At 44.3% G+C, this 143,381-nt stretch overlaps 2 protein-coding genes, 2 long non-coding RNA genes and 1 other non-coding gene across 13 annotated transcripts; 4 read left to right on the top strand and 1 right to left on the bottom strand.

Annotated features, from left to right (window-relative positions):
• Window positions 1-57,425: 57,425 nt before the first annotated feature.
• Window positions 57,426-90,274, bottom strand: GATA6 (GATA binding protein 6). Of its 3 annotated transcripts, XM_043444227.1 has the most exons (9): window positions 90,134-90,274; window positions 89,951-90,027; window positions 89,185-89,293; window positions 86,603-87,774; window positions 82,226-82,392; window positions 78,439-78,564; window positions 77,288-77,375; window positions 77,092-77,195; window positions 57,426-58,834 (listed from the first exon to the last, which is right to left on the bottom strand). In XM_043444227.1, exons 4-9 carry the CDS (start codon window positions 87,729-87,731, stop codon window positions 58,667-58,669), a joined length of 1,782 nt encoding a protein of 593 aa, XP_043300162.1. In that variant the 5' UTR covers window positions 87,732-87,774; window positions 89,185-89,293; window positions 89,951-90,027; window positions 90,134-90,274; the 3' UTR covers window positions 57,426-58,666. The 3 variants fall into 3 exon arrangements, with proteins under 3 accessions (XP_043300162.1, XP_043300163.1, XP_043300164.1); XM_043444228.1 differs by lacking the exons at window positions 89,185-89,293; window positions 89,951-90,027; window positions 90,134-90,274 and adding an exon at window positions 88,501-88,658; XM_043444229.1 differs by lacking the exons at window positions 89,185-89,293; window positions 89,951-90,027; window positions 90,134-90,274 and adding an exon at window positions 88,197-88,413.
• LOC122425668 (translation initiation factor IF-2-like) lies at window positions 89,235-98,671 on the top strand. 7 transcript variants are annotated; one of them, XR_006264951.1, is made up of 6 exons: window positions 89,235-89,458; window positions 90,705-90,732; window positions 91,720-91,801; window positions 93,122-93,412; window positions 93,540-94,815; window positions 98,616-98,671. XR_006264951.1 is itself a non-coding variant. In XM_043444230.1 (5 exons), exons 1-4 carry the CDS (start codon window positions 90,401-90,403, stop codon window positions 93,646-93,648), a joined length of 597 nt encoding a protein of 198 aa, XP_043300165.1. In that variant the 3' UTR covers window positions 93,649-94,815; window positions 98,616-98,671. The 7 variants fall into 7 exon arrangements, 1 of the variants encoding a protein (XP_043300165.1); XR_006264950.1 differs by lacking the exon at window positions 89,235-89,458 and adding an exon at window positions 89,845-90,282; XR_006264954.1 differs by lacking the exon at window positions 90,705-90,732.
• LOC122425922 lies at window positions 96,864-97,011 on the top strand. The gene has a single exon (XR_006265071.1). It is a non-coding gene; the product is annotated as a small nucleolar RNA SNORA12 (small nucleolar RNA).
• Window positions 98,672-98,902: 231 nt separating the features above from the next.
• Window positions 98,903-116,507, top strand: LOC122425670. The gene is made up of 3 exons (XR_006264956.1): window positions 98,903-99,043; window positions 100,743-100,989; window positions 116,458-116,507. It is a non-coding gene; the product is annotated as an uncharacterized LOC122425670 (long non-coding RNA).
• Window positions 116,508-116,537: 30 nt separating this feature from the next.
• On the top strand, window positions 116,538-119,731 carry LOC122425669. Its single transcript, XR_006264955.1, has 3 exons — window positions 116,538-118,071; window positions 118,223-118,291; window positions 119,393-119,731. It is a non-coding gene; the product is annotated as an uncharacterized LOC122425669 (long non-coding RNA).
• Window positions 119,732-143,381: the final 23,650 nt, after the last annotated feature.

A 143,381-nucleotide genomic window follows, 5' to 3' on the forward strand; every position in this document is an offset into this window, starting at 1 on the left:
TGAGGAAAGTTTAAGCCAAGAAGAACCAGAGCATGAAGATTTGGAAAATTCTCAGCTTATTCATGTTGCAAAAAATGAGAAGAACATGTTCTTGGGACTTCCCTGGCAGTCCAGTGGTTAATACTCTGTGCTTCCAATGTAGGGAGCAAGGGTTCCATCCCTGGTTGGGTGTCTAAGATCCTACAAAAGGAGACACAGACATAAAGAACAGACTTTTGGACTCAGCTGGAAACGAAGAGGGTGGGATGAATTGAGAGAATAGCATCGAAACATATACATTACCATATGTAAAATAGATAACCAGTGTGAGATCGATGCATGAATCAGGACACCCAAAACTGGTGCTCTGGGACATCCCAGAGGGATCCGGTGGGGAGGGAGGTGGGAGAGGGGTTCAGGATGGAAGAGACACATGTGTACCTATGGCTGATTCTTGTTGATATATGGCAAAAACCATCACAATATTGCAAAGTAATTATCCTCCGATTAAAATAAATTAATTTTTAAAAAAATCCCCCTTGCCAAAAAAAAAAAAGGTTTGCATCAAAAAGTGAGAACATATTCTAAAGAAAACACCAAGGGTGTGGCTGAAACACTCACCATTTGATAAGAAGATTAGTATGGATATGAAAATTTAATCCACAGCCTCAGAGGGAGTCAGGAAGAGACAGAGATGGGATTATACCAGCAGAAATACTGCCAAGACCAGGCATTGAGAAACAAAGATGAAATGAAGGAAGGCTGTTGGACCTTGTGGATCCCACAGGACTGTACCACCCGGCTGCAAATGTACGCTTTTCTTCAAGAAAAGAAAAGAATGACCCAGAGGTGACTCAGAGATCATTAGGCTGCCTCCATCTTGGTTTTGGAGGGTGAGGCCACCACTGTGGTTTCAACAGGTCAAGCTGCCACCACCCAAAGCCCCTGGGGGCAGGGTCACTGGGGGAAGGGGAAGACCCCCACCTAGTGGAGTCAGGTACCCCTGCCTAGAGCCATGTATGTGGCCAGAAGGCAGAGCATTGAACCAAAGAGGGAAACTCATGAGCCTTAAGATCGAGTGGAATTCTCCTTGCTCGGTTTTAGACTTCCTCAGGATCGCAGAAGGTTAGTAAGGCTCAAGCAGAGTGAGTGAGGGGGACAGTGGTGAGGTCTGAGAGGAGACAGGAGTCAGCCCATGAGGGGTTTAGAAGGCTTGTGTTTCTTCTTTATTATTTTGGCCATGATGCGGATCTTGGTTCCCCCACCAGAGATCGAATCCTTACCCCTGCAGTGAAAGCATGGAGTTTTAACCCCAGAACGTCCAGGGAAGTCCCTCATGGTTCATTCACGAGTCTGTAGTGAGTTGATATAATCCACACATGATGCTGGGGATATAACACAAATATCCACAAGTTAAAATAATAAAATATAAAGTTCTGAATATTAGCAATCATATAAATAAATGTGAATATGTTTTATCAGTAAGTAAGTGAACTTAAAGAAAAAGTATAGGACTCCTTGAGGATTATATAACAAGGTCACCCTAGCTGGTGGGAGGCAGGAGGGGAAGGAAGGGGTTGGTTAAAGGGAGGCTGGCAATGTCTCCTTGAGGACTGATCTCAGTTGAGATCTGAGAAAAGGGAGGCCTGTGTGAAGGCTCTAAGGTGTGTTGGAGACCAGTGAAAGGTGAGCTGGTATTCCTGATCTAAGGGTAGGTGCATGAACAGAGCTATAACAGACACAGGACCAGATTGTACAAGGCCTTTTGAACTATGCCTAAAGATTCTGAACTTTAGAGCAAGGAGATGTCAGAATGATTTTAAGTTAGGGGACCATCATTCTTCCATATGCTTTTTTTTTTTTAATATGGCTGCATCAGGTCTTAATTGCAGCATGTGCACTCAGTTGCAGCACATGGTATCTGTTGGGTTGGCCTAAAAGTTCGTGCAGCTTTTTTTCACTTATGGAAAAGTCCGCACAAACTTTTTGGCCAACTCAGTAGTTCTCTGACCAGGGATCGAACCCGAGCCCCCTGCTTTGGCAGCATGGAGTCCTAGCCAGTGAGCCACCAGACAAGTCCCAAGCCTTTTTTTTTTTCTTTTTTTTTTGACCTCGAATGATGATTTCTGATATCTAGAATTACTTAATAAAACAAAAAAACATTTGTGTTACTACCTAAAAAGTATTTCTAAAACCCAGAGATAAAGCTTTACTCCTCTTTGTCCAAAAAAAAAAAAAAACACAGCTCGATTAAGCTTTATCTCAGGAATGGAAGGAAATAAGATTGTTGCTCACCATGTCAATAATGAATTGATTCTTACCATTATTCTCTCAGAAAGGAAAGAATCCTTACAGAGTCAGGAAGGCTGACTGGAGCCCCCGGCCTCTGCTCTAGGAACTGAGCTATGGAAGGGAGAGAAGTCAGGCAGAGAACAACACGTACTGTATGATCTCACTTATATGTGGAATCTTAAAAAAGCTAAACTTGTGAAAATCTGAGAGTAAATGATAGTCACCCACAGGATGGAGGTGTGGAGACAAGATAGATGTTGTTTAAGGGAAAAAACTTGCAAGCAGTAGTAAATAAGTCCTAGAGATCTAACGCAAAGCATGGTGAATACAGGCAGTACCAGCAAATTTTCTGAGACTAGAATTATTCCAGCCACTGAAAAGAAATGACAATTATGTAACACGAGAGAGGTGCTAATTTTCACTACAGTGGCACTCATATTTCAGCACATGAATGTATCAAAGTAGCACATTTTATGGGGCTTCCCTGGTTGCTCAGAGGTAAAGAATCTGCCTGTAATGCAGGAAACCAGGGTTCAACCCCTGGGTCAGGAAGATCCCCCGGAGAAGGGAATGGCAATTCACTCCAGTATTCTTGCCTGGAGAATCCTATGAATAGAGGAGCTTGGTGGGCTACAGTTCATGGGTCACATAGAGTCGGACAGGACTGAGCCACTTTCACTTTCAACACATTGTACACCTTAAATTTACACAGCTATATGTCGGTTACATTTTTTTTTTTTTTTTCAGGCAATCCACCCAGCTTGCCAGACCTAGTTCCCTGACCAGGGGTCAAACCTGGGCTCCAGCAGTGAAAGTGTGGAGTCCTAACCACTGGACCGCCAGGGAATTCCCCAATTATATTTCAATAGAAAAAAAAAGGTGTGGAAAGCTGCCTTATTGTTCTAGGTTATTCACTTTTCCCTATATTCATGCCTTTTGATGTGTGACTTTGTGGTTATTTACAGATTTTGTTTTGGGGGGGTCTTTTTGCTGTTTTTAAAATATATCATGTTCATTGTTTTAGATTAGTAATAATAATGAAAGCGAACCTTAAGTGCTTACTCTGTGGGGGAAGTGCTCATTTGACTAATTTTCTTACAAGGTATTTAGGGAGAATTAAAGACAGAGACTGTTACATCACTAAAGCAGAATACTGTTGAAAGTATTTAATACCCTACATGTGGTTTACATAGTTTGGTCCCTCAAACTGTGCTGCTGCTTTCCTTTGTGTGCTAACAGACAAAATGTGGATGCCACAGTTTAATAGTGACATGGGTAAACGAGGGCACTTCCTGAGGAAGTGATGACGGGATGGCCCAGAGTATGGGAAACGGGCCTGTGAGGACCAGTGAAAGGAAGTGAAGGTGTTTATACTAGAAGAAGGTTTCACGGAAACAGAAAACTGCTTTCAAATCCAACAAGACAGTGTGTGGAAAAGTTTGAAAAGACAAGTTATAACAAATAAATGAAGTGCACAAGATAGATTTTGAATCAAAAACAAACAAACAAACAAAATGGAAAATGCACCAACAATTCAAGCTAACACAGAGGGGGCAGCTGCATGTAAACCAGTGGGCTCCTATGCCTGTACATCCATGAAGATCAGTGCTTTAGAGAAGCAATTCCTAAAATAAATTAAAAAGTTATACCAGATGATACCAAAAGACTCTCTTGAATCTAAGCTGTTATTATATGACATCTCCAAAATTAGAATCATGTTGTTTCACTACTCCTGCTAGTGGATATTGAAATACATGCTTTGTATGTAAATCTCCGAAATGCACCTGTGATGAGGTCAGTGTGCATAAAAATGATACTTATGAACTTCAAATACACTCTAGAATGAGGATGAGAGGCCATTATTGAATTAACCATTCATCATTTGGGAAAAAATGGACCTTTCTACAGAACAATATTTAAAGTTTACAAAATGAACATGTATTAGGCACATATTTATTTCTTGTGCATGCTTATTATAAGTTTAAAATCACCCTATCCACTTCTGACTAAGCCTGGATTCTGTCCTCTACTGAGGACTTAAGAAATCTCATAAAAGAGGTACTTTAGAGCTAAATTGTTGTTCAGTTGCCCAGTCGTGTCCGACTCTCTGCGACCCCACAGAATGTAGCACCCCAGACCTCCCTCCTGTCCCTCACTGTCTCCCAGAGTTTGCCAAGAAGAGCCCCAAAATATAAAAAACAAAGAAAGAAAGAAGAGCCCGTGTCCTCAGCCTCAGGACCTGGCAGGCCTCTGAACCCTCAGGGGGATAAAAACAATCCTGCTTCTGGCCCAAAGTACGGGGTCTCCCCCCACACCCATGCTCTCCAGGGAAGTAGACGTGACCTATTCAGAGTAAGGAAGAAAAACTCAAAGGACTTACATGTGCCAAGAAGGGTCTTTTTTTCCCTTTCTGAGTCAGCAACAGTTTGAATGCTTTTCTTAGCTCATTAGAATGGCCTTCGAGATGGGGTGGGGGAGGGGGGTTGGGGGAGGGTGTAACCTGAAAGGGGGAGCCGAAGAAGGTCCTTGGTGGGGTTGGTCTTGATTAGAGTGGTGGTCATCTGAATATGCTTGTGAGATAAGATTGCACAGAACTACACACACACACACACACTATGCAAAAGCCAATGAAAACTAAATAAAACCTGCAGCCCACTTAACAGTTTTGTACCAATGTCAGTTTCCTGATTTTGATATGTTCCTGAATTTATGATGATACCATTGTGGGGAGCTGGATGAAGGTTATAGAGGACTCTGTGCTACATATTGCTACTTCTTATGAGTTTAAGTGAAAGTCGCTCAGTTGTGTCAGACTCTGCGACCCCCATGTTCTATACAGCTCTATACAGCCCATGGAATTCTCCAGGCCAGAATACTAGAGTGGGTTGCCGTTCCCTTCTCCAGGGGATCTTCCCAACCCAGGGATTGAACCCAGGTCTCCCGCACTGCAAGAGGATTCTTTACCAGCTGAGCTACTGAGAAAGCCATCTTGTGAGTTTAAAATTGTTTCAAAATAAAAAGTAAAAAAAAAAAAAAAAAGGAGGGGGAAGGAGGAGGAAGAGGATGGCCCTTCAGTCACTCCCCTCAAAGCTGGGAATGAAGAGGGAAATGGGAGAAAGAGGGAAAGAAGGGAAATCCCATAAGAGCCGGGGGTTGTCTGTATCCTGAATCCCTCAGTTCCATGAAGTCCCTAATGAAACTTCTTTCTCCAGCCTCACCTCCCTCAATTCCATCTTCCTGTCAGCCACTGGATATACTTTTTGAAAAACCTGACCAGGTCTCTCTCAAGCTCACCCATCATTATGAGGACCCTTTGCCCCCTTGACCTCCCCACCCCCATGGACTTGGCCGTCCGGGGACGCAGGAACACACCTTGCCTTTTAACACTTGCTCTCATTCTCCTCAGCGGATGCCTCTGCGAGGTATACCCTTTTTCTCCTCCTTCACCAACTCGGCCTCCTCTTTGAAGTCATCCATAAGAAACCCAGATTCTGAGGCATCTCCCCTTCCACTTCCCAGGGCTCAGCTAAGTGTCTCTCCTCAGGGCTCTGCTTGCATCTGACCCTGGACATTCAGTTCTGTCTGTCTGGGCACCGTCCACTCAGAAGAGGAGCCAAACAGGCTGGACTCAAGCATCAGGTTTGTCTGAGCCAAATGGTCTGAGGGACTTTCAGGGGAATTCCCCTGCTTCACCCCTCAATTCACCAAGTTGTCTTGAAATGACATGTTTGTGTCTACCCCCAAGACTGAAAGCTCATCGAAGCAAGGACTGTCTTTCTTCTCTGGACCCTGGGAGCCTAGTAGAGTGCCTGCTTCGGGGTTGGTTCTCAACAAATCTGTGTTCTGATCCAGAAGACAGAACATATTCTGACCACATTTTTCTTGGAAGCAGCTACTTCACGTTCAAAACCATAAGGTAGGACGAGCAGCCTTTTCCTGAGACTATACAGAGGCTACCAGAGAAATCATTGCCTCCAAAGTCAGTGGAGGAGGCCAGGAGGCAGCATCCAGGTTGAACCCAAGGGAGACCGGGGAGGTTGAAATGCCAGGGTCAATCATGTGGCTCCTGCCAGGATAGTTACCAGCCACACTGCCAAAGAGAGGGCTCCTCAGAGATCTGGGGACCTGAGCAGAGTGTAATCTCCCTTAATACAGAGAGAGGGAATTCCCTGGTGGTCCAGAAGTTGGGACTCCATGTTCTTACTGCTGAGGGCTCGGGTTCAATCCCTAGTCAGGGAACTAAAATCCCACAGGCTGTGCAGCTGCCACCAAGAAAAAGAAAGAGAAGAAACTCCCATAAATAGATAAATTCATCAGATTTAGAAAGCAGCTGATGTAATAAACCATGAGAACAGCAGAAAAGCAGTAAAGGTGGAAAGCTGCACACCTCTCAAAAGCAACCTGCCCCTGCAGCTGGGCCTCAGTCTAAATACAAGGCAGCAATGGAAGCAAAAGGAAAAAAGGGTGACAGAGGAGTAGATGGTTGGATGGCATCACCCACTCAATGGACATGAATCTGAGCAAATTCCAGGAGTTGGTGCAGGACAGGGAAGGTCAGCATGCTGCAGTCCATGGGGTCAAAAAGAGTTGGACATGACTGAGCCACTGAACAGCAATGGAAGGAGACCTGAACGCACAAGGACAGGAAGGTAAGCCCAAGATGGGGTGGTGTGTAGGAGAGCCAAGACTACCAGGGCTGGCCTATCTCTCACCCTCCTCCGTTAGGTAGTTACCACAGCTAACTCTTCTGTGGTTTTTTCAAAGCTCCCCCTTTTTATTTTGGGTACTTCTTAAAAAGATTTTACTTTGTACTGGACTGTATGTGTGTGTTCAGTCACTAGGTCTTGCCTAATTCTTTGCGATCCCATGAACTGCAGCATACCAGTCTTCCCTGTCCTTCACTATCTCGTGGAGTTTGCTCAAATTCATGTCCACTGAAGTCTGCTTCCCTTGAAACACATCACTCAGGCTGCCCCTTCTTCCTTGAAGGCTGCGCTAGGCATCCGCTAAGACCTCACCATTTCATTTGCACAATTTTATTCTGGAGAGGAGGGCTCTCCACCAGCAGATACAGGTCTCCTGATCTCCTTCCTCCACCCGCCACCCCACCCCTGCTCCTTGGCCTTTTAGGATGGCAGCCCTGAACAGCTACACCCACCCATTCATGGGAAATGAAAAGCAGTGGGAACAGGGAAGGATGCTCACATTAACTGAGGACTCGTTTTGTGCCAGACGGTTGTCACAAATCATCTCACATAGAACAAGGAATAAAGGGCTTCACTAGCAAATGAGAAAGATAACTCCCAAAAGATTCCTTTCGGTTCCAGTTTGATCATGTCTCTCTGTCATGTCCTATATTTTCTCAATTTAGAGTGACCCTGTGTAGAAGTAACTCTGCCCTGTACCATTGCCTTAAGCTTGGAATCAGAAGGAGTTGGTTTCTGCATCTTGCCTGGAGCTTCTGAATGCCAGTCTCCCAGGAGTCAAAGGGATGATGCCCTGAGGTCTCTAATCGTGGGAGATGGGGAGTGCCTTAGGACAGGTCTGCTTTTCAAATATATTTACATTCCAAAGTAATGAATGGGCAGTATCTGGAAATGAGTCAGGGAAAATGTTATTTTTGGTAAATGCCAACCTCCTAAAAAGCACACCTCCCTTTTCCTATCACTCCCACAACAGCTAAAGAAGAAAAGGGATGGACAGTGGGCAGAGGCCAGGGAGAAGCATTCTGGGTTACTTTCCATCTTGGCTTTGTTCAGTAAGTAGAGTAACAGTAATAAGGACAAGAGTGCTTAAATAAGAGAAGTTGGTGAAAAAGCAAAGGTTTTATGAGTAGGTGCCATGTTAGAATGTGGCTTGTAAACCTACACTTAAAAAAATTTTTTAATCACTTTCATTTTTAAAAAATAAAGACTCTAGGACTTCCATTGTGGTCCAGCAGTTAAGAATCCACCTGTCAATGTAGGGGACACGAGTTGAATCCCTGGTCTAGGAAGATCCCACATGCCACAGAGCAACTAAGCCTGTGAACCACAACTACTGGGCCTGTGCCCTACAGCCCGGGAGCCACAAGTACTGAGCTCACATGCCACGACTACTGAAGCCCGGGCACCCTAGAGCCCATGAGCTGCAACAAGAGAAACTATCACAATGAGAAGCCCATGAGCCACGTGGAAGAGTAGCCCCCCTTCACCACAACTAGAGAAAGCCACACGGAGCAACAAAGACCCAGCACAGCCAGAAATAAAAATAAATAAAAAAAAAACAAAAAATAAAGACCCTGGAAAACCACCATATGAAATTTCAAACGCCAGACTGTGTCTTACACCAAGGGAGTGGAGATTTGCTAAACAGTCTTCCAAGGCCAACTCCCAACAGGAAGGGAAGGACGTGCCCCCAGAAAGGGGACTTGAGGGGCACCTGAGGTTCATTGCTCCCAGGAGGTCCAGAGGATCTCTGTGTGGGTCTCACTGACTCAGAGAACCTCATAACTTAAAAATTCCAGCCCCTTCATGCTACAAACCAGACACTGTCATCTGGGAAAGTGATGGGCTATCCAAAGGTTCAGAACAAGCCAGCTGCTGGCACCTGTATGCAAGAACATTTTCCCAACTTAAAAAATATATTTCTTTGTTTGGCTGTACTGGGTCTCACTTTCGGCATGTGGGATCTTCAGTTGCAGTATGTGGGATCCAGTTCCCTGATCAGAGATCAACCCTGGGCCCCCTGCACTGGGAGTGCAGAGTCTTAACCACTGGACCACCAGGTAAGTCCCAGCATTTTCCCAAATTTAAAGCATCACTGTGAGCTGACCCATATCCCACCCCGAGCAGAGGGGCTGCCATGGGCTGTCCCTCCTACAAGAGGCCTCGTAGTGGCCTGTCCCACCCGCCACAAAGTTCTCCCAAGCAACCAGAAAGAGTAGCTGAGAGCAACATTCAAACTTCACTTTTCTTTCTTTTTTTTTTTTTTTTTTTAGCAAAATGAAATAAATAAATAAATAAACAACCCAGCGTCTTGGTGACTCACAGTTTCTAGCACAACCGTGTAAAGGCTTTGTAGAGAGCCATTAGCAGGACCATTCGAAAAGTTCTGTATTGTTTTCCTAGAGGCCCCCTCGCTGCCTGAACCCACTGTGAGCTTGAAAGACTTTGCCCTGACACTCTCTGCTTCCTGCTCATCCTCCTGTTACCAGGATGTGAAGGGGGTGCGGAGGATGAGAGAGGATGAGAGAAATTTCCTGCGGCCTCGCAGCTCAGCCTGGGCTGACCCGAGCTGGAGGTCGAGGCTCTATCCAGCGGAGCCAGGCAGGAGGAAACCTTGTTTCCTCTGAAGTCACCCAAGATGTGGCACAGGGGGGTATGTAGGAAGTCAGCTCATTGTTGCTCAAGTCACATTTTGTTTCTTATACAGAAGGATCACAACTCTGATTATCTTAGAGCTGAGAGGGGAGGGAAATGAAGGAAAAGTTTTCTCATTGGACAAGCAGTAGCACTGGCTGAAGAGTCGCCAGCAGCTCAAATAACGGCACGTGATGCTCTCAGCCCTGGAGCCAGGACCCAGGCTCCCTGAGTGCATTGCCCTCCATGACCAAAGGCCAGTGGGCGCCCTGCTCAGCTTTATGCCAAAAACAAGCAGGAACCAAAAAAAAAGTCTGGTTTTGAAAGCTGCTTCTCTATAGTTCAAACAGGACCATTCACAAGCTTGGGAGGGGGCCCAGGGAAGGAAGACATTTGGGAACCATTGTTAGCTGGAGAAAAAAACACTCACACTGTAAACATGTATAAACGCCTGGGTAACTTAGTTGCCCAAGATCCTGTTGAGAACTTTTACTCATTACTCTTGTTATTGTTACTATCGGAGACATTCCCTCCTACACATCCTTCCGTTCTCCTGCCAGGAGACATGTCTTGATCAAAAGCAAAGAGCATTCACTGTCCCCTTCCAATTACGAAGGATGGGGCGGGATGGGGTGAGGGGGGAAGCCCACTGTCAGAGCAGTTTTCCACCATTAGTAAGAAAGGAGGATTTTTACAGTCATCAGTCAAGCAAATATGTTTAATCCAAATAGTAACTTCTGAAAAGGAGATACAAGCCCCATGATTTAGAAAACTATGCAGAGCAGTTTAGGAATACCTTTCAGAAAGCGACACTGACAGAATGCTTTCCATCAAACCCACAGAGACAAGATTCCATCACAGCCAGGGACAGAAGGGTCTCAGGTAGGAATTTGCACTAAAGAAGTCTTAATATAAATAAGCAATCTGAAGTGGGCCTGCATTTTCCCCCCATTAAATCACAGCTTAGTCCAAACTTATTTTGCCAGCAACGAACATCTGAGATCAAATATAGAAGTTCATCCCTCAAGGTCCAGATCCAAATACCACTTCCTCCTGGAGGCCCTGCTGGGTTCCCCCCCACACACAAAAAAAAGTCCTTTCTTTATGATCCCATAACACCTTGCTCCTACCTCTACTCATTTCCTCTGCTTTGTATGAAAGTTATTTGAACACATAACATCTCCTTCCCTAAATTGTAAGTGCTTTCGAAAACAGAGGTCATCTTAAGGACTTTGGAGTCACATGAAATTAAATCCCTGCTCTGCTTGGTATGAGTTCTGAATCCTTAAGGAAATTCTTTAACCCATCTAAGGCTCAGTTTCATTATCTGTAAAGGGACACCATAATATTACCTACCTCCTCCTATGTTTTTTTTCCAACAAATCTAGATGTGGCAGACACAGTTTTAGGTACTTAAGACAAAACAGCCAACAAGGGGCAAAGGATGTATCCACATGGAGCCCCCATTCGAGAGGAATTATTATAAGCAGAAATAAGAGAAGACACAAAGAGTGTTTTGCCTGGCATATAATAAGCACTAAAGAACTGTTCACTTAATGATCTATTAAGTCAAATAATCAGTGAATGAGTGAGTGATTAAGAACCATGAACATCACGCTCCCAATGCATGGGACCCGGGTTGAATCCCTGGTCAGGGAACCATTTTCTGAATGCTGCAGTTAAGATCCTGAGCAGCCAAATAAGTTAATTAGTTTTTTTTAAAAAAGATCAGAAGGGAATTACAGAGGCAATTGAAAAAAAAAAGAGCAATGGACAAGTCTTCCTTTATTTGATAAGTGCTTTGAAAATATTTATCCACTTCCTTCTATCCTAAGGAAATAACCTTTTTTGGAGGGAATTACTATTCACTTCCTAAAGACTAGAAATTCAAAAAATAAAGATGATACTCTGAGATTTTAATGTAAAAGTCACATCCAAACTTAGGAAAGAAATACTTGTAAAGCAGTCCTTGACTGTAGGTAGAAATCAACTCATTGACCAGGAAGTCCAGGGTCTTAGTGAGAAATGAAAGTGTAGAAGTAAAAAAAAAAAAAAAAAAAGAAAGTGTAGAAGTGTTAGTCTTGTGTGACTCTTTGGGATCCCATGGACTGTAGCCCATCAGGCTCCTCTGTCCATGGAATTCTCCAGGCAAGAATACTGGAGTGGGTTGCCATTCCCTTCTCCAAGGGATCTTCCCTACCCAGGGATCGAACCTAGGTCTCCTGCATTACAGGCAGATCCTTTACCATCTGAAGCCCAAATAGCGCAGAAACAATGCATAGGACTTCTGAGCTAGTTTATTTCTGAGGTGAGCACTGGAACCAACTTATTAGAAAATGCTCTTCCATCTCTCATGCAAGAGAAAAGACGCAGGGCCCTTGTGATATCGCCACCCCACCTTTTCCCACTGAGGGACGCCGCCTATCTCCATCATCAGGACCATCAATCAAAGGTTCCCTCTTTCACTGAATAAACGGTGAGGGTTTGGAGAGCTGCCTCCCTTTCCTCCGACCCACCTCCTTTCCCGGTGCCAACTCCCATCTGGAGGAGACTTAAAGGAATTGTTTGTGTAGGGCGTGGCTCAGCCTCTCGCTCAGCCCCTGCGGCCACCCCCTCAGCCCCTGAGCTCCACCATCTAATTCCCAGCAGCTGGCTTTGTTGCCGCAACAAATGGGAACTCTTTCTTAATGTGGCCCAGAGGTGTCTGTAGGCAGCCAGCCCTGGGACACCACTGGCCACAGCTGGCTAGATGTGGCTTTAGAAACATGTTTGTGCCCCAGCGTGACTAATACTTACCTACCGGCTGGCTGGCATGAGACCTCCTACTCACCTGGCACTTGGAATATAATCCTCTGGCTTCCCAGCTACTGGCAAACACTTTCACGGGAGAGGCCAGATGATGGGGGTTGGGTGGGACGGGAAGGCAGGGTCCCCTGAAGCCTCTGGACTCAGACACTGAGGTACTTTCTTCCCTGGAGAGTTTAGGTCTTCTCAGCTGATTGGGAGCTTACAGGCGGTCGGAGTACAAAGCAGGGAATACAGACAAAGGCCTTTAACTATTGCTGAACAAATGTCTGTTTGCAAAATAACATCACGGGTAAATACAGAATGCTGGCTCGGGAAGTAGTCAAGAACTTGAAGTGATAGGCAGCAAAACACAGGCTTTGGGGTTGAAAGACTTGGTAAATAAACACGCGAGTGAGTGAGAACAAGACTGATAAGGAGACACGGAGGAGCAGGGGAAGCAAACAGCCTTGTATTCTAGGAATTTACCCAACAGGTACCCTCTGTACAGGTACATGACTAACGACCAGGTTAAACAAATTGCAGTACATCTCTGCTATTGAGTACAACACCATGTGGCTCTTAAAAGAATGAAACATCTGTACACATATGCATGTGAAAATGTCTACAATCTACTTTGTGTGAAGAAGACTAACACTATGAACAGCACGCTAGTATCTGTGTGTGTAAAGATTTTTAAATATATGTTTGTAAACACATGGACTTTTCTGGAATGACATAGTGTAAACAGTCACAGTGGTTGTGTGTGGAAGGAGAAAAAGATGGCTGGGCTCAGAGGTAGATGGAGACTTCTTTGTCACTTCGATCCTTGTTCATATCTTTTTAATTTTACATATATTATCTATTCCAAAAAGTTAGTACTCTTTTATTAATAAAAAATGAAATTAAAAGCATAAGGTAGCTTTATTAAGATATCTATAGAAATAAACATATATATGAGAAAAGTCACACAAAATATATACAGTATAAACTATTTATGTTTTAAAAATTACTCAGCATGCATGTGCATCTATAAATGCATGTGTGTATATGTGAAGACTTTTTTTTAAAAAGTCATGGGAGGGGAATGGTAAGAGGCCTTCACATTTTATTCTGTATATTTTTATATTATTTAAAGGTTTTATTACCTGTGATAGCTTAGTAAGTAAATATATAAATTTAAAAAGTGTAACAGCACTATACACATGAATCATTTATCATCTCTAAGATCTAGTGTTAGCTTTAAAAGGGACAACATAGTGTATATATTTTGCAACCATTTGAGTGGGAAATTTGACACAAATATGCAGGGAGTCTCTGAAAGGCTCTGTGTGGACCTGGCATAACAGTTCCCCCTGGGGAGGGAAAATGAGAGGATAAGGGACCCATCAATGGGGAAATTTCCTTCCATGATATATAATTTGCATATTTTGTAATCCTGTGCCTCATGTTGTTGTTTTCAGTTGCTCAGTCGTGTCCGACTCTTTGTGATCCCAGGGACCAGTCTTCCCTGTCCTTCACCATCTCCCGAAGCTTGCTCAAACTCATGTCCATTGAGTCGGCGATGCCATCCAGCCATTTCATCCTCTGTCGTCCCCTTCTTCTCCTGCCTTCAGTCTTTCCCAGCATCAGGGTCTTTTCTGAGTCAGCCATTCACATCAGGTGACAAAGTATTGGAGCTTCAGCTTCGGCATCAGTCCTTCCAAAGAATATTCAGGGCTGATTTCCTTTAGGATTGACTGGTTTCATCTCCTTGCTGTCCAAGGGACTCTCACGAATCTTCTCTAACACCACAGTTCAAAAGCATCAATTCTTTGGCATTCACCCTTCTTTATGGTCCAACTCTCACATCCATACATGACTACTGGAAAAACGATAGCTTTGACTAGATGGACCTTTGCAGGCAAAGAAATGTCTCTGCTTTTTAATATGCTATCTAGGTTTGCCATAGCTTTTCTTCCAAGGAGCAAGTGTCTTTTAATTTTGTGGCTGCAGTCACCATCTGCAGTGATTTGAGAGCCCAAGAAAATAGTCTGTCACTATTTCCATTGTTTCCCCATCTATTTGCCATGAAGTGATGGGACCAGATGCCATGATATTTGTTTTTTCAATGTTGAATTTTAAGCCAGCTTTTATATATGTGCCTTATGTACATACTATCTTTTGTTGTTCAGTCAGTTCTGTCTGAGTCTTTTGTGATCCTGTGGACAGCCCTCCAGGCTCTTCTGCCCATGGAATTCTCCAGGCAAGAATACTTGAGTGGGTTGCCATTTCTTTCTCCAGGGGATCTTCCGGACCCAGGGATCAAACTCACATCCCTTGCATTGGTAAAATGGGTTCTTTACCACTGAGTCACCTGAGAGGCCCCCTAACTATCTGGTAATAGTAAATTTTAAAAATTGTCTTAATTTTTAAAATATAGCTCTTCCTTATTACATTAAGTTATGTCAACAATAAGATTAAAAGCCTAAGTGGTTTATTTCCCTCAAGACATGCACATAATCTAGAACATTCTAGAGCCTTGTGTTTTTGCAGGAGCTGGTGCTCTTTGGCACTCAGGAAAACACTTCCTCAAAAGACCAAAACACAACGCCTCTCCTGTGTTCTCAGCACTCACTGAGTGTCTTTGACACTCAGCCTAGAGGCTCCACACTGCATTAAACAATATGGAGCTAAGACTCAAATCAACTACCACATGTGCTCTGAGCTAATTATTCTAATGATTCAAGAATGGTTTGCTGAGTGACTCCATGTGCAGAGACTGGCAATTCACACTCGCATTTGTCTCTTAAATGTGCCAGGATCACCGATATTGAAAGCTACCAAAGAATTGATGCTTTTGAACTGTGGTGTTGGAGAAGACTCTTGAGAGTCCCTTGGACTGCAAGGAGATCCAACCAGTCCATCCTAAAGGAGATCAGTCCTGGGTGTTCATTGGAAGGACTGACGCTGAAGCTGAAGCTCCAGTACTTTGGCCACCTCATGCGAAGAGTTGATTCATTGGAAAAGACCCTGATGTTGGGAAGGATTGGGGGCAGGAGGAGAAGGGGACGACAGAGGATGAGATGGCTGGATGGCATCATCAACTCGATAGACATGAGTTTGAGTAAACTCCAGAAGTTGGTGATGGACAGAGAGGCCTGGCGTGCTGCGATTCATGGGGTCACAAAGAGTGGGACATGACTGAGTGACTGAACTGAACTGAACTTAAAAAAATCAAATTAATACAGTTTGCTTACAACACATAACACATATTATATATATATATATAATATATAATGATACAATGTTTATTCTTAATTCTATCTTCTTCAATGCATGGAAAGTGGGTAGAATGTAACCTGTCAAAATTCCCCTCCTCTGGACAAAGTCACAGTTTCATATGTAAGTTCACAATTTGTCTAGATGTTTAAAATAATTGCTGAAGAATCAGCCAGGGACTTCCCTGGTGGTCCAGTGGTTAGGACCCCGAGCTTCCACTGCAGAGGTCTGGGTTCAATCCCTTTTCGGGGAACTAAGATCACACATGCTGTGTGTGCAGTATGTATGGTGCAGTCAAAAAGCAAAAAAGAATTGGTCAACACTTTCAGGAGTCCTAGAAGAAAGTCCCTTCTGTTCCCCCTGCATCCACCCTGACCCTGGATGGGGGTTAGAGGTGGTCAGCTGCTGCTAGCCTCTTCGCTGGTCCCCCCCACACCTCTTCTTTCCTTGCCTCACTGGGCGCCCCTGACTAACAAGTGTGATTTGTGGTTCACCATGAATACCTCACTCTACCCGCATCAGCCCAACTGCTGCCCCTCTCTTCCACCATCCAGAACCCACCATCGAGACCAGCCTCAGCACTTCCTTATTTCTCCAGCCACCGTCCCGGACAGCCCTGTTATTCCTCACTAGAGTCCTTCGGTTATACAGACTATAGTTTCTTGTGTACATCTTGAGACACATGACGCTTCTCCAATTGGGAATTCTGTGACTCATATTTGCTGGTAATAATTACGGTGAGCAGAACCTCGGGCTTGGGAGACTGAAGAGAAGTGGGCCGGCAGGACAGGAGTCTGGTTTCTGTGGTTCAGCCTGGCAGAGAGGAGGGAACCAGGTCAGATGCCCCAGGGCCTTTTCACATCCTTCCTGTCCCTTGGGGAGAAATCTGAACCCTGGAGGAGAGGGTGGGTAGCCTGGCTCCTTGGGATGCCTCAGGCCCAGTTAGGGGAGGGGGTTGTCTAGGGGCAGACACTAGTGCTCCGCCCGCAACCCACCACTCCCTCCCTCCCTCCTCCCACCTCAAGATGCCTTCAAACCCACAGCAGCACCCTCAGGCCCTTCCCTGGAGGACCACCCTCAAGTTACTGGAATCACTTAATGCAAAGGGTAGGAAGCCAGAGGGTTTGGGAATCCTGCCCCCAGGGCAGCCCTGCCCAGTGAAAGACAGGTGATGGGACCATTCTGAGGGTAGCTCAGTCTGTTAGTTCAGTTCAGTCGCTCAGTCATGTCCAACTCTTTGCGACCCCATGGACTGCAGCACTCCAGGCCTCCCTGTCCATCACCAACTCCTGGAGCTTACTCAAACTCATGTCCAACGAGTCGGTGATGCCATCCAACCATCTCATCCTCCGTCGTCCCCTTCTCTTCCTGCCTTCAATCTTTCCCAGCATCAGGGTCTTTCCAAACGAGTCAGCTCTTCGCATCAGGTGGCCAAAGTATTGGAGTTTCAGCTTCAGCATCAGTCCTGCCAATGAATATTCAGGACTGATCTCCTTTAGGATGGACTGGTTGGATCTCCTTGCAGTCCAAGGGACTCTCAAGAGTCTTCTCCAACACCACAGTTCAAAAGCATCAATTCTTCTATGCTCAGCTTTCTTTATAGTCCAACTCTCACATCCGTACATGACTGCTGGAAAAACCACAGCTTTGACTAGATGGACCATTGTTGGCAAAGTAATGTCTCTGCTTTTTAATATGCTGTCTAGGTTGGTCATAACTTTCCTTCCAAGGAGTAAGCATCTTTTAATTTCATGGCTGCAGTCACCATCTGCAGTGATTTTGGAGCCCCCCAGAAATGAAGTCTGCCCCTGTTTCCACTGTTTCTCCATCTATTTCCATGAAATGATGGGGCCAGATGCCATGATCTTTGTTTTCTGAATGAGGGTAGCTCACAGTCCAGGAATCTTCAGCAGAGTTGGGCTAAATCTACCCTTGGGGGACTCCTCCTGAACCACACCCCAGCCTGAGGACCCAGCTTCCTTGTCCAACTTCTGCTCCTTTACCTGCTTCCCAGGTGGCAGCAGTGGTAAAGAACCCACATGCCAATGCAAGAGACATAAAAGACATGGATTCAATCCCTGGGTCTAGAAGATCCCCTGGAGAAGGAAATGGCAACCCACTTCAGTATTCTTGCCTGGGAAATCCCATGGACAGAGGAGCCTGATGGGCTATACAGTCCATGGGGTCACCATGAGTTGGACTTGAATTAGCAACTAAACAATAACAAAGCAATATTGTTGGGGGTTGGGGGATTTTAAAAACCAGCCTTAAGATCACAGATTTCTATCACCCCTTTCCCCTGCTCCAACCCCCGCCCTGACTCTTCCGAAAAGGCCTGGATAGAAAATATATCTGAGGTCTCATGGCTCTTCTGATTTCAACTTTATAACTTGACAACTTCCACTTTTTCCCTAGTTATATGTGATTTTTAACTTCTTACCCTCTGTCCTCCTAAAGAAGCCAGGTGAGAATTTTTATAGAAATGTTCTTTGTACACATATAAAAAGTTCAGAGAAAAGTGAACGCTGAGCTTTTCTGGTTGTCAGGAAATGGTATCTACTTTATAAAACCAAACTCAATACATTATGGGTCATAAGAAAGAGTCCCACAAAGATACTGTGCAAAATTCTTCTCAAGAGGACTGCCCTGGTGGTCCAGTGGTTAAGACTCCAGGCTCCCAGTACAGAGGGTGGGGTTTCGATCCCTGGTCAAGAAGCTAAGATCCCATAAGCCTCTCAGTACAGCCAAAAAAGAGAGAATGAAATCTTGCCATTTGAGACAACCTTGATGGACCTTGAGGGCATTATGCTAAACAAAATGTCAGAGGAAGACAAATAACCCATGATTTCACAGAGATGTGAAATCCAAAAAACAAAACAAACATGCAAAGAAGAAACACACACTCATAGTTAGAACAGATTGGTGGTTACCAAAGAGGAGGGGTAGCAGGGTAGGCAGGATGTAGAAAAGGGTGAAGGGGATCAAGGGTACAAACTTCCAGTTATAAAATAAATAAGTCATGGGGATGTAATGCACGGCATGGACTACAGCCAATAATATTGTATTGACTTTGTATGGTGGCAGATGGTAACCAGACTTACTGTGGTGATCGTTTCACAGTGTATACAAATGTCAAATTACTATGTTGTATACATGAAACTAACATAATATTGTATGTCAATTGCACTTCAACTTCAAAAAGCCCATTAAATCATCGGAATTTATGTATCCATTCATATAAGTGTGAATATTGCATATCTCATGTACTATAACTGTGAATATTTTATACTGTGTGGGCTTCCCAGGTGATGCTAGTGGTAAAGAACCTACCAGCCAATGTGGGAGATGTAAGAGATCCCTGGGTCAGGAAGATTTCCTGAAGGAGGGCATGGCAACCCACTCCAGGACTCTTGCCTGGAGAATCCCGTGGACAGAAGAGCCTGGGTCCATAGGGTCACAAAGAGTCAGACACAACTGAAACGACTTAGCAGCAGCAGCATACACACACACACACACACATATATATATAAAACAAGCAAATAAATGGAGAAGGGAAAGTTCCGCTTACAATGGAATGTCAGTAGAAGGCAGAAGGAATTATAGAAATAGAGAACCATTATTGGAGAAACACCATAGAGGTGGTTGACCAGAAAGAAGTCATTGGTGGAGACTTGGGCTGGTGGGAACAGGGTATTGATGTGGCCTCCTCACAATATCCTCCTCAGTTACTAAGGGAAAATGGACACTTGGCGTTGAGAAACATCTCCCATGGTGAGACAGCTGACACCTGCTCAGTGTACAACATCATTTCTATAGGATTCCTGCTGAGAATACATGGCCGGAGTCTGGACAGGAGAAGGTATCAGACAGACCCAGGGCAGGGCCACCCTACAGAACAAAAGACCAATACACTTTCCACTCAAGGTCCTGAAAGAGAGGGAAAGACTGAAGAGCCATTCCAGATTAAGGCACTGGAGGGTCTTCCCTGGCAGTCCAGTGGCTAAGACTCCACACTCCCAACACTGAGGGCCTGGGTTTGATCCCTAGTCAGGGAAAGAGATCTCTCAAGTCACAACCAAAGATCCCACATGCTGCAACTAAGACTTGGCACAGCCAGATAATAAATAAATAAATAAAGATATTTTTAAAAAGCCACAAGACACTGGAGACACTTGACCACTAAATGCACCACAGGGCCCTGAAACATATGCAGGACAAGAAAAGAAGTGACATCTCTGGGACAGTTTGCAAAATGAGAATGAAGTCTATGGATGAAATGATGATGCATGTGACTTGAATGGCTGTATGCTGGTTGTATAGGGCTGTCCTTGCTGTGGCGAAATACATGAGGGGTGATGGCGCAGTAGGACTACAACCTATTCTCAAGTGGCTCAGAAAATGACTTCATAGGAATTATTTATCTATGTGCATTATGTGTGAATAAACTACATGGAGAGAGAGACAGCAAGACAAAGGGCCTGCACATATAAAATATTAATAATTTGGGAATCTGAAAAAGATATAAGGTTTTTGTACTGTTCTTACAATTTCTATAGAGTTTAAAATTATTTTGAAATACATAATTTTTAAAATATAGGATCTAGGCAGGACTTGAGGTGACCAAGAGAGGAACTGGAATGAAGAAAGAAAAAAGAAACGCAATGAGAGGTGAAGAGAAGAAAGCAATAAAGCCATATATGACCTTCTCCTCCTTGTTCCTTTTTAAATAAGTTGTTTGTCTACAAATAACAAGTGCTGGGTATGGAGAAAAGGAAACCCTCCTATACTCTTGGTGGGAATATAAACTGGTACAGCCACTATGGAGAACGGTATGGAGATTCCCGAAAAAACTAAAAGTAGAGTTAGCATATGATCCAGCAATCCCACCCCTGGGGAAATATTCAGAGAAACCTATAATTTTAAAAGATGCTTGCCCCCAGGTGTTTATAGCAGCACTAATTACCATAGCCAAGATATGCAAGGAACCTAAGTCTCCATCAACTGATGAATGGATAAAGAAGCTATGGTACATAGATACAATAGAATATTACTCAGCCACAAAAAAGTATGCAACTTTCCATTTATAGCAACATGGATGGACCTGGAGATTATCATACTAAGTGAAGTAAATTAGACAGAGAAAGTCAACTATTAAATCACTCACATGTGAAATCTAAAGAATAGTTCAAATTAACAGATTTACAAAACAGAAACAGACTCCCATACATAGAAAACAAAGTAATGGTTACTAACAGGAAAGGAGGGGGAGGGGGAAGAGGGATAAACTGGCAGTATGGGATTAACAGACACACACTACCATACATAAAATAGACAAACAAGGATTTACAGTATAGCACAGGGAAACATATTCACTATCTTGTAATAAACAACAGTGGAAAAGAATTTTTTAAAAATATAGATATACACATATATATGTATGAGTGAAAGTCGCTCAGTCATGTCCAACTCTTTGCGACCCATGGACTGTACAGTCCATGAAATTCTCCAGGCCAGAATACTGGAGTGGGTAACCTTTCCCTTCTCCAGGGGATCTTCCCAACCCAGGGATCAAACCCAGGTCTCCTGCATTGCAGGCAGATTCTTTACCAGCTGAGCCACCAAGGAAACCATATACATGTATGTATAACCAGATCATTTCACTGTACACCTAAAACCAACCCAATATTGTAAAGCAACTATACTTCAACAACAACAACAAAAAAATTTTAAGCCAGGTGGCAAAGGAAAAAACAAAATAGATGGCTTGGAAAATATCTGGAATATAATTCCAACTGGCTCCCTCGCTGCCAAACCCAACTCTGTTTTCACATTGTAAAGTAAGACAAGCAAAGGTCTGTTGTCAGATGGACCTGTATGCAGACACTGCTGCAGCACTTACAGGTCTACTCCCGGGTACATCAGGGGCTTCCCTGCTGGCTCAGATGGTAAAGAGTCTGCCTGCAATGCAGGAGACCCAGTTCAATCCCTGGGTCAGGAAGATCCCCTGGAGGAGGAAACGGCAACGCACTTCAGTATTCTTGCCTGGAGAATCCCATGGACAGAGAAGCCTGGTCAGCTACAGTCCATGGTATCCCAAACAGCTGGACATTGCAGAGCGACTAACACTTTCACCTGGGCGCAAGAGCTACCTTCTAAACCTCAGTCTTCTCATGTGTATAATGGGGATGGGATGATCACATCTATTCACAGATGGTTGTGCAGATTAGGGAGACCACTAGGAAAACTCACTATTATTGTGGATTTACACCATGCATCAGGGAGGTTCTGATTCCTGCAAGCTTAACTTTCATCCGAGTTTGTCGCTTAACAGTTCATGTTTAAAGTACAGTTTGTGCTCTGAAACAATCCCCAAACTGTTGCAGTTAGACATCAGGATTGTTCTATGCAGAAGATGGGATAAAAGGAACTTCAGGCACATTTATGATTCCAATACCCGGGGGGACGCCCACTGTATCAACAAATGCATAACTTGCTGAATGTTATTTATTTACCCCATGCTTGGCAGGATGTGTGCAGCAAAATTACCTCCATCCACTTCTGAAACAGGTACTCATCAGTCACAGTCCTTCTATTATACCCTGAAATTTATGACATCTCAAATAAAATGTCTGCTTCTGACACTGGCTGGCCTTATGATAGTGTTTCCATATTGACCAATATTGACTAGTCAGGTTTTCTTTTGACTGTGAGCCCCTCAAATTCCATCTTGGTAACCCACAGAGGTAGTCAGCCATGGATCCAGAATTTCCATATAGTAGAGGAAGAGATTGAAAGGAGAACACTCAGGAACTTGCCTTGAAAAAGTGTTTTTCAGAGCAAGCCCTTTTTTTCCTGCATGCTAAGTTGATGTGAGAGTTGGACTGTGAAGAAAGCTGAGCGCTGAAGAATTGATGCTTTTGAACTGTGGTGTTGGAGAAGACTCTTGAGAGTCCCTTGGACTGCAAGGAGTTCAACCAGTCCATCCTAAAGGAGATCAGTCCTGGATGTTCATTGCAAGGACTGATGCTGAAGCTGAAACGCCAATACTTTGGCCACCTCATTGGAAAAGACCCTAATGCTGGGAGGGATTGAGGGCAGGAGGAGAAGGGGACGACAGAGGATGAGATGGCTGGATGGCATCACCAATTCGAAGGATGTGAGTTTGGGTATACTCCAGGAGTTGGTAATGGACAGGGAGGCCTGGCGTGCTGCGATTCATGGGGTCGCAGAGTCGGACACGACTGAGCTACTGAACTGAACTGAACTGAAGTCGCTTTAGTCGTGTCCGACTCTATGCAACACTATGGACTGTAGCCCATCAGGCTGGGATTGACTGAAGGGTCAGGCTGGCTGGGATTAATGGGGAAGAAGTCTGAGGAGGGGGCAAAGTTGGCAGACCCAGGGCTCATTGTTGCTTTTTGCTAATTGAAAACAAAAAGAATGTATCTGATTCATGTTGTTGTATAGCACAAACCAACACAACATTGTAAAGCAATTATACTCCAATTTTTTTAAATTAAAAATTTTAAAAAGAAAGGTAAATGTTCCTTCAGATCCTCTTGCTGAGGTAGATGATTAAAGTGGTCATGGGGAACTCTCTCAGTATTTAAAAAATTGATGACACCTCCCCAAATCGTCTAAATGACTGAGTCACCCCCAAATTCCCAGGTTCAGCCCTTTATTTTTCCCAGGGACTGCGAATAGCCTTGACTTGCCAGTCCCTCTGATGATCTTTCCTGCAAGAATGGAAGCAGGAAAAGCAGGATTTGGAGGTTTGGGCCAGTGGACCCCAAGGCAGGGCCTTCTGAAGGCCACCCTACATCCACAGCTCTGGATGCCATTGAGCCCATGGCCAGACCTCTTGAAGGAACAAAAACGTTTGAAGCTCAGAACATTCTCTCCCATCCACAGAAGCCATCCCATAGATCTGAAACATGTAACTAAGTGATCATGAATCACGAGAAACAGGTTTGGCGGGCAGTCTTTCCACCCACCTGCCATTAACCTGTGTGGCAGATGTCGGGAGGTGAGAACGCTGGGCTCTGAGTGCCAGGAATGCCTCTCGCTAGGACTGGAGGACGGCAAGGTGAAAAGAGAGATTTAGGCAATGCAAGCTCTCTCTTACTCTCTTTTCTTTCTTCCTTGGATTTTTCTCTATCTTGAGTAAAATTCGGTTTTTAGAAGATCAAGCCAGGTTGTAAACACAGTCTTTAAAAACCTTTGCACTGCTTTTACTGCAGAATTTATGATTTGTTTACATTTGAGGCGAGGAGCGGGTGCGCGGGGGTAATCCCGAGGCCTCCAGGAGACTGCTCAAAAGAAAAAAGGGAATGTGGGACACACGAATAAAAATACTTCTTTGTTCCAGCCTTGATTTGTAGGTGCAGAATTCCCCCAGGGAGAGAGGTCATGCCCTAAGGAAATTGGCCCAACCAGTCCTTTGTCACCATGAGAATCAGCCCCTGAGATTGCGAGAGAAACTTCCAGAAATCCACAGATTTCGGCATTCAGAAAGCGCATGTGATGAAAGCTAAGACAGGTGCCTCAGGTGTGTCTTCTGGGAACTACAGGACTATGGCCAGCTGGGCCTGGGATCCTCCCTGAGTGGAAACACAGTGCAGTGGAGTCCAGGACCACACATCGGACACCCAAAATGAGAACCTTCCAAGCAGAAACTCAGGCAATGAATGGGCCTTTTGGTGAAGACTTTCAAAAATCAGAGGTCAAAGAGAGTGGCTTAGTAGGAATCAAATAATCCAAGAGTTTTTTCTACATTAACCACAGAAGATTTAAATTCCTCCCCCAGAGTTGGAGAAGGAAATGGCAACCCACTCCAGTATTCTTGCCTAGGAAATCCCATGGACACAGGAGCCCGGCGGGCTTGGAATTGCAAAGAGTCAGACACATTAGGTGACTAAATAACAACCCAGAGTTACACAAGGATTCGTCATCTCAGTAATGGAGGTTTTAATATAAGTGAATCCACCAAGGAAGTTGGGGATTGAAAAGACCTGTGTTCTAATGAGAGCTCATACCTGCTGGTTATATGACTTCCAGGAAACTACACGCTGGGTTTTACCAGCAATATGGGGACACCTAGCAGCTGCCTCTCCAAGCTATAGCAACAATAAGAGTGCGTGTGAAAGTACTAGAAAATGTTAGCCCTGTAAAATGTAGAATACTTTATTATTCGTAATGATGATAATGGGGATGATAAATAGTTTTTCTGTTGTTTCGGAGTTTTTTTAGATTTTTTTTTTTTATGTGAACTATTTTCAGAGTCTTTATTGAATCTGTTACAATATTGTTTGTGTTTTAGGTTTTGGCTTTTTGGCCACAGGTATGTAGGATCTTAGTTCCTCGACAAGGATTGAACCTGCATGACCTGCATTGGAAGGCAAAGTCTTAACCACTGGAGTGCCAGGGAAGTCCCTGATAAGTACTCCTGAAATAAACTGTCAGTCCCTACTTTAGAACAAATGTGGTTTAGAAAAAGAGAAATGTTCCTCTTTTCTTAATAGGCCACCCAGGAGAACAGTGGCAGCTTCTCAGGTCAGCCTCACCTGTACGAGTGCCCAACTCAAAGTGAGTTTGAGACTTCTTTTTTCAGTGGGAGTGTTAAGGTCACAGCTGGGAGTGGGGTCAGGAAACCTGGGTTCTATTCCTAGGTCATCACTGTCTCTGAAATCTCTGGGAAAGTTTTGACCCCTTTGGACCTCCAATGTTTAGGTCCCAGATGACCCATAGTTTTCCTAAGTCTTTTCCAGTCCTAAATTCCTACAACTCTCTATCAGGTAACAATAATAAATAGTTGACTTCAGGATAGTTTGTTGTTTTTTTTTTCCCAGTATAAGTCGTGTTAAGTAACAAAAGGGATTAAGTTGAGATGGATTGTGAATCAACATCAAGCAAGAATTAACTTGGGTTTTGCTGAAAAGATTTCTTTTTTTAATTACTGTAAGACTCATATCTACACCAGGCTTGTCAGCCATTCTTACTGTGTGAAAGACAAGATTAAAAATCTTTAATCATTGATTTAAGGAATTTGAGTAATACTGTTTGACTTTTTCCCAGGCATCCTCAATGTTTAAGAGAAAATGTGTCAATATTTGGATTCAACAAAAGAAAGATGCAAGAACTTAAGTGCCCTGTTGTTTACTGAGATAGCCGCCATTTCAGAAAAGAGGTATATCTTATGGCCAGCATAAGCTGTCCCTGGTGTCAAGCAGGAAGAAATAGAGCGGGAAGCAATTGGAATCCATGTAGACTCTAAATTCCTTAAGTCTTCTTTGCATCTAAAGTATGTTACCTAAAGTGCATTGGGTTAGGTCACATGAGTATGGAGGGAGCCTGTTATTCAGAGGTTTAGGTTGTACCATGTAAGTCCACAATATAAAGGAGATCATGTGAGGGAGAAACTATCAATACGAAGCTATATAAGGAAATTCCCTGATGGCCCAGTGGTTAAGAACTTGCTTTGCCGTGCAGACAATTTGGGTTCGAACCCTTGGTCAAGGAACTAAGATCCCACATACTCTCTTTGATCTGGATTTACAGCCCACCAAACTTTTGGGAATTGAAATTTCCAAGCAAACCTGAGAAAACATAATGATACATGACTTTTGAAACATTTTCAATCCATCAGAGTTTCCTGTTGTCTAATTTCTGGAAAGTTGCATCATTAGTTCATGAGTTCATTCATTCATTTGTGCCTAATAAGCCAGGGCTAGTCTATGGAAGGTGCAAGCTGGAGGAAGGGCCTGGCTAGTCCATCCCATCAACTTTGGTTGACTGTGAACTCTGTTTTAGGATGGCAGGGTGGTAAGGGATCTCTTCTGCACTAGGCTCCTATTCTCTGACATGAATGGGGAAAATCAGTAAGGCCAGGGCCATCAAGGTGTCATATTCCCTGAGAATAAGAGGATTCAGTAGGACCATCAGGGAAAGAATGCTAACAATGTAAAATTCACTTTCTGGCCCCCAAAAACATCTTCATGAATTTCTTTTAAAAAAAAAAAGTTATGTAGAATGGACTGAAGGGTTTTGTCTGCCTGTGGCACTGCTGAAAAAGTGCCTGACCCTTAGGGGATGTTCAAAATTGGATGTTGAGTGTGGACACTCAAAACACTTAAAACAGAGCTATTAAAAAGGTTAAGTTTCACCTTGTTCTTGGAACTTGATTTATTAACACAAGGCCTCAGACTCACCCACGTTATGGATTCATCAGATATTAAGGCTACAAGGAGCCTTATTGACTACAGTTCTCTTATCTTACAGACAAGGTATCTGAGGCCCAAGCTCCCTACAGTGACTGGAACAAGATCCCTGGCCAGGGAGTCAGTAACAGATGCCAGGCCTCCTGCCTCTCTGCTCTTTAGCCAGAAGTTCATTTGTAAACCTCTGCAAGCAAGCGGTGCAGTGTGCTGGTGAGGACCACGGGCTCTGAGTGAATCTGGGATTCACCCCAGCTAGTTATATGACCTGAATATTTCTGAGCCTTAATTCTTCATCAGCAGAGTGGAGATCTTGATAGTACCTACCACATTACACTGCTGTAAGTTATAAATAAGGGAAAACATGTCATCCCATTGCTCCCTGAGGAACTAAGAGGAGAAAGACGATTCTTGGTAATTCCCTGGTGGTCCAGTAGTTAGGGCTCTACACTTCTACTGAAAGGGGCAGAGGTGCGACCCCTGGTCAGGGGACTAGGATCCCACAAGCCGCTTGGTGTAGCCAAAAAAAACAGGATGATTCTCTTGTATATACATGCTATAGTGTACATCTGACCCCAGACAGACCAAGGAACATCCGTGCTCTTTCTACGTGAGAAGAAATCATAACCACCATCAGAAGCACCATCTGAGGGACATCAGAACCAATCTCTGCTGGTGAACGGTGCCCACTCTTGGGCATCCACCCAGCCACTGAGGAGGGGACCCGAGAGGCTGGGGTCAGGGGAGGATGGAAGTGTCTAGGTCTCTCCAGGACCCCTGCTGCAGAAGACTGTTTGGAAGAGGGAAAATGATACAAAGAAATGATAAAAAGGCAAACTGGAGTGTCAGAGCATAACCACAGGATGTGCTCAAATTCCAACACTAACACAAAAGGATTAATAATATAATGTAAACTTGACACGGCATCTAAGAGAAGTGCTCCTGGGGCTTCCCAGGAGGAAGGGATTTCCAGGGCATTTGACTGCGGCAAGTTTAAAAATCTTTATTGAATATTTTTATGCAACCTTCTCACCTGCTGTTTCCCCCTCGGCCACCCCAAGCATTTCTGTGTCTGCTCCTACCCCAGCAATGCCTGATCCATGGGCTCCACTCTTTATTGGATTTTTCCTCTTTTGACCCCCAACTTCCAATTCTCCTTACCTCCACTGTGTAGAGCTGGTCCATACCCACCACCTCATATTCTAAACCCGGTGCATTTCCAAAGATAGCACCAGCAAGATGCCATCTAATGACACCCAGCATCAGACGGCAGCTGTGGTTATAGACAGCAAAAAATGACTGCCCCAGTGGCACTAGTGGTAAAGAACTGCCTGCCAAAGCAGGAGACGTAAGAAATGCAGGTTCAATCCCTGGGTCAGGAAGATCCCCTGGAGGAGGGCCTGGCAACCCACTCCAGTATTCTTGCCTGGAGAATCCCATGGACAGAGAAGCCTGGTGGGCTACGGTCCTTAGGGTCACAAAGAGTCGGACATGACTGAAGCGACTCAGCATGAAGCACGCACATCTTAACATATTGCTTGTATCCTATAGTGAACATGCTTACTGGTCAACCCAGTAGCCACTTGACCCCTTTTCTTTCTTTTTTAAAATTTTTTCTGTTGAAGTATAGTTGAATTACAATGTTGTGTTAATTACCACTGTACAGCAAAGCAACTCAGTTATATATATATATATAAAATACTTTTTCCTTTTCTGTTCCTTTATGGTTTATAAGAAGTTATTGAATATAGTTCCCTGTGCTATGCAGTAGGACCTTGTTTATCCATCCCATATATACTAGTTTGCATCTGTTAATCCCAAACTCCCAATCCAACCCTCCCTCACCCCCGCTCCCACTTGGTAACCAGCAGTCTATTCTCTATGTCCCTGATTCTGTTTATGTTTCATAGATTGGTTCATTTGTGTCATCTTAGATTCCACATATAAATAGTATCATATGGTATTTGTCTTTCTGTCTGACTTACTTACTTCACTTACCATGATAATCTCTAGCCGCATGCATGTTGCTGCAAATGGCATTATTTTGTTCTTTTTGTGAGTAATATTCCATTGTATATACGAACTACATCTTCTTTATCTATTCATTTGTCGGTGGACATTTAGGCTGTTTCCAGTTGACTTCTTTTCAGTAGAATCTATATTCCCCTTCTGGTATCTTCCATGAAGGCCTACTTTTTGATGGAAGCTGACCTTTATCCCAGCTCCAGGGGTGAACCTACTAATGTGAGCCAGGTGGACCACTCCCATCACTGTTTACCAAATGCTTGGTTCAGGAATGGGTGTGTAACTAATTAGACCAATGAGAAGTGACAGGAGACTTTCCGAGAGTTTCTGGGAAAGGAATTCCCTTGCTCCTCTGAGAGAGCTATGAGAGAGATGACAGCTCTCCCCTACTGGACACAAAGGAGGAGCCTGCTACCAGCTGCCATTCTACAGCCCACGACGAAACAGCTTTGGGATTGGCAAGGAGAAATGACTGGAAAAACCTGGGTCTTAAAGTTTTTGAGTCTCTAGATCTCTAGCCTAAAACCAGTCCTACCTCCGACAGCTTATTACGTGACCATCTACTTGGTTAAGCCAGTTTCAGTCGAGGTGTTTATTTCTCACAGTCAAAAGCATCCTGAGATAGGCTCCATTGTTTCCTAGGTACTGATCTTAATATTCAAATAGACCACAAATTCTTGAAGCACACAGGCTTAGACTGCTTTCGTATTCCCCACAGTTCTTGGGACAACACTGCATATACGGCAGAAGTTGGAGTGTTCAACAAGGGGCTGGTTTGTTGTTATAAGATCCTTGAAGCAAGAGTCCTTGGTTTTTGTACATTCACCCTGAAGTGTTAGTTGGAATTCAGACACACCTCAATAAACAATTCTTAGTTAATGAAAATAATGGCTCTGGATATTTTGAAATGTCAACCATTTGGAAGTCATGATTGTAAATTATAACTCTGAACCTTTTTCTCTAGCACATCCTCCATATTTCTAAGAATCAACTTCCACACTGGCAGGATCTGGCCAAAGCCGCAAAGTGGCAGAATCTCAGTGGTTTTGACTAAACATGTTATCAAATTTGGAAACATGGCTTTAATGAACATATTTTAATGAGCTTCAAAGAAATAACCCTTTCAAGGTAAATTCAGCTAAGATTTCTCCAAAGTCCAAAAGAAATAAAAACTAGCTTAATCCAGCAATCAGCCAGTAAGTGGTCGCTCCCATCCCTGAGCTCCTATCCCTGAGTGTAGACTGTATTTTTTTTTTCCTCAGGAAATGTACAGCAAGCAAAATATCCAGAAGGACCCAGAGCCTTTGCCAAACTCACAGTTCACAGAAGCACTGTAGAGTCTGTATTCCAAGGATCAACTCTGATTTGATGGCGTACATTTCAGTGAACACATTTTCGTTTGCACAGAAAGTCTGCTCAGAAGTCACATACATCTTCTGGAGTAAGACTCTGTGCATGTGTGTTTGCTCAGTCATTTCAGTCATGTCCAACTCTTTGCCACCCCATGGACTGTAGCCCGCCAGGCTTCTCTGTCCATGGGATTCTCCAGGCAAGAGTACTGGAGTGGGTTGCCATGCCCTCCTCCAGGGGATCTTCCTGACCCAGGGATCGAACCCACGTCTGCTGCATCTCTTGCATTGACAGGTGGGTTCTTTACCACTAGCACTACCTGGGAAGCCCAAGTAAGACTCTACTCGCACTTAAAGGACCTGGCATTTGTGCTAAGTTTAGGGGAAAAGATCTATTTATCAGGATTTCTGACAACACGTTGAAATTCTTCTGTGTTAACCCAGGACAGCGTCTTGGTAGTTGATGGAATGTTTCCTGCATGTTTCAGTCATTAACATGCAAATTTCTATTTCAAGTTGTAAACCCTCTTTTGAACTTCATCCTATGCCTGGGACCCCCATCACCTCATCTAGACCCTCTTCCATGTTATAAGGGCTCCTAAGGTTATTGTTCCTTGCTGACTCCCTGGGAGGGGACATTTTCAGGCACCCCATATGAAAATGAACTTCATAAAATTTCCCACAACTCATCACCCTACTGACTGTACTTAGCATGAAGGAAATACTTTAACAGGTATGTGTTAAATGTCAACACTATGTTCATATATTTCTCTGTTGTCCCAATGATATTGAGCATCTAAACGGCAATGATCCTGTCAGATTCACTTAAACTGAAAAACTGAGGAAACCAGTGAATATTGGTGCTAAGGGGGTTTTCACTGTTCCTTCTCCCTTGCTCTGTCCTTGCTGCTTCTCAGACTTCTAGTACCTAGGGCACTGCCAATCTCGGGTCATCAGCTCCCTCTCCCCACCTCCCCAGTTCAAAATACATCTGTCCTCTGCCCTTAAAACTGCTCTCAGGACTTCCCTGGCCGTTCAGTGGTAGATGAGTACTCACATGGTTTAAGTGTTAAAAGCCAGCCTTAGAAAAGGCCATCATGACACCCATAAGAAGCAGAGCTTACAGGTGGCGTTAGTAAGAGGACAAGAACAAGAATCACGTGTATTCATACTGCTTTTACTGTTTACAGAGCACTTTCACATATATGGTCTTATTTTGATAACTATGACACTGACACTCATACATGCCTGAAACTAAAATCTTGGTGGCTCTTTAAGCATGCCACTCAGCACATCAATCATCCAAGACAATGAAGTCATTTGTATTTTTAAGGCAGTTTTTACAAACTTTGGGAAACAACTATTTTTGTTTGTAGGTTGACTCTTCTATTTCCTCTAGATGGGCAGGAAGGGACTCGAAGCTGTCTTCTTTCCTATTCTACATCTCTGTACTGTGACCATCTCCATACCTTGGAATGTTCGTGGGAGGGAAGGGGAAAGCCGTACCTTCCTGCTAAGAAGCCTGACAGCAAGTCAAGCAACATGTCAGGAAGCAGCGTTCTTAAGCCAAAAAAAATGTTTATGACACTTTGACCCTTAAATACATAAAGGGAGACATCGTTCTTTGTCTCCTCCCCCTCCACCCCATTACCCCATCCAGGGTGGGATGAGGGAGGTGACTTCAGGGAGAGGGTGGAGGCTGGGGACCCTGGAAAATTGGGCATGGATTTCCCTAGGCATTGCCGGCATGGCAGACCCAACCCAAGACTTGAGTTTCCAGCCAGGACCTCTGCACCTTCACATGAACGTAAACACTGCAGGGGTGTGCCTACCGAACCTCCAGGTGGTGGTACAATTCTGCCTTCTCCCCAAACACACACGTTCACAACTCCCCGGATTCCAGTTAGGAGTAGGAGGCAGAGAGTGGAAAGGCAGGTCAATCAGATACTTCGAGATGAAACATCCCAGGTGTGAGGCCAGCGGCCAGGTGGCTCTGCATGAAAGGAAGGTGGCAGTTTTGTTTATCTAGAAAAGGCAGGAGGGGAGGCCTGGCATGCTCAGATACCCGCGTCTCTATACTCTTCATCCAAACTAAGACTCCGGTGCCGCAGATCACTGGAAGAAGAAGAGATTTCACAACATCTCAGGGACACAACAAATTCTAGCCGCTGCCTTCCAAAATCTCGTTGTTGTTGTTCAATCTCTAAGTTGCATCCAACTCTTTTTGACCCCAGGGACTGCAGCACACCAGGCCTCCCTGTCCCTCACCACCTCCTAGAATTTGTCCAAGTTCATGTCCATTGAATCAGTGATGCCATCCAACCATCTCATCCTCTGTCACCCTCTTCTCCTTCTCCAAAATCTTACCCTTCATAAAATATCCCAGTAGATACAAAGGCTAGTCAGGTTAGGGTTCACAGGAGAGGCAATGAAGGGAATGCAAGAGTATTTCATAGATTTTAGTGTCTCCAAAACTCTGCTCCACAGAATATCTAGGGTTCCACAATCAGACTAGATGGGGAAATGCTGCATGTGATTCCCTGCTCATGAAAATTCCCAGTGCCTATGAGCATCTGTAGTGCTTTTTGGGTGGATGGATGGATGAAAGGATGGAAAGATAACTAAATAAAAATCTTTATATAAAAAAGAAAAGAGACCAATGTTGGTAAGGATCTGGAGAAAAGGGAACCTTTTTTCTTTTCTTTTGGTAGGAATTAAAATTGGTGCAGCCACTATGGAAAACAGTATGGAGGTTCCTCAAGAAATGTGAAATAGAACCATACGACCCAGCAATAACTCCACTTCTGAGTATTTATCCAAAGGAAGTGAAATCACCATCTCAAAAAGGTGTCTGCACTCCTGTGTTCACTGCAACATTATTTACAATAAAGAAAATATAATATATTATATATACATACACACACACACGTATGCATGCATGCTACGTCGCTTCAGTTTTGTCCGACTCTTTGCGACTGTAGTGATTGTATGGACTGTAGCCCGCCAGGCTCCTCTGTCCAAGAGACTCTTCAGGCAAGAATACTGGAGTGGGTTGCCATGATCTTCTCCAGAAGAGCTTCCTGACCCAGGAATTAAACCCATATCTCTTATGTCTCCTGCATCGGCAGGCGGGTTCTTTACTACTAGCACCACCTGGGAAGCCTCTCTCTCTCTCTCTCTCTATGTATATATATACATATGGTGGAATGTTATTCAGGAAAAAGGAAAAATCCTGCCATTTGCAACTACATAGATGAACCGTGAGGACACTGTGCTAAGGGACACAAGCAGGACAGAGAAAGACAAACACTGTAGTATCTCATTTACATCTGGAATCTAAAAAAAATCTTAAAAAACAGTATACTCCAAGGGAAATAGGGACAGGTCGATAAAGAGGCTTAAAAAAAAGATGGATGAGGTCTGAGAATCCAATGTCTTATAAAATCATGCTGATGATGATTTTAGATATCTTACAATGTTATTTGTCAATTCTTCATCAATAAAACTGAAAAAAATCAATAAAAATAAATTCTAAAAATTTAAAAAAAAAAAAAAAACACATTTACAGTGTTGTTGACTGCCAGGGCAGGGGATGGGAGTGAAGGAAATGGGTAAAGCTGGCCAAATGTTACATACTTCTAGTTATAAGATGAATAAGTGAAACTTCCGTGATGGCCCAGTGGTTAAGAATTCAGCTTCCAATGCAGGGGACACTGGTTCAATCTCTGGTCAGAGAATTAAGATCCTACATGCTGCAAAGTAACTAAGCCAATGCACCACAACTAGAAAGTCCCTACGCCACAATGAAAGATCCCGTGTGCCACAACTAAGACCCCACACAGCTAAATAAATAAATAAATATTTAACAACTACAACAAAAAAGAGATGAATAGATCCTGGGTATATAATGTACAGCACCATGACTAGAGTTAACAGTACTGTGCTCTATACTTGAAAGTTGCCAAGAGTCAATTTTAAAAGTTCTCAACAAAGCAAAAATATTGTAACTATGTGAGGTGACGGGTGCGTTAACAAACCTTACTGTGGCAATCATCAAGTGGTAGACACACACATAAAATCAGTACATGGTACACCTTAAACTTGCATGATGTCGTACTCCAATGATATCTCCATAAAGCTGGAAAAAAGTGAAACTCTCTAGCCCCGAGGTGGCAGCATCTAGGTGTGTACACCTGGACCCTTGAGTCTGCCAACAGTTCACTCTCCGGGCTCCTAGAAACTGCTGGAGCATCCACCCTGGAGACAGCTGATGGCCTTTGATGTTTAATAGTCTGCCAACCGAGGATCTCTCACAGGTATTGAAAAGCTTGTGTCTGTTTGACACCTGCACATTAAACAGGCCCAGAAGAGTTAAATACCTAATTGAACACTAGGGATAAAAGGCATGTGCCCCCCAAAGCTACATTTTAGAAACTTCTCGCAATAAACCCTCTCTGGGGGAGATGAGATCCTTTCAAGCCAAATTCCAGGGACCACTACAATTTCTAGCACATGCTCAGTACACATTAGTTGAAGGAATACATGGAAGAGTAAATGAATTTCAAACCATCTCTCTGAGGCTGGATTTGCAGACACATGTGCCAAGCTTTAGATCAGTCCCTTTTCCAGCTGTTCTCATGCTCACTAGCTATGGGGCGATGGTGCCACTAGCAACTTGAAGAAAAAATCTGAAAGCTAGGGGATATAGACTTCCCATTTTTATTAAAGTCCATTTGCCCTCACAACCTTAAGATTTTCAGAAATTGACCTCTTTCTTCTTTTTTTTTTTGCTATGATGGGTCTTTGTCCCCACACGAGGGCTTTCTCTAGTTGCAACTTAGTGGTCTCGAGGCATGTGGGATCTTAGTTCCCTGACCAGGTATCGAACCTGCATCCCCAGAATTGGAAGGCAGATTCTTTACTGCCTGAGACACCAAGGAAGCCACCCTCTAAACTTCTGGCCTTGTCTATCTCAAGGAATGCAGTAAAATCACCGAGTCCTGCGCCAGTCTTTATCCACATTCCCTGGAAGGCCAGAGCCATGAACCTCTGATGGAGAAGCATAGGTCTTCCAAACAGTTCTCTCTGCTATTGAGTTGCTAACATTCCAACAAATAATATCCACAAAATGAATCTGAACCCAGGCCTTCATTTCCCAAGTTCATAAAGTTCCAAAAGATTGAGCTAAAGAAGCCAGTGAAATGAAGAAAGACAGTTGCTCAGAGAACCACCAGACAATGGTCACCTGAATCTCTGTGCAAGACCCTGCTGACATCTGCGATGTGCTGTGCCCACAAATGCAGGCAGCAGAGGGGCCAAGACCCTCACTCACAGCAGCCACACCCACCCCTTCCCTGGTCCACTCCCCACTTAAAATAATGCATCCTGTACAACAGTGTGAATGTATCAGCACTTCATGTCATGGATCCATACACTCAAAATTGGTTAAGATGGTAAGTTTTAATGTTACGTGTATTTTACCACAATTTTTAAATGAAAAAAAATTGTACTCATCACCAGTGGAAGAGCAAATTTGGCATTGATAGTACATGTAAAGGCAAGTTAGCCATTATAATAGTAGTAATAGTTAACATTTATTGAGCCCTAACTAGGGGATTCCCAGGTAGTGGAATGGTAGAGAACCCACCTGCCAATGAAGGAGATGCAAGAGACACAGGTTCAATTCCTGGGTGGAGAAGATACCCTCAAGGAGGAAATGGCAACCCACTCCAGTATTCTTGCCTGGAAAATCCCCTGGACAGAGGAGCCTGGTGGGCTGAAGTCCATGGGGTCAGAAGAGTCGGATCCAACTGAGCACGCCTGCACACAACTAAGGGATTCATTTAAACACAATTGATCCACCTATTAACCATATGTGGTACACACTAATATTATTGCCACTTCATATGTAAATGAGGAAACAGAGGCACAGAGAGGTGAAGTCACTTGCCCAAAATCACACAGTAGTGATACTAAATGTAGTAAGAGACCCTAAAGACAAGAAAGGAATTTATGTAATTCAATTAAAATGCAATTTAAAAACTTACGTTTCTCCAATAGCAGAAAGCAAACATGTTTACTCCCAGAAGGGTCCAAATCTACCAGAGATGAATTCAGCATTATCATGGCAGCTCTGAAGCAGTTCTGGAGCAGTTACAGACTTCCAGAAACACCTTGAAAGAGCCAACCCTCCTTCAACCCACATGTCAGGACATTTCTGTTTAAACACTTCCTGTGGGAAGGATGTCTAATGGTCCTTTAGCTGACCAGGCTTTCCCTCCCTCCTCTCTTCCAAGTTCTGTTTCCTGAAAATACCTGAGGCTGCCATTTCCGGGCCTTCTGTATTGATTCTTTCACCAGTACAAAGTCCAATGGGGTCTCTGGTATTTTAACAACACAAGAATGATACCCAAGAGACAGATAGAAAAAGTGTAAGAATGGGACTTCCCTGGCTGCCCCATGGTTAAGACTGCACCTCCAATGCAGAGGGCAGAGGTTTGATCCCTAGTCAGGGAACTAAGATCCCATATCTGCCGCATGGTAGAGCCAAAAAATAAAGGAGAGACAGAACATCAGAAAGACCGTAAGAAAAGACAATGGGGACTTCCCTGGTGCCACAGAGGATGAGAATCCACCTGCCAATGCAGGAGACCCATGTTCAGTCCCTGGTCTGGGAAGATACCACATGCTGTGGAGCAACTAAGCCCAAACACCACTACTGAGCCCATGTGTTGCAACTACTGAAGTCCATGTACCTAGAGCCTGCGCTCTGCACCAAGAGAAGCCACTTCAGTGAGAAGCCCATGCACCATAACTAGAGAGGAGCCCCTACTGTCTGCAGCTAGAGAAAGCCTTCATGCAGCAATGAAGACCCAGCACAACCAAAAAATTTTTTAAAAAAGAAGAAGAAGAAAGAAAGAAAATACAGTGGGAATAAATCATAGAATACTCACAAAAAAAGATGAGATTACCCCAGAAGTTACCGTCGTTTCCCTATCAGAGAGACAGCCCACTGGACAAATACAGAACACTGAGTTCAAACTGTGACCACCTGAATCCCTCTCTTCTGCCTCACTGTCCACTTCTGTAAATGGAAGCACACTTAAACTTCTACTTTACAAGTTGTTCTAAGAATAAAGAGAAAATGTATATTACAACACTTGTTGACTATAGAACGATATGTACATAGAATTATAGGTGTCCTGCCCATGCAACTTGTATAAAAATAACAGCAAATTCGTAACAGTCAACACATTTCAAGTACAAGAACAGATTTTGCATTAGAAAGAACCCATTTGTAGAGGCATCCTACTTGTCTAAGCTGTTTTGAATACTGAAGTGAAAGGCCCTGACTAGATGGGATTTTGATTTCTCTCCAACTTGTAATTTCTGTTTAACTCATGAAGGGCCTTGGCTAAAATTATCTAGGAAGGTTAAGTATTTATCACTAGTATTTTAGGATAATGTCAAAAGGGCTTATGGAGAATGGATGTCAGCAGAGAATGGATGGTCCCACCGGCTTGACTCAACAGGGGATTTTTATCCTTGACAAATCCTCTCCAGTTCAACTTCCCTTTGGAGACTTAAAGTATTAAAATATAGAAGCTGTCAAAGGAGCTCCAGTCCCACTGCTCAGTGTTACTGAATGATTATCCCAAAGGTTTGTGTGTCATTTCCTTGTCTATAGCCCTGGACTCAACTTGACAGGACTCAAGTGTTCCATGGAGCATATTCCAGTGGCCAGCACTCCAACCTAGCACCTTCTCTAATTCCAGTATCCGACCCCAGTAGCAGAAGCCCCAGACACTTTTCTGAAAACACGAAAGACACCCTCTTCTTGTGAAGACTCTTCCCTTCATGGTCCTCCCAGGAAGCCCCACTCACTCATTTCTAGCACAGGTCCTATCTCCCTGAACATCTATTCACATCTTCCCATCAACACCTTACAACGACAACATTCCACATTCACCCAGTGCCAGCGGGGCTCTCTGTTCTCCATGGCACATGTAGGGGCAGGGCTCTTGCCTTGAGGGCTTCTGATGTAAGTGGGACAAGAAATAATATTGAGATAAGACATCAGATGCAGAGACTGATATGATTCATATATGTGTTGTTCCCCTGCCTTTTCCACCCCTCTGAGAGCAGATCTTCAGCAAAGAGCCAAGAGTGAAAAGAAGGGTCAGACAAGACCCTTCCAGGGATGGGGAGATGGATATTTATGAGGGGTCCAAGGGGCAGATCTGGGCTGAGGACTGACAGTGAGAGAGGTAAGTGGGGGGGTGGAGGTGGGGAGAAGACAGGAATGAAGGCAGAAGCATAAGTAGGGACTGAGGATGGTATTTTATTGTTTTTTTCTTCCATTTTTTTTTTTTAAGATTTTTTGACTTGGACAATTTTTAAAGTCTTGATTGAATTTGTTATAATATTGCTTCTATTTTACATTTTGGGGTTTTTTGGGGGGGAGGGCCTGAGGAATGTGGGATCTCAGCTCTCCAACCAACAGTCAAACCCACATCATCTGTATTGGAAGGTGAAATCTTAATCACTGGACCACCAGGGAAGCCCCAAGGACAGATTGTTTTAAGGCAATTGAAAAAGCACTTCAAAGAGTAGCCTTGTGAGATGGTTTGAAATCCCTCAGCATCTCCCTCCAGTGGGGACAGAAGCAGAAGCGTGATATCATCTCCCCAGCTGCCTTGTTTTCAGATGCGCCTGCTGGTATTTCCTCAAGAAAACCATTTCAAAGAAGACAAAGTATCTATACTCCAAAATGTAGCTGGCCACCTCAATAATAAAAAAATCTAGAAACAATCAAAATGTTCATCAAAGGAATTGGTCAGTAGATTGAAACTGTCAATCTGATGAAGATGGTGTAGACACTAAAAATTATCATGGTATATGTATGATATGATATTAGGAGAAAAACCACAATTCTAAAAGGTTATGTTCTAATGAACTTGCCACATTGCCAAATGACACGTGTGGTTCAGTTCAGTTCAGGTCAGTCACTTAGTCATGTCCAACTCTTTGTGACCCCATGGACTGCAGCACGCCAGGCAAACCTGGAACATTAAGTCCATGAATCAAGGTGAATTGGAAGTGGTCAAATAGGAGATGGCAAGAGTGAGCATCAACATTTTAAGAATCAGTGAACTAAAATGGACTGGAATGGGCAAATTTAATTCAGATGACCATTATATCTACTACTGTGGGCAAGAATCCCTTAGAAAAAATGGAGCAACCATCATAGTCAATGAAAGAGTCTGAAATGCAGTATTTGGGTGCAATCTCAAAACAACAGAATAATCTCTGTTCGTTTCCAATACAAACCATTCAATATCACAGTAATCCAAGTCTATACCCCAACCTGATGTCAAAGAAGCTGAAGTTGAACAGTTCTATGAAGACCTACAAGATCTTCTAGAACTAATACCAAAAACAGATGTCCTTTTCATCATAGGGGACTGGAATGCAAAATTAGGAAGTCAAGAGATACCTGGAGTAACAGGCAAATTTGGCCTTGGAGTACAGAATGAAGCAGAGCAAAGGCTAACAGAGCTTTGCCAGGAGAACGCAGTGGTCACAGCAAACACCCTCTTCCAACATGTGTGGACAAATATAAATACGACAGCCATATTAGGATGGTAGTGTTGTGAGTTTTTTCATCTTCCTCAAATGTTTTTAGCCTTCTTTTTACATCTATCTTTTCAATTTTAAAAGTCTTGAATGCTATAATGGTTTCATGAATGGAGACTTCCTTTCAGTGTTAATCCAAGTTGCTCAGAAGGGAAGAGAATGGGAGGAGGAGCTGGTCTCCTTTTTAAACACCCACCTACAACCTCCACTGCTTTAATTCGGTAGAGGGGTGCTAATTAGTAATTTCTCACATTTGCTAATGAATAAGCCACCCCCGGGGAAACTGCTCCAGGTGTGGAACACAGGTCACTGGGGGGCCCAATTGAGTTACTGGTTTGGAATGGAAGCTGTAAACTCGAAGATGCTAAACAGCCACCTGGACCATTTGCCTCAAATCCTGATAACCCAGCCTCCCTGAGGGCCCTGTGGTTCCACCCAGTGTCTTCCTGGTTGAGATGAGACCTGAGTCCTGCCTAAACATTTCACTCAGCCTTGTTTTCCCTGGTAATCTGTTTCTTAAAACTTAGCTCCATGGATAAAAATAAGAAGGGCTTATTCAAGGACTCAGCAACAATAGCACAGCCAAATTGGGGGGAAAAAAAAAAAAAAGGCTTTTTAAAGAATGTTTCATTGTTATATTGTTTTTCATCCTGATCCTAAATCTCTTGTGAAAGTCTATCTTTGGAAAATTCCTGCAAATGCAAACACATATAGGGTAAATTGTCTTCTTCAGTGGCTAATAAGTAAAGCATCACCTATTTTGCTGACCTAGTTAGTATCTGGGCTTCCCTGGTGGCTCAGCTGGTAAAGAATCTGCAATATAGGAGACCTGGGTTTGATCCCTGGGTTAGGAAGATTCCCTGGAGAAGTGAATGGCTACCCACTCCAGTATTCTTGCCTGGAGAATCCCATGGACAAAGGAGGCTGGCGGGCTACAGTGCATGAAGTTGCAAAGAGTCAGACATGACTGAGCGACTAACACGCGGTGACTAATACACAGTTAGTATTTCAGCAGCATCAGTGGGACCCCAGGGCTTAGAAGACCAGAAACCTTGGGATGCCCAAGGAAGAGTCCTGGGAACTGTGGTCCACATTGCCTACATCACCCATGTTGCCCACCAGCATGCAGCTGAGGCAAGTCACTTCTCTGGCTGAATGTCTGTCTCTTCATCATCTGCAAGACAAGGACCGGCCACTCCGCTATCATTTACTCTCCCTGTTCATCAGACACTGTCGTGAGAATCAAATGAGATATGGGAATAAAAAGTTTTAAAAAACCTTTTTCCATATGTTAGTAATATTATTAAATAAGCCAAAAAGATGAACAAAACTCATCAAAGGGCATATTTCAGGCGTGTTAACCGCCTCCAGGAATTGACAGTGAAGGCCCAGTGTGGGAAACGGGCTGGAATGGCAGTAAACTAAGGTCTGGGCTATTCCGTGTTAGCCGAGCCCCTGAAAGAGCCACCACAGGTTACAACCGTCCACTGAAGAACACAGAGGAAATGCAGAGGAGAGAAGCCAAGGCCAGCAGCCGGCACGCCTGGGCGGGCAGCAGCCCCTGGCCGGAGCCTCCAGGCCTCATTACCCTCCGCACAGCCCCCTCCCACGGACTCGCAGCCCCGGCTGCTCACCGTCAGCGGAGCGGGCCCTGAGTCACCCGCATGTCGACGCCCCGGGTTTCCCTTGGATGCTCTCCCGCGGGTGCTGCCAGATGATGAGATCATGGCACTTGACAAAACCCTCTCTTTCAAAAGCACCTTTTATCCAAATGGATAAAAAAAGAATTTCACAGGCTTTATCTTCCTGGCAGCCCCATCTTTGGCAAAGCCCACAGCTCACACATTCAATTGCTGCTGTTGTTAATACACATCTTCAGAGCAGTTCTGGGCTCACTGCAAAATTGAGTGGAAAGTCCAGAGGGGCCCCACACACGCACAGTCCCAGAGGATGGACGTCCACACCCGGGTGGGACTTCAGTAACAAGCCCTGAAGCTCCTCATCACCACCGCCCAAAGCTGACAAGAGCTTCACTCTTGGCAGTCTGCATTCCGCGAGAGATTCCCTTTTCAAGGAAGGAAACCAGTAAGAGGGGACAGAAAATTCACCAATCAGTCAGCAAGCAAGGACGCCACTCTCCACAACCAGAAAGTCCCTCTCTCATCCTTTCTGGGATACTTTCCATCTTCAACCATCGAGTCAGGGAACACTTGATGTTTATTAACATGTGAGTGAGTGAGTGAGTGACTCACATGACTTTATTCTCTCGTCATCACTAATGGCTCTGGGGTTCTCTGTAAGCTGTAGTAGACTCAAGACAAGACCCCACACTCAGACCCTGAGACTCTCAGGACTAGCCTTCTGCGTTGTGGCATGCATTTTTATGAGAGGAATAACAAACATGGGGCTTCTTCTCCTTTTGCCTGGACCCTGCCCATCCATGATAGGCCGTATCCAAAACAATCCCCACCCTCGTCCCCTTGCAGAAAAGCCCCAAGGCTAGAAGTTCATCTGAGTCCAGGACCAGAAAGCTCCACCTGGTGGTGTAAGGTCTTTGGGATCTAGGAAGTAGACCGGGGAGAAGGAGAGGCCACTCTGAAATAAGATCAAGGAACACAGATTTAGGTCCATCTGGGTCTCAGATCCAGATCATTCTCAAAGCCCTGTAGAGAAAGCAGCAAAAGGTAGGAGAGCTAGAAATCAGTCCAGATTCAGCCCAGCAGCCGAGGGTATAGGAATGGGGTGGGAAGCACCTAAAAATTTTAGAAACCATGTCTGGTGACACACCCAGGAAATAAGAGATTGGCAGGAACACTCATACAACGATGTGGATGGGTGGAAACATCATCACTGCTTTTGAGTGATGAGCAATGGAAGATGCTTCTTGACCTTGAGCAGCAGGGAGACGTCAGAGCTGCTCAGAATGACCTCTCCAGGGGCTCAGTGGTAAAGAATTCGCCTGTCAATGCAGAAGACGCAGGTTCGATCTCTGGTCTGGGAAGATTCCACATGACATGGAGCAACTACACCCATGTACCACCACTGGAGAGTAGCCCCCACTTGCTGCATAGGAAAACCCCACTCAGCAACGAAGACTCAGCGCAGGCAAAAAAAAATTAAAAAGAATGCCCTCTCTGCCACCTGTCTGAAGATGACCGAGCCTACCTGCTCCATCCAAGCACCCAACTTGTATTAATAACTCCCCAGGTCACCCATGGGGCTTTCCAGGTGGCTCTAGTGGTAAAGAACCCACCTGCCAATGCAAGGGACGTTAGAGACATGGGTTCCATTCTCAGGTCGGGAAGATCCCCTGGAGGAGATCATGGCAACCCACTCCAGTATTCTTGCCTGGAGAATCTCATGGACAGAGGAGCCTAGTGGGCTATGGTTCATAGAGTTGCAAAGAGTCGGACACTACTGAAGCAACTTAGCACACAGGCACACAAGGTCACTCATACAGAACATTTGGAACCATTTACGATGTCCCTCTGGAAAAGGCCAGACAAGGAAGAAGAGAATTCTTGGCAGCAAGACCCAATGTCTGTGTATTAAGGAGAGGAAAGTCATATTTGCAACCTACCCTTCCATCCCCCTTCTTTGAAAGACCCCAAAATATCAAGTCCCTTATGTGTGCTGCCAAGGGAGGTACTGCTGCTTCCTCAAGTCTATAAGGATTCCTGGCTCTAACATCACAGAATTTAGGAAGAATCAGGCAGTTAAGTGGATGTTATTCCTAGAAATAGGGCTCTTGATATGGATTATCAACTTATAGCTTTTTGCAGATAAAAGTTGGGGGGAATCTTTAATAGTGGCAAGGGTCGAATAATGAATAGATTTTGGGGAGTAGGGATTTCAAGATTTCAAACCACTAAAACCAACTCTTATCTGGACAATGTTAAAAGAGGTGATAATTTGACATATTTAAACGTAAATGTCTGATGGATCCCAACATCTGGCTGTGGATTAAATAACCACAGGTAACTGAAAACTGCCCCCATGCCCCATAAAATACTGATAATGCTCTATTTCTTAAGCTGGGCTTATTATTATTATTAAAACTGATTTTACACAAACATATGCTCCTTTGATTGTATATTTCAAGAAAATAAAACATTTCATCTAAAATTCTTCTCATAGAATGGGGTGGGAGGTGGGAGGGAAGTTCAAGAGAGAGGGGACATATATATGCCTATGGCTGATTCATGGTGATGGATGGCAGAAACTAACACAATATTGTAAAGCAATTATCCTTCAATTAAAAAAAACAAAAAAACAAAGTGTGTCTGCTCTATTTCCATTGCCCACTCCATGTGAAGTTAACAGAATGCCAATTTCTAGACCAGATGTGAAAGCATATCTTTTCTGTGTCTTTAGGTCTCTCGCTCTGTACTTCTTTTCTTTGTTTGGCTTCCTGTTTCCTGGCCCTGCTGGAATGTGAGCAGCAAACCTCCAAGAATTTGTGAGCAGGACTCGGGCCAGTCCCAGCCTTTGTGTGCTCAGGGACTGAGGCTGGACCACTGGAACCCCTGCCCTCCACGCCCGAAGGGAAAGACAGAGCAGATGAGGAGAACGGAGGACTCCCTCCCGGGGGCCCGCCTGCCGCGGTCTCGGCCCCAGATGAGAGACAGAAGCTGTAGGACAGATGACAAACGACAGCCTCTTGTAGCCCAGCCATGGGGAGTGGGCTCTACAAAAACCCCCAACCAAGGCCTGGTTAGCCCTCTTTTTCTCTCTTCCCTCACTCTCTTCTTCTTACCCTATAAACATCAGCACCTCACTGCAGGGAAAGATTCAGAGACTAGTGAAGGAGGAAGGCAAGATCTCCCTTGGAAAAGAAGAGCAAGACCCCTGAACACTTGGCCCTTGGTTACAATCACCCTTGTACGAAACATCTTCACATACACATGGGCTTGAGACTGGTGGCTGGTTAGTAACCAACCTGAAGAAAATGTACAGCTAAGGGCACAAGTGACCCCAAACTGCTACGGCAGCTCTCTGGGACTGACCGTTACAATCACATGACTTTTGGGGTTTTTTGTTTGTTTTTTGTTTTTTTTTTCCAGCCTCATGGCTTGCAGGATCTTACTTCCCCGACCAGGATTTGAACTGGAAGCTCAGAGTCTTAATCACTGGACTGCCAGGGAAATCCCCATTACAATCACATTTAGAATGTAGTGATGTGACCTTGCAGCCATAACTAAAGGAAGGAACAACTGAGAATCTATCTTCTTTGAAGAGCAGAACAGTTGAAAGAAACTGGTTAACGGTAACTGACAGTAATTTAGGGCTCGAATGAAACCAGTTGGAGAGAGGAGCGCACATGATGCTATTAAGTGTGGTCAGGATTGTGCTCAGCCTGCCTGAGGGGAAGGCAAGCTGGCTCAGCGCCCTAGTACCACGGCATTTCCAGGCAAGTCAGAGATGCTCTCCAGTATCCAGGAGTCCTGTTTTTAGTTGTTCACTTAGTTAGTTAGAACATTATTTACCATTATTTCTTTCACTGACTGTCGTCTAAGTCTTCTGATAAAAGTTATATTTTAAGTAATTTTTTTTTTCAGTCTACAAGCCTTCCGAGGCCTTGAGGAGAGAGTGACAGGATTTAAAAGCCAGGATGAACTAACTCAAAGATGTTGACTCCGACCCTGGGATGGCAATCTCCACTCTGACGCCTCCCCAAATTGCTCCCAACTGAAGGTTCTATTTTTAATTACTCACATTGATAAGGTACTTGAGAAAGAAAACAGTGTTTCTTGTAATCATTCATCACTTCTTCCTAGAATGGAAGAACAGCCAATTCCTAGAAGACAGACTATCTGTTATAAAAGTAAAGCAACACAGCTTAACCCTCCTTTTTCACATCTGACAAGCTCAGAAGGTGACCACATCCTGATGCGGGTTTTTTTTTTTTTTCAAAGGTAGACTTTGGCATGTCAGAAAGTGATCATCTGGCCTCAGACCTCCTAGTGGCACTTCAGGGTCCTAGAATGTCAGAAAACACCCAAAGGAGGAAAAAGGAACTCATTATTTCACTCTGGGTCAAGCTTTATGCTTGGCAGTTCATATAGGCCATTTTATTTAATTTCATGACAACCCCATCATGACATCTCATTACTCCCATTTTACAGATGAGTACAGTGAGGCTCACAGAGGTTAAATACTATGACCAAGTTCACACGACTGGAAAGTGGGAAAGCCTCGGTTTAAGTCCGGATCAGTCTTATTCCAAAGCCTTGCTTCTTTCCAACACATTTTACAGATCACTAAACTCCAAGAAAATGAAGGCAGAGTGTGTGTCTACCTATCATTACCTTGGAGCTTCTACTATGAACATGTCTTTTAAATGACACATACTTTTAAAAATATTTTTTAATCCAAAAAATACCTATGATACTTACTGAAGGTATGACATCATCACATTACAATGATAAAAAGACTTCAGTGTTCTGATCAATAAACACATATGATGTCAATTTTTAATGCTATTTGAAAATCTGGAGCCATTTTCAAAAGAAGCAATCACAACATATAAATTCCTAACAAGTCTCTATGAATCTTGTATCAAAAGAGGAGCAGAGAAATTTGGTGCTAAAAAGTGAGGAAGGAACTTACAGCATCGAGTCTACTCATCCCTCTTTGTAGGCAAGTGGAGGCCCAAGGGAGCCCAGTGACTTGCCCAGGGTCACACAGACAGACCGTGCGAGCCGAGCCCAGAAGTGAGGGGATGAGCACTGGGAACTCCTGCACTTCCAGACAACAACCCCTTCCACAAAACTCCCCCTTGGTAGGAAGCCTGAGAGAGTCCCCAGGGAAATACCCAGCACAGAAAACTGATCCTGCCTGAGTTCTAAAGATCCTAAGGGCCCCTCCAAGCTGTGTCATCACAACATCCACCCCAATTAACCCCATCAACGTTAGACTGAAGCCCAGTTGCTAAGGTTCAATGGCCACGCCTGTGGGATATGATGGTAAACATTACGTGTCAAATTGGCTAGGCTATGGCACCCAGTTGTTTGGTCAAATATCAGTCTCTGGACTGAATCAAGCAGATTACCCTCTATAACATAGCTGCTGCTGCTAAGTCACATTAGTCGTGTCCAACTCTGTGCGACCCCATAGACAGCAGCCCACCAGGCTCCTCTGTCCCTGGAATTCTCCAGGCAAGAACACTGGAGTGGGTTGCCATTTCCTTCTCCAGTGCATGAAAATGAAAAGTGAAAGTGAAGTCACTTAGTCATGTCCAACTCTTCGCGACCCCATGGACGGTAGCCTACCAGGCTCCTCCATCCATGGGATTTCCCAGGCAACAGTACTGGAGTGGGGTGCCATTGCCTTCTCCATAACGTATCTGGGTCTCATCCAATCAGTGGAAGTCCTTAGGTGCAAAGACTGAGGTTTCGCAAGGAAAAAAAAAAAAATCCCCCCAAGGATACAACATAGACACAGAAGACCTAAACAGACATTTCTCCAAAGACATACAGATGGCCAACAGCCACATGAAGGCTGTTGCTCAATGTTGCTACTTATTAGAAAAATGCAAATCAAAACTGCAATGAGGGACTGCCTCACACCAGTCAGAACGGCCATGATCAAAATGTCTACAAATAACAAATGATGGAGGGGGTATGGAGAAAAGGGAACCCTCCTACACTGTTGGTGGGAATGTAAATTGGTGCAGCCACTATGGAGAACAGTATGGGAGTTCCTTAAAAAACTAAAAGCAGAGTTACCCTTATGATACAGCAACCCTACTCCTAGGTATATATCTAGAAAAGACAAAAGCTGTAACTTGAAAAGATACGTGTACCCTCATGGTCACAGTAGAACTAATTTAATAGCCAAGACATGGAAGCAAACTAAGCATCCATCAACAGAGGAATGGATAAAGAAGATGTGGTACACATATACAACGAAATATTACTCAGCCATAAAAATGAATGAAATAATGCCATTTGCAGCAGCATTGATGGACCTAGAGATCATCATGCTAAGTGAAGTAAGTCAAAACAAGTATCACATGATATCACTGATAAGGAATCTAAAAAAAAAAAGATACAAATGAACTTATTTACAAAGCAGGAACAGACTCAGAAATATAGAGAACAAATATTTGGTTACCAAAGGGGAAAGGAGGAGGGCAGGATAAGGAGTTTGGGATTAACAGATACACACTACTATATATAAAATAGATAAACAACAGGACCTACTGTATAGCACAGGGAACTGTATTCAATTTCTTAAAATAACCTATAATGGAAAAGAATCTAAAAAGAATATATATATATATATAACTGAATCACCTTGCTGTACATCTGAAAATAACACAACATTGTAAATCGACTATACTTCAATAGGAAAAAAAAAGAATGCAAGGTAGAAACCTTGCCTAAGTTTTTAACATGCTACCCTGCAGAATTCAGACTCAAGACTGCAACATCAACTCATAACCTGAGTAACCAGCTCGCTGGCCTGCCATGTGGATTTCAGACTCGCCAGCCCCCACAATAATCCTGTGAGTTAATTCCTTAAAATAAATATCTATAGGTAAGTAGATGGATAGATGGATATCCACACACAGAAACGTTTATGTTTGTATGTGTATAAACACATACATATGGTTTCCTTTCTCTGGAGAATCCTGACCAAAAAATGGAGAATGAATGAATGATGCTGTTCTTAGCTGCACACAGAAATTAGAGAGCAACTAATTTAGTAACTATCTCATGAAGGCCCCGTGCTAGCTAGCCCCATGGTCAGAGATGCAAACTCTGCTCTTCCCGTCACAAAGCTGAAATTAAGTGAGGCTTCAAGGCCATCAGGTAATATTGCTTTTTCTTTTCTTTTTTTTTTTTTTGGTGGAGCCATGGCATGCAGGATCTTAGTTCCCTGACCAGGGATTGAACCTGTGTCCCCTGCAGTGGAAGCGCAGAGTCCTAACCACTAGACCACAAAGGAAATCTGCTCTTCTCCTTGAAGAAAGGACACTTCAGCCTGAGAGGTTAAGTAACCTGGCCAAGCCACAGAGCTGGTGTGTGGAGTCAGGGTTTTAACCCACGTTTGCATGACTCAAAAGTCCACAGTCTTTCCACTTCATTGCACCCCTGACTTACCTATAACATCATGAAAGTCAAAAGGAGAAGCTTCAGGAAAAATGGAGTGAGTCCTAGTGTCAAATGCTTCAAAGAGGTCAAGGGAGGCGGACTAAACCGGAAGCAGCTCCCTCCACCACCCTGATGCTAGATACAACCACCAACCAACAGCTTCTCACTGTCAGTTCCAAAATAAAAGACTCTCTCAACTGTTTGTGAAGGAAAGGAGACATCTTTGGGAATTTCTCCTAGAAGGACCCAACTGGAAATTCCACCACTGAAGCTAGTGGAATTAAAAAGTCAGAAATGTCTGTTGTAGACTCAAGTCAAAATGTAAGTGGGAGAATAGAATTTTTTAAGAAGTCCTACAAAAGTACAAAGAATAATAAGCATGTAAGAGAGAGAAAAATAGGGTAAGAGTTATAGAAACATTAAATATTGTGTAATCATGCAGTGTGTTCCACAGGGACCAATGAGTGATAGGAAATACACAGCAGATGCTCTCAGTGTGATTCTCCATGAATAAGATGCCTTGTGTTCTCAAAATATAGGGTGCTATGAACTAAACAGGGCTTCCCTGGTTAGCTCAGTGGTGAAGAACCCACCTGCCAATGCAGGAGACCCTGGGTCAGAAGATCCCCTGGAGGAGGAAATGGAAGCCCACTTCAGTATTCTGGCCTGGAAAACCCCATGGACAGAGGACCCTGGTGGGCTACAGTCCATGAGGTCACAAAAGAGTTGGACACGACTGAGTGACTAAACAGCAACAATGATGAACTAAGCAGAGTGAGTTTACAAAGTTCATTCAACAAGAGTCATCACTCTCACCCAGCCAGCCCAGTCACTGGTCATTGCCCAGCTGATTGGAGCCAGAGATCTCCGCTCTTCCAGATTCAACAAGAGGAGAGCATGAAGAATGCAGTCTCTTATTTATAAGCTGTGAGGCCTGCAAAAACTCTGCAGCGTCTATCTCTCCATTTGGTGATAAGTGATCTCCAGGGGCTCAGAGAGGGAAACTGTTTGGGTTTGCAAGTGTAGGTGTTTGTCCCGATTTCCTGCTCTCACAATGCTCTCATTTATTCCAGCAAATGCAGCCTGATGATTCACTGGAGACCAACTGTCATTTCTGCAGCTCCTTGGAGGTAACTCAGAGCTGGTGTTTGGGGTGTATGCAGATTGGCCCAAGTCTCAATAGCTTGTTAATTCCTAAACTGATGAATGAAGCAATGCTCAGAGTAGGAAGAAGTTGCCAGACTCTGCCAAAAGCCAAGCTTTTGCTCACAGTGTTTGGTTCTCGAGTTTCATTCTACGATCTCTCAGCCTAGCCCAGAGCCAGGGCTATTGAACAAGGAATCTGGAAATCCAGGTTCCATATCAATTTGCAGGATTTAACCTCTTGAGACTCAAGTTTCCTCAGCAGGACCTCACCAAGGTCCCTTCCATCTCTAAAGTTAAATGAACCCATGATTTAAACAAACAAGTGCACTTATGTATTTCCTCGATCAGACAACACCAAGAATAGGGGTCTCCCATCAACACCCAATACACCAGCCATGCAAGTAAAAACTGTATCTTCTCCCAGAAAATGCAAGAGAAGCAAATGAAAATTCAGAATGAATTTCAGAATTCAGAAAAATTCTGGGAAACAAGCTTAATATACTTTTAGTATACCTAAAGACCAATGAGACGAGTTATACTAACATCAAAAAGTGTGAAACATCTTCCACACTTCCCTTGAAATAAACTTCCCTTGAAATATACACAAAATCTACATGAAGAAAAGTTTAAAATGCTGATGAGTATTTAAAGAAAATACTTAAACAAATGAAAACACACACTTCATTTTGGACCAGAAGACTTAACAAAATAAGATATTGATTCTCTCAAAATTAATTTCAAATTTTAATATTATCCCAATAAAACACCAATGGGATTTTTAACTGAACAAAATGGTTCTAAATGGTTCTATTTTTCTATGAAAAATAAATAAGCAAAAATAGTGATCAAATTCTTATTGCTTAAGAGATTAATAAGAATGGGCTAGCCCTCTAACTATACTGAAAGGTACAATAGTCAAAACATTTCATACCAAAGAATGAATAAATTAACGACACAGAATAGAAAAATCCAGAAATAAACCCAAATATATATAAAAATTTTTATGTTAAATATATATTCACATAAGAGTTTATATACATATGTATACATATACACATACAAGAATACATATACATATGAGAATCTACATTTTTTTTCAATTCCCATTTTGAATCAGTGGGAGGTACATGGGATTATTCAGGAAATGATGCTGGGACAATTAAGTTGCCATTTGGAAAAACATAGGTTAAATATATGTATACTCTACATGTCACAAACAACCAAAAACAAAAATTCCAAATGAAAATCCCAAAAGCAAAAATACAAAAGTCCTAGAAGAAAACATGAGATTTTAAAAAACAATCTCAACAGTGCAGACAGTTTTCGCAAATATTATACAAAATTGCAAACTCAGAAAAAGTTGATAAACTGAATTACCGTTTTTTAAAAATCCTGATTCTTTTAAAAACATAAAGTCAAATGAAAAACCAGGAATAAATATCTTTAAAGTATATTTTAGGCAAGAAGCTAATTTCCTTCTGGCAAAGAACTTCTCGAATCAATGAGATAAATAACCCATTAGAAAAAAGAAGTAAAAAGAGCTAAAGAATATGAACAGAATTGAGAAGAGTTCACACAAAAGGAAATACACCTGGCTCTTATCATAAGAAAAGATGTTCAACCTCAGTCACAGTAAGATAAATGCAAAACAAAGCTCGGGGATAGTAAACGGACACAAACCAGAATGTTTGATAACAGGCTCATTTGACTAAGGTAAAAAAGGGCACTCAAAATTGCCCATGAGATTGCAAATAGGAAAAACCCCTAAGAGTAATTTGGCAATATCTATAAAAATTTTATAGGTAGAGATATCCCTTGACTCAATAATGCCACTTCTAGAAGCTGATCTTGTAGGTATATTTGCATAGGAGTGAAATGACACAGATATGGGATAGTTATTGCAACATTGCTTAAAAAGCAAATGATTGGAAACAAATGTTCTTCAGGAGGGTGCTGATTAAATAATGAACTACTCAGACATACTAAGTAAAAAAAGCAAAATGCAAAGCAATGTGTATAGTACACTACCACATGTGTAAAAAAAAATGACTATTATAATGCGTGTGTATGCATGGATAGTTAATGTGCATAATCAATGCAAGAAATAAGTTGTATCTAGTACAGGAACTGAGTATCGGGAGAAGAGATAAAAGAAGGGCAATTGTTTTTCACTGTATTCCCACTTATAACATTTTACTTTTACACTATTCAAGAAGTTTCGATGAACACAAAGGCCCCCAAACTGGAGATTCTTCAGCCTTCCACGACCTGCAGAATCAGATTCTCTGGGGCAGGAATCAGGGACTGCAATTCTAACAAGCACTGTGTGTGATTCTTGGGCAGAGAAGTTTGAGAAGCCCCAACGGATAACATCACTGGAAACGCAAGTTATCAAAATAATAATAGCAACAGTGATGTAAGCAGTAATGAACACTTCTTTGGAAAGATAAAGTCCAAAACACCACTGCCAAAATCTTGCACAAGCTTTCCTGAAAAAAAGAAAAAAAATTCTTTGGCACAGCCAAGCATAAAAAGAGTTTACTCCATGACAAATTATTCCCTGTTCTCTCTGGTGTTCGGCTTTAACCACTGTTAATCCTTTCACTAGCTTTTAATACTTTAGCAAAATGCTTTACTCTCATCTTTTGAGCTAGGTAAGAACATAACAAGCCTCACTTGAAATTACATGAAAAGGAGAGAAGTGAAATATTCAAAGACAGCACACCTCCCAATTCACCAACTTTTCAGCTAACAACTATGCACTTTCCGTGTTCTAAAGAAACTGCCGGCTGGGAGAAAGGAAGAAGCGTGTACATTCAATAGATTTCTTCAGTCTAGGCATGTCTGTGTTGCAAAGCACAATTGTGTATTTCTGAGATGCTAGAGGGGAGGGCAAGGGCATAGCCTCAGGTTTCACACCGTTTTGGCTCCTCCTCGGTGTTCAGTTTCTTCCCCTTTAAATTAAGATGAAAAAACAGTATGCTGGGGGTGATTAGGAGCTCCAGAGCCAGACGGCCTGGGTTCAGTTCCCAGTTCTGCCACTGTGTAACTTTGGGCAAGTTACTTAACTTCTCTGTGGCTCGGCAGACACAACTGTAAAATGGGGATAGCACCACCTCATTCACTTGGCATGGGAATTAGCTATGTTGATATAGGTGCAGCACTTTGTATAGAAACTGGTAAGTGCTGGATATATACCTGTAATTACTATTTCAGAGAAGTCGTAGACTGTCAAGTGGTAAAGAGACAGGGAAGAGAAATCTGTAATAGCTAAAAAGACACAGAAGGCAAACAACAATGAAAAGCTGGTTATTTCCAAGAAATAAAAACCCAACTACAAGATACTGAAGCAATGGGCCAAGCAAAGCAAAGCTGTTTTTTCCTTGTTCGGCTGATGCTCGGTGGCCAGACCTTTCCATTTTCCGGTCTGGGTCTGTATCACTGGATAAGTTTTATATCAGGAGCCTCCAACTCAGCAGGTCTGGCATTAGGGGGTGGCAGGACCTCTTATCGAGCCCCTGTGCCCATGAACATGACCAGGATCGCCACCCTCAGTGTCCCCAAAGGCAACAAGAGGACTTGACCTCCACAGAAAAACCCGAGGTGACAAGGAGCCTGGAAGAGCTCTAAAGGAATTCCAAATCCACCAGCTTCCCTGGTCATGGACTCTGGGAGCCCAGACCGGACCGCAGGCCCACCATGGCCTCATTGCAAATAATCTGCACATGGGATTGTGGGCAGAAAAAGCAGATGGAAGGGACCCCCCAAGACCACACTGCCTGCTTTCTCCATTTTATGGTTGCTGTGGAGACTGAGGTTCAGAAAGAGGAAACGACCCACCCCAAAGTTCAGCAATACCTAGATGATTATCTCACCACAGGGACCACTGATAACTGAAAATAGAAGCCCTTCTACTAATTAAGCATTATTTCATCTTTAATTGTCATATTTTAGCCATTCTTTAAAAAAAAGAATAAGTATTCTTATTACTATGCATAATAAGTATCTCATTAAAATAATGACATCAACCATCAAGCTAGCCCTTCCCTGTAATGACTGCTGAGCAGGGGGCATGGTGATGTATCAGCTGTCTTGCTAGTTCTCCAGGGCAGACTGCAGAGATGCTGCACAATGCCCGGAGGGGTCACCACTCTGACCCGAGTCTCAGAGCCGCCTCTCCATCATCCTAGCTTCCCTTTCAAAGCTATTTGGGACTACCAAGCATAATTTACTTATCCAAAGTTCCTACAAACTTACTTAGACTCTCGGCCTAATATCCTATAGTTGAACCAACTGAAAACATGACTCCTTTCACATTTGACTCCTTTCAAACCACCACATGACTCCTTTCCTCTGCAGGTCCAGACAGTTATCACCTTGACCATGACCCACTGGCCCCTTCCCCAGAGACCGTAGCATAGAGGTCTGCTCAGAACCCAGCTCCAGCTAAAGGTTCAGCCACCCAGAATCCAACCTGGAGTTTCAACTGACCAAAGCTGCAGATACCAAATTTTTACCCTCAGACTATGTTTTGAAAGATCTGGACTAGCAAGTTGATTAGTATTTGTTTCTCCTTTTAAATAACCCAAGTCACATCCAATAGTCCATCAGAGCGTCCAAACAATAGAAGGCAACCAGTGTCGCCAAACTGACTTGCTATTTCAACTCAGAACACTGCATTTTAATTATTCTGAGCTGCCTTGTTCTGAAAGAACATTTGATCTCTGCTCTGACCTCCCACCCTCTGTCCACACACCTTCTCAGAGTCACAGGGATCCAAAGACCCCGGTGGACAATGCAGGTAGACACTAGAGCCACCACCCTGCCACAAATGGAGAGCAGCCTGGAATACGGCTGAGCCAAAGGCTGACTGTATTGCCCTCCCATCAGTCAAATTTATCTCTGATCTGAACCTACAGCAAATTTCCAAGGACTGGGGAAAACATTTCCCATGAGCAAGAAGTTAATTTATTTGCAGGGGAAAATGAATGGCTCCCTCCATAGGCACCGGGAAACAACATGAAGTGACCCTGAAGACAGACCCCAGACAGAGCCCTCAGTTATGTAAGATGGCCTAAACTCAGCCAAGGGTGACAGAGGACATAAATTTTGCGATGCTCAGTAAGGGGGTCTGAGGATTCTTTAAACTGAAGCGCACCTTGTATTTAAATATACTCCCTAGTGAGAAATGACTTGGGTTTTGTAGGTTATACTTTAGGGGAGAGTGCTGAATTTGTGTACTTAGAAGAAATTATCAAACGTCTGCTTTAGACAATTACACGTAAGCAAGTTATCACTGAAAAGGCCAGATTAGAGGAGTCCGCTGTGTTAGGACAGGTTACAAGAAGCCCTCTCCCTGTCTTTCTGCCCCTTATGTTTCATGAACTCCTTCCCTTTGTGTGTGTGTGTGTGTGTGTTTAAAAAGAAGCAGCACTTTAGAAACTAACTGGTATCTTAGGATTAGAAGGAGCAATATTTGAGACCATCCTCAGAAAAAAAAAAAAAAAAAAGACCCTCTGGAAGACTCTAAGAAAAATTCATTTTCCAATCAAAGCATATTAACTTGAACATCTCCCAACCCTCCAGAAAGCACTCAAGGTAATGAGAACTGTAAGAGGAGGAAGGGGGAAAAGAATGAGCCAGTGGGGGTAATTCTCTTCTGCTGTCAGACCATACCAGTTCTACAAAACAATCAGCCGAAACCAGACTGGTATTTCTGAAGCGTCCATCTCTGCCACCAGCCACCTGGGCTGAGGGCGGGCAGGGGGAATCCCTCACTCCACTCTGCCCCACTTTGTTCAAAAGTGCAGGTAAGCCAAGGGACACAACTCTCACTGATCATAAACTTCAGTACCCACATGGAGTGAAAGTGAAAAGTGAAAGTTGTTCAATCGTGTCAGACTCTTTGCCACCCCATGGGCTATACAGTCCATGGAATTCTCCAGGCCAGAATACTGGAATGGGTAGACTTTCCCTTCTCTAGGGGATCTTCCCAACCCAGGGATCAAACCCAAGTCTTATGCATTGCAGGGGGATTCTTTACCAGCTGAGCCACAAGGGAAGCCCAAGAATACTGGAGTGGGTAGCGCTCCATTTGGAGAAGTACCATATGGAGTGAGGCATAAGTAGCACCATATGTAGTGAGGCATCCAAAACACTCATGCACTGCTAAGAGCTCACGCCCTTCCTTCAGTGTCAGAGTTCACACCGTGCCGGTTATGCACCAGACACTTCACATGGATTATCTCAGTCCTATGAGTTATATGTGTATGTATGTTAAGCCGCTTCAGTCACATCCCTATGGACTGTAGCCCACCAGGCTTCTCTGTCCGTGGGACTTCCCAGGCCAGATTACTGGAGTGGGTTGCCATTCCCTCCTCCAGGGGATCTTCCCGACCCAGGGATCAAACCCGCATCTCTTATGTCTCCTGCGTTGGCAGGCAGGTTCTTTACCACTAGCGCCACAACATGCTTTATGTTATGAGGAAAATGAAAGCTAGGTAGCTTGTCCAAGGTCACCAAGCTCTCCTTGCAGAGCAGGGACTTGAAACCTCGTGGTCTCACTCCAGACCTCACTCTCTTAACCACTGTCCCCGCCCATCATAGGGTATCAGGGTACAAACGAGCTTCACTGCCTTTTCCCCACATACATCCCAGGCCTGCATCTGACTTCCAGCAACACCCCACCACAAAAGACTTCCCTTCTCCTGGTTCAGACTGGACTCCACAGACAGGCTGTAATCAGTACATCATTTACAAAGGCGTCATGTTTAGGGAGCCAAAATGAAAGGCCATCATTTTGTATTGTCAAACAGCCTCCCAATTGAAAGTCATGCTGCAATGTAGAAAAAGAGAGGCTACTCAAACCATTTTCTATCTTCTGCTGAGTATAAAGACTTTAACTTCACATGAGCTTAGAGATGTCACCACACTCTGTAAAAGGGAGGAACTAGGAAAGAAATCCTGTCTCTGGACCACAGAGTATATTTCATTCAGTGGAAAAGAAACTCTGGATTTTTTCAATGTTTTTAAGCCTTGATCCTAAACAGAATGTTTGTAATTGCAGATAATGTTATATAATACTGGGTCTTTTTCACTTATAAAATTGTCCTCAATGCAATCAAAGTGGAAACTTGACTCCATGTGGCAACTTCAGATGAATCAAGGTATAAAGCAGCTCCAAGAGGAGAATTCATTGAAAGTCTGTAAGACCATTTGCAAATATCACATGTACTTGCTTTATATGAATGTCTAAAGCCATACACAGTATCAAAATGAAACTATAAGGGAAGGAATTCACTGTACAGAAGACAAAACAATACCCTTTTTATTTTTAAAACTCTGGTGAAATAGGTTTCCATATGACATCCCATTTTTTAAAAAATTAACGTAAACCAACCTGCCTGTGGGTTAGTCACACTATAGAGACTTCATCATGGTGTGTACAGATGCCTAAAGTATTTACAAATGTTATCTGTTAGGTAGTAAAGTTTTGTTGCCATTTTTCCAGCACATATTCCACAGTAAAATAAAGGGGAGATACTGATGTTCTTATACAAAAATTCTTAACAATTGGATAAAGGCAATTTACCTGAGAGAAGATTTGTTCTTGAAATATTTTTTTCACAACTGGAAATATAGAAATGGGATGTAGTTGTAAAAGAAGCATAAGAATGTCTAAGTTTACATTTTCTTCTTTTAAATTATTTAAGTACCATTAAGTTAAAATGTTTACATTCATTATAAAAAATGTTGTTAAATCTTTTATGCAAATGATTTAACACTGATTGCTGCAACGCAAATTGCACTTTTTAAAAAAATTATTGTTTACATGGAAGAAAAATATCTTTTGTTTGCTACCCTGTTTACAAATTCGGACTGACTTCGGGTCAGTCGCACAATGTGAACTTTGAGAAACGTCAGTCACAGTGTATGTTACAGTTACGATGCAGTCCTGCAAACTGAGTGATATTTTTGAAGAGACCTCAAGAACCGACTCAGCCTCCGGAGGTGTGTACCAAACGAAGGATCTTCTCCATGAACTCGTGGGAAATCAGGGAAGGGGGCTGTGGAAAAGGGGCGGAGAAATTCTGGAATAACCAAAACTGATCAGAAGAAGCACATGATTTGGGGCAATACACATAAAACTTTGGTTTAAAAATCTCTTTCGATATTCCATGGCAGGCAAGGCCCCGGGCGTAGTTCCGGTTTCTGCATGTGTCACGATAGACATCCAATCCCCTGGCCGACCCAGAGACCAGTTGCCTGGAAGTGGCCCCCGTGGCCAGGGAGACTGTGGGCTGCCCCGGTCCTTCCCTGGAGAGGCGGTCCCTCTTCTCCCTGGGTCTTCAAGACAGGGTCTCGGGGGCAAGGCAGAGCAAGCCTCTCGGGAGATTCATCTCTTTCAAATAAAGGCACAGAAATCATGTATCAGAGGAAGAAGTCTGGTCAGCATCCTCGGCCCAGTCCGGACTGCTTGCCAAGAGGATCCATGAAGGCGATCCCACGGGCCGGCAGCGTCCTCCTCTGGTCCCCGCGGCCGCTCAGGCCAGGGCCAGGGCGCACCAGGAATCCTGCCTCACCGACGACGTGACTTCGGCCGGCGAGGCCAGGCTGACGCCGATGTACAGCCCGTCTTGACCTGAGTACTTTAGCTCGCTGTTCTCGGGGTTGGTGCTGTCCCCGGCACCGGACATCACCGAGCCGCCTGCCTGGTGGAAGAGGGGGATGGAGAGAAGGAGAGAGATAGTTACCAATAAATGTGTCAGGCAGGGCTTCCCTGGGGGCTCAGTGGTAAAGAATCCACCGCCACTGCAGGAGACGCGGGTTCGATTCCTGATCCAGGAAGATCCCACTTGCAGCGGAGCAACTAAGACTGTGCGCCTCAACTACTGAGCCTGTGCTCTAGAGCCGGGAGCCAAAACTCCTGAACCCCACGTGCCCCAGAGCCTCTGTTTCACAGCAAGAGAAGCCACCGCAACGAGGAGCCCAAGCACCGCAACTAGAGAGTAGCTGTCGCTCATCTCAACTATAGAAAAGCCCATGCAGCAATAAAAAAAATAATCAAAAACATATTAAATTATTATTTTTTAAAAATATGTCAGGGAGAGACAATCGAGATGGTTAGACTAGCAGGCAGAGCTGCTCACTGGGCGGTGAGATGCCCTTGACCCAACCCTGGTGATTTTCAGCTCTTAGAATCAGCCTCCTGCTCATGTTATTAACTCATGGCAGGAACCACCCAGCAAGATTTGCATGGACACAGGTAGGAAGGGGAACTGGAGGCAGCCTATTTGTAAAAAGTGCCAAATGCTCAGATCTCTGACAGTGAAACAAACCACACCACGTAGGTCCACAGGCCCTAAGGATGCCCGCACATTCTAATCTCTGCAAAAGAGAAAGTGCAGAGCACTGCATGGACGCGCGCACACACACACACACACACACACACACACACACACAGAGCAGAACCATGAGGCTTAGCAGTTCTATTAAAGTCTAAGAAGGGAAAGATACATAGTTCAGCAAGGCCTGATAAATGAAATTTTTGGGCACTGACTTCATGGAAAATTAACCCATGCATACACAGGCTTTAATTCTTCCCAAGAAGAACAGATCATGTTTGAAGCAGGCCACATGATAAAGAAAATGCTAGCATCTTATATCTGCCACGATCATGACAATTATTTCTTGAAGCAAAAGGTCATTTTTCTCATTTCATTCCTTCCATCTAAATTAAAATGTCAAATAGCAAATGATATCATTTAGTAAAATCAAATCAAAATAACTAAAATCATGTTTAGATCATGGTTTGAGAATATAGTTGCATTTGGGGGGTTTTTTTAATCTAATCAAATTCACATACTTTTAAATCACTTTGTCCTCCTTCTAAAGCACTGTAGTTGTTTAGTCATTAAGTCATGTCCAACTCTTTTGGGATCCCACGGACTGTAGCTCAGAAGGCTCCTCTGTCCACGGAATTTTTAAGGCAAGAATACTGGATATGGGTTGCATTTCCTTCTCCAGGGGATCTTCCCAACCCAGGGATCAAACCTGCGTCTCCATCGTCAGGCGAATTCTTTCCCACTGAGCCACCAGAGAAGCCTGGTATTTCTTCTTTTCAGGCTTTCCATAAACTACAGGATATTTGTTTTTCTGACACAGGTAGAACATCTTGCACTTTTCAAAGCATTTTTTTTTTACATTCACAAGCCCATTAAATCCTAAAACATCCATCTGTCTGGCCAAGCTGATGTTACATCCACTTCAGAGAAACACAGGGCACCAGACACAGAACAAATGAATGGAAGTTTCGCAGAGTGTCCCTGGCTCCACTCAGGGGCCTGGAAGTGGATGCAGTCCTACCCTCTCCTCTCCGGAGAAGATCTGGTTTTGTCTCGAACCCTCAGAATAACTGTATGGGGCCGAGAGGCAGGACTGCAGGAAGTCCGACCACGGAACTTCCCTCCAGCCGGACAGACCGAAACCGGCCCCTCCACGGCTAACCAACCCTTCCCCTGCCTGGCCAAAAATGAAGGTGTGTGAAAATCCAGCAACAGCACACCCCACCAAAACTTCTTTTTAAATAACACGAGCTTAAAGATGTAAACAAAGGGCTCTGGGTGCCTAAAAAAAAGGAAGTTTCACAAACTCATTGAGATGTCTAAAATTTAAAGTAGGTTCTTGTGAAATAGTTGAAATAACCCTGTTAAACAAACTAAAGCTATGGATTTACATACACATACAAATATGGTGGCCTTCCCAGGAGGCTCAGGGGTAAACAATCCAACTACAATGCAGGAGATCCTGGTTTGATCCCTGGGTCGGGAAGATCTCCTAGAGGAGGGCATGGCAACCCACTCCAGTATTCCGGCCTGGAGAATTCCATGGACAGAGGAGCTGGGTGGGCTAGAGTCCATGGGGTTGCAAAGAGTCAGACACAACTGAAGCGAATGAGCATGCAAATATGGTGATTCCTTTTAGAAAACCTCAGCTATAAGCAAACTAACCATGGATCCAGACTTAACTCCCAAAGAGATACATAAAAGGATGCTATTCAATTATAAAAGGAGTCTTCATTTTAGAAAAGAGCTATCACACAACTAGCAGAGTGAGGTCCCTTGTACACGATTGTCATACCCAGCTTTATATTACCTACCTATTCTCCGCAAAAAGCATTTTCTTCCCATTTGTCTGACCAATCTGACTTCACCACAGAGTGCTGCTTTCTGGAATGGAGGGGTGAATGAATGGACTGGCCCAGGAAGCAGCTCACCTCAAACGGCCAGACGTGCTGTTACGGCAAGTCACAACCAGCAACATCAGCAGGGCACATCAGAGCCAGGCAGTGGGGCCGTGAGCCCCAGACACAGTCGCTCCCAGCTTGGGTGGGGAAACCAGGACAGATACACTCAAAAGTAAGTCCGCTCAACCCCTGTCATGAGTCTGACTGTCTGAGACAGGAAGGTGGAACCAGAGGTCGGAAAAGGAATTGCAAAGAAAGGATACCTGGGGGACAGCCGCAGACAGCCTGCCTGGTGGGACCAGCTCTGGCTTTCCTATTCTACCCTGGTTTCAGCCACCCACCTCCTGAGCCTCCTCCTCAGGAAACCAGCCCTACCTCAAGTATGTTCACGACAATTAAGTGAGCTTATGTTTGCAGACGCGTCAGAAGGCCTTGCCATGTTAAACATTCCTTCAAGGGAAGCTATTGTTGTGGGTAAGGAAAGGGTGTTCAAAATTGGAAGAATGCAGGATGTGGGGAGGCCTGCTTGCAAGACAAGACGGCTGAAAGGGAAGGACATGAAGCAATGAGTCAGAAGAGGCTATGGGAGAGGGAAACTGGAAAGTCTGACCTAGAACTTTCTCAGTTTCCTCACCTGGAAGATAGAAATAAACAGGCAGCTACATCAGGAAATTGTTGCAAGGGTTAAATTAGAATATATAAAGAGAGCCCTTGTCTCTGACAATAGTAAAGACTGAGTATATGCATGCTACTATGAAAAAGTGTTAGTCACTTAGTCGTGTCCCAACTCTTTTCAACCCCATGGACTGTGGTCTCCCTGTAGGGGAACCTGGTGGGCTACAATCCATGGAATTCTCCAGGCAAGAATACTGGAGTGGGTAGCTCATTCCTTCCTCCAGGGGAATCTTCCCGGCCCAGGGATCGAACCTGTGTCCCCTGCATTGCAGGCAGATTCTTTACCATCTGAGCCACCAGGGAAGCCCTATGCTACTCTGAAATCTCCCCAATGTCATTCTTCGCCAGGCAATTTGCAGCCATGGATGGGTGGGAGCAGCCCTAAGAACTCAGCCAGAGCTAAGTTCACTTCAACCAGGACATTATTCTAACCATCAACGACGGCTCTCCCCAGAAAGCAAGCCAGGCCCTCCTGCACCCCTTCAAAAGGGTCACTGGCCCTTTATCAAATAAACCGCATTAAAGAAATATTAATACCCTGAATACTATTCTTACACCTGAACACCAGTCCTAAAAGCTACTATTGAAATGCTTATTGTCTTCTTTGTTCAGACAAAAATGTTATATGGCAAACAAATCCCAAATTACATGGGTGATGTGCTCCTGAAAAAAATATCAACTTTGAAATCAAAAGCAATATCTGTTCCCTGTGAGAAAAAAAATAAGTACTTGTGCCCAGGGTTTGAGAAACTTAATTTTTAAATGAGGATATACTATTTAAGGGCTTCCCTGATAGCTCAGATGGTAAATAATCTGCCTGCAATGCAGGAGACCTGGTTTCATCCCTGGGTCGGGAAGATTCCCCTTGAGAAGGGAATGACTCCCCACTCCAGTATTCTTGCCTGGAGAATCCCATGGACAGAGGAGCCTGGGAGGCTACAGTCCATGGAGTCTCAAAGAGTTGGACACGACTGAGTGACTATCACTTTCACTCACCACATACTATTTAAGCAAGGAATGTGGCAATGCACAGCATTTTTTTTCATGTCAATCATACCTCAATTTAAAAAAATATTTATGTCATGATACATAATGAGATCGTGATGAGATCAGATGGGACAGATAACGCCAGACCCCTCCATCCCTGATTGGCGGGGCTACACTCTGGCACTAGCCTTAGAAGGCAGTTAGCAGAACCCATCAAGAACTTTATACCTTTCTGAGTGCTGTAATTTCACTTCTGGAAATGGATTATAAGGAAAGAATTCAAAGGGAGGGAAAGACGCCCCACAGGAAGACATCCATTGCAGGGTTATTATAACAGTGGAAACCATGGAAATAATCTAATGTCTCATAATATGGGGATGGTCTGGGAAAGCAAGGGATATCCGCTCAGTGAACAATTATGCAATTATTGAACCTAATAAGATCCTGTAATGCAATGTTAATCGAAAAACCACAGGAAAGACATTCTCACTAAGTCATAATTACAACGTATCCATGGGCATACATAGGTATTTCAAGAGAACCCAGGTGAGGAGGTGAGGGACCAGCTGCAAGGGCCCAACCTATTACTAGCCATCTGTAGCTTCCTTTTGAGTATTTTAATGGAGTGGCACAGCGCAGTCTAACTCTGGGGGAGAGTGGAAGACATTAGGTCTGGAAACGCAAGGCACCAGCACTTGAGAAATGAGCCAGGCTGGACAGAGTCATAAAGTAGCATGAAAAACAAGGAGGAATCAGAATGTAGGGAGGATCAGAAGGGCCCCCACGCACCCAGAAGTCACCTCCACACCACCTGGCACAGACTGGAACCCAGCCAGTCATACATGTGTGAACACAGTTTCAGGTACCTGAAAACATCACAGAGAGTACAGAGATGGGCCCATCAGTATAACCTGAGCTCCTGAAACTGGCATCTAACTGCAGAAGAAGTCTAGAACTGGCATAACTCTCCTTCTTAAGAACCTGGCTTGTCACATTGTCATGTTAAGTATCTTCCCCTCACTGGGCATATGCGAGCTGCCTCTCAAAAAGCAGTTTATTATGTTTGCCGGTCAGAGGGATGGGGGAAGGGATAGTTAGGGAGTTCGGGATGGACATGTACAGACTGCTGTGTTTAAAATGGATAACCAACAAGGACCTCCCTTATAGCACAGGGAGCTCTGCTCAGTGTTATGTGGCAGCCTGGATGGGAGGGGAGTTTGGGGGGGAATGGATATATGTATGACTGAGTCCCTTCACTGTTCACCAGAAACTATTACAACATTGTGAATCAGCTATGAAAGGGAAAGTCATTCAATTGTATCCGACTCTTTGTGACCCCATGGACTATACAGTCCATGCAATTTCTCCAGGCCAGAATACTGGAGTGGGTAGGCTTTCCCTTCTCCAGGGGATCCCCCCAACTCAGGAATCGAACTGAGGTCCCCTGCACTGCAGGCAGATTCTTTATCAGCTGAGCTACCAGGGAAGATTCTATAATCGGCTATATGCCAAAACAAGAAGTTTTAAAATAAAAGTTAAAAGGAAAAAAAAAAAGAGAGAGAATCAGTTCAATTTGGGGAGAAAATCAGAGATCACTTATTACGACCCTGGGCCCAGCACAGACACACACAAAGACAAGTCTAACTGTCAACCGGGTAAGGTTTTCTCACATCTACTTAAATCCCTGAAAGGATCAGTACGCAGACATCTCAAAGCAGGCACGTCACTAACCTAAACCAGTCTAATCCCCCAAAAGTTCCTGAACAAAAGCAGGAGAGAGCATTCCGGACGCCCACAGCCGAGCCATCCTTCCTCCTCCGGGAGGCAGCCTGGCCAGCCCAGGTCCTGGCTCTCTCTGATCAAAGTGCAACCCGAGGGTGGAGCAGAAATCTGTTCTGTGTTTCCACTCCCAGCTTATCGGCCTCCACCCTCCCACAGACTGAAAATGGAGGCACTTCCTGTTGAAAAGAATGTGTTATCAGCCCCGACCCAGGCCGGGCTTAGCACTGAAAAGCAGGCCAGGTCAGATGGGGGACCCAGAGCAATCAGCCGGACACCCGACCTCCTACAGGAATAAATTAATTTAGGGACAAGTAGCAGCTGCAGACGCGAACATGGAAAATCTCCCCTGGCCTGTGAGGTGACACAGTGATTTCTGGCTCACCCAGGCTGTTTTCCTGTGAGAATGAGCCTTCGCTCATTTTTCAGACACAGATCTGCAAAGTTGAGGATTTCTGACTCAGTGAGCTCCTCCAGATGATGCCCAGCGGCATCTGACCCACCATGGGGCTCGCCAGGACTTCCCTGGTGGCTCAGTCGATAAAGAGACCACCAGGAATGCAGGAGGCCAGGGTTCCACCCCTGGGTTGGGAAGATCCCCTGGAGAAGGAAATGGCAACCCACTGCAGGGTTCTGGCCTGGAGTCCCCACGGGCAGAGGAGCCTGGCGGGCTCCTGCCTGGAGTCTGTGTCAGTCAGTTCTCTTCCTTCACTCGTCACATCCCATGAGAGGCAGGCCCAGAGAAAGCCTCCTACGGTACCGAGGGAGCAGTCCTGGGAAGGTGACAAGTCAGAGCAAAGGGAAACCTTCAAGGACACAGCCTGTCCAGAATTACAGAGGTTCTCTGGCTTGTGGATTATAAATTTCGTTTTTGAAGAAGCAAACCAAAAAGGAATGGGCTGATCTGGAGAAACAAACCCAGCACCCCGGACAGGTTGGGGGAAGTGTGACCATTCCCAGAGCACAGGACTTTGAAGATGACCACACTGCCTCCTCCACGTGGGTTCAGGCTGTCAGCTTCCATGGCATCTGGTCTCTCCTTCCTACACCTCTAAATGAGCTGTGGTTACAGCTATTTCCTGGGTGAGGGGAAGCCAGCCACCTCTCACCGCCAAAGCTGTCTTCTCGGCTAGGGCTTTCCAGGTGGCTCAGTGGTAAAGAACCCACCTGCCAAGCAGGAGACTCTGGATCCTTGGATCGGGAAGATCCCCTTGAGGAGGAAAGGGCAGCCCACTCCAGCATTCTTGCCTAGAAAATCCCGATGGGCAGAGGAGCCCGGCAGGCTACAGTCCATGGGATCGCAGAGTGGGGCACGAGTCAGCAACTAAACAATAATGCAGGTAGATAGGAGAGATGTGGATTGGGAAGATCCCCTGGAGGAGGGTACAGTAACCCACTCCAGCATTCTTGCCTGAAGAATCCCATGGACAGAGGAGCCTGGTGGGCTACAGCCCATAGAGTTGCAAAGAGTCAGACACAAATAGAGCCACTTAGCCCAGACTGCTTTTGTAACCTCTAGGTTAGACCCTGTGGGGCTTCACAGCAGCCTTCCTCAAGAAAAAAAAAAGAAGAAAGCAAGCAAGAAAAACTAAGTGTATGTTTCAGCAAAAGTAGAAACACTTTCAGATAAACCTTAACTTCCATGGTCATTTCAGTTTGGATGGAGGGAAGAGGGGCAAGACACAAAAGTGACCCAGTTGACAGTTGCGGAGGTAACACCAGGAAGCTACACAAACACACACAGGTTCCGTCTCCACCAGGACGTGTGAAAGCCATCCATCACAACAAAACCTCGAATTCTCCCACAACTGCTCAACAAAGCTCAAGAAGAGGGTGTCACGGTCACCTCAGCCGATGACCCAACTCAGTGTTTTGCAGAAGAGTTTATTTCTTTATAATTTAGCAAAGAAATTCCTTACTGAGAAGAGTTCATCAGCCACCCCTTTGACCCCTCTTCCCCCTTCCAGGCCTGAGTTGGCCGGGCTACATCCATAGGCTAAACGCTGCTATTTTTAAGGAGGAAAAGAATTCTTCTATAGACACACTCTACTCTGGGCAAAGGAGCAAACCGTTTTACACGTCCATACACACAAACAGCAAGAATGTTGTGATGAAGGCGTGGCCCCAAGTTTATAAGGACCCTGGGTTTATCAGTAAGAGCCTGATGTACTGAGTTGGCCAAAAAGTTCCTTTGTTTTCTTCCCCATAGCTTCCATAAGATGTTACGGAAAAATCCGAACTACCTTTTTGGCCAACGATACAAATTGCAGGGGGAAGAGGGTTTGTCCCACAGCTTGAAGTCACTGGCCTCCTGAAGAAAAGGTTTATCTTCTGAAATGAACCAAAATGGATGACTTAGTCAAATTCAGTGGTAAAAAGATCCAGTGGCAAGATAAAAATTAGCTATAGGAGCTTGGATGAGCCCCCTGCTCTGGCCATCTCTGCTAGACAAAATGGACAGCAGTCCATGGATCCAGCAACATTGACAAGAAAGCATTATTTAAAAAAAAAAAAAGTAAGCAAGCATTATGAAACTGCTAAGAATCACAACAAATGAAATATCGTTGCTATCAGGGAAATAAAAGTATCAAAACACAGTTACTTTGTTAACATAATAGCTTTATGTCTCTAAATTCCCTCCATGAAGAAAGTAAAGATTTATGTCTAATGTCTTGGGATGGAAAAAAAAAAATGCCATGCAAATAAAGCACATCACTATCAACTTCCAAGGTCATATTTAAACAGTGCTAGTCATCCTGAACTTCAAAGCTGTCTGCAGGCATCTCCCACTTATGCTACACGCTATTCCTAAGGACCAGATGGTGGGAATTATTTTTCCCCTTTAGTGAAGGGAGGAAAACAGGGGCTTTACAAAACCTTGGCAGCTCACTATAGTCACACACAGAGCTGGAGCTAGCGCCTGGCTGCCTGACTGTGTCGTTCCAGCTGTTAATCCGTGAACCCAGAGAATAAACTTCAGACCATACTCAGGTGCCACCATGAATCAGGTGACTAAACGTAAGGAGAGCTTTCAATCACAAGTATTGGTTCCCTGGTGGTTCAGCAGTAAAGGATCCGCAAGCGATGCAGAAGACGCAGGAGACCAGGGTTCGATCCCTGGGTGGGGAAGATTCCCTGAAGGAGGGCACGGAAATGCACTCCAGTATTCTTGCCTGGAGAATCCCATGGACAGAGGAGCCTGACAGTCTGCAGACCATGGGGTCGCAAAGAGTCTGAAGCGACTGCGCGCTTGCTCATGTGCTACGTTTAACAGGATAAAAATATGATTGTGGAGCGTGTGCTCCAGCTCTGGTCAAACCATGCCATGCTAACAGCTACCAAAAGGGGCCGTACACCAAGCAAATTATCACTGAAACATTGTCAAGTAATGACTTGGAATTGTTTACTCAAAAGACTCCAACAGGACATTGAAATCAATCTGTTATTTGTTCAAATCTTTCTTAAAATCTGGGGTGAATAAAATCATCTCTTTTCGCTTCAGCTCACAAACGCTTGAGTATGTGCCCTGATGTTGTAGGTAGCTGAATCATGAATGATCGCCTGTGTCAAGACCTGTCTTTGGAGATGCTTTTTTAAATTATTCAAATTTCAAGGAAAATTAACAAATTGGTCTAAACGCAGAGCTAACAGATTGTATTTAATTCATATCCATTAGATCTTCATATTGCTAGTAACTCTTTTGGCAGACACCCATGAAATGCATAATAAATTACTTTTTGTTCCAGTAAAGGAATTCATTTTCTTCGAAGATTCATTTAGCAATAACATTTCAGGGCACCCTTAGCCAGATTTCTTAAATTTGGCTGTGTTTTCCCGTAACATTATTTCATGTTTTGTGACAATTTTGTATATTCTTATAGAGGTGGAAGAAAAAAAATCGCAGAGTTGTGTGCTGAGATGAATCTGTCTAACTTGAGGCCATAACAAAAAGGCAACACCCAACCCACGCTTATTCTTTACCTAGCATTCTAGCTTTCAGATTGTGATAATGAGTCACTTATTAAACAAACCACAGTACTGTGATAAATTGGGTGGACACATAGGTTACAAACTAAATAAAGAGTGATACAGCTTTACTGTTGCCTAACAGACATACGGACTCATTGGATATTAGTGTAGTTAAGTGTATTTCTAACCACCATCCTCCTCAGGACACAAGCACACAAGAAGAAAAAGAAAAAACGGGAAGTCTAGAAAAGGCCCTCAAATCAAAACGAAACTATGCAAACTCCACATGCTTCCACGTTCCTTGCCAGGGTGACGTGTGACTTTCTCAGTGAAGGCCAATGTGGTCAGACAGGAACGTGAGTGAGTTATTAGAAGGGGCTGTGAAAGAAGAAAAGAAAGGGAGCCTGGCACGTAAGGAGCTTGAAGATAAAATGCCAACAAAATATTTATGTTCATGGCTTGCAGCAAGTGGCGAGTGGTATATTAATAACTGCGATGATGGGCCGACTCCCTGGGAGCGGTGGGAGACGTCGGCTCCAGCCCCGGCTGCAAGGCGGGCTTGTCTTGTGACCTTATGGAGTCACTCCGGATCCTGGTTTACAAATGAGCCCCTCATAATACCTAAGTGCAACTCTCTCCTAGACCCTCTTGCGAGATTAATGCCTTTTTAACTCTTTTTATTCATTTAGAGAAAAAAAAATATCTTGGACCATAAACTCTTGGGTGGGGGAAATGGATGCTTGTCTCTTTAAGAAATGCTTTTTAATGATTTTGTAAAAATTAAATTGAAGGCAATTTGCTTATTCTGCAAGTTCCAACTCACTTGGCACTCACTAAGCATGGGTTTAAATCCCACTTCAAAAGGATTTTGGTACCTCGATCTTGTATTTCAAGGGAGACTTTTTACCATCACATTAGGCATGTCAACAACAGTAAACTTGCCTACCTATTATTTTTTTTCCCATTACCCAACTAACAAAGCCCTAGAAATGCAATGGGTTTTATTGATAAGTATATTTAACAAGAAAATGTATACAATGTAGCTTATATATTTGGTCATGAGCAAATCATTTCTATGGTGCTATTCTCCTAGCTATACCGTCAGCTAAAACTAACCAAAATTAATCAGGTTTCTTTAAGAAAATGCCATTTCTTCCCTCTAAAGACTTCAACAGTGCATATAGTATCACATATGAACTCAGGGTGCTGTAAGGGTAAAAACACTGACTCTGCATCTCCCAGGCCTGGGTCCAATTCCAAGCCCATCGGAATAATAATAATTGGATTATAATAATAATAATAATAATAATAATAATATATATTATTATATATATATTATATATAATAATCAGATTATAATCAAATAATCGGATACATAACCTTGGGCCTATTATTGAGTGTCACTCCCCAAAATAGAAAATAGAAAAAGATACCTCATTTGTCCAGTGATAATTGGGAATAAAAAAGATACATGAAAGAACTGGAACATAAAAGGTACTTGGTAGAAGTTAGTCTCCTGCCTTCCTACGTCCCAGAATCTTACAAATGAGAAAGTACAAGAAACAGAAAACGCCTCAAAGCAACCATTATGGTGATTAATCCACCAACACCCCGATTCTCGGAGCGCCCTAAAGGTGTGTGTGGAACATTCAATGTAAGAGTTAAGCAGGAACTTTTGGCCCCCACTTCAGCAGCCTCTTAAATCTCTTTCTGACACGTGAGGTCCGCTGAGTGAAAGCAACTCGGACTGTATGTATGTAGGTCCTTCGTGAATGTTCCTTTGAGCTATCTAACCACTATAAGGATAATTAATAATAATAGAAGCTATAATTGTGTGACCAATCATTATGTCGAGTAAATCCAAAGTGATTCAACTACTCAGCGGAAAAGACAGTGGAATATAAAACTTACTAACAAAGAAAGAAGCTACGTGACTCAAGGGATGTTTTCCCGTTTTCATCATAGGATGCAAATATTAACATATAAAATCCATAAAAAGAATATAAAATATTAACTTGCCAAGTACCTAACCTTTCTTCAGAGGCCTTATAAAGACATCCAGACAGCCCAAGAAATGTCAGTCCCTAAATCACTGCCCCTCATCTAAGAGCACTTAAGCACTTAACTCTTTCAAACCACTTCTAGCATGAGATTTAGCACCATGCAGCCCAGAGGTATTGCTTCTGACAAGGTCATTGCATAAAGCTGTTACCAAGGGGAGGCTGCAGTAGGGAAAAGTTTCTCTAGGCAGACAACCTCCCTGAAGGTTAAACGAGGCAGGAACTGAGGTACCTATTCAGCACAGAGAAAGTGACCAATGAGCAAGGCCCGACCAATGAGCAAGGCCCATCCAAACGCAGAGAACCAGCCAGAGAGGAATCTGAGGCATGATCCCCTTGTCTCAGTCTAAGGATGCCTGCCTCTCTCCAAGGAAGCTGTCTATCACAAACCACCAACCACAAAGTGAGGAAATGAATCCCTATCACTAACACGCCCTCCCTAATAGTCTCCATTCCGAAGGGTCACCTGGCAGCCACCCTGAAACCATCTTGCCCCCAAGGAGCCCCTAGGGACCAAGAAACTCAACATTCTAAGGTCAGGACACATCACGAGTTTCAAGGAGGGAGTTTTCCTTCGTAATTGTGAGAGGAAAACCCGGCTTGTAAAATGTACAAAAAAGGATCATGCGAGCATTTGTTTACATTAATTATCAAAACACGCCCAGTTCAGGATGGTTTTAATTGTCAGACTATAACTACATGGTTGATGAGAAACCACAGTAGGGGTTAGAGAAAGTCCACCATTTAGAAATGAACTTAGTGTGGACCCTACCTAAGGCTTAATATGGACTTGAAAGCAGTTTGAAATATCTGCCTTCCACCTAATTGATCCATCTCATCTCCTGCTATATTGGCTTTTTACACCCTACGCTCAGCCATACTGAATTCCTGAAACTGTGCCCTTGAAGCATCATAGCTACCCATGCTCTTCTTCTTCCTGGAGATTTCAATCCCAGTTTTTCCCCTACAAAAATCCTCCACAACTAATTTAGATTTCCTCTCCTCTATGAAGCCATTTCCAACCCTTTAGTCAGAATTCATGGCTCCCTTCTTTTGACTTCTACTTTGTTGTTCATTTATAGCTTTTTCAATGTACAGACAGACGTATGTCTGTACATACGTGCTCCCACCACTACCACCACATTATGAACAATTCAATGTCTGGAACCTTGTTTTACTACATGAAGAACAGTGTCACCCCAGCACAATGCTCCTTAAATAGAACAATGACTGCAAGGCAAAGGCTACTCAGATGGAGTTTGTGTTTATTTCAACATTATGTATTCAATGAGGACGTCAACATTATATTTGCAGTATTAATATAAATTTAAGTAGGCTTTAACTTTTTAAAATAATCATCAACAGAACTACTTTCAGGCGGGCAAAATAGGTCCAGTGATTTCTTATTCTCAGACATTGTCTTAGTGTTCATTTTCTCACCAAATTAATCCTCCCTGTCCCAAAGAAAATTAAGAGAAATACCCTTTATCTAAAAATTGGGGGATGAGTTATAAACATATGGTACATGCATATGTAGAATATATATATACACACACACTTTATGTGTGTATGTACATACCCAGAGTATCCTCCAGTTTTATAAATTTTTAGTTACAAGTCCTAAGAGGGATAGGAATCTACAGAGGCTACTTATTAAATCTTATTTGGGAATTGCTAAAATAAAATGTTATCATATTTATCTAATAACAACAAGTACCATAAAAATATAACTCAGTCAAGAAATGGAATTCAGTGAAAGATTTAAATATTCTTACAATTCACAGAGAACACAAATGGCAAAGAAAATCTTATGTCTATTCAGGTCCACTAAAGACTCAAATTTTTCAGTAAATTTACAGGTATAAGCAGTTTTTACACTTTTTACACTTAATTAAATAACTATTCTGGAGAAATTTAAGTTCCAAAGTCACAAAATTAATCAACATATCAAAAATTAAGTTCAACACATTTCTTAACCCAAAGAATTCCATACAAGAAACTGATTCTAAAATTCTGATCAACACAGGAAAAAAATAAGGAAAATAAAAATGAAAGATAGTACGGTCTAGTGAATAATAAGTGTTATATAAATGAAAGCAAATAAATCATTTATTGCAATCATTTTTTTTAAATTCTAAAAGGAACAAGACAGGGGTTATTTTACTATCAGGCTGCGCGGCAGCGGCAACAGGTTTTCCTGTTTTCATAAAGGAGACAAACTGCCCTCCCTCTCCCTCCCAAACCACACCCCACCACACGGGCACAGCTTGCAACAGAGAAACTGAGTTCTAAGGGATCCAGGTCGGCGAGCTGATGACCATGAGAAGGAATGAGACAGAAGTAAAGCTAAAACACAAAGGAGCATCGCTTCTCAGCCTTTTGGCTAAGATCAAGTGTAAAACACAAAGGAGCAACATAAAGCTAAGACATGCCAAAAAGTCAACAGCATGAAGCTTCAGAGCAGTGCAAAAATGATTCTCCTGTCTCTCCCCCCAGAATACTCCGTTCCAACCAGATCTGCTCAGGTTCCAGGTCCTGAGAGGACCACCGCTGAATGTGCCCACAGGCGGAGACCTCAGAAAGTAAAGAAAATCCTCTAGGACTGCCTGCTGCTGATCTCCAGCAGCTGATTCCTCAGACGGGAATTAACACAGCCAGTCTGATAGGTCTCTTCTCAGACTTCTCTGCTTTAACTCACTTTAACTCTCTAACTCTCTTTAAGGAAGGCTGGAGGAGCAGGTATGCAGGCACTGACGTCTCTAAGTAGAGCACATGGCCCGTTTCCTTGTTCCATTGGGAATGTTCCTATGATCACCCTTTGTTCTGGAGCTCGGCTGTCCCTATTAAACTAGGACTTCCCTGCAGGACTAATTTCCACCCCGCCAGTCACAGGGGCCGCTGGAGATCCACGGTGCGGACCCATCACCACAGGAGGTTTAAGGGTCAAGCCAAAAAAGGAACCCTGTGCTACAGACCAGATACACCTTTGCTACGGGGATATAGCAACATCCCCTTTACCTACAGCGCTCACAAAATCCTATAAGCAGTCGGTCACAACGACAGCTGTCCTCCAACATCATAAACTGAGACCTAAGTGGGAACATGTCACATCTTCGTCAACACAGCCGCCTTTCACAAATGCTTCTGCCAGCTGCCCACAGATAACACCTCCAGCAGACTCTTCATGGCACCCCCACTGCCACAGTAGCCACGCGCACGCAGAACCAGTCAGCCCAGGAGGGTCTGAAAAGTGTCAAGGGACCAACAAAGACACACCCTGGCGCTCATGGGGACACCACGGAGTCGGCGTCAATTATCCTTGGAGGGGGCAGGTTCCATAAGGCGGCCAGCAGGTTGGCTTCTGCCAAATAAGCCTGCTTCCCCCAACGGCCCCGTCAGGAGGGCAGCGAGGACTCCATGCTGGGCTGGCCACCGGGGAACATCCAGGAGCCCAGATGCCAGCCCTGGCCGGGGAGGGGCGGGTGCATGGAGGGAGGAGGCGATGATGGGCCGTCCTTTCCGCCACTGGGCCACCCCCCACCCCAGGCCACCCCCCGCTCCGCCCCGCACTCCCAGCTCTGGGAAGAGCTATCAGGACGCATTTCTGAGGCCACCTGGGCTCAGAGAACTGCCCATCTGCGGCTCGCACGGCTGTCTCCCATGGAAGGTGCCCAGGCCCCGAGAGCAATGGGGACCTTGTAGGGAACTGCTCTCCAACTCCCCCAATCTCTAAAGTACTTTTTTTTTTTAATACTAAAATTGCTTTGCCGCCTGGCTGCTAGTGGAAAACTGAGCCTTCCTCCAACGGCACCGGCCGGCCAGCCACCCCCAGGAAGCGGGCTCCCAAGTGAGACAGATGCCGAGATACCAAGGCTGCCTTAGGACCAGCCTCCAGATTCCCAAGGTCCCACTTTCAGACGTGCTCAGGCTAGATCCCGTCACCGCTTTTGCACTGTTCCTCCCCTGGACGGCAAAATTGATTGGACTTGCAAATAGTCAATTTTGAATTTTTACATCACAGAACCACCACGCGAGCAAAACAGATTCCACCCACCTTGTTTCTAAAGCCCTTTGTCGGGCAAATATCTCTATTTCTGTGCCATTCATCATTCAAATTTAGCTTTTGCCTCACTAAGCTTGGACTACAGCACTGCCAAAAGTGAGCTGGAGCAGGCAGCAACCCATTTTTCAGCCAGTAAAGATGGACCACTGAGGCTGAAATGGTAGCTGGTCCCTCAATGATTTGGAAAATCAGAACACTGTTTTGCCTCACATAAGCCCCATAATTGGCTTCCGTGGCAGTTCAGATGGTAAAGAATCTGCCTGCAATGCAGGAGACCTGGGTTTGATCCCTGGGTCAGGAAGATCCCCTGGAGAGCGGAATAGATACCCACTCCAGTATGCTTGCCTGGGAAATAGAATGGGCAGAGGAGCCTGGCAGACTACAGTCTATGGGGTCACAGAGTAGGACACAACTAACTGACTAGCACACTTTCAAGCTACATAATTGCTTCTGAGGACTTAGGGCTTCATAAAGGAAATTTTAAAATAATATTGATCTTTTCATTTCCTTACAAGTAACTTCTATTTACCAATTTAGACCCTTTAAGTTACATGTTAGCCTCTTGTAAAAAAAAAAAAAAAAAAAAAAGTCCTTCACCAGCATTCACCTTTATGAAGGTTATAAAGGCAAGAATGTTCTTTAAGAACATGTGTCTGCAACAAATAAAAACAGCAAAAAAGCCTTTTCCATTTTGAAACTCTGAACTTTCTTGTATTAAAGAACCCCCCCCAAAAGAGCTTGAATTGGAGGATAAAGAAAATATCAAATATACTTTAAAGCAGTTTTTTAAAAGATTTTTTTTAATGTTTAATTTTTGTTAGTTTAAGGCAGCAAAAATACCAGCTCCAAGGTTCCCAGTTCAAAGACACCTCGAGGGCAGTAGTTTCAATTTCACCTGCGGTGATTGTTCAAAAACACCAATTTCCAAGCCCCACCTCTAGAGACGCTGACTCAGAAAATCCAGGGCGGAGCCCAGGAATCTGTAGTATTTCAAAGTACCCCAAATAAAGTAAAATTCAACAGAGAAAAGAATTACTAAATAGGGATTTTAATGCTAATGTTTCATCCTAAACTAGTCTCAGTGTAATCCTCACCCGGGGCACTCTGGGAAAACCGGCCGCCCCGGGGGCCAGCGTGCATCTCTGAGGGCCAGGGTGCGGCTGGGTCATTTTTTTAAAGGGCATTCCAGGTAAATTTGGGAAACCCTAGGGTGGGAAAGTGCTCTACTGAAACTAACACTTGATCTGCACCAAAACCCAGGCATCCTCGTAGGGGTGTGAATCTCTCACAAACCCAATTGCTCACAGGCTGATCACAAGGCTGAAATAAGCCTGGGTACAATCAAGGAACATTAGAAGAAGGCAAGGCTGCCCAGCCCAGCAGAGGACTAACAGTTAGGTGAAGATCAGTGAATACAGCAGCACGTGACTCATGGTGATGACGTTTTACTTTGGGTAGATGCTTTCCAAAAAAAGAGAAAAAAGGAAAGAAGGAAGAGAAGAGGAGAACAGAGAAGGCTGGAGTCAATAAGATTTGTTGCTGTTTAGTTGCTCGGTTGACTCTTTTGCAATCCCATGGATCACAGCCCGCCAGATTTCTCTGTCCTTAGGATTTCCCAGGAATAATGGAGTGGGTTGCCATTTTCTTCTCCAGGGGGTATTCCCAACCCAGGAATCGAACCTGCACCTCCTGAGTCTATTGGCAGGCAGATTCTTTACCACTGAGCCACCAGGGGAAGATGTTGATAAGATAAGCAAAAACAATTTAAATGTCATGGGCACTGGGATACATAAAAACCATGGAGCTGGTACTTTTCCTGATCTACACTAGAAATACATTGATATACATACATATGTACGTATACACACACACACATATATAAACTCAGATAAAAACCTGGAAATAAAACAATTTAAAGCACTTCAAACCCAAACTCCTTGCTTTTACTTAGGTTAATTCAACCATAAAAAAATGATATAGATCTTAATTAAGAGGTTTGTAAAGTACTTAAGTTTGTCATTTTGTTGACATTTAAATGTAATTTCCTCTAAAAACTATTCTTAGGTATCAGCTAACTAAACTGAACTGTTGGTTTAGATTATTGTACTACCAGATAAGATAAAATTGGAGATAATATACAGGAGAGCAACTCACTAGCTCAGAAATAGTCTGTGCTGTTTTAACACTTACCCCTGAGGCTGCCGGTTGTGTGGTGGGGGAAGTATTTTTGCTGCAGTCATCTGCGTTAGAAGAGGTGGAAGTTGGAGTCATGGGAACAGAATTATTGCTATTACCTGCAACGGTCAAAATTAACCTCATAAATATACATATATTCTACTAAGGTTGGCAAATATTTTACAGTCAAACAGCATTTTCTTATATTTACCAGAGCAAGCTTTTGACTTATTTATGTTCTTAGGTTTTCGTTTCCTGGTTTGAATTCCCTCTTTTTTCATAGCAAGCGGTCGAGGCACCTAAAAATTTTTTCACATAGGCCATAAGTTTAATAAATATTATACTGCAGAAAAACCAAACTAACTAAAGCCCGAACGTCAGTACTGAAAGCCCTCATTTAAAAGAAGTTGGCATAAATTTCAATCCAATTTTTATACACACTTCATAGATTCCAACTGCACAAAGACTACACTTTCCCCATCAAATGCAGATTCCTCCAGGAAAAAAAAAATGGGGTGATTTGCCAGGTAGAATCTCTTCCCTCAACTTAATATTTATTGTTTTAAACAACTTCAATTACAGAGTGAAACCAATGAATTACATATTTTTATTTCAAAGAGATCGTGAATTCTTCTTTCTACATATGCCAAGGTTATTTTTCTTTTTAAAATTGGCATATTTTATAATATCTTGTGCTATGCTTAAAATGCAAAATCTTTTTAACTAGAGCTACCCAATGTTATGACTCTTCTGTATAGATGTGTTTGAATGCATTCACATTTTTAAGCTATAAACTAGTTAGTGTGCATTTCTAGTAGGTTCCATGCTTTTTTTCTTTTTAAGTGTACAGGTCTTTAAAATACACACTACTATATACAAAATAGATAACCAACAAAGACCTCCTGTACAGGGAACTATACTTAACATTCTGTAATAACTTAGGAGGGAAAAGAATCTGAAAAAGAATATACACATTCACATATGGGATCGCTGAATCACTGTGCTGTACATCTGAAACACAACATTATAAATCAACTAGACTTCAATTTTACAGCTTTTTTAAAAAAGATTACTACCATGTATCAGTTCTAAAAATGCGTATTTCCACATTTTTGTATTTCTACAATCTGGATGTCTGACTATGGATGTGTGTGAGTTTAACTGGCAGCATTTTTTTTTGTTTCTTGCCAGTATGATAATAGTTTCTAGTATAATTGACAGGCCCCCTAGATTCACAAACATGCATATACAAAAATCAGATCCTTCACCCCATGCCCTCTTGTTTGCTGATTTTTTTAAGCTGAAACCAAGTACAAACAAGACACTGCAGGTATATACACAGAAGCGGAGAAGGTAGCGCACCCCATGGAGCTTCATGTAGAGTCCACACGCATTGCACACAGGCTCGCCCTCGGCGTTTCTGCGCCACAAAGTGGTGGTCGTGGTGTGACAGTTGGCACAGGACAATCCAAGCCGCCGGGAGGAAGGCTAGAAAACAGCACAAGAGGGTGGACAGACATAAGTGCTTTTCACGTATATGCTACACACGTCCATGTGTCATGTCCCTGCCAGCAACAAGCATGTACCTGGTTATTATAAATAAGCAGTCCCCCTTGAAGCAAAAAAAAAAAAAAAAAACTCTTTATGTGTAATTAGGTTGACCTTCCTGGACCAAAGTGTGCTCCATCTAATGCAGATCAATGGATCTGCCCCAGCTCATTAGCATAGATTAGAGCAGTCACAATACTGGCCAATGCCGGCGCTCACTGTTGTTGTCAGAGGTCTGAGGGAAGAAATGCAGTCACAAACTGCCTGCCAATGTGTTAAGTGGCTTTGGGGAGTCTCTGCCTCATCTGAAAACTGAGATAACCAGGTCTATTTCTCAGATACGTGCAGAGGAATAAACCAGAAACTGTAGAAAAGCCTATATATATTAATAGAAATGAATTTTGGAAGATGCACAAAAATTTTGTAAAGAAACATATTTTAATACATCTCATTAATGATCATCACGATCGCCTATTGCCTGAATTTTCTGTATTATCCATTCTCCAAAGGATAACCAAATTCTACAACACTGTGTTAGTGCTGGCCTTCTCTTGGTGATGCTGTTTCATTTGATTTACCCTGTCGGTATAGTACTTTTCCTCACGTGGTGGTGGTGGTTTAGTCGATAAATCATGTCAACCTCTTGTAACCCCATGGACGGTAGCCTGCCAGGCTCCTCTGTCCTTGGGATTCTCTAGGTAAGAATACTAGCGTGGGTTGCCTTTTCCTTCTCAGTACAAAGGGTTAAATTTATCAGAAAAGGTCAACTGTCTGTCACTCTGATTTTTGTTTCCTTTATACCCATAACATCCTTATGCGGAGTTTATCTCCTCTGAACTATTATGTGTGAATTATAAAGAGGGACTTCTTAAGCTAGTCTAAGTTCCTACCTAGAATGACAAAAATCTAAATTTGCTTTTCAATTACCTAGATAGGCAACTAAAAAAATCTGCTATGACTTCAGTTAAAAAAAAAAAAAAAAAAAACCTATGGGGAAAATCCAGGGACCAAAACAAGTTTAAAGATATAGAATTAGGGAAGTTGGCCATGATGATTAATTTAAGAAAAGAAGTTATAAAGAATACACAACAAAAACATAGATTGAGCATGTACTAACTATTCAGATTAAAAGACAGATTTTCAAAATCTTTGTTGGCAAAGTCAAAGCTAAAAATTGAATTTTGTTTTTACAACTCACGTCCTGTTATTGCTACAGCATACTCTTTACAGACAAGTTGTAAAACCAAAGAGACACTGGGAAGCCTCTTAGCACTGCCACATTTTTAAGAAGTCGGTGCTAAGAAAGAATCACTTTGACTTTTGGTGGAAACGAGTATGTTTGGCTGGGAATTTGCTTTGTTAAAATGATGAAAACATGAAATCTTACACATCAGGGCTTCTTTTTTTTTTCCTTTATCCTTAAAAGAGAATAATTTCCCAGAAGAGCACTCCTTTCTCTTCATAAATATGAAATAAGTAAATTAGGGACAGGAAAGTTCATTTTATAAACAGGCCATTTATGATAGTTTGCAGTGGAATTTGGAGCCAATGTGAGGCAAACTTGTTATCAGAATTTGCCATTATAACAAAGAACTTTATGACTGTCAACTGCAGATCATAAGTGAAGCCAGTCTCCATAAACATGTGAAATGAAGGTGAGCAGGTTATAAAAGTTCCTTGTAACAAGCGATCTCAGTTATATTCATCACTGACAAGGAATTCAAGTTACACCATAAATCTCTTATTTTGCAATGTATTACAAGTTCAAATTCACCGTGATTGGTCCTGTACTGCTAGCTAAACAAACTTGGGTTCAACATTCTATGTCTGAGAACTAACTAGATCCAGCAAAACCATAAATAAGAAGCCCACAGGAGAACTAATTGATAGACACACCCTTCAATTGGTATCATTTATAACCCATTTACAAAGCACACTGTCGGACCTTGGTCACTGCCAAGACACCTGCCATGCAGAAGGAAAACTAATAGATTCAGAGATGTTAAAAAAAAAAAAAAACTGGGTTTTGTGTTTCCTGTTATCAAATTTAAAATGCCACAAGAAACGAAATGGCTACTATTCTGCCAGTTTTTTGCTAAATCTTGAGAAAATGTTACCTTTCTAGGCTCAGCCAGGACTCTGTTCAATGTGCCTTTCCAAAAAAATAATAATCACTTTCATTGCTCATACACTGGCTAATGCATGAAAACAAGGAACTTCCTTGGAATATTTACCAGCAGTACTTTTTAAATATGATGCATGTAAGAAAAATGAAAACCAATGGGAGTCGGGCACAGAAGTTAAGGATGCCCTTTGAAGCAAAGTCTAAGCTTTGTGGGTGACTAACAAGTTTAAGGCACATACACTCATTAAATTAACCCCAGCCACTTTATTTTAAATGCATTAAAAACAAAACAACCATAAAACTAATTGCTTCTCTTTAAGGTGGCAGACTCAGATTGTGATGCAATTTCACTCTAATCTATTTAACACAAACAACATGTGTAGCATTTGTTCCTGCTAATTAGAGTATAACAATTAAATAAATTACTTGGATACTTAAGATGTCTGGCATCTAACTGTAAAATATTTTACTTTAAAAGGTATTAGAGTACCAGTACTTGGCTAAACAAATGTTAGCCTTACAGTGGGGCGTGTGAAAGCTTTCATTTATTTTCTCTAATCAGGACAGCAGTAAATAGCCTTTCCTTCTTAAAAACACAGGGGACAATAAGAGATTAATCCCTGAAGAAAATCAGAATTCCCACACTTTAAATCATAGTGAAATGTGTTGGGATGGTGAAAATCTTCCACTTGAGAAAAATGTGCAGACTGCATTTTTTCCCCCTCAAGTTCTATGATCAGTAGTTCTCTGAACAGCCAGATTTCAAAATAACAAAAGTTAGAGTAAATAAATTTTTCACTAGACTCAAGGACAATCCAAAGGACGGATGGAATTTGGAGCTAAAACTAGTCTGAAGAGGTGGAAGGGGCCCAGAGGTGGAAAGGACAGAGTCAAAGGGATTCAAGACAAGCCTGTGGGGACAAGAAGGCTGTGGGTTCCATTTTAACATCCATTTTACGGGATGTTACAGAGGAGCTAGGTCTCTTCAAGAATCGACTCCAAACCAGACAAGAGTCCACAGTGAAAAGAAGCCTTAACCTGACCTGGGGCTGTAGCCTCAGTTTTTCTCCCAGGAGGCTACTAACATTACTCACTCATTCCTTGGATCTCCTTCCAAAACTATTTCAGTGCATTTGCAAGTACATCTAGAGATGTGTAAAGATAGGGGGTTGGTACTTTTTTTAAAGGCAGTAGCACACCACACCTTCCTTCCTTTCTTTTTTTTCTTTTTTTTTTTTTCCATTTAAGGATGTCACTCCCCGTGTGAATTTGAGCACAGGGCTGCCTTCGTTCCCCTGTGGCTAGTTTCGGGGACGATCTGCCCCGGTGGGCGCTGAAACTACCCGGGACCCCCAATTCGGGTCCGCTCTAGGCCGCGGGCACAGGTGCGGGCCGGGTCGGGCGGGCAGCCCCGCTCCCCGCGGGCAGCGCGCGGCTCCCGGCCGGGCCGCGGGGGAGGGCGGCGCCCGCACTCACCACGCGCTTCTGCGGCTTGATGAGGGGCCGGCTGAGGCCGTTCATCTTGCTGTAGAGACCGCAGGCGTTGCACAGGTAGTGGCCGGTGCCGTCGCGTCGCCAGAGCGGCGTCTGGATGGAGCCGCAGTTCACACACTCGCGGCTCTCGGGCAGGTCCTCCAGCAGGTCTGCGGGACGAGAGGCCGATGAGGTCCGGCCGCGCGCGCGCTTGCCGGCCCGACCCCGCGAAGCCCCCAACCCGCACCCAGAGTCCCCGGGGCCCGCTCCTGCGCCCTTCCCCAACCGGCCTTTCTACTCGGCGGCCCGGCAGGGAGCCGGCTGTTGATGTCACCGCGCCCGATCTGTTGACCAATTATTTGTCCAATACTTCTGCACCCCTGGGCGCGCCCCGTGCAAAGCCCTACAAAGTCTGGTGACAGAGCTGGAAGCCCGACCCGTATCATCCGCCTTCCGTCTCCCCAAGGACTTCGGAGTTGAGATGAGCCGTGGGGAAGTCGGTGTGGGCCCCCTGACCTCTCCTTTCCCGCTGTTCCCAAGCTTTTCAAAACTGAAATCCATCATAATTACAATATACCACTTGCCAAAACCCGAGCAAGCTTTGCAATATTAACAGTGATCGCTCACCCCAGCCCCCACCCGCAAATATCCCCACAAATACCCCGGGACATAACCAAGCTGTCTTCTTTTATCTCAAGTAATTTTTTGAAAGTATTTTCTATAACTACCACTCTTCCTTTTCCTCCATAAAGAACAGACAACTGAAATTAGAAATACTGTTCTTGAGCGCTTTTGCCAATTAATTAATAATGACTCCTGGGGGGAAATGCAGTAGGAAATTTGTAAGAACAGAGATAAATGTTGGTTTGATTTTCATGTCACAAAAACCAAACACTAAAATATCATTTTAAAATGGGTCTAATTGCTACAGTCTACAAAATTTCTACAAACGGTGGATACTGAATGGATTGAGAAAATTACCAGCACTGTTACAGTGCTAAATCAAAGTTTTTCCTACTTTCCTACACTAAAATTTCCAACTTATGTCATCTATTTAAATTAATATTTGTCATTTTACTGTTTGGTTAGTTTTCCAAAGTTCATAATTAACCTAAACCTGCTAACTTAAAAAAAAAAAAAAAAGCCTTTAGAGTAAATGAGTTTAACATTTATTACTTCCCCTTAAATCAGCTAAATATGAACAATTAACTAAAGTGAGATGGGTACTTATCAAGTACTTTTAAAATACTTTTAAAAATATTTCCTTTAAAATAACTGTTTAGAGTTATTATATTACACAAAATTTAAATGTTACAATTTAGCTTTCTTCAAAGGGCATTTTGAATCAAATTTTAAAGTAAATAAACATTACACTTTAGAGTTTATTTGAAGACTGTGTTAGCAAACCTTTCTATTCTTTTTCTATTCATCAGTGGTTGGTTTATAGCTTGTGTCTATCATCAGCTTTTGTAAATATATTTCAGTCTGATTTGGATGCACAAAAATCTTTAATTCAATTAATATTATTTTCCCTGCAAAACAAGTTTCCTTCCTCCTCGAGAAATAAATTTAAAAGAAACTAGCACCCCCCATAACCCCAGTTCAAAGTTGTCATGGGGATACTGCAACTTAGAACACATCACAAAGATTTATTCTTCTCCGCCCTAAAAGCCACTATTGACTACGGTAATCAGTAAAATGCTCAGGACTTCAAGGACACTGAAGTTAAACAAGGTATTTGTCTTTGTTGTTGACTTTAAAATGTTACCTATCAGAGCCCCTCTCCATGGAGAAGTGGGGCATTCCCTGGAGAACCCAGCCCCATGCCTGGCCTCCTTCTCGCAGGCTGGGAACAATAAAGAAACTCCCAATAGAAGACTGTGAGCACCCCAGGTAAATCTCTTTGGTCAGCTGAAAACCCAGAGACAAAATGTAAAGCCCTGCTTGGATAAATAAAATTTAGGAAGTTTGCCTATTTTTAGTTAAGTAAAATCTACAGTTCCCATTCCCTCCATACTTTTCCTGCTCCTCTTTCAGTAGCTTCGATTTTACAACCGAAATAAGCAAAATGAGACTTTTTATAAAGCACAAAATCTAACTGTGCTGGAAGCTCTCTCACCAACAGGCCCCCAATAGGCCCCCTATTCATCCTAACTTGTCTGCTTTGGGTGCCCCGGGCAGTGACAGACTCTGGGGAGAAGGGTGAAGTCATCCCCAGACTGAGAATGGAACCCAATTCAGCAGGAGCTTGGAAGCGCACTGGCCTCTGGGGACAGAGCTCACCCCCAGCCTCCCCATCACGCACCCACCAGCACCAGGGAGAGGTGAATACACCAGGTTTCCAGAGCACTCAACCACACCCCTGCCTTCGCACTGAGCCCAGCCATTCACTCAAATCAGTTAAAAGAGTGCCTCCATTTTTTTTTTTTTTTAAATCAGATTGGAGAAGCAGAGAATCAGGAACCTGGGAGGAGAGGGGCTGGGGGTCAAGGTCTCTCTAGCAGGGGAATATCTGTGGGGACAAGCAAAATTAGGGTCATTCGTTTCCCCAGCTCCCAGATTGGCTTATTCTCAGCAGCTTCCTGCCTTCTTAAAAGACTTTTTAAGTTTGATGTTCCCAAACTCCTCTCCTTTAAAAAAAAAAAAAAAAATTCTGAATCTATACAAGACTTTTGTAACTTTGCAGCGTCCTACCCAGAAAGTGAAAAAAATAGTGAAAGGATAGACTACGTTTCACATGAAATAACTTATAACTTGTCTGTAACTGCACCCAACCCCTCTAAGAGGGTTTTCTTCACAGAACCAATCAGTTTAAACATCCCAAGGCAGAACGCCTTTTGGACTGCTGCTCTTCCTCTGTCCCGTGAAATGCTGAAACGGGGCAAAGGGAAATGGAGGTCAGGCTAAGGTGTGTCCGCCAGGCCGGCAGAACTGCCCCCAAGCCAATTCACACCACCTTTCAGATTCCCTGCTGGATTCCTGACTTGACAAGCACCTCACACCCCAACCACCACCTCCTCCCCATCCTTTGAAGATCCTGTCTCCCAGTCTCTCTGCTCCCAGGAGCCAGACATGGGTCCCCATGCAGCAGCAAGGGTGACCTGGCTCTGTCCTCTCCAGTCTCCAAACCTCAACGGGGCCCCTCCCCGCCGCTACTCTACACACAGACCCACAGGCTGTAAAGATTTTCCACCCAAAGTTACTGAGAGACGGAGGTTCGAGTCAGAGGCCACTGGTATTCCCAGACTGTCCCTGAGCACAAGGCTGGCTGTGCCTCACTTGACCCTCACTAATTAGGACCCCCAAAAGTCCTAAATGGAGGACCCCAGCCCTGGGGAGTGCGAGTCCCAGGTGGGATAACTTAGGCTGAAAGGCCTCCTTGCCTTTGCCACCTTCTGACACCCACAACACCCCTTAAAGAAGCAATGGGCCAAAAAACTTTTTTTTTTTTTTTTTTTGTCTTAGGAAACTGTCAAGTTACATCAAACGCGTGAAATACAAAGACAGACCCCTGAATGCACGAAGAAGGATCCAGAACCCTGCTGCTGAGGAAAGAAGCCAAAATGCCTCTGTCGGGCCAGACAACAGTTCACACCCTCCTGCTTGAGCAGGACAAACGCTCTTCAAGACCGCGCATTTGCAGGAATTTTGACAACTTTTCCCAGCTCACTCCAAACTGCCCCCAGACAGTGGAATGGAAAGCATGAGTGGGATTGGAAACTGAAAAATTATTGGCGTGCACTCTGGCGGAGGAATAGGTGTGGGTGCCGGCGTACCCCTGGGCCCAGCCTGGGGGTGGGGCGCAGACGGGAGCAGCAGCCGCAGACACCCTGCCTGTCGATGCCAAGCGAAAGGGCCCTTCCACCAGCTTTCCCTCGGGACAGTCACGAGGCTGACCTCTCTGCCTCCCCTCCCAGAGTGGCAGGGAGATGCCAACTAGGTCCTTTTTTCCACCGTGGAGCTTTTTTAATAAAAACACTGTCCTTGAGAAAAACACACTCAACTCCCGACCTTTGGAGAGGTGAATTGGGTACGACTCTATCTGAGAGGGTGACTGCCACGCTCAGCACTCACCTAAAGTCACCCTCCCAAATGGGAGTCCCGGGTGGAAACCCGGGAAACTGGGGTCTGCGACCAGGCTCAGGCCCTGTCGAGTCCCTCCTGGGCTCACTGTTTCCAACGGCCCACTGCAGTCCCTGGCCTGAGGCGTACCGGCGCATCTAGTCTCTCTCGTGCAAAACAGAAGCACCATCGCAACGCGGCCGGACTCCGGGCACCCACACCAGGAAAGCCCCGGAAACAGGGTCCAGGTCAGAAAGCTGCTCCACACCCGCCTCGCGCCCTCCAATCCGCACGCCGCGGCGCGACCCTGCCCCTTACCTGTGCCGGGGCCGCGCGGCACCTGGAGCGGGGCTCCGGCGCGGCTCTGCAGGCTGTGCAACACCGGGGTCTCGAAGGGTCCGGCGGGCCAGGCGGGCGTCAGCGGGGCCCCCACGTAGGGCGAGTAGGCGCTCGGGTGGTGGTGGTGATGGTGGTGGTACGTCCCGTTCAGCGGCCGCGCGGCCGACAGCGAGCCATACTGGTGCTCGCGGCCGCTCATGGCCGCTAGGCCGCCGCCGCCCCCGCTCACGCCGCCCGCGGCCCCACCGCCGGCTGCCGCGTAGCCCCCGGGGTCCCGGGCCGCGCCGTTGGCCATGGGCGGGCTGGGCGAGTAGGGGAAGCGCGCCGAGACGTGAGCCGCGGCCGAGCCGGCGCTGCCGGGCCCCGCCGCCCCGCCGGCTGCCGCGCCGCCTCCGCTGCCGTACGGGGGGCTGTCGGCCGAGGCCTGGGGCCAGCCGGGGTGAGCGCCCGCGCCCCCCGCATGATTGGCGGGCCCGCCGCCCGCCCCTTGTAGGTACGGCAGGCCGGGCAGCATGGAGCTCACGCGCGTGGTGGGGACGTAGACCGGGGAGCTAGCGGCGGCCGCGGCTGCAGCGGCGGCGGCCGCCGAGTGCACGAAGCCACCGGGCGAGCCGTCGTAAGCTGCAGGCCCCTGGCTGGAGAGGGCGGCGAGGGTCTGGTACATCTCCTCCGGCTGCTCGGGCGCGAAAGGGCTCAGCTTGGCGCCGCGGCTGGACCACAGCAACTTGCTGGCGGTCGCGGCTTGGTCGAGGTCAGCGAAGAGCAGTAGGTCCTCCCAGCTCGACAGGGCGCCCGCGGGGCCCGAGATCCCCGGCGCCGAAGGTCCGTGGGGAGCCCCGAAGGGATGCGAGGCGTAGGGACTGAGCAGCAGCGAGCGGGCCGTGGGTCCCGCCGCCGCCTCCGTGTCGAGCTGCGGCGTCCTGCAGTTGCTGGCGCCGCCCGGGCCGCGCTCCCCACCCCGAGAGCAGCAGGAGGAAGAAGAGGAGGAGATGGGGGAAGGCGGCGTGGAGGGCTCCCGCGCTGGAAAGGCTCCGGAGTCGCTGGCGTCCGCAGGAGGCGCGGCCCCAAGGCGCTTCGGCAGGCACCAGCCGCCGTCAGTCAAGGCCATCCACGGTCCTGCGCCGCTGCAAACTGACTTTTAGCTCCTGAGACTAGGTGGGGAGGGAGACAGGGTCGAGAAAGGAAATTTTAGGAAGGACTTATCAAAGGCGCGGGCTGCACCGCATCTCACCTCCACTGTTCTCTCCAGCTAATGAGATTCCTCAAAACTCCCATTTTCTGCCCCGGGTTCCAGGGGTGAGGAAGGAGCATGGAGCCTGCGCAACCGCCGCAGGGTCCTCCCAGGGCCAGGATACCGGCTCCTCCTCACCCGCAAGGCTTGTATCCCCTCTAGCTCCCCTCCCACCCCCGACGCAGCATCCTTCATCCGCGAGCGCCAGATCCCAGGGGTGCCTGGGAGACTGGCCGAGCTTTTCCTTCCGCCCCAAAGTGGCTCCCTCCGGGCCAATGGCACACACAAAGGAACTTTTTAAGGAGCCATGCGTGTCTGCGCCGCCTTATCCTGCCTCCGTACCGCGGTCGCTCGCCCGAAATGCCTCGGGGTGAGGGCTGCCCGCGTGAAAATCATTAGCGTAGGGAAGGCAACCTGTCCCCCGAAAACGAAACCGCCGCGTTCTCCTACTCGGGCTTTCCCAGAGCTTCCTGGACTGCGCTGACGAGACAGAACGCGAGCCCCGGAGTGAAATACAACCCAGCCTTGGGAAGGTGGGGCGCCAGGGCGGAGACCGGAGTCTCAGACCTTAGGGACACACAGGCTGTGCGGGATGTCCGCTGGGCCGGAATCTCCTGCCCACCCCCACGTCCCCGGCGCCACGCACCTTAGGTACCGCTTGCTTATGCAGCCGCCAGCGCGTGCGCTCACGCCGGCTGGGCCACGCCGGCCAGGCCACCCCGACCCACCCCGCGGTCATCCCCAGCCACGGAAAGGCCAAACCGTTCTGGAATCGGACGTCGCGGGGTGGAGCGGAGTGCAGAGAAAAGGAGGGGGAAATGCAAGGGGGGGTGGGGGGGACGTGAGACCGCCCCGGAGCCGAGGCCACCCCAAAGGGGAGAGCAGGAAGAATGACAGGGAGACTGGGAGGGGGTAGAGGAGGGAGTTGAACGCAGCCGGACTGGCCTTCTCGGGGCCGCTTCCTCAAATCGCTTCGGCTCATCGGAGATAACCATACTAAAATTAATACCCACACACACAGACCCGGGCTAGATAGCAAGAAAGAATTCTCTGCCTGCCTGACTGCCGGCTCCCGCCCCTTTGCGCCAAGATAACTCTGAGATAAGGCTGAGCGCAGATAAGCGCTTCGGGGAGAGGAAAAGACACCAGAAGTTGGTCCGCGGTGTCCCGGGAACCTGGGAGCCTGCCGGGAATGGAGAAGGTAGACACCCCCGGAGCCAATCGCGGCCCGCATAGGGCCGGAGAGCCGAGGCCGAGGGGCCTGCGACTAGGGAGGGGAGGTGCAGAGGAGGAAAGAGGGGAGTTGGGGCAGGAGAGGAAGCAGCCGAACCTCGGATGGGCGCTGCGCATGGAGAACAGCCGTGGCGGAGGGTGCTCCCGAGCGCGGAGAGAGGCCGAGGGCGCCGGCAGGCGAGCGCGAGTCCGGGGTCTGCGCGGTGCTGCTGGTGAATAAAAAGGAGAGAGGAGGCGCCTCTTACTGCTCTGCCGGAAAACTGCAGCCTGCGCTCCTGATTGGACTCACCGAGCCCTAAACAAACAGCGCTCGCCGAAGGGTGCCAGGCTGTGGGTCGGAACTGCGCTCTGCGAGCAGCTGGGCGCTGGAGGTGAAGAGGAGGAGGAGGGAGCGAGGGGAGGAGAGAAAAGAGGGTGGGGAGGGGACGCCGAGCGGCGGGGGGAGGGGAGCGCGCCGCCCCGGCAGACAATGAGCCCCGCGCAGCCTGCGGGTGTGGGCTGAGCCGCGAGCGCCGTCCTGGGAGCAGGAGGCCAGTCCATACAGGGGGCGCCGATCCCGGGGACGCCGGGGGAGGGGCGGAGGTGGCAGAACGCCTGATCTGGCGGGCGACCCACACCCATTCCTCCGCCCTCCGTTACACGCGCGCTCAAGGGGGCGGGCTGGAGGGGAGGGGAGGGCGATGGCGCGGGAGGAGTTGACCATGCACAGCCCCACGCAGCCACCGCCGCCGGAGCGACGCGCCAGCTCCCGGGTCAGCGCTCCCCCCGAATAAGAGGGGGACCATGCCTTCCTACGCCGGCCTTCCCCTCTCCTCTCGACCCAGTAAATGGGCTTTTTTGCTCCACAGTTGTGTGTGACCGACCTTAAACTCTCCCGATCTCTTCTCGAGACTCTGGGGCTCAGGTCGTGGTGGCCGTCGGGGGTCTCGTCTCCTGGGATCTAGGAAAGAAAGAACTCGAGTGTCCAGCTCCCTATCTCTGTCCTACTAAATGTGATAAATTCCTGGGAAGTTTCGGGAGGTTCCCGTCTGCACTCCCCAGCTAACCTGAAACTTTCAATTCGGGGTCACGGTGCACGAAAGGTTAGTCCATGAAGCGCGCAGAGTGGAAAGGGGTTTCCACGCCAGTCGCGCCCGGAGGTGCTCTCCGAGTTTGGGTGTCCCGTTTGCTCTGAACTTTCCCTGGAGAACTTCAGGTAAGTCTCAGATAAGTCGTTGGCAAGAGGAAGGGGTCACCTTCCCCGGTCCCAGCGAGAAATACCTCTTCCCCACGCCCCCGCCTTCACATACACACCCCTTCTTCGCTCCCTCCAAATGGTTATCACAACTGTGTACAAACTGATACGGTCCTTGGCCGGCAGAGGGGCTGGAAATGAACGTCGCGGGGTTATCAGCGCCGATCTGTCAGCAGGGCGTCGCGGGGCCGCAGGTTCGTCCTCGGCAGGAGCCGTGATGTATGTCTCGCTCCCTTTCACTCGCAAAAAGGATTTTTCCCAACAGATGTGACCTCGGGAGGCTGTCGAGAGAGAGAGAGAGAGAAGGGGAGAGAGAGAGAGTTTTAACTAGGGCAAGAGGAGTTGTTTTGTGGGAATGGATTTTTACACTTTTTTTTTTTCAGATAAATCGAAGTAAATGATTTTCTAAAGGTCAGTCTCCCTGAAGTGTGTGTGTGTGTTTGTGTATATGTGTGTGTTTCCAGCTGGGGAAGGGAGAGGCGCCTTAGCAGAGTGGAACCAAGTTATGTAGAGGCTTAGTAAAATAGGGTTTCTAGAGATCATGAGACCTCCTGGCTAAATATATGTTTCCTCTGGATGTAACTGTGAACCTGTGGGTCCTAGGGGACAAGGGGACAGAGCCTGGCAGCCCGAGGGAGGAGGGAACCGAATGGAGAAAGTCGGCGATTCTTTTTTTTTCCCCCCATTCTTCATTGTAAATTGCTGCTAAACACTTCTGAATTTCAAATTGCTACCGAGAAGGTCCATAAACCGTTCTCATCCAATTTAGTCACTTTTATTACATTCCTCTTTGCCTCCCCGGATCACTGCGGCGGCTCCCAGTTTCAGCGCGGCCGCAATTCCGAAAGGCTGAAGACAGAAAACTCTGGAAAGGAGACTAGCGACTGAAGCAGGATCCAGGGGCTTTAAATTTTAACCTGGGTTCGATCGAATGCATCTACCCGAACAGATAACCCGGCGTCCACCGTCCACTTAGCTCCGACCAGGGCTTCCAATGTCTTTCTTTTTTCTTTTCTTTTTTTAACCTGAGTTCCGACCTAATTTTTACGCAGACTGTTTTGCAAAAGCTCATCTGTAAGCCGTTACAGAACGGTTGTGGGCATTTGATTTTCTCTGAGTCCAAGGGTTCTTAAATGTTTCTGAGGTCTGTTCTCAAAAGCAAAGTTTTTTTTTTTTTTTAAATACATACTCAAGTGAAGTGATTTCTAATGAAACCAAGTTAACAAATAAATCCTTTGGTTAAGTTGGGAATACAGGCTGTGAATGGCCTCCAAGTTTGAACCCCAAAGAGACCGAGCCCCCTCCCCCACCCCCCACGCAAGAAACTGATTCCTGCTGTGTGTATTTCTTTATATTTGCAATTACGGGGGTAACCTTGTAAATTTCTTTGGACAACAGATGATCCCCAGAGACCTGCTTTTCCGGCCACTCCGCAGCAGCCGGGAGAGGGTGCCCTGGCCCCCGCACGGCCGGGACAGAGGTGAGAGGCGGGACGCACACCAATTTCACTATATGCCATTTCTAAGGCTCGAGAAAGGACCTGACATTTTACCACCCCCACCCCCAGAACTCCGATTGCATTTGAGTATTGCTCAGAACAAAGGTGGGGGCAGGGAGATAATTGTTTGCTCTCTTGCAAGGTCACAAATTTTTTTTTTAAAGACTAGTTTTGTTTTTCTTGCCAATTAACTAAGAAATAAAACTGTTTGACCCATGGAATTGATTCAGACAGAAAGCCAGATTGCCTGACCCTTTCAGTTTGCAGTTTTCCCAACGCGTCGACTTTGGCCCTGGGGACAACACCCCTGGGGAACAGCACATTTTCAAAGCCACCCTCCCAGGGGCCCCAGGCCCGGCGCTCTGAGCTTCTTCTGAGAGCCCCAGCTGGTCCGGGAAGGTGGGGGATATTAGGGGGCGCAGAGGAAGAAGGGCACCGCAACAGCTTGCGAAGGCCTCCACAATGCTCCAGGTAGACGGTCCTGTCCTTAAAAGTTGTTTCCTTTCTTTTTTTTTTTTTCCTTTCCTTTTCCTAACGCCTCTCTCTTCCTTGGGGATTGGCTAATCTGGAACGAAATCGTTCCTCTCGGGACCATTTAGACCCGGGGAGTGGCCCCTCCAGAGAGAGCCTGCCTCCCCGAGCGGCCCTCCTCATCCCTGGAGGGGGGCTGGCTCCCGGGCGCGGCCTGTCCCCAGGGCTGATTTATTTGGGCCGCGCGCGCCACACCGTTCTTCGACACTCGAATCCAGACGAACCCAGTCGCCAATCGGGCGGGGGCCGGGGGCCTGGCGGCCAAACGGGGAAGGGTGACGGGGGCTGGGGGGCCGTCGTGCGCCGCTTCCGGAGGAGTAGCGAGACCCGGAGAGGACGCGCGATCACCCCCGCAAACGGCAGCGCATCCTCTGTCATTTCACCGATCTCGGGTGCTCCAGCGACGTTTCAGGAAGAAAACGAATACATGCAATTTCTGACTTAACAGCATGGTTTTAATTTGAGAGGTTTTTTCTCTTCTTTTTCTTTTTCTTTTTTTGGTTTTGGTTTTTATTTTTCAAACCAGATTTACGGGACCTTCTCGCTTGTACCATATTTCTTCCCTCCCCGGGGACGCTCTGTGCGAAGGACACGGGGTCACCTCGGCGCCCCCCTCCACCCCCGCCAGGGCCCGGGCCCACTCGCCCGGGTGGGATGGCGCGCCCCCCGACTCGACTCCACCGCCGTCACTCCGACGCAGGTCATCGCCCAGAGAGTGCTGACAGTGATGGTGATGGGGTTTGTTGTTGTTTTGTTTTAATTCTCGAAAAGCCCGAAATACTGCTTGGAAACGTCAGGTGGCGGCGGCTGCGGAAGCGTGGGCCGCGCGCAGCCTGGAGGTGGCCCCACCGTGTGCCCTGGGCCCCCCAGCCCCCTGCCCGCCGCCGGGTCCCGGGCTCCGGGCGTCAGGCGCTGGCGATCGCGGCCCCGCAGCCCCGCGCCGACCCCGCGCGCCGCCGGCGGCCGCCAGCGCGGCGCGGAGGTGGGCGCGCGAAAGGTCACCGCGGTGGCATTCCTCTCCGCGCGCTGTTTACGTGACTTAATGTACTTCGTCCGCCGCGGGTAAGTTAGGGCCGCGATAAGGGGGCGGCCGGGGGAGGGTCGTTGTAAAAGCCCCACGCTGGGCGCCTTCCAGCCCTCCCCTCATCCATTAACCTTTTTACTTTCTTCTTCCCTCTCTCTTTTAAAGCTTGTTATCTAGGCCACCCAATGACCGACGAAAGATTTTCTCCCTCGCTGCTTCTCCCCAGGCCGCTTTAAACCAAATAAATTTAGCTATTAAGGGCCAAGATGTCTGACAAAAGATCGAAAGGTGTCTCTCCGTGATCGCTTAAAGAAGCGAAGGAGAAGCTTGCGGCTCCATCTCGATAAAGACATTCCACACCGGCGCCGGCCTCCCTCCCCGCGGCCTGCTTGCGTCCCGACACCCTGACAGTCCCCACTTGGCGGCCCAGACCTCGGATGGGCCGGGCGGGACCTGCGGCCGCTGCCCGGTCAAAGAGAGCCGGGCCCTAGGGACCCGGGAGAGCCGGGGACTCCAGGCCTGAGCTGGACTCCCCAAACGTGCCCTCCCCCGCCGCCCGCACTAGACTGAAGACCTAAAGCGCGCTCATGCACGCTACGTCGCTTCAATTATGTCCGACTCTTTTGTGACCCTTTGGACTGTGGCCCGCCAGACTTCTCTGTCCACGGGATTCTCCAGGCAAGAATACTGGAGTGGGTTGTCAATTCCTCCTTCAGGGGATCTTCCGGACCCAGAGATCGAACACGGAGCTCCCGCATTGCAGGCAGATTCTTTACTGTCTGTGCCCCCAATGAAGCCCCAAATTAGCTCCCATTTGAATTATTTGCTGATGCTGAGTTTATACTACAAAGCCAAACCACACCTAACCTCTCGCCCACTTCTGCGGTTTTGCTGGGGGGCAGTGTTACTCCGCATCACTGGTCCTCCGAGGCAGACCTGTTGAACCCCAGTCAGAATGTAGTGGGTGGAAGGGACCCGGCATCTGGATCACACGGAGGCTAATGGGGAGGGTGTGGACGGCAGAACGACAGTGTGCACCTGGGAGGCAGCAGTCCAAATATTCAGGCATCCCCAAGTTGAGTTGGGTTATGAAGTGTGGGATATATTATTATTATTATTATTATTATTATTATTAAATTACTGCTGTAATCACTGCTTAAAGCCTTGGACTGCCAGCCATGCTGAGGCCCGCCCCTGAGTGATGCCTTCCCCTTCACCAAAGATGAAGCAAAGAATATCCAATTTCCTGATCAAGGGCTGAAAACTGGGCTGTGCGGAGTCAGATGCTGTGTTTTCAGTTTCCTTGCACTGAGTCGCTGCTTCATCCCCTAAGTGAATAAAGACTCCTCGTACTCCAGGTCCACATAAGCCTTTTCTAACCTCTTTGAAATGGGCTTCCCTGCTGGCTCAGCTGTAAAGAACCTGTCTGCCAATACAGAAGGTTCTATCCCTGGGTGAGGGAGATTCCCTGGAGGATAAAATGGCAATCCACTCCAGTATTCTTTCCTGGGAAATCCTGTGGAGAGAGGAGCCTGGTGGACTACAGTCCATCGGTTGGCAAGAGTCAGACCTGACTGAGCCACTGAACACCCATGCTCCACTTTGAAATATGGCAAGGCAAGAAACTGGGGGTAGAAGCTGAGAACCCTCTTGGCTTCCCTGCTATGGGGCCTCTTCCCACATTTTCTGCCTTTTCAGTCTTTTCTTCTCTGGCAGCGTTAGAGACAAGACTCAATTTCAAAAGGCCATTGAACATCTTCAGCTTCTTTTTGTCATCTCATGCTAGGCTCAAGGAATTAAAGATGCCTCTTTTTTCTCATCTCTTCACCGAAATAAGGTGAACTCCACCTCATTTAATTCTGAGGTGAGGATCATTCCCCTCATCTAATCCTGAACCCTCACCCAGCCTCCAAAGGTGGGAAAAATCAGACCATCAGACAGAAAGGGACCATTTATGTCTCAAGAAGATGAGAAAGATGCAGAAATTTCCATCCCACTAGACAGGTGAAACCCAGGCTTTCTCTGGGCTTTGCAGGTATCACTGGGTGTTTAGTGATGCCCTTTCTAGAGTCAGCATCCCGTGCCACTGACCCAGGGCTGTCTCAGCCTAGAGACCTTTGTGACTGGTTTTCTGGTGGGGCAGGGGGCATTGGAGAAGCAGAAAAAGGCGATGATAGACATTTGGAAATTTGCTAAGTAACTTATGCTCCTCCATGATTCAATCAAAGGGGGGGGGAAAGTGCCCAAGAAAATTTTTTTTTAAGTACTACATTTGCTACCCAGAAATATGACCTCTCCAGCTATGTTGCAAATATGCAGAGAATTAGGACCAAAAGGCTGTCTGCCCATATGCAGTCCTCCAGTTTCCTGCCCTTGCCCAACAGGACTGAGTGTGCACTGCACAAAGAAGAACTCGGAGAGGCACCTACTGGTTCTGAAGTGTTTACAGTCTAGAAGGTTGGCACTTGTGCAGAGCCGGTTAGGCAAAGTACCACAGACAGCTTTCAAGATAGAGGAAGATGTCTGAGCCCTTTTTTCTTTCTCTAGAAAAGCACCCATGCTCAGATTTTCCTCTAGTCTTCATGATGAACATATGAAAAGGAGGGAGGGTGGTATTTGCTCTAGCTCACACACTGAGGGAGTCCTGTGTGAGCCCAGGGAGCTCAGACTCTGGGCCAGCCTTCCTGTTTGAGTCGTGACCTCACCCCTTCCTAGCTGAGTGACCAAGACAATTTGCCTGACCTCTCTGCCTCAGTTTCCTCATCTTTAAAATGGGATTGAGAAAAGCACTTCCCTTACAGGATGGTTGAGAGGGTTAAAAATGGTCTTGTGTGTGAGGGGCTGAGGGGACCCAGCACATCGGAAGCACTGTGTAATCATGAACTATTACCAACATCTGTATTGTAACGAACTCACACCTACTACATCAGATTTCAATTTGGGGGGTGACCCACCTATCCCCCTGGAGCTAAATTAGTTCCCAGAAAAGAACTTCGAGCACTCATTCAACTTTGAGACCCACCATTCACAAGGGTTCTTAGGCTTTTTCTATGTACAGCAGTGGGGACTTCTTCATCGCATTATGATAGGAAAGGAAGGGTGGGTGATACAAGCATAGATCTACTTGTTTTTGTTTTCTTTGAAGAGGAACAATTCCTTGTTTCCCTTGCAAATGCCATCAGCAGACTACTACTGGACAAAGATAGTAATCTTGAGCCTTGTCTCTGCTCCAAGAACTTCAATCCTCAGCAACATTACCTCCCTAGAAGCTTCTTTCTGGCAGGAGATAGGAGCAAATTAACAGCTGGGGCCGTGAAGGAGGGCAGACTTGAGGATGGGCATTAGACATAAGGGGTGGGGGGAGAACTAATTAAATTGACCTGGTTATTCACTACTCTCATGCTTTTTACCTTTCAATTTTGTATTGCTGTTTATGCAGACTTACTCCACACTAATCACATTGTGTTAAGGAATAAAAAAAATAAATAAAATTGTGGTGGTTTTCTTTCTGGCACATTTGTTAAGTTTTCAAATGGGCCTGACTCTGCCACATATATTATATAGGAGCTGGCAAAGGCTTGATGACAAAGAGATCTCTTTCTAGCCTTTTCTGCATCAGAGATGGCCTCCCACATGTGAAGAGAAGAGAAAAAATAAATAAATAAATAAATAAATAAAGATCTATGAGAGAGAAGCTAGGGGCCTCAATATTGGTAGAGGAAAATCCAGATCATTCCAGACTTTTTTCCAACTGATTTCCTTTCTTTTTGTTTTTCTTTTTCTTATAGCATCCCATCTTCTAAAACAAGACCTAAACCTCAATAATGAAAACTTAAAAAAAAATAATCCATGGGACATAACAAAGAATACTGTTTCCTAGATAAAATGGCAGGGAAAGGGGTTTGTTTTTCAGGAGGCAAAGTCTGGAGGGAACATAGAAGTCTTCCCTCTGTGCAGGTTTTCAGCCAGGTTTTTGCCCAGAGTCTGTTTTTCTCTTGTCTCTGACAGTCTTGATCTTCTCTCCTTTTGATTTACTAAGTGCTGTCATTTCTCTGCTCTTTACTTTCACAATCACACATTCAAACCTGATAAAGTTCAAGACCCTGAAGAGTTGCAGCCTTCCCAGATTTACAGTCCTCTGCCCCCCACCCGGGCCAGTGGTCCCCTGGCTGATTGAATCCTCATGGACGGAAGCCATGCAGGATCAACAGGGGAACAACAGCACCCATGTCAGCTCTGTCAGTCAAGGCGAACCTTGGTAGCTTCCTTCCCCTGGAAAGTGATGGCAACCTTCTCTCATTCTATTTCTAACTTCTAGTTTGTAACCTGCCTGTGGGTAGGAACAGAAGTGGTAACTTGCAAATTTGACAGTTGGTAAGAATTAGATGTAAAATCCTGGTCAGCTTACATAATTTTCTTTCTTTTCTTAAAAATCACTTAATTATTAAATATTAACAAATTATTATTATATTTATTAATTATGAGTATAATTATTGACTTAGAAAACAAATAATAACATCATTGATATATATTTATTATTATTTATTTATTTATTTTTGCTGTACCAGTCTTAGTTGTGGCTCTCTGGATCTAGTTCCCAGACCGGGGTCAAACTTGGGCCCCCTGCATTGGGAGCATGGAGTCTTATCCACTGGACCACCAAGGAAGTCTCTCCATGGTTTTCCTGGATCTATGAAAAAGCCTTATGATCGAGGGCAAGCCACTTAACCTCAACTGGAGTTGCTCAACTGGAGCAACTGGAGTGTCTCAGTTGCTCCATCCATAAAATAGTAGAAATATTACTTTCTACACATGTTAATCACAAATCGGTGACTGGAGTCCTCTTCCCTGTGTTAGTTCTGTTAGAGCCCCAGGAAGACCACTAGCATGTATCTGGTCTGGCTGTTTGAATTCTGCCAGGCTAAATACAAACCTACTAGTTAATCTAAATACTATACCAAAGTGCTAAATGAAAGGAGTGATTCATCTTCAAAGACAGAGCAGTTAAATCAGGCTCAAGTTTTCAAACCACTTAAAGGTCTTCCAATGGAAAATGTCATCTAAATAATCTATTCTATGCCTATAAATATGTCGTGTCAACTAAATTACAAAACAGTGACAAAAAGCAGTCACTGACTATGAATGTCCTTATTTCCGATATGGTGACTCTATGGGGACTTCATATTTACTACGTAAGTAAATATTTTACGTAATTTAATGTTTTCATTTATCTTGACCTAGTTGGACCATAAAGAAGTCTGAGCACCAAAGAACTGATACTTTCGAATTGTGATGCTAGAGAAGACTCCTGAGAGTCCCTTGGACAGCAAGGAGATCAAATCACTCAGTCCTAAAGGAAATCAACCCTGAATATTCACTGGTGAAGCTGAAGCTGAAGCTGAAGCTCCAATACTTTGGCTGCCTGATGTGAAGAGCCGACTCACTGGAAAAGACCCTGATGTTGGGAAAGATTGAAGGTGGGAGGAGAAGGGGACCCAGAGGATGAGATGGTTGGATGGCATCACCGACTCAATGGACATGAATTTGGGCAGACTCCAGGAGATAGTGGAAGACAGGGAAGCCTGGCTTGCTGCAGCCCATGGGGTTGCAAAGGGTCAGACACAGATTAGCGACTAAACAACAACAACAGTCAGAAGTTTATGAGTAAGGTAAGCAGAAATTTATGTAGGTCGTTTTTTTTTTAAATCACTGTTCCAAAGCCATAAATTTTAAAAGGTATATTTTTCCCCCTTTAAAGCTCATATTCTGAAAAAAAAACCTAAACTCTCATAATATCTAAGAGGAAAATTATATTTACCTATTAGAGAAAGAAGCTGAATTATTGCCTATGTTCTTTCGAAGGCTTTTTTTTTTTTTTAACCTATCCAGTCAGGAGATGCCAATTAGAGTATATTATGATGTTGCTTTTCTTTCCTGATGGTAAGAATATTCGCTTCTACAGAGGTGTCTAAAAATAGAAACTTGACTTAGTGGATATCAAATAACTTTTTCTGGCTACTCCAAAACTGGGTTACTGCTCTGTTTATAATCCCACAAATTAAAGACATGCAATTATCCAACAAAAACAGTGGGAATATTACACCATTTTTTAAAAGACTGACAACCACATAGCCCATGCCCAGCCAGCTCTAGCCAAAAACCACAGTGTGGATCCACAAATAAAGCTGTCAACCTGTGCATTTCAAAGGCACCTTTCTGTAGAGAGCTCAGCTTGCTTTGGGCAGAAGTGAAAAAGTCTTGATGAATAGAAAAGAGCCTCCCCAGTTGTTGAGCTGGTGGGCCGGCAGCAGAATTCATCCACACCTGAGTACTATGGCTAGATGAAACTCTCCTGTGGAGGTTGAGAGCTGGAGGTCTGAGTTTAAATCCCAGCTCAGCAGCTCATTCTCTTTGTGTGTCCTTATACAAGCTCCCCAATATCTCTTTTTGTGATTTTCCTCATCTGTAACAAAGAAGGTGGTAAGAACAGTAGACTTGGGCTTCCCTGGTGGCTCAGCAGTAAAGAATCCACCAGTCAAAGCAGGAGACATGAGTTCAATCCCTGGTCTGGGAAGATTCCCACATGCCTAGGAGCAACTAAACCCTTGCACCACAATTACTGTACTGGTGCTCTAGAGTTTGGGAGCCACAACTACGGAATCCTGAACACCCTAAAACTTGTGTTCCACAACATGAGAAGGCACTGGATTGAGAAGTCCACGAACCACTAGATAGTAGACCCCACTCGCCGCAACTAGAGAAAAAGCCCACATGCAGTGACGAAGACCCAGCGCAGCCAAAAAATAAATAAAATTAATCAATTAAATCTTAAAAAAGAACAGTAGCCTCCTCCTCAAATAATTCTTATGAAGACCTAATGAGTTAATATTTATCAAATGCTTAGAAGAGTGTCTGGCTCAACAGGCAGACTATTTGAGCCATTTGATAAATAAGGAAAAACACAAATTTCCATTTCAGGTCACCTCTCTAGGGGAAGAGAGATGAAGGGAGAAGGGAGGACATCCCAAGGTCTCAAAAAAGTTAGGTAGGAAGGTGATCAAAGGCAGAAAGAAAAGGTATGGGAAAAAGCCTATAAGTATGTCAGACATTTCCTACTGGGGATTGTTTAAGGTCATAAACTCACTTTTCTGTGCGTAAAACCTTCCAACGTGCTGTCTTTACAATGATGAATGTGCCAATGTCTTGAGCAGTGAACAGAGTCATAGGTTCTCACCCAGCATATTGTGTTTATATCAGAGACAAGAGTGAAGGTTGCAGAGGCAGTAAAATTCTCAAGGTGCAAATATTTTAACAATGAGCAAGTGTAAAAAGTTCCTTCTGGCGAGTCAGTAACTTTTCTCACTCTAGGAAACCCTGCATGATGGCTAGAAGTTGGCCTTGGGGTTACATCCTCCACGTTGTCCTGGGGAGCTTCTGCAGTGTCCACAGTCATGACTGGTGTGACTCTGATGGTCGTGGGATCCATCCTAAAACCAGTGAAGGCTGTCATCACACAGTGGCCCTCTTCTTTCTCCACTCACCCCACGACATTTCCACAATTATGGCTGCCTTCTTGATGCTCAGGCAGTGCTTCTTGTGGTCACTGGGACACAAGGTGGGTCATAGGTGGCTAATCTTTACTGCATCCTTGTGCTGCTCTGGTCGGTGAGATCTCGGGGGCTTGGATCATGTCTTGTTCATCTTTGTATCCTCATGGATACACAGTGTCTAGCCAGACTGTTAAGTGTGATGACTTTGAAAGCTTTTTGTTGTCATTGGTGTTTGTTTTGTTTTTGGCTGCCCTGGGTCTTCATTGCTGTGCGTGGGCTTTCTCTAATTGCGGCGAGCAGGGGCTACTCTCTAATTGTGCTGTTGGGGCATCTCATTGCGGTGGCTTCTCTCATTACAGAGCACAGGCTCAGTAGTCATGGCACACCGGTTTAGACTGGGGATCGAACTTGTGTCCCGGTATTGGCAGGCAGATTCTTAACCACTGGACCACCAGGGAAGTCCTGAAAGTTTTAAGCTACCACGCTCTAAGCCCAAATAGTGAATTCCAACAATATTGATGTCACATCTTTCTATGCTAAGATAATTATCTCTTTATTTGAAGAGAGAAAATTCCTGGAAAATTCTTTTCTTTCTCCCTCTCTTATATCCTCCTAAATAGAATTCTCAACAGAGGTATGAACATCAACTTTGGGGGAGGATTCCAAATTGAATAATGCTGATTATCAAATGATACCTTTATAAGACACTTTCTGATTCAATCATCTTAATACAAACAAATCCCAGCTATAGCCTGTGCAAATTCTCTAATCCCAAGCATCATATCATTGGTCCTTAATAGGAGCCACTGTGAGGCTGTAACTGCAGCAGACATATTCCTTTACTTTCCAAACTCCATCTCAGTTTTTATGGACTTTATATTTCACTACATTCTACTACTTCCAACTTCTAAATACTTTCCACATTTTTTTCCTCTTAATTCAACCACTTAAGAATATTATATTGTCTGTGTTCAGAATTCTTTTTTGGCCAATAATTTATTAAGCCAATTAGAAAGAGCACTGTAAAAAAAAATTTAAAAAAAAGAAAGAGCACTGTAAAAGGGGAATCAATGGTGAACAGTCAGCAAGAATGTATTAAGCAACGCCAGCATCGCCAACACCATGAACACGAAGTGAGGTGTAAATTCTGTTCTGAGTGCTAGTCACATGTTCCTCCTTTGTTTTCATCATTCTAATGTTAACAAACAAATGTCAGTCTTGAGAATAACTGCCTTTTGCCAGTAGTTATAATGAAGGAACAGATTTATAACTGGCACCTGCCAAAAATAAAGTAGGATAAGTTCACATCAAAAAAAAAAAAAAAAAAGGTTAAACAGTACTAGAGAAACAAGGGTCCCTTCTGAAGGATTCATTGGAATTCGGTGTCAAATGCCTTTCACCTACATTTTCTGTCCTGTGGTTCAGGGCAGTGTAGATGTCTCTTCAGTGGTAGGGATATGCCTAGTGTGAGAGCTGGTGACCTACCTAGAGAAAACCGGCCACCATCCACACCATGGTCCTCCCTCCCTGGAGGCCCCCAGATACATGGGAAACCAGGTCAGACACATTAAGAAAATGAAGTTCCAAAGTCCTCACACAACAAACACCATGAAAGATGGAGCACCTTACTAGAACACTGTCGATAAAGTTCCTCCCTACAGAATCCTTTTCTAAAAGAATTGTCACCCTAAAATGTCCCACCCAGTTAGAAGCACCCCAAATCGATTCACAGCACAGTTGCAGGCCCATATCATCAGCTATACTTCTCCTGTAACACACCATCAAGAGCAAACATCACTGCCTGTGTGCCACAACTGAAGCCTGAGCACCCTAGAGCCTGTGCTCCCCAACAAGAGAAGCCACCACATCTTCTCTTACCTGCTTCATCTCTCACACTGATGCAGGGACTATGGGCTTATCACGAGGAAGAGGCGAAGGAAGAATTGTCTCTCGCTCCCTCCCTCCATGTACCAAACCAGGGGCTCACTGAAGTGATGTTAGCTCCGGGCATGACCCTAAGGAACTCATTCAAGAGAGAGAAGCTGCATCCATACAATTCTACCTACAGAGCAACTGTTAGGCCACATACAGGGGTCCTGGTGCGACTCCTTTGTAGGTGAGGTGGTTCAGATAGTAAAGAATCTTCCTGCAATACGGGAGACCAGGGTTCAATCCCTGGGCTGGGAAGATCCCCTAGAGAAAGAATGGCTACCCACTCCGGTAATCTCATCTGGAGAATCTCATGAACAGTGGAGCCTGGTGGGCTGTAGTGCATGGGGTGACAAAGAGTCAGACAAGACTTAGCAACTAACACCCCTTGGGGAGGTCCTGGTCCTATGTAATAAGCAACAACAGGGCAGAGAACAAGACTGATGGAAAGGGAAGAACTATTCCAGTCCATATCCTCTGAACTTCAAGAAAGAAGATGAGATGTATTGACTTCTTTAAATCAAGATATGTAGGGAAAGCCCAAAGCAATGCTATGAAATAGGTCGGATTATCTCCAGTCTCTTGTTTCCACACCCAGTGCTGTGAAATCAACAACAACTCCCATCAGTTACCCCACACTCAATCCTTCCTTTCTTCCCTTTCCCACCCCAAACAGGTAGACACCAGGCTGATCTAAGTTAAGCTACTGGGAGTTCATGGGCTTCTAATAACCAGCCCATCAGAGGAGACATAATCTTGTTTCCATGGAGACTTTGTATAGTACAGTTTCTATAAGGTGTGATTGGTGAAATTTCAGACTTGTTGGCATCCTTGGGAGAAAGGTTTTGGAGGAAGGTCTCCTAGTCATACTTAATTCAGGTAGGTTATCACCCATGATTCCAAGCATGGATCTTTCATTTCAGGTCACCCTTTGAGCTCACTTGACCACTTGTTTTTCAATCTATAACTTAACTATTGAGCTCAAAGTTTTGGGGGTTTTTTTGTTTGTTTGCTTTTTTGCTTTTTTAAAAAGAGAACTTATAATTTAAACTGGAAAAGGAAATGGCAATGCACTCCAGTATTCTTGCCTGGGAAATCCCATGGACAGAGGAGCCTGGTGGGCTACAGTCCAAGAGGTTGCAAAGGAGTCAACTTAGTGACTTAAACAACAAAAATAGTTTAAACATGGCTTTTTACAAATTTCAAATTTATTACAAATTATAAATTTATTTACTTATTATTTATTTTGGCTGCGCTGGTTCTTCGTTGTGGCTCAGGCTTCTCTATTTGTGGTGCTTGAGCTCTAGAGCACGCAAAATCAGTAGTAGTAGCAACATGTGGGCTTAGTTTAGGCATGTGGGATCTAGTTCCCCCACCAGGGCTTGAACCCAGGCCCCCACAGTGGGAGCACAGAGTCTTATCCACTGGACCACCAGGGAACTCCCTGAACCCAAAATATTATGAACTATTACATTTTTGTGTTGAAACCATCTAAAGATGACAAATACCTCTATTCTTAGAAAAAAGTCCCTGCTTTGACTAACCCATGGGTGGAGAATGAGAAAATTACTATTTGCTTTTGCTTAGAAATGTGAGCCTGTTTGGGTCCTCAGGTTTTCATAAAACTGACAAATCAAAAACTGGGTTTACTATAGGAAATAAGGTATTCTGTATATACATATTTAGAGGCAAGATGTGAGCACTGTACTAGAGTTTCAAAAGTGGTTAAAATAATGACAGCAAATTCTCAACTGCTGTGAAAATTAACATGATAGAACTTGCTGAAGGCCAGTGAACAACTGTCAGATGCCATATTATTCAAGAATGCCGCCCTGTTACAAGGACTCACTTTTACTTACTTTCAAATGGACCCATAAGAAAGAATCAAGAAAGCTAGGAAATGCCTTAAACCTCACCTCATATTACACTCTCGTGAGAAACCTAAGACCCAGAGGATCCCCCAAAGTTCATTGGTAAGTTGCTTATTTGGATGTTGGAGCAGATATTCTCATAGAAATAATGTGATAAATGATGGTTAGAACCCAAAATACCATCCTTTCCCTTATCGTTATACAATATTGTGTACTTGAACATTAATTGTTTTCTAATATTGTTCACTGCAAGTGTGTACTGTTTAAACTACATTCTTGGTTAATATGCACAATTGACTACCATTCCTAACATGTCAGAAGGAAGACACAGCCCTTAGAGATGGGCCATATGGTGGCTAGATAGAAGACACTTCCAACCCTCTCTAAAACTCCCAAGATGCAGAAACTCCTCTCTAACTGGATTGAGCAGTGAGAACATTCATGTGTTGATGTAACTAAAGTTCAGAGTCACTTTAATCCAGGAGTTCCTGCCCCGTTTCTCTGCCACGCCCCTGTATGTGTTTCTCCCATTTGGTGACTTTATCTTCAGGTCACTTCTCTCAGGTGGCAAAAGGACTTCTTACATCCAAAAGAAGAGAGAGGAAACCCAGGTCACAGGATTCCAAGCAGGAGTCCTGAAATTCATTTTAATTGGATCCTGTAAGTTATACATCCACCCTGAACCAGTGACCTTAGCTTGGGAATGGAATGGGCTAATTGGGTTAAGCTAATCAAGAATGATGCTTGAGAACATCTCCCCTCAAAGTCCACAGGTGAGAACGATGTAAACTAAGACAAAAATGTGGGTCCATTGAGTTGGGTGAAGGGGGGAAATGGATAGATAAGCAACAATATCTTCTAAACTATCTTTCCCCGTTGATCCCAGCCCCAACTGCTGAAGGAAGGTATTATGTGGCTGGTGGAGCTAAGGAAGCAAGGTTAGCAGGGCCAGGCACATGAGTGTCAGTCAGTGGGTCAGCTCAGTCGCTCAGTCGTGTCCGACTCTTTGCGACCCCATGGACTGCAGCACAACAGACCTCCCTGCCCATCACCAACTCCCAGAGCTTGCTCAAACTCATGCCCAGTGAGTCGGTGATGCTATCCAACCATCTCATCCTCTGTTGTCCCCTGCTCTTCCCGCCTTCAATCTTTCCCAGCATCAGGGTCTTTTCCAATGAGTCAGCTTTTCACATCAGGTGGCCCAAGTATTGGAGTTTCAGCTTCAGCATCAGTCCTTCCAGTGAATACTCAAGACTGATCTCCTTTAGGATGAACTGGCTGGATCTCCTTGCAGTCCAAGGAACTCTCAAGAGTCTTCTTCAACACCACAGTTCAAAAGCATCAATTCTTCGATGCTCAGCTTTCTTTATAGTCCAACTCTCACATCCATACATGACTACTGGAAGAACCGTAGCCTTGACTAGATGGACCTTTGTTGGCAAAGTGATGTCTCTGCTTTTTTCCCCACACGAGTGTGGGGAAGTGGAAATGTTCTACTCTGTTTGCTCCATCTTGGGGTACACTCTACCCCCATCCTCAAGGAGCCCTAGGCCATAAGTCCCTACTCTGTCCCAGATCCCAGCCCCTAGACCTTCACTCTACCTTAGAACTTTAGGATCTACCACCACCACTAGAAAGAAAAATACCAATGGAAAAATTATATCTTTTCCTACATCATTTAAAAATGTTTACATTTTCCATCTTCCTCTTCATTCCACTTCATTGTAGAAGGGAAACTCAAGGGCCATAGAAATTCGACTTACGCTTTGTCCCCTGACAAAGTGGCTTAGGCACCAATTGACTGATCAGTATGCTTTGGGACAAAATTGTGGTGGCTTTTTTTTTTAAGTTATTTATTTTATTTTTGGTTATTCTGGGTCTTGGCTGCTGTGCATGGGTTTTCTCTAGTTGTGGTTACGTGGGGACTGCTCTCTAGTTGTGGTACTTGGGCCTCGGGGTATCTTCTCTTGTTGTGGAGCATGGGCTCTAAAGCTCGTGGACTTAGTTGCTATGTGGCACGTGGAATCTTCCCAGACCAGGGATGGAACCCATGTGCCCTGCAGTGATAGGCAGATTCCTATCCAGTGTACCACCAGGGAAGTCCTGTGGCTTTTACAAAACATACATTTATTTATTTGGCTGTTCGGGTCTTAGTTGCAGCATGGAGGATCTTTGGTTGTGGCATTCAAACTCTTAATTGTGGCATGTGGGATCTAGTTCCCCAAGCAAGGATCAAACCCTGGCCCTCTGCATTAGGAGCATGGAGTCCTAGCCACTGGACCACTAGGGAAGTCCCTGTGATGGCTTCAAATCCACTGTTTAATGGTCTATCTGTAGTCAATCGGGTGCTAAAAATTGCAAGGTCAACATGAGACCATCTAAAGAAATGTAGAAAGTGAGATTAATACTTCTTTCCCAATTACCTCATGTTAATAAAGCTACATATGCCCAACTCTGCAGAGCATCCTCTTTTTGACTAATGCTGGGGACAGTGTTTATTCCTGAGCCATGAAGCTGTAAAATATAACAAATAGACTTCTGATTGGAAAAATAGTCTGGGACTGGATTTGCAACAATCAATGAAAACACAGGAGTGAAACAGAGAAAGGGTCAGATACTCGGGCTTCTCAGAGAAATTGTCCCACATAAAGACTGATTTCAATCTCACTCCACTGTACTCCAAAAATCCCACTTTCTAAAATGGTGGTTTCCCACTGCAGGACTGGCTCAGAGCCCAGGCTCCGTGTCTCTAGAGCTTTCCACCGAGTTCCAAGTAATGCAGTCTTCGCTTGACTGGAAGCGGAAGGCTGGAAATAAATTGTCCTATTAAGTGTTCAATGGGAAAGAGTCTGTTCTATTGCAATAATAATAATTTAGCTGTTTGCTATGACTCACTGTCACATGAAATGCTGACTTCATAAAGAGATGTACAGCTGCCGTATTTAGAAACTGACTTACCTGCCGTAGATGCTGAGCAATGTTGACACCTGTTCTATGTCTTGGGGGTGTAGTATGCAGTTGTCGAAAAGACAAGAACCAGGAATTTTCTTTCTGATCACGGCAAATAACTCCTGAAAGTTTTGGCTTTTATTATATATTATTTTTGAAAATGAAGTTTTTGTTTCTGAGTAAAACACACATATTCTGCGGAGTAGAAGTGAATTCCCCCCAACTCCCCATCCCCCAGCATGGAAGATCTTACTTCTCCGACTAGGGACTGAACCCATTCCCCCAGTACTGGAAGCTGGAGTTATATCCACTGGACCAGGGAAGTCACTAGAAGTGAATGTTTTTTTAAAAATATTCCTTTTCCTTTTGACTAATTTCTCTCTCAAATAGTTTCTGCTTTTAACTAGCATGATTTTATCTTCTGTAAAGAAAATTGCTTTTAATTTGGGGCCATGAATACAGGGACAAAGATCAGTATAACAATATTAGTTGTTTTGCATTATTATCGCTCAGTTTGGGGTGTCATTGCCCCTTCACTTTATTACACAAGCTGTTTTTTTTTTTTTAAAGGGTGAACGCTCTCTCCTCAATTTAGATTGAGGTTTCCAGGAATGTTTTCCAAATTATCCCACTCCCCTGTGACTTTCCCTACCCTTCGAGGGGCCCATAGTTAAGCCTGGAGGAAAAGGTTAGTTCACAGCACACTAGAGGCTGTTTAAATGGAAAGGAGCTGTTTCGAAACCCTCATTTCTCAACTGTCAGCATTTAAAATATATGGGGCAGTCACAAATGGACTTAAATGGATATAGTCTTTTGGAAAGTAACGTGATAATCAGCTTTAATAGCCAGGGAGTTTATTGTGCAACATTACAACACCTACTCCAGTGGTGGCAAACTTTAAAGAATTTATATGACCCACAACAAGGAAATGTTAAACGTCGCACATGCATACAATGGACCATTCTATTGCCATTAAAAACAGGTTTTTAAGGAATATTTAGTCAATGGGCAAATGTTCACCTTTATGGCATAATCATCTCTGTGGCTGGTGAGATAGGAAGGGCTTGGTTTTCTCTGTGTGTGTGCTTGAGTTTCTCTATTTCACATATGTCTAGAATGAGCGTGCATTGTTTTCAAAATAAGAAAAAATAAATTCCAGGAATTCAGGAAGGTTGAGTTTGGACCCTCACCCTGAGCGTGAAGTCTGGCTGTCAGTGGGTCAGTGGATCAGGCAGCAATATTTATCCAGCACCTACTTTGTGCCAGGAGCAGGGACGAACACTGGGAACACAAAAGGATAAAAAGAAAACAAAACAATGCCAATCAGCAGGGGTGGCTGGGCTGAGGCACTTAGAGTTCATGGGTCTTTTTTTTTTTTTTTTTTAGATTTTTTAAATTTATTCTTTAAATTTACATAATCTTTAAAATTGATTTGTATCTCTTTTTTTGGCCTCTCCATACAGTATGTGGGAACTTAGTTCCCTGACCAGGGACTGAACCCATGCCCACTGCATTGGAAGTGTGAAGTCTTAACCACTGGACCGCCAGGGAAGTCCTCACAAGTCTTAATTGTGTGAACAAAAGTGGATGCTGGGTGTCCTGTTAGTCAGTTCTAATTGCTGGTACCCTAAGGAAAAGAAGCTGGTGTAATAGCAGCTATATTATCCAATCAACAGAAAGTCCACTTTATCAAAAATTTCTTTCTCCAATATGCTATTTTTAGGAGAAAAAGATAAATGGTTAAGGAAGCAAGGTACTGTAGAAGGTGATTAGCTCATCTCCCACTGTTCAACGAGAATCGCTTTTCATACTAATGTAAGATAGTGTCTGATTTTCTTCCATCCAAATCTCATTCTCTTTTTATTTATAGCAACTTGATTAATCCTGCACATCTAAGGAATGGCCTAAAATGTCTATTCAATTTTAAAGAAAACTTTTCCTTCATCTTTGTATTTGGATTCTTTGAAGAGTGGGGGGTCCTGCTACATACAGAAAAGTTTAGTTAACTAGAACCTCTCAACCATTCTGGATAAATAGAATTCTGTATTTAGAATGCCAGGTCACCTTGAAGAATTCAGCTTGAGATAAAAATAACTTTTATAAATTATATCTGCAAGAAACTTCTGTTTAAATAACTACTATTGTTGTTGCTTGTGAAGAGAAGACTGGATTATTATGGGTGAAAATATACATAATAATTAGCCAAAAGAGTGACTTCCCAGGTATTCCAGTGGCTAAGACCCTGATCCCAATGCAGGGGGCCCCTGGTTCTAATCAGCAAACTATTCATAGATCCAGCATGCGGCAAGAAGATCGAGAGTACTGCTTAAGACCCAACACAGCCAAATAAATCAATAAATATTTAATACATTTAAGAAAACACCTGTGGGTTTCACTTTTCTCATCTGTAGAGTGGAAGTGGCAATGGCTACTTTCTGATTACTTTACAGTGATGACTTAAGGATAAATCATATATTAATAAGTGCCCATAATTCCTTGACAGAACAAACTATAATTGGCTGAAACTCACAAAAGTGGTAGTCAATGCAGGTATGAAGATGCCTCACCAACTCCAAGCCTTTGTCTGTGCAACCCCACCTTTAATGATCTGCCTGTGTTTGGATTACAGAGTGAGCAGAGGATAAACATTCTCTTGCCTTTCTTTTTTTTTTTTTTAAGGATAATCTAGGGCTGTATAGGTAAGGAAAATCTATAAAAACTGTCTGAGGTAAGTCACAACTAACATTCATAGTAAGAATAATGAACACAGAAAATCACCATCTGGAAAACACCACAATCATTGCTTAAGGGATGAATCATCACTGAAAGCTAAAATTAGTCAGTGAAAGTATGATAAGAAACAAGATTTCTATTTAATACATAGTCTCAAAGTAGAGCCCTACAATACTTATTAAGGAAAAAGCAGTAACTTGACAGCGGAGGAACCTAACAGATACCACCTTAACCAGATTGATTAAATTTATCATCTCTTATAATGAGATGGATCAACATAACATGCCTCCACACACAGATGCTCTGAGAAGGGCCCAACCTCATTCTGGTGGTACAAAAACTTCATGAGGAAATACAAAATGACCCAAGTTGAGGGTCCCTCTATTAAATACTTGGTCAGTACTTTTCAAACATGTCAAAAGTTGTGAAAAACAAAGGACTGAGAAAGTGTTCTAGATTAAAGGAGACAAGGAAATGCAGGCAGCTACTGCAACCTCTGATTCCTCATTGGATCTGGGGTCAGAAATCAATGGTGATATTTGAATCAGGTCTGGAGTTTGATAAGAGTGATGCCTCAGAAATAATGTCTCAATTTTGATCATAATGATATGTAAAATGTTAACTTTGGGTGAATCTGGCTGAAAGGTATATAGGAATTCTTGTTTCTAATTATGCATTTTTTCTTTCTTTCTTTTTTTTTTTTTTGGTACATCTGAGGGGGGGAAAAAAAAAACCTGTTCAAGTTAGGCAAGTAGATTTTTGTTGTTGCTCAGTCACCAAGTCATGTTCAACTCTTTGCTACCTCATGGACTGCAGCATGCCAGGCTTCCTTGTCCCAGATAGAAATTTCTTAAAATCATTTTTGTGAAAGTGATACTCAGAGGAAATAAGCAGAAATATGACTTGATGTACCATGTCAGGATGTCTCAAAAGGCCCCTCTTCAGAATTTGAGACAGAAGTTTTGAGAAGTGGTTTTCTCTTCCTTTTGCCAAACATAAAATCATGGAATCTCAGTACTGGAGGGAAACTTGGGGGGAGAATATTGATAAGGAGGAAACTAGCCACAACTTTAATATCCAGCAATAGGGAAATCATTCATTATGCTTTCCACACACTCCCTGTACTTACATAGCCAGTAAAGGTTGTTCTCATGAGAAATCATACAGCAAAATGGGAACATGTCTGCACTATAATTTTATTCCTTTAAAAATCAGGATGCAAATTACATATATACACTTTCTAAATCCAAGTACCTAAACTATACATCCATGAAGAAAGGCAAAAGAAATACTTGGTAAATTTGGATAAGATGATGGGATTGTGGGGACATTTTTTCTTTCCCTATTTTCCAAATTTCTTATGATATTTTAAATGTCAAAATATTTTTAGAAAGAAAAAAATGAAAGATCTCCTAACTTTGAGCCAAAATTTATTCTCTACAACAAACTCTAAACCTTCTTTCACATGACTGCCTTGCCCACAGTCCCTCAGCTGTAGGTACGGGAGACTTTCATATACACTCCAACCTGACCCAGACACTGGGCCACTCCCCAAGGAGGCAACTTACAAAGAATTTCCTAGGCTCTTCCTGACCTGAATTTGATGTCGGCTCTTTTGAGTTTGGGAGATGAGGCCTGGGAAAGCCCATGAGTGTAGCTTTAACTTCCCTGATTACGCCCCCAAATTCACTGGCTTTGTCTCAGTTCCCTTTTCACTTTCATCCACCCATGAGGCTGAAGTTTCACTCCCTCACTTGGTTGGTCCTTGCTGGTCCCCTGCCCCCATCCTCTGGGAGCCGAGCCCTGTTCCAGTGTATTGGTTCGCTAGCCCTGCTATAACAAAGCACTACAGGCTGAGTGACTTAAACCACAGAAATCCATTGTCTCACAGCTCTGGAGGACAGAGGTCCAAGATCAAGGTGTCTGCAGGGCTGGTTCTTCCTGAGGGCCGAGAGGGAGAGCTCTGGTCCAGACCTCTCTCCTTGGCACCAAATGTCCACCTTTTCGTTTTGTCCTTCACATTGCCTTCCCTCTACATGTTTCTCTGTGTCCAAATTCCCCTCTCCTTAAAAAGGCACAGAAGAGTCAAACTGAGCAACTAGTCACAACACAGTCATTGGATTAGGGCCCACCCTAATCCAGGATGACCTCCATGAAACTTGATTACATCAGCAAAGACCTTATTTCCAAATAAGGTCACATCCTGAGGTTCTGAGGAGTAGTAGGCTTTTCTACATATGAACTTGAGGAAGGGTGGGGGCAGGACAGGATTTAACCCATAACATCCTGAGGCACTGGTGGACAGTGACTCCAAATGAGATGAGAAGACCTGAGAGTATCAACAAGCCTCTGGCCTGACACTTTCTAGAGCTCTCAGATAGTGATTTTTTTTTCTCTGTTAACCACACAGCTGAGAGGCTTGTGGGATCTTAGTTTCCCCCCCAGGGGCCAAACCTGCACCCTTGGCAGTGAAAGCGCAGAGTCCTAACCACTGGACTACCAGAGAATTCCCCACTGATAATGGATTTTTTATCAGACTCCTTTTTAACAGACTTGTGCTGCTTGGCTACAGGGAGTTATTCTGCCTGCTGGAGGGTTATCCCCATTGGATGAGTGACAAGTGTATCTGCCCATCATAAAGAATCTGCTTGCCTGGTCACATGAATTTCAGAATCATATTTATCAATGAAAAAAAAAAGGAATTACTGTTTGATATTCTATAGTCTCAACTGTACATTTTTTAAATCTTTATGAAAATATTTTAATTTTTTTCACCCACATAGACAAAGAAATTCTTTTCTCTTGATGGAGACAATTAGAATTTCAAGAGAACATTTTTTTAAAAGTCTTTTTAAGGAATGACATGTGCCTATTTCAAACATAGAAATGGGCATAGAAAAGTTGTGTTCGCAAAATCAGGGTGAGATTTTCCATTAAAGTTTTTGAAAGGATTTTATCAGAATATTTAATTCAGATTTGATATTTAATATTTTCCCACTCATCTTCTAGGCAAATGGTGTGTAGTAACTGCTTTTATGTTCTGATCCTCTCCTCCTAAATATTCATCATTATGCTCTTCCAGTTAGTTCCTCTGCAACATCCAGGTAAATATACCCTAATAAATAAGCTTCTCTGCCTCATAAATATGGGCATAGGTTTCATTTCATCACTGTATGTCAGTCTTTTTTTTAAAAAAAATAGTACTAGTTCTTTATTCTACCAAAATTGGATCTCATATTATGTACATCTATATGTAACTTACTTTGTTTACTGAATATGTTTTCACATTTTTCTGTGTAAATGTACAAGAAGTTGCCTCATCTTTTTTTTTTTCTAACTTTTTTAAAATTTATTTTTTTATGGAAGTATGCTTGACTTACAATGTTGTGTTAATTTCAGCTATATCCCGAAGTGTGTCTATAGGCCCCAAGCCCTGTCTACAAGGTTTCTATGAGGTCATCTTGTCTCTGCCTGGTGTTAAAATCTCAAGTTTCCTTTGCTTGTTACCTGTGCCCTATGTGTTTGTACTTAGACATCTGAGGCCTTAAGTATTGTTTCTGGCTTCCTTCCCAACTGGTTTCTCACATGAATCACCAGGCACCTCTCACTCCCTTCTTTCTATATTGTACCTATTACTCTTCAGAGTAACTAGATTCGAAGGTTTACCTGGCTGCTTTCCTCCCTTCCCTCACTTATTCTCTTTTCAAGCTCCATGGATAAATTACTATTTATCTGGTACACTCCTGGGTTAATTATTATTCCCAATCATGGGAGATGTCCTCCATCTCAAATCAAAAGTGCACCACTTCCATCACCTAACTACCCAGTACTAAGATCCATAAATCCAAATACAGTAAAATGAAACCATCTTCAGGGCCTGCCACTCAAGTCTCCGACCTTCAAACTCACAAATGTCACTGTGTGCTCAGTTGATCAGTCATGTCTGACTCTTTACGACCCCATGGACTGTATTGGCCATCTCCTGGATTGGCAGGTGGGTTTTTTACCACTGAACCGCCAGGGAAGTCCACTAATCAACCAATCGGGCTACCAACTCCTAGCCTTTGTAGTCTCTTTTTTTTTTTTTTTTCCATTTATTTTTATTAGTTGGAGGCTAATTACTTTACAACATTGCAGTAGGTTTTGTCATACACTGACTTGAATCAGCCATGGAGTTACATGTATTCCCCATCCCGATCCCCCCCACATCCCTCTCCACCCGATTCCTCTGGGTCTTCCAGTGCACAGGCCGAGCACTTGTCTCATGCATCCCTCCTGGGCTGGTGATCTGTTTCACCATAGATAAATATATGCTGTTCTCTGAAACATCCCACCCTCCCTTCTCCCACAGAGTCCAAAAGTCTGTTCTGTACACTGTGTCTCTTTTTCTGTTTTGCAATATAGGGTTATCATTACCATCTTTCTAAATTCCATATATATGTGTTAGTATACTGTAATGTTCTTTATTCTTTCTGGCTTACTTCACTCTGTATAATGGGCTCCAGTTTCATCATCTCATTAGAACTGATTCAAATGAATTCCTTTATGGTGAGTAATATCCATGGTGTATATGTACCACAGCTTCCTTATCCATTCGTCTGCTGATGCATCTAGGTTGCTTCCATGTCCTGGCTATTATAAACAGTGCTGCGATGAACATTGGGGTACATGTGTCTCTTTCAGATCTGGTTTCCTCAGTGTGTATGCCCAGAAGTGGATTGCTGGGTCATATGGCAGTTCTATTTCCAGTTTTTTAAGAAATCTCCACACTGTTCTCCATAGTGGCTGTACTAGTTTGCATTCCCACCAACAGTGTAAGAGGGTTCCCTTTTCTCCACACCCTCTCCAGCATTTATTGCTTGTAGACTTTTGGATAGCAGCCATCCTGACTGGCGTGTAATGGTACCTCATTGTGGTTTTGATTTGCATTTCTCTGATAATGAGTGATGTTGAGCATCTTTTCATGTGTTTGTTAGCCATCTGTATGTCTTCTTTGGAGAAATTGTAGTCTCTTTAAAATGCTTCCTTTCTTTGCTGGTGAAGTCATTCATTCCCACAGGAGGCAGAGTGATCATTTTTCAGAGTCCTAGGTATTACCTTCAAGCAACCAATCTCCTCCACTCACTTCAGCCAATCCATTGTCCTGTTAATTCTTCCTCATAAATGCTTCTTGGGTCTGTGATATTTCTATCTCTACTGTATTGCCTTAATTGAAGCCCTCATTGTATCCTGTTTCGTACATTGCCCTGCTCTCTTTTGGGGCTTCCCAGGTGGCAGCAGTGATAAAGAATCCACCTGCCAATGCAGGAGACACAGGAGTCAATCCCTGGGTCAGGAAGATCCCCTGGAGAAGGAAATGGCAGTCCACTCCAGTATTCTTGCCTGGAGAATTCCATGGACAGAGGAGCCTGACAGGCCATAGTCCATGGGGTCTCATAGAGGCAGACACGGCTGAGCACGCATGCAGCACAATGCTCTCTGCTCTCTCTTACGGTGTAGTCTCCACCCTGCCATCAGTTATTGCTCGAGGCTTCTCAAAAACTGTTAGTAGCTCACATTACTAACCAGTGAAATTCATCACCTTTGATAATATGGCCCCAACCCTCTGTTCTGGCCTCAATATACATTTGGTGCCAATAATCTTGTGCAAAGTGAGCAATCTTCAATTCACAGAATGTATCATATGCTTCCATGCTTTGGGGCCTTCCCTCTTGTTCCTTAATGATTATTCCATCTTTCCTCAAAGCTCATGTAAGGAAGCTACTCTGAGTCTCCTCCTTCCCCACACCTTGCCAGAGCTAATCTCTTCTTCCTCTAGTTCCTCTTTTAGCGCCCCCACTGTGTTTTTGTTGTCTGGCAGACACGGATTGCATCATAATCTTTTCTCCATCTCTCCCCAGCACTTGACTCAGAGCCTGGCACGTAACAATTGCTTGAATTGTTAAATTTCCAAGAATTTGTGAGCTAGTTGCCTTGACTTTGGTTGCTTAAATTAGCCATGAAAGTGAAAATGTTAGTTGCTCACTCATGTCCCACTCTGTGACTCCACAGACTGTAGCTGGCCGGGCTCCTCTGTCCATGGAATTCTCCAGGCAAGACTACTGGAGTGGACTGCCATTTCCTCCTCCAGAGGATCTTCCCAACCCAGGGATCGAACCCAGATTTTCCGCATTGCAGACAGATTCTTTACCATTTGAGCCACTTGGGAAGCCTTAGTGGAAGTATTTACACCATGGAAAACACTGCGATAAAACAACACTACAGTATAACCTTTTATTTTTTGGAGAAAGTTGCTTCTTAAATGTTTTTTTAGAAATCACAGTAGAGTTGCTTCACAATGTTACGTTAGTTTCTGCTGCACAAGGAAGTGAATCAGCCATATGCAAACGTATCATCTCCTCCCTCCTCCTTGGACCTCCCTCCCACCCCACCCTCAATCCCACGACCCTAGATCATCACGGAGCAACAAGCTGAGCTCCCTGCACCATGTGGCAGGTTTCCACCAGCCATCTATCTTAGACATGGTAGTGTATATACGTCATTCCCAAACTCCCAATTCATCCTCACCCTCCATGTCCACACGTCAATTCTCTGGGTCTGCGTCTCTTTTCCTGTCCTTCAAACAGGTTCATCTGTACCATTTTCTACATCCCACATATATGTGTTAATACAGCACACCCCTGATTATACAAGTAATACTAGTCATTTTTTTATTGGACACAATCAGAATCAACTGTCCTCTTTAGTACCTCCCATACTCAATCCAATAAACAGTTTGGTGTGTTTCTTCCAGACCTTTTTCATACATTTATGTATTGTGACATTTGCTGAGTTTAAATGTACTGGCTTATTGCCTCTCAGCTGGGAAGCTTTCTCAGACTGCTCCTGCTGCCACTATTATGTCTTTCCTCTGATCTCCTTCTACACCCACTACATCTTTTCTAACTTCTGTGTGCCTTGTTTTTTCTTAAGATTTCAAGCTGTTTGGAGAAAGGTATCCTTAAATGCCTGTATTTTCTACTCAACGGGCAACCTTCATTAAAATGAGTACGTTCTAAGGATCCAATGTACAGCATGCTGACCACAGTTAACAATACGCTATTGTACACTTGAAAGTGGCTAAGAGAGCAGATCTTAAGTGTTCTCACCACAAAAAAAAAAAGGCAGTTATATGAGATGATGGTATTAACTAATCTTATTGCAGTAATCATTTTGCAATGTGTATGTTCCTCACATTGAACACCTTAAACTTATACACTGTTAGGCATCAAATTATATCTCAATAAAGCTGGGGGGGAATTAAAATGAAATAAAAAGAACCGACCCTCCAAAATGTCACTCGTTTAATTCTTTGATCCAAAACCGGCTAGGAATCATCCAGTGCCATCTGAATATAGCATTAGATAGACAGAATCCAAGCAATAAGCCCTTTCAAGGTGTTTTCTTTATTTTTTCTCTCTTTCTTCCTTTGGCTACCTCGAGTCTTAGTTGCATCATGCAGAATCTATCACAGTGATGCACAGATTCTCGAGTTGCTTCGTGTGGGCTCAGTAGTTGCATGCAGGCTTAGCTGCTCCACAGCATGTGGGATCTCAGTTCCCCAACCAGGGATCGAACTCAAGTCCCCTGCATTGCAAGCTGGATTCTTAACCGCTGGACTGCCAGGTAAGTTCCTCTTTAATTTTTTATATAAAGGGCAAACTGTTTCCTCCGGGTACTGCAGTGCCTCAGTCATGAAGTAAAAGACAAGAGAACGGTACCATGTTTTGATCTGTTATCATGTCCTCAGTTAGGCAAGGCTTCCATCTCTTCCCAGGTCACCCTGTGGACCGGGAGCCACACAGAGTAAGAACGAACCTTCCGGCTCTCAGCAGAGATTCTCATGGTAAGTAGACCTTCCCTGTGGGTGTGGAGCTGCCATCTGCCCAGTAAATCTACCCCTCTGTGTCCAGGAAAACACTGTGATGCAGCCTGAGGGCTGAAGTGGGATCCCAGTTGGATGGCAGACCTCAATTTCAGATGCAGAGAAGAGGTCTTTTTGTCTTACACTTGCTCTTGCCCCATGAGCCATGAGGACCTTGAGCTCAGGCAGCAAAACTCACTCATATTTGTTTATCCAAAGGCTACCAGAGCACCAAGCATACTGTTGGATGATCAATAAGCGTCAACAGAATGAATTATGAGTCTGTGTGAAGGATATCACAATGTCCCTTGTACTGTTCTTTCAACTTCTATGTAGGCTTGAAAGTTTTCAAGCAAAAAAGTTGAGGAAAAAAATATCCTCCCAACCCAAGGATCAAACCCTGGTCTCCAGCACTGCAGACAGATTCTTTACCATCTGAGCCACCAGGGAAACCTGAATTGAATGGTGGGAGGGTCACTAAATTTTTGAGTGACGGTGCCTAGGATGTTTAGTTCAATAAATTTAGTTCTTCCTAAAGAGCAGCCATCCTTACAGGATCTAAAAGCCTCTGAAATGTTTAAAGGTGGTTCTGTCTGGCGTGAGTGTGCCCTGGAGGGGGTGGGAGAGGGAGGGGCAGGAGCTGCCAGGCAGGGGCATGATTATGGAGTAAAATATCACAGCTTCCGCCAGGGGAGGGGGTCCCTCCCCAGTCTGGGGTCTGTCCAAGGAAGGCTTGAATAAGGACATTGTAAGTGGAGTGAAAATCTGAGATGTGGAACTCCACCCACTCCATCCCAAGGAGCAACCTCTCTACACTCTGCCGCAGGTACAACAAGACCTGCCCCTGGGAAGTGGCCACCTTACCTGGCTCCACGGGTCTCCACCTCAGGGCTCACCTTCTCAAGTTCAGAGCCCTCTGCTAGCAGGCTACACCTGCTAATCTCAGTAAGTCAAGATCACCTACAGCTTTGATTTGGCCGTCTCTCTACCAACCTAAATCTTCATTTCAGATTCCAGGAGCGCTTGAATTGTTTGCCTCTTGAGAAACTAAACATTCACCATTTATCTTTGCTCACATTTTAGAAATCTCCAGCTCCAGGACTCAACCTCCTCTTCTCTTTTTCTTGATGTCCAATGGTGATGTTGTCCGGGTGACCTGGTCTTCAGCACATGCCCAAGCCCTCCCTAATGTAATTCCCTCCTCCAAATTGTAAGCTGTGGTTGGTTAATATCAGTAGTAACCACAGAACACATGAGAAGTCAAGACACTTTTCATTGAGAACTATTAGTGATATGATTAGTCATCATCTGTTGAACTCTAATGGGGCTTCCCTGGTGGCTGAGTGATAAAGAATTCACCTGCCAGTGCTGGAGACACAGGTTCAATCTCTGGTGCAGGAAGATCCCACATGCCTAGAAGGAACTGAGCCCGTGTGCCACACTATTGAGCCTGTGCTCTAAAACCCTGGGAACCACAACTAAGGAGTCCCCACGCCACAACTACTGAAGTCCGTGCACTCTAGAGTCTGTGCTCTGCGACAAGAGAAGCCACTGAAGTGAAAAGCCCAGGCACCATAACCAGAGAGTAGCCCCTGCTTGCTGCAATTACAGAAAAGCCTGTGTAGCAATGAAGACCCAGCACAGACAAAAATAAATTAATTAATTAATTAAAAAAAAAAAAAGAATCCACCTGCAATGCAAGAGACATGGGTTCAATCCCTGAGTCAGGAAGACCCCCTGGAAAAGGAAATGGCAATCCCCTCCAATATTCTTGCCTGGGAAATCCCATGGACAGAGGAGCCTGGTGAGCTGCAGTCCATGAAGTCGAGAAGAGTCACATATGACTAAGCGCGTGTGTGCACACACACACAGACACACACACACACATGCACACATTGAACTCTAAAACCTCACATCTGCTAAACACTAATAATAACAGTGTTAGATATGTATTGAGCATTTACTATGTGCCAAGGATTGTGGTTAGTGTTACCTTAATTTTCTCATTGAATTCTAACATAGGTTCTTTCCAGTGAGTGTTATTTCTATCCTACACATAAGAAAACTGAGACATACAGAAGTCAATGAGTGGTAGAACCACAATTGGAAGCTGGTCACTGTTTCAAAATCTGTGCTCTTCATGAGTTATGCTAAAGTGTCTTTCCCTAAGTAACTTATTTTGAAGTGAAATGAGTAACTTTAGTTTTAAAAGTGTTGCGGGAATTCTCTGGCAGCCCAGTGGTTAGGACTTGGCCCTTTTTCACTTTCACTGCCTTGGCCTGGGTTTAATCCCTGGTCGGGGAACTAAGATCCCCCATCAAAATAGTATGGTACTTGCATAAAACAAATGGAACAGAATTATGAGCCCAGAAACAAACCCAAGTGTACACAGTTAACTAACATTTGACAAAGGAGTCAAGAATATTCAATGGAGAAAAGGCAGTTTTTTTTTCAATACATGGTGCTGAGATAATTGGATAGTCACATGAAAAATAATAAAACTGAACCCAAATCTTACATCACTCATAAAAGTTAACTTAAAATAGATTAAAGCCTTAAATGTAAGACTTTAAATCATGAAATTCTTAGAAGAAAACCAAGGAATAAAGCTTCTTTACATGGGGGTTGGTAATCAGTTTTTAATAAGACAGCTAAAGCACAATTAGCAAAACAAACAACAAACAAGTGGTCCTCCATCAAACTAAAAAGCTACTGCACAGAAAAAAGAAATTATCAACAAAGTGAAAAGAAAACCTGTGGAATGGGAAAAAAAAAAAAACATGTGAACCATATATATATTGAGAAGCTAACATCCAAAATCTCATACAACTCAGTAGCAAAAAAGAGAAAAATAACCCAGTTTAAAAATTGGACAAAGGACCTAAATAGACATTTCTCCGAAGAAGGTATACAAAAGGCCACTAGGTACATGAGAAGATGCTCAACATCACTAGTCATTAGGAAAATGCAAGTTAAACCACAAGGAGAGGTTAAATCACCTCTTACCTGTTAGAATGGCCATCGTCAAAAGGATAAAAATAATAAATCTTCCTGTGAATGCAGAGAAAAGCGAATCCTTGTGCACTGTTGTGAAACTATAAACTGGTATAGTCACTATGGAAAAGAATGTGGAGGACCCTCAAAAAATTAAAAATAGGCCAACCATATCATCCAGCAATTCCACATCTGGGAATATACCCAGAGGAAACAAAAATATCAACTTAAAAATATATCTGTATCCCCATGTTCTTTGTAGCATTATTTACAGTAGTCAAGATGTGGAAGCAACCTCTGTGCCCATCAATGGATGAATGGATAAAGAAGTTGAATACATAATAGGAGATCCAGTAATTTACAAAGAACTGTGCCAATTGACACTCTCAGGAGACTTATATGAGAGTCCTGCATCCTCGGCAACACTTCATATTATCAGTCCCTTTAACAGTCGTCATTCTTTTAGGTGTGTAGCAGTATGTTACTATGATTTTAATTTGTATAACCCTTATGATTAAAATGAGGTTGGGTACTTTTTTACATATTCACTGGCCATTTAATCTTTTTTAAAACATGGACCCATTCAAGTCTTTTGCCCATTTTTTTGATTGTCTTTTTCTTATTAATTCCTAGGAACTTTTTAATATTCTAGATATGAGTCCTTTCTCAGACATTTCCATTGCAAATATCTTTTGCCAAGTATGTTTCTGCTTTACCTTCTCACTCTCTATGCAGTTTGCCTATGTTGAATTTTTAAAATATCATTATGTGAAAAAAAAAAAAAAACTGCACAAATAACCTCAAAATATCACTTTAGATCTTTTGATTGGTGGAAATATATGTGACATTTTCCTTCTTATTTTCACTTCTTAATATTTTCCTAAACTTTTATTTCTCATTATAAATAATAAAATTTCTATTTTAAAACTAATTATATGAGACTCTAACAATGAAACCATGAAATGCTAATGACAATGTAGAAAGAAAAAAAAAGACAAGAAACAAATTTGATTTCATCATTTGAAGTGAAGAAGGAGTTTCTATTCTTATTATTAGAAAACAAAAGCTTAAATAGATGATTCTTAAAGTTCCCGTGGATAACACTATGGATTGAAGAGAGCATCCCCAAAGTGATACTTGTCTAAGGATTGTGTGTGCCTTGGCTTTCCTTGGCTCATCACTCGCCTGCCATGACATCCAGCTGCTTCAGAAAGCCCAGGAGTCACTGTTTCCTTTGTGGGACCAGAAGGACTAAAGCAAGTGGCAGATAGAGGGGCAGGCTAGTCGGTGGGAGCCCTCTTGGTCAAACTTGAAACATCCAGTCAGGACAATATATGAACTTGTTACTTATCTTGACATTTTGGAGCTTTTGGTTGAACATAAGACCTTGAGTTTAAAAGAATTTTAAATGCAATGTCTACTTAAAATTTTCTTTCCTGAAATGAATTAGAAGATCCAATTTTTGAGGAGGAAACCAGTGGAAATAAGAACTATTTGGATGTGTGGTGACATACTGTTCCATTAGAAATGGTTTTTTTAATCATGCAAATCTCACCCATTTGTGCTCAGACACAAGGCATAGCTTTCTTCCTTTGCCATTCCTAAAAGGTATTTTTCTTTCTTCTTTTGAATGGAGTTGTTTTATGGGGACACAGTTACTTTCCTACATTATCACATGATGCTGGAAATATCCTTGACCTGGAAAGTCTTTTCTTTTATTTTAATATGACTTGGAAGAATTTTAGAAAGTGCTACTGTCTGCTAAGAAACATAGTAATTCTATTTTGTTCTAGTCCCTGTCTACCTCTGTGCCTTAAATGCTCAAATAAGCTTATGGATTTCTTTATTTAATATTTTCCAACCATCTAAATCTACAGTTTCCAACTGTAAAATAGGGAGCAAGAGACAACATGAGACAATGAATGGAGATTCTTACGCCCTACCTTCCTTGTGCGTCTGTGATCATGGTGATAGCTTCCATTATTGTTGTTATTATTTTGGCCGTGTTGGGTATTTGGCTGTGAGGGGTTTTCCCTAGTTATGGCTAGCAGGGGCTACTCTCTAGCAGTGAATGGAGTTTTCAATACAGTGGCTTCTCTCGTCCCAGAGCTTGGGCTCTAGGGTGCCCAGGCTCGGTAGCTGCGGCCCCCGCGGGCTCTTAAAGCATGGACGGACTCAGTAGCTGTGGTACACGAGCTTAGTTGCCCGGTGGGCATGTGAAATCTTCCCAGACCAGGGACTGAACTCATGTCCCCTGCATTGTCAGGTAGATTCTTAACCACTGGACCACCAATGAAGTCCAGCGATACCCTTCTTTCAAATTTCATGTTCGAAAGCTTAAAGCAAAGTTTGATTTTTGTCCCTCAGATGTGTGTGTACTCCTCTTTGAAAATATTCATTTTTGAATCTGGAAAGTGTTGGGGAAAGAGGCAGGATCCTGGGCAGTTTGAAGGGGCCCCACACACCCCCCAAGCATCCTGCCTGGGTCAGTTAACAGGATAAACGTCCTTTCCACAGCCCACACCTGGACCTTGTCTAGAGTCCCCTAGCCCCACCTAGGAGGTGCTAGACCCCTCCCTTCTCACAGTTCCCAGGGCACCAAGCAGTTTCCCCACCCCTTTCCTCTGCTGTCCCCTCCAGCCTGACCAAACCCTTCCTTCCTACGTGAATATTCACAAAGCACCAGCACAGACTTCAAAGCTGCAAAGTCACATGACCACCACGCCTTGACCATCCTTTTATATTCCTTACTCAAGTCCATGCTGAAGTCTATTTTCTTGTTTGCTTGTTTTGAATTAGTTTGTTTCTTGCACCGTCTGTAAATGTGACTATATCAAATCTTGTCAGTGATCCAGCTCAGCCAGGGTGTGTAACCTTCTTGGTTGTGACTTCAATTAGATTTTCCTAAATGTCCTACACGTTCAAAGAGATGTGAATGCTATCAGCAGTTAACTAAGCAGTCTGTTTCTCAAGGCTTTCCTTTACAACATCACCACCAAGACATTCATCAAATGACAGTTACCCAGAGGAACGACAACCATGTGTTTTGGAATGATAAAAACCACGCTGGATTCCCAAACGCACCTGAAAGAGTGTTTCCCCATACAGTCCATCTGCTCTACCTTCCCAGGCTTTGGCTAAAGCTCCATTCAAACTAGGATACTCAGAAAGGCAGTGGCATCAGGATTTATATTCCCCTTATAACTACCTTCCTTGTGCATCTGTGACCACAGTGATCACAGATCTGTTATGGACTACCTGTAGCATCAATGGGCTTCCCTCATGGCTCAGATGGTAAAAAATCTGCCTGCAATGCAAGAGAACTGGGTTCGATCACTTGGTGGGGAAGATTCCCTGGAGAAGAGAATAGTTACCCACTTCAGGATTCTTGCCTGGAGAATTCCAAGGACAGATGAGCCTGGCGGGCTACAGTCCATGGGGTCGCAAAGAGTCTGACATTACTGAGGGACTAACATTTTCACTTTTCATTGTGCCATCAACAACAACAAAATTCCTTGAGTCTCTAGTTCTCTCGAGACCTAGTTTTCCCTCCCCTTCTTTTTTACTTATGATTTATTCTGCAGAAACACAAGTCAAAGCACACTTTAAAATCAGTCATCAAGAACAATTAAGTCCCAAGCTCTCCCTACTTCTGATTCTCCAGCCATCTGTCCCCTGGAGATTCCAGCTAGGATGTGGTATGATCATCATCTCTGAGAGAAAGTTAATCCTCTTCTCTGGAACACACCAGGGCTCTTTTCTCTTTTGTGGCAAAGCACAGAATGACATTTAGACAATCCCACTTCCGTCCCTGAGATGGCTTGTGCAAGAGAAAGGGGCCGTTTTCTTGCTCTTGACCTTCCTCCTCATTGAAGTGACTGCAAGCAGGTGTATAGATCAGGAGAATGCTAGGTTAGAAATGCCAGCACTTCAGACCCTGCAGGAGGAATCTTCAGCTGAGGGAAGAGCTGCTTCTGATTGGTCAGAGCATCCCACATTGACTTCTGTGTCATCAGGCGGGCATCATGCCTAGTTCTGTTTCCTAACACTGCCAGTGGGTGGCAGGTAGGGGAGGTGAATGAGATGAGATAGGCTTTTATTTGGGTCAACTCCAGGACAACTAATTAAGAGCAAGTGAGGCACTGGAGGGTGGTTTCAGAAAGAAAAAACCTGCTAGGATCACCGTTTTCTCTGATTTCAATTTATCAAAGGAACTATAAAATCCTTAAGATTTTGAGCTCTCCAGATGATTCTATTAGGCAGCCAGAGTTGAGAACCACTGGTCGACATCTACCATTGTATTTATTAATAAGGCTTTTAAAGATAGAGCAGCAAGCAAGTCCATATGTTTTTGAATGTATTCAAATAGGTAATTTCTGGAAGCTCACTCCCAGTCCAGAAACCAGTGTGCTAGAGAAGCAGCCATCCCTGGCCAGGTACAGGGCACCCACCACCTCTCTCCTTCCCACGAATATGTTCTTACAGATGACTTTGCTGCAAGTGAACTCAGAGCCCAAGGAGGGGAAAGATGCCTCAGGAGAACACCACCAAGCCAGAGGGGTGTGGAGGAGCACAAGACATTTGCCTCCTGGACTGGGATGCCGATTATTATGGGATGGTTCCCATAATACATAATTATTATATGTGTTATATATATGTATATATTATTCCCCATGTATGTATATATTCCTCATATATATTATATATATGGGGAAGCCCCCATAATACAGGGGCTTCCCTGGTGGCTTAAACAGTAAAAAATCCACCTGCAATGCAAGAGACCTGGGTTCAATCCCTGGGTTGGGAAGATCCCCTGGAGAAGGGAACAGCAATTCACTCCAGTATTCTGACCTGGAGAATTCCATGGACTGTATAGTCCATGGAGTCTCAAAGAGTCGGACACAACTGAGCTACTTTTACTTCACTTCACTTCTGACCTACAACCCATATACACAGCAACCATCCCATAATAATTGGATGCCCCATCATTTATTAAATAAAATATTGGAGCCCTGTAATTTTTCCTATGTGAAAGCCTTTGACTGTGTGGTGTGGATTATGATAAACTGTGGGAAATTCTTAAAGAGATGGAGATACCAGACCACCTTACCTGTCTCCTGAGAAACCTGTCTGTGGGTCAAGAAGCAACAGTTAGAACCAGACATGGAACAATGGACTGGTTCCAAATTGAGAAAGGAGTACATCAAGGCTGTATATTATCACCCTGATTATTTAACTTATATGCAGAGTACATCATGCGAAAGGCCAGGCTGCATGAAGCAAAAGCTAGAATCAGGATTGCCAGGAGAAATATCAAACATCCTCAGATATGCAGATGATACCACTCTAATGGCAGAAAGTGAAGAGGAACTATAGAGCCTCTTGGTGAGGGTGAAAGAGGAGAGTGGAAAAAGCTGGCTTAAAGCTCAACATTAAAGAAACTAAGATCATGGCATCCAGCTCCATCACTTCATGGCAAATAGATGGGGAAAAAGTGGGAACTGTGGCAGATTTTATTTTCTTGGGCTCCAAAATCACTGTAGATGGTGATTGCAGCCATGAAATTAAAAGAACTTAAAAAAAAAAAAAAAGAACTTGCTCCTTGGAAAGAAGGCTATGACAAACTTATACAGCATATTAAAAAGCAAAGATATCACTTGCTGACAAAGGTCCATATAGCCAAAGCAGTTTTTCCAGTAGTCATGTATGGATGTGAGAGTTGGGCCATAAAGAAGGCTGAGTGTCAAAGAATTGATGCTTTCAAACTGCAGTGCAGGAGAAAACTCTTGAGAGTCCCTTGGACTGCAAGGAGATCAAACCAGTCACCCCCCCACCTCCAAACCCCACCCTAGACCTTAGTGAAGTTCCAAATGGACTGAGCAACTGAACAACAAGAAAGGAGAAGGCAGCAACCAAGGCTGGGACTCACCAAAAGACCAAAGTCAGTTGGACAGCCCAGTGGTCAGTCACCCTGGGGACAGGGCAGGAACCTCCACTGATCCAGAGTCAATGGCTAGAAGAAGACTTTAGAACTTTATGATGGTCTGGGGTGGGGTTTGGAGGTGGGGGGCGCCAAAGAAGGAGCAAGCCCACCCACTTAACCTTCGGGGGGGGCCATGTTCCCAAGAAGCGCCTAGTTTACTGTACACGGTGACATCCCTCACAGATCACTGAAAGAAGGTGCAAACCAGCAAGAACACAGTTTTTGAAAATGGAAAGTGTCCGATTCTGTGAGCCCATGGACTGTAGCCTGCCAGGCTCCTCTGTCCATGGGATTCTCCAGGCTAGAACACTGGAGTGGATTGCCATGCCCTCCTCCAGGGGATCTTCCCTGCTCAGAGATGGAACCCAGGTCTTCTGTGTCTCCTGCACTGCAGGCAGACTCTTTACAGTTGGAGCCATTGGGGAAACCCTTAAAAATGGAAGGAAAGTTAAAAGCCTGGCATGGCAAGCCAGGACTGAGCCAGCCCCGTCCAGGGTGAGGAGATTGTTTACCCAGGGACCGGCCCCAGCAGCACCATCTGTTGGTGAGCTCCCTTCCTTAAGGACATTTCACGTGGGATCAGTCAGGTGGTGTTTAAAAAACAAAGAAAGAAAAAAGCTGTTCAAGGACATATCCTGTGCAGGCGTGGTCATGTGAGGCAGCCACAGGGGAATGATGGGGGTGGGAGCCTGGGGCCCTCCCTGAGGCTACAGGGCCGGGAACCCAGGGACTCCTCCTCAGCCAGGACTCTGTTGGGGCAGGAATTGGGTGGGTCAAGTCAAGGGAAGGCTTCGGAAACTTTAGGCTGAGTGAAAGTTTCTGGCTTATCTTTCTACCATACCCTACGGTATTCTTCTCCATACCTGTTTTTAAAATATACAAATACCTATGCACAGAATATACATGTATGCGTAGCATGTGTCTGAAGTTTCAGGTGAGTGGGGCTGGACTGGGATGGTTGGTCCCTTCAAAGATCTTTCTGAAATACAGCATATTTCCTCTCAATTTTATCCAAAGACTCAATTTTATCCAAAGAAGCAATAAGCCTTAACATGGAAGAAGCTTAACTTTGCTAACGTCCGGGGATAATAATCATAGCTCATTTATATTTGTTTTAGAATCACTTTCAGTGTTGATGTAACTTTAGAGTTCAGGCCATCTTCATGATCTCCTCCTGCTCCCAGACCTCCAAAGTGATCATCAGAAAACACCAGGGTAATTCACACACACACACACAGACACACAGACACACAGACACACAAAACCCTCCATGGCTCCCCATTGCCTACTGGAAAAAAGGTCACACCCTTTGAGTTGACACATAGTTCTGCCCCTGTCTGTTTCACCTCCTTGTTCCACCGCAACTAAAATAGGTGCCTTCTTTCCTCCATGACCTTGAACTCCCTGTTCCTTATTCCTAGAATTGCCTTTTCTCCTTGATCTGACCTTTAAATTCTCCAGGATTGTCTTCAAATATTGCCTGGTTCCAGATAATTTCTCATTCCCCAAAATGATCATTATTCTCCTTTCTGTGCCCCCACTTTGTAACTTAGTAAATTTATTTAATGGTCTGTTTGCCTGTCTCTGCTGCTATGTTGTGACCTTAACAAACAGGAACTTGGTGTTCACTAATGGATGCCACCAGAGCCTGTGTGCCACAGGCTCACAAGTGCTGACTAAGCATCACTGTGATGCTACTTCTCAAGATTTTCATGAGATTAATATCATATGAGTAGAAGATCTAGCTGCCTAGAATATAGATCTAGCTATTAGTATTATACATTTGTTAAATGAATGCTCAAATCTCACTTTATCAAATTTTACTCACATGGCCATGCAGAAAGTTCACATTTAAATTCGTGCAAAGTGGACTCAATCAGAGCAGGCAGAGCCTTGGGATGAGCCTGGAATGCTCACTCCCTTGGCCCCTCTACGGCTCAGCTTTCTAGCTCTACAGATTCGCCAAAAGTATTAGTCACGCCTGCCCCACAAGACAAGCAGGTCCAGGAGTGCCTGCCGATAACATTCCTGGAGTTCTATCACCAGCATTGAAGACTTACTGTGACAATAACAACAAGCTAGAATTTGGTGACTGTTGTCAGACAGGTACAAGCAAAGTCCATTCACAGCATGAGGGAGGGAGAAGGTGGGAGACGGGAGCGGCGTGGGGGCGATGCTCAGGTATATTCTTTGCCTGTCCTGGGCTGTGGGGGTTATGTGTTGCCTTGTTTAGTCCTCATAATATGGCAAGGTGAAGATTGTTAGCCCATCTTAGAGATGATTGGAGACTCTGAGAGGCTAAGTCACTTGACGAAACCATGCTGATGATACACGATGCTTCCAGTTGTGATGCCAGCCTGGTCCCCAAGTGGGATGGAAAGGCCTCCTGAAGGTGGTGGGACCACACGGGAAGAAGGAGTATCTCGGGAAGAAGGAACCAAGAGGACAAAGATTCAGAGGATAAATGTAATTTGACAAAAGGGATAGCCTGTGTGTGTGTGTGTGTGTGTGTGTGTGTGTGATGCGGGAGTGGGAACAGGGAGTCATAGCTGAAAAAAAGACTGTGGACCAGTAGACTAGGGTCAGATTGTGGGGTGCTTTGGGTTTCAGGCCTAGGATAAATTTTTTCACTAATGATAATTATATATATATATATATATATATATGCATATACAGGCCATACCACATGGCTTGCAGGATCTTCCCCAGCCAGGGAATGAACCCATCCACCCTACATCTCTGCACTGGGAGCTCATAATCTGAACCATCTGAACTGCCAGGCAAGTCCAATAATGATCATTTTTAAATTAATAGTAATCATACTTTGTGATGATCGAGGTGCCTTTCTTATGATCAACTTAAAGGTCTTTCCAAACTGTGAAGTCAAATTCCCACTATCATTCACTCCATTTTATGAATCTGGAAACAGAGACAAAGAACATTTCAGAAACTTGTGCAAAGTCATGACACACGAGGCGCCTTGAACACCTAGTCCCTGGCAATCCGAAATACCCTATGCAACACTTAACAGCATCTGAGCCCTGAGCCTCACTTTTCTCATCTGTAAAATGGGCATAATAACATCTACGAAGTGGTCTTAAAGGGCTTTTCCAGCTTTGTAAGATAGCACGCGCAGAGGTAGGATGCACAGATAGGGAGATAAGCAAAGTATTTCCTGTCATCCTGGAAATGTCATTAGGGCCCTTTGGAATAGGGGTCTAATGTTCAGAGAGATTTATCTGGAAGACAGAAATCTGCAGCTCAACGAGGCTGTGCTGGTGGGCCCTGGGGGAGGAAACCACCACCTTTGCACATTGAACCACTAACAATTGCTGAGTGTGCTCCTTTGCTCCCGCTAGTAAAATCTTGTCAAACAGGAAACAGGTTTTTAAGGCAATGGGGTCCCCGTGAGTTCAAACTTCTGCTTTCAAATGTTCTTCCAAGATGCACAATTGGCACAGACTTACAGGAAATATTTAATTGGAATCGGAAGGCGCTGGCTCCACGGGCCTTGTTTTATATTGTCTGCGGGCTTCTGCTGAAATGACTTCGGTGTGGAAGCAGCGGTCACTCGTTTTTATATTTGCTGATGGGGAGTGAACTCAAAGCAGACTCTGCGGGGGCGGCTGGGGCCCCAGCGCCGTCTCCCCAGCGGTCAGGAAAAGAAAGGAGGAGGAAAACTGTGGCAGGAGAATTACGCTCAGAGGAGAGACGGGCTGAGACGGACTCCAAGTGACATATTTATGAGCTTGGTATCAGTTGCTTGTGTTGATAAGCATTGGTCATTCGAGGAAGGAAAAGTCACCTTTGTGTATATAAAATACACAAGATTCATAGCCTGAAAGGACTGAACAGGAAAGCATTAGGTAAATAGAGGATTTCCCTTCAACTATAATGTGAAAATTAAATGACTTCAAGAAGGAAGAAGGGAGGTGTTTCTGAGTCAAATGTTGAGAAAACCAGCGATTCCTTAATTTGAAATCAAGCTTAACTGGCTTTCAACCATTTTTGGCCCACTTCCGAGAACACAGAGAAGACATTCCTTCTTCCCAAAAGCCCTTTGGTCTAGTCTCCCTTTTACATGTCCCCTGCTTAGCCTCAAAATGAATACACGGGTTTTAGAGTCTAATGGATGGAGTTTAGACTCTCAGATCTGCCTTTAACTGCCTCAGTGGGATTGGCAAATATTCACTGGAAGGATTGATGCTGAAGTTGAAGCTCCAGTACTTTGGTCACCTGATGGGAAGAGCCAGCTCATTGGAAAAGACCCCGATGCTGGGAAAGATTGAAAGTAAAAGGAGAAGGGGGTGGCAGAGGATGAGATGGTTAGATAGCATCACTGACTCAGTGAACATAAATTTGAGCTAACTTTGGGAAACAGTGGGGGACAGAAGAGCCTGGTATGCTATAATCCATGGGGTTACAAAGAGTCTGACACAACTTAGTGACTGAAAAACAGCAACAACCATCAAGTCTCCCTCCTGTATTTGCAAATGATGGTTCATCATCTCAGATTTTCGTGAGGATTAGATGAGAAAATGCAATTTCCTTGCCTCCTGAGTGCCTGGCATCTAGGAAGTGTTCTGTCAAGGTGACCCACAATTATCCTGGTACCACAGACTACTGGTTTTTCCCAGAGTTTTCCAATCATGGGACACCCCAGAGTTTGGCAGTTATTCCCTGTGAGTGTTAAGAACTTCTCCCAGGGTCCTCCAAAACTAGATTTCATTTAAAAATCTATGTTGGATAAGACTTTCCTGGCAATCCAGCTGTTAAGACTTTGCCTTCCATGCACGGGGTGCAGGCTGGATCCCCTGGAACCCACATGCCTCAAAACCAAAAAACCAAAACATTAAACAGAAGTAATATTGTAACAAGTTCAATAAAGACTTTAAAAATGGTCCACATTAAATAAATAAATAATAAATAAAAATCCATGTTGGAGTCCAGAGCATTTTGATAGAGGAGGATGGTGGGGGAGGGGATAGAAGAAGAGCTTTTCCTGGAAATTCTCTTCTGATTTAGTTTCCCAATCCCCAAACTACCTTGATCCCTGGAAATGACCTCCATACTTTGGCTTTTAGAGTGTTCAATGACACCTGGATTAACCCTCCCAAGGTAGATAAAAGTCCTTCTGCCCCACTCCAGTGACCCCCTAAACCTTCCCCTTTCCTTCTCCCAACTTCCTCCTGGAACTAGCGAGATTCTGGTCTGATAAGCCTATCTCCATTCAAAGTCAGGCTTTGCATATCTCAGAATCCACCTTAGTGGCAGAATATTCTCCTCTGTGAGCCACTAGCTGACTGAGTCCCAGTTCAGGCACCCCTGTAGGTTCCTTCCTGATGAGGGTTTGTGACAAATGTTCTTCCCTCAGGCTGGGTTAGACAAGATATTCTAAGAAAAAAAGACAGGAAAAGACCTTATCTTTATAGAATCTTCTATCTCAGGGGATAACCTCCTGTTCATTTGCATCTACCAAGTATATTCTCAGAAGACCCCTCTCAGTGACTCCTGGGTGTCAACGAGCTGAATGCATGGAGTAAACATTACTCACAGAAATCCTTTTTATTTTATTTTTTGACTGTGTCACATAGCTTTCAGGATCTTAGTTCCGCTACCAGGGATTGAACCCAGGCTCAGGGCAGTGGAAGTCCACAGTCCTGATCACTGGACCCCCAGGGAATTCCCTGAAGCCAATGTTTTGTTTCTCTTTCTAGTTTATTCAAATTTTATTTATGATTCAGTGTTTGTAGGTTGTACATTTCAAGGAATTTATCCATTTTCTTCAATTTGTCTGATTTGTTGGCATGTAATTACCTCTTAGATTCTTTCCATATCTGTGGTATCAGTGGTAACATCTTTTTCATTTCTTATTTATTCAAGTCCTATCTCTTTTCTCTTTTTAAATTTTTTATTAATTTATTTTTTATTGAAGCATAGTTGATTTGCAATATCATGCTAGTTTCAAATAGACAACACGGTGATTCAGATACTCTTTCCTTATAGGTTACTATAAAATATTGAGTATAATTCCCTGTGCTATAGAGTAGGTCCTTATTGGTTATCTGGGGCTTCCCTGGTGGCTCAGATGGTAAAGAGTCTGCCTGCAATGAGGGAGACCCAAGTTCGATCTGTGGGTTGGGAAGATTCCCCTGGCAACCAGGGGTGGCAACCCACAACTGGAGTGGCCACCCACTCCAGTTTTCTTGCCTGGGAAATCCCATGGATAGAGGAGCCTGGCAGGCTACAGTCCATGGGGTTGCAAAGAGTCAGACACAACAGAGCAACTAACACTTCCACTTTGTTGGTTACCTATTTTTTTTAATTGGAGAATAATTAATTTGCAATATTGTGTTGGACTCTGTCATACATGAATATGAGTCAGCTGTAGGTATACATATGCCCCTTCTCTCTTGAACCTCCCTCCCATCTCCCACCCCATTCCACCCCCTCTAGGTTGCCACAGAGCACTGGATTTATAAATCACCTTTTCCCTCCTCAAGCCTCTCCATGACCTCTGCCACAGTAAAATATATCTCTAGCTTTTAATTTTAAGTCACTGTCTCAGAACTCCTTACATGGGACTTGCCCCAAATGAATACCTCCAGGGCATCCTAATATTTATTTTTATTTCATACCCCACAGTCCATCAGCAAATTCCAGTTCACCTCCATTTATGTTTGGAACACAGCTCATCCTCTTCTTTGTTCCTAACCTGGGAACCATCATCTCTTACCCAGTTTACTGCCAAAGTCTCCTAACTGGACTCCCCACCTCCACCCTGCCCATCTTGAGTCCATCTCACGCAGAAGCCAGAGGGGCCTTTTAAAAGTTAAGTCATCACTTCTCTACTCAAAGCTCTTCCTGAGTCCCCATCACATTCTGAGTAAATAATGAAGTCCCCTGTGAGGCCCCCACATCTGCCACTTCACTTTCTATGGCTTCAGTTACCCTTCAGTCAGAAAATATTAAATATTAAATTCCAGAAATAAGCAATTCACAAGGAGGTATGTTTGTTTTGTGTTTTGTTTTTGCTACAGTGCGTGGTTGCCGGGAAGTTAAATGTTAGCTCCTGACCAAGGACTGAAGCCAGGCCCCTGCAGTGAAAGCGCTGGGTCCTAAGCACTGGACCGCCAGGGAATTCCCTTGTAAGTTTGAAGTTGCCCGCTGTTTTGAGTCATGTGATGACATCCACTCTGCCTCACCCAGGACGTGAGTCATCCAGGGTGTCTTACCTGTGAGTCACTTAGTTATCAGATGACTATCTTGGTTGGGGCTTCCCTGGTTGCTCAGACGGTAAAGAATCCACCTGCCAATGCAGAAGACTCGAGTTCAGTCCCTGGGTGGGGAAGATCCCCTGGAGAAGGAAATGGCAACCCACTTCAGTATGCTTGCCTGGGAAATCCTATGGACAGAGGAACCTGGCGGGCTACCGTCACAAAAAAGAGTCCGACACAATTTATCGACTAAACAACAACAACAACTATCATGGTAGCACAGGGCTTGTGTTCAAGTGACTTACTTTACCTAATAATGGCCCCAAGGCACAAAAGCAGTGATGCTGACAGTTTAGATACTCTCTTACCATGGCTAGTTTATAAATTAAACTTTATCAAGGTGTGTATGTGAAGGAAAAATATAGCATATATAGGGTTCAGTACTATCTGATGTTTCAGACATCCACTGAGGGTCTTAGAATGTATCCCTTGAAGATAAGGAGGGACAACTGTATGGCCCACCCAGTCTGACCCCACCCAGGCTCCATGTACTCCTCTCGTCTCATCTACCACCCTCCCCCTCGATCAGCTACTTCTGCAGTCACACTAGTCTTCTTTGGTTCTGTGAATGTGCCAAGCACACCCTCACCTCAGGGCCTTTGCACGTTCCATCTGCCTAGATAGTCCTTCTCCAGATAGCCACATGGCTCACTTCCTCACCTCCTTCAGCTCTTTCTTAAAATCTCACCATATCAACTAAGCTTTTCCTGACTATTCCATTTAAAACTGCAAGCCCTGCTCTCATATCCCGTATATTCGTGTCCGGACTTATTTTTCTCCATATCATAGGTCACCACTTAACTGGTATGTAGTTGATCATTTATTTTGTTGATTTTACATCTCATATCACTGACCTCACTAGAATGTAAGCTCCAGAAGGGCAGGGGTTTCTGTCTGCACTGTTCCCATAGCTCCAGTGTCTGAGACAATGTCTGGTACCCAGGAAAAGCTATCATCATATTCAGGCTCAGTAATTGGATGAATAGGGTGAATGCCCTTCCTTCAGTGGCTCAGTTCTATGGGAGGCAGACATTATCATTCAAGTCAGAACAGGAGTTAGAACTGGTCTTAAACTCCTTTGGTTGCCCTTTACTACCTGTTTGACCTTGAGCAAGACACCTAAACTCAAAACTTTACGTTCTCAACAGTAAGATGGGAATAATAACATTACCCATCTCATAGGACTGTGTGGCTAAATAACTTCCAGAGAGTGCTTTGTCCAGAAATTCAATAAGTGATAGATATAGTTATTGTCATTGCTATCATTTTGAGGTGCCATAAACAACAAGAATAAAACTCTCCGGCCATGGAACGGAAGAAATAGAACACAGAACACTTTTTAAACTAATTAGCAAATAGAACAACTGTGACTCAGGAATGTGTTGGATTTCTCACTGGAAATTGCTGCGTTTTCATTATTGTAAAGCATACCACTAATAACTTCCTTAAAGAAGCAAAAAAGGGCATGGCAGGAAGTAGAAAAATATTTTCCAACCGCTGCAGACTCCCCGCATCAATCAAGTGTTTTCTTCTTGCAGTGGGGTAATCTCAAGTACATGACACAAGATAAACACAGAGCCATGCTCCATTGAATTTATGAAAGGATGTTGTTTATTTTTATCACATTTAGTAGACTTGAAAGATATCCTTTAGTTCTCAGATCAACATCGGCATCCATGTTTATTTCTGGGTTTCTGAGTGCTTTAATAAATAATAGAAGGCTGATCTTTCACCTTGTGCAGCCTAGTCAAGTGCTTGAGTGCCAGGGTTGAAGATGGCTCTGGGGGGTGGTGCACTGATGTGTTGGGGGGTTATTATTTTATGTTTGGCTGTGCTGTGCAGTTCACTGGATTTTAGTTCCTCAACCAGGGATTGAACTCAGGCCTTCAGCAGTTAGAGTGCAGAGTCTTAACCACTAGACCACTAGGAAATTCCCTGTTGTTATTGTTTTCTACATTTATGTATTATGTATTTATGTATTTGGCAGCACCAGGTCTTAGTTGCGGCACATGGGATCTAGTTCCCTGACCAGGGATGGAACCCCAGCCCCCTGCATTGGGAGCTTGGAGTCTTAGCCACCAGACCACCAGGGAAGTGTCCCCGTTGGGATTTTAAAACAACATTTTTTTTTCTGGTAATTTAAGGCAACCTGGAATTCTGTGAGATTCAAAAAAATAGGAATGGTTCTTCTACTTGCCGGGAGAATCAATCAACTCTGCTAGGCTGTTGGAGCCTACTGGGCATTTTATGAACGGTGAACATACTGTTCAAGACTCAGAACAGTTTGGCAGTCAGCCACTGCCTATGGGGCCAAGAAACGGTTCTCAGAATCCTTCCCCAGCCATCCCCTGCTCTCCTTTGCCCTCAGCACTACTGTCTTCCCTTCTGGAGAAGTCCAACGATGCAGAGGTCATGGCTAGGGCAGTGGAAGTGTGATCACACACGCGTCCTCTCCAGCCCCACAATTCTGTCTTGTGGGACTACTACACTCTCATCTTGGGGTCCCTCTGCTCTACTTCTGCACTAAAAAGGGGGATGATGAGGGAGTTGTTAGGGAGTGAAAATTTCTCCATCTTTTATCCTTTACTATCCTCTTAATATGTGTGCTCAGTCGCTTCTGTCGTGTCTGACTCTTTCTGACCCCATGGACCTTAGCCCGCTGGGCTCGTCTGTCCATGGAATTCTCCAGGCCAGAATACTGGAGTGGGTAGCCATTCCCTTTTCAGAGGATCTTCCCGACCTAGAGATCGAACCCAGGTCTCCTGCATTGCAGGCAGATTCTTTACCATCTCTGGAGACAGAAGACATTAAATATAGATATTCTTTTTCATGTCTGAAAAGGCTCTTGTCCTCCATGAGAGATGCTTTATGATTAAAATAACTTTTAAGGCTAATTATAAAAGGAGACTTGAAGCTTCCTGACTGTGCTGAGGATGCAGTGACTTGGGGAACTGAGTTAGGCGGGGTCTCCAATCTTCCCTGTTGCTGTCTAACAGCTCCTGCCTCCTGCAACCTCTGGCCACAGCCCGGTGGGCTGCAAAGCACCCAAGACTCAGTCAGCACCCTGTAGTTCCAGCTTGGGAAAGCCACTCAGTCAGCCCAGACCTCAGTGTCTTCCATTATGAAACTGAGACCTTGGGCTCAGGCGCTTTGCAGTCCCTCTGCTCTTCAAAGTTCTGGGGTTCTGTGCAAGCAGTGACACCCCCTGTGATGCTTTCGGTCCTGGAGTGATGTCATCAGTGGTCATCAGTAGTAAAGTGGCCCCTGAATCTAAAACGTTTCTCCTCCAGGCTGTATGTCCTTGAAGAGTCAGTTCTGCAGAGCCTACCAGGAAGCCGCTGGCCTGACTCCCATCCAAAAGGAGTCTTTCTGAGGGCTGAGATCACCATGGTGTCAGCTCTGGGTTAGAGATCAGAGTCCCTGAGATGGGTCCTGTCTCATCTAACAGCTCCGTCATTTAATCACACTTTTTTCTTTCCCCTGAAACCAAAGGTGGGGAGTAGCAGTGGGTCAGAGGCACAAGAACAAAGGACACCCTCCCCCACAGAGGAAATACAGTGAGGATTATCCCTTTTCAAAGGTACAATAATGAAATACTTTCCTTCTCCTGGACAGGCAATTTTATCAGGGTTCACTGCAGGGGAAACAAGATGCTATTGTCTCGATTTAATTGGCATAATATCTCCCCCTCCTCCAAATGATCGTTCAGACGGCTGCTAAAGGCTTTCTGCTGGAAGATGAAATCTCTTTCAACTTGGCACCTTTCATCCTGGCCAGGCCCCTCACACTGCCTTCTCCCAGTGACTGCCTCCTCTGGGTGCCAGAATCTGGAACATTCTCCAGGTTATCCTTACCCCTCACCTCCACACAGCCTGGGTGTTAAACCAGCCACCAAGGGAGCCACTCCACAGTCCCCACAAAAGTCACAGAATTGCTAAAATCCTTTCTGGATCTGTTCTGAGACTCGGCAGCTGTGGTGAGGGCAGTCCAGAGTGAGGACTCCTAGAGAATTCTATCATGAAGACCTGAACTTTTTTTCTTTTTTTTTTTTTAATTTAAAAGACTTTTTTTTTTTTTTTAAACTTTTTATGTTGCATTGGAGTATGTGTGTGTGTGTGAATTTGGCAATAAGGAGTTCATGATCTGAGCCACAGTCAGCTCCCGGTCTTGTTTTTGCTGACTGTATAAAGCTTCTCCATCTTTGGCTGCAAAGAATATAATCAGTCTGATTTCGGTGTTGACCATCTGGTGATGTCCATGTGTAGAGTCTTCTCTTGTGTTGTTGGAAGAGGGTGTTTGCTGTGACCAGTGTGTTCTTTTGGAAAAACTCTATTAGCCTTTGCTCTGCTTCATTCCGTACTCCAAGGCCAAATTTACCTGTTACTCCAGGTGTTTCTTGACTTCCTACTTTTGCACTCCAGCCCCCTATAATGAAAAGGACGTCTTTTTTGGATGTTAGTTCTAAAAGGTCTTGTAGGTCTTCACAGAACTGTTCAGCTTCAGCTTCTTCAGCATTACTGGTCAGGGCATAGGCTTGGATTAACGTGATATTGAATGGTTTGTCTTGGAAATGAACAGAGATCATTCTGTCATTTTTGAGATTGCATCCAAGTACTGCATTTCAGATTCTTCTGTTGACCATGATGGCTACTCCATTTCTTCTAAGGGATTTCTGCCCACAGTAGTAGATGTAATGATCATCTGAGTTAAATTCACCCATTCCAGTCCATTTTAGTTCGCTGATTCCTAGAATGTCGACATTCACTCTTGCCATTTCCTGTTTGACCACTTCCAATTTGCCTTGATTCATGGACCTAACATTCCAGGTTCCTATGCAATATTGCTCTTTACACCATCGGAGCTTGCTTCTATCACCAATCACATCCACAACTGGGTATTGCTTTTGCTTTGGCTCTGTCCCTTCATTCTTTCTGGAGTTATTTCACCACTGATCTCCAGCAGCATATTGGGCACTGACCTGGGGAGTTCCTCTTTCAGTATCCTATCATTTTGCCTTTTCATGAAATCCTTATTGCCAAATTCTGACTTAAATTGAAGAAAGTAGGGAAAACCACTAGACCATTCAGGTATGACATAAATCAAATCCCTTATGACTCTACAGTGGAAATGAGAAATAGATTTAAGGGACCAGAGCTGATAGACAGAGTGCCTGATGAACTATGGACGTAGGTTCGTGACTTTGTACAGGAGACAGGGATCAAGACCATCCCCATGAAAAAGAAATGCAAAAAGGCAAAATGGCTGTCTGAGGAGGCCTTACAAATAGCTGTGAAAAGAGAAGTGAAAAGCAAAGGAGAAAAGGAAAGATATTCCCATTTGACTACAGAGTTCCAAAGACTAGCAAGGAGAGATAAGAAAGCCTTCCTCAGTGATCAATGCAAAGAAATAGAGGAAAACAACAGAATGGGAAAGACTAGAGATCTCTTCAAGAAAATTAGGGATATCAAGGGAACATTTCATGCAAAGATGGGTTCGATAAAGGACAGAAATGGTATGGACCTAATAGAAGCAGAAGATATTAAGAAGAGGTGGCAAGAATACACAGAAGAACTGTACCAAAAAGATCTTCACGACCCAGATAATCACAATGACGTGATCACTCACCTAGAGCCAGACATCCTGGAATGTGAAGTCAAGTGGGCCTTAGGAAGCATCACTACCAACAAAGCTAGTGGAGGTGATGGAATTTCAGTTGAGCTATTTCAAATCCTGAAAGATGATGCTGTGAAAGTGCTGCACTCAATATGTCAGCAAATTTGGAAAACTCAGCAGTGGCCACAGGACTGGAAAAGGTCAGTTTTCATTCCAATCCCAAAAAAGGCAATGCCAAAGAATGCTCAAACTACCGCACAGCTGCACTCATCTCACACACTAGCAGAGTAATGCTCAAAATTCTCCGAGCCAGGCTTCAGCAATACGTGAACCGTGAAATTCAAGATGTTCAAGCTGGTTTTAGAAAAGGCAGAGGAACCAGAGGTCAATTGCCAATATCCGCTGGATCATGGGAAAAGCAAGAGAGTTCCAGAAACACATCTATTTCTGCTTTATTGACTATGCCAAAGCCTTTGACTGTGTGGATCACAATAAACTGTGGAAAATTCTGAAAGAGATGGGAATACCAGACCACCTGACCTGCCTCTTGAGAAACCTATATGCAGGTCAGGAAGCAACAGTTAGAACTGGACATGGACCAACAGACTGGTTCCAAATAGGAAAAGGAGTACATCAAGGCTGTTTATTGTAACCCTGCTTATTTAACTTATATGCAGAGTACATCATGAGAAACGCTGGGCTGGAAGAAGCACAAGCTGGAATCAAGATTGCTGGGAGAAATATCAATAACCTCAGATATGCAGATGACACCACCCTTATGGCAGAAAGTGAAGAGGAACTAAAGAGCCTCTTGATGAAAGTGAAAGAGGAGAGTGAAAAAGTCGGCTTAAAGTTCAACATGCAGAAAACTAAGATCATGGCATCTCGTCCCATCACTTCATGGCAAATAGATGGGGAAACAGTGGAAGCAGTGTCAGACTTTACTTTTTTGGGCTCCAAAATCACTGCAGATGGTGATTGCAGCCATGAAATTAAAAGATACTTACTCCTTGGAAGGAAAGTGATGACCAACTTGGGTTGCATATTAAAAAGCAGAGACTTTACTTTGCCAATAAAGGTCCGTCTAGTCAAGGCTATGGTTTTTCCAGTGGTCATGTATGGATGTGAGAGCTGGACTGTGAAGAAAGCTGAGTGCTGAAAAATTGATGTTTTTGAACTGTGGCATTGGAGAAGACTTTTGAGAGTCCCTTGGACTGCAAGGAGATCCAACCAGTCCATCCTAAAGGAGATCAGTCCTGGGTGTTCATTGCAAGGACTGACACTGAAGCTGAAACTCCAATACTTTGGCCACCTGATTCGAAGAACTGGCTCATTTGAAAAGACCCTGATGCTGGGAGGGACTGGGGGCAGGAGGAGAAGGGGACGACAGAGGATGAGATGGCTGAATGGCATCACTGACTCGATGGACATGAGTTTGAGTAAACTCCAGAGTTGGTGATGGCCAGGGAGGCCTGGCGTGCTATGATGCATGGGGTCACAAAGAGTCAGACATGACTGAGCGACTGAACTGAACCGATTGGTGTGTGTGTGTGTGTGCTCAGCTGCTCAGTCATGTCCAACTCTTTGGGACCCCATGAAATGTAGCTTGCCAGGCTCCTCTGCCCATGGAATTCTCCAGGCAAGAATACTGGAGTGGGTTGCCATTTCCTTGTTAATCTGAGTATAGCCGATTAACAATGTTGTGATAGTTCAGATGGACAGTGAAGAGATTCAGCCATACATCTACATGTATCCATTCTCCCCCAAACTCCTCTCCCATCCAGGCTGCCATAACATGGAGTAAAGTTCCCTGTGCTCCACAGTAAGGACCTGACCTTTTTGTCCCTTGGAATGGAAGAAAGGGAAATGTTGAGTAATCAACAAAGTATTCTGCTGGCCAGAGCTTTACCCAACCCAGTCGATCCATCTCTGTGGCCCCTCTGTGCTATGGCTGGATACCTAAGCCAACAAAGTCAGCGGGCCCCCCCTGGGCAGGGCACCACTTTCTGGCTAAGAAAACACAGAAGCCAGCTGTCTGGGCGTGGCAGCTACCTGCCTGCCACCTCCAGGTTCTTCTTTCCAGAGGGATTTGAGAATAGAAACTTGAAAGGGGATCAGGTGGTGGGTTGGAAGGTGTAATCTCCAAGGAGAACAATGTGAAGTCCCAATATCAAGCAGACAGATAGCAGGACACTTGCATACAGAACTCCTACTACCCAGATGCTGAGCTCCCTTGATAAGCAAACCCATGACTATCGACCTCCCACCCCGCCCACTGCTATATCATGCATATTACTGAAGAAGACTCAAATCTCCCGTTAGAACTTCAACCCAACAGCAGGTTAATAAATTCTTACAACTTAAATTAAACTTACTCATAAGACTGCCACTCAATCCCCCCACCATTTTCCTCTTCCCCACCCACCACACCCACCCTATTCTGCAACTAGTTAAAGAGGATTGAAATCTCTAGGATTTTTTTTTTTTTTTTTAATCAGGACTTTCTGTTCAAGATAACTTGTCTCTAACTCAACTTGTCCTGAGAGCACTTTGGCACAAGTATCTCAAGAACCTTGTTTCTGGTGAGTTGTGAGATCTCTGAGAAAACCTGGTCTCTGAATCAGACTTTTAAACCTGACGTGAATTACCCCTAGAAAGACAACAGATTTAAAGTCAAGAAACAAGAGTTTGTAGGTGATTTTCTTCTTGTAGTGTTTCATTTTGGGGGGAAGCCTTGAAAGCTCAGGAAGACTTGGCTGAAGTGGGGGAATTTCTAACATTATCTTCCACCAGGATTACATTTCACACAAGACACTTCTGATCTCCAGACCAAAAAAGGAAAGAAAAAAAAAAAAGATACAAGCAAATAAAAACTAACTCATGAAACAAAGCCTGTTTCTTCCATTTGGTTGGAAGAATATATGATGAACTTTCATTTTTAAATTTTAATTCTGGAACATAAGATTACATCATAAGTTGCCCAGGATAAAATCAGTGGCATCTACCTGTGTACCAGACCACCGTGATGCAGGTGTTTGATCTAAAGGGGCTTTTTCAAAACTCTGTGAGTCAAAGAAAGGTTGTGGAGGCACATGTCTACCAAAGCTCTCAGACTTATGATTGGAAAGGATTCTTTCCTTTGAAGCCTCCCCAGCTTGTGTGAGCAGCTGAGAAAGCAGAGTGACTGTCACCTCATTACATGAAG

This window comes from Cervus canadensis, chromosome 23, assembly GCF_019320065.1.
Source record: "Cervus canadensis isolate Bull #8, Minnesota chromosome 23, ASM1932006v1, whole genome shotgun sequence".
Lineage (NCBI taxonomy): Eukaryota > Metazoa > Chordata > Mammalia > Artiodactyla > Cervidae > Cervus > Cervus canadensis.

Excerpts from the sequence above, each read along its gene's own strand:
- GATA6 (XM_043444227.1), bottom strand. The coding sequence starts at position 87,731 with ATGGCCTTGACTGACGGCGGCTGGTGCCTGCCGAAGCGCCTTGGGGCC. Across the intron at positions 82,393-86,602 it reads GCCGCGCGGCCCCGGCACAG|ACCTGCTGGAGGACCTGCCC; the intron begins GTAAGGGGCAGG and ends CTCGTCCCGCAG. Across the intron at positions 58,835-77,091 it reads CACAACCGGCAGCCTCAGGG|GCAGGCGGCTCGGTGATGTC; the intron begins GTAAGTGTTAAA and ends CTCTTCCACCAG.
- LOC122425668 (XM_043444230.1), top strand. The coding sequence starts at position 90,401 with ATGGTTATCACAACTGTGTACAAACTGATACGGTCCTTGGCCGGCAGA. Across the intron at positions 90,516-91,719 it reads AGGGCGTCGCGGGGCCGCAG|ATGATCCCCAGAGACCTGCT; the intron begins GTTCGTCCTCGG and ends TTTGGACAACAG. Across the intron at positions 93,413-93,539 it reads ATGTACTTCGTCCGCCGCGG|CTTGTTATCTAGGCCACCCA; the intron begins GTAAGTTAGGGC and ends TCTCTTTTAAAG.